Raw genomic sequence first — 121,896 nt, forward strand, 5'->3', positions numbered from 1 at the left:
GAGAATATATTTCAACCTTGGGGTAGACAACAATTTCTTAGAGGGGACTTAAAAAATTCATCATAAAAGAAAAAATTGGCAAATTGAACTTCATTAGAATTTAAAACTTCTGTTCCTCAAAGAGACTCTTAAGAAAACAAAAATTCAAACTATAAACTGGAAAAAAATCACAATACATTTATCTATCAAGCAAAGGACTTGTAACTAGAATATATAATGAACTTCTACAAATCAATAGTAGAAAGACAAACCAATTTAAAACAAAATAGGCAAAAGATTGAAAATATACTTCACCAATGAAGATTTACAAATAGCAAAGCACATGGAAAGGTGTTGTAAAATAGCAATTAAAAGCATGATTATTTACCACTAAACGCCTAACCGAAGCTAAAATTTTAAAAAGATGGGTGATGAAGACATAGGATAATCACAGCACTCTTACTTTGCTGGTGAAAATACAATAATTTGGAAGTTTCTTGTAAAGTTAAATATATACATGTCTCATGGTCTAGCAATTCCAGACTTACATACTTATCCAAAAGAAATGAAAATATCTATTTTATTTATCTATTTCTATGTAAAAGAGTTATCCCAAAACTTAGTGACTTCAAACAATAACTGTTGATTGTCTCAGGTTTATCTGGGTTGACTGAACTCATCTGGGTGGTCCTTTGGCTCTGGGTGGCTAGAGTTGCAGTCCTCGGGAAACCTGACTGGGCTGGCATGTACAAGATGATCATTCACATGACTGTCAGTTGGTGCTGACTCTTAGCTGGGAGCTCAGCTGAGGAAATCAGCTGGTGTGCCTGGGGTCTCTTTCATATGGTCTCTGCATAGAACTTAGGATTCTCACAGCACAGCAGTTGGGTTCCAAGAAGGAGGGTTCCAAACCAACAGAGGTGGAAGCAGCGGATACACTTTCAGAAGTTACACAGTATCATTTCTGTCAAATTATATTGATCAAAACCAGTCACAGAAACAGTTCAGATTCAGATAGCTGCCACATTTCAATGAGAAGAAAGGGAATACATTTATGGCTATCTTTATCCCACAATGCACAAAAATATTTTGTAATGTTTTTAGCTGCTTTCTTCCTAATAGTCAAATTGCTAACCCAAAACTGGAAAAGATCCAAATGTCCATCCACAAACGAATGGATAAACAAATTTTGGCAACTTTGTACAATTGAATACTTCATGTCAATTACTCAAGGAATATCCTACTAAATAAAAAGGAGTGTGGTATTAATATTCACAGTAACATGGATGAATCTCACAGATACTAAGTTTAGCAAAAGAAACCAAAGAGTACAAGAGAGTACATATTGGATAATTCCCTTTATGTAAATTTCAAGTATAGGCAAAACTACAAATCAGAATAGCGGTTTTTTCTGGAAAAGAGAGATTGAATAAATAAGCACAGATCTTCTGAGAGGATGAAAATATTCTCTATCTTGATTAATCATTTACATTTTCCAAAATTCATTGACCTACATGCTTAAGATGTATGCATTTCACTGTGCAAATTTTATCTCAATTAAAAACATAAAAATAAAAAATATTTTTAAAAGTTTTCATAACTATTGTTCCTCTCGATAGTTTTATGAAGAAAAAAAGGTATTGGTACTTTCACTTAAAGAAGTGATAAGTTGTTTAAGGTTACACAAAAGGTTAGTGGCATAGAAATAGCATCCAAATTGGGCAATGATTAATGAATGGCTGAAGAAACATCTTTTTTCTTTTTAGAAATTAATTTTTAAAATGTTAAAATTGGCTTTGTTTTTAGAGCAGTTTTAGGTTCACAGCAAAATTGAGAAGAAGGTATAGAGATTTGCTATGTATCCCCTGCCCTGACATATGCATAGCCTCCTCTGTTATCAACATCCCCCACCAGAACGGTGCATTTGTTACAATTGCTGAACCTACATGGATGCATCATTATCATCCAGAGTCCAAGGTTTACATTAGTGTTTATTCTTGGTGTAGTACATTCTATGGGTTTGGACAAATGTAGAATGGCAGGTATCAACCATTACAATATCACACGGAATAGTTTCACTGCTTTAAATATCCTCTGTGCTCCTTCTCCCTAGCCCCTAAACCTTAGCACCACTGATCTTTTTACTGTCTCCATAGTTTTGCCTTTTCTAGAATGTCATACAGTTGGAATCGTATGGCTTTTCAGATTGGGTTAAATATGCATTTAAACTTCCTCCATGTCTTTTCTCAGCACTGAGTAATATTCCATTGTCTGGATGTACCACAGTTTATTTATCTGTTGACCTAATGAAGGGCATCTAGCTTGCTTCCAAGTTTTGGCAATTATGAATAAAGCTGTTTTAAACACCCATTTACAGATTTATGTGCAGACATAGTTTTCAGCTCCTTTGGGTAAATACCAAGGAACATGACTGTTGAGCTGTATGTTTAGTTTTATAAGAAACTGACATTTTGCATTCCCAACAGCAGTGTATGAGAGTTTCTGTTACTCCACATCCTCACCAGCAATTGGTGTTATCAGTATTCTAGATTTTGGTCATTCTAATATATGCATAGTGATATATCATTGTTTTTTTAATTTGCATTTCCCTGTTGACATATGATGTGCACCATCTTTTCATATGTTTATTTGCCATCTGTATACATATATTTTTAGTGAGGCATCTATTAAGGTCTTTGTATGATTTTTAAATCATATTATTTGTGTTCTTATTGTTGAGTTTTAAGCATTTTTTGTATATTTTGGACAACAGTCCTTTATCAGATATGTCTTTTACCAATATTTAATCCTGGTCTGGTCTTTTCCTTCTCTTGGTAGTGTCTTTTGCAGAACAGAAAATTTTAATGTTAATAAAGTTCAACTTACCAATTTTTTCCTTCACCAATTGTACTGCCTAAATTTACATTATGATTTTATTTTCAAACATTCATAGAAAGCTAACTGGAAACACTTCATATCAAACTTTCATAACTTTAATTTATTACAAACAACTAATTTGTACCTAATCATAATATGAGAGAAACCAGCTTTGTTTTTTTCCTAATACATTAGTGACTACTATTTTTCTCTTTTCTATGACATAATGCCTGGTCATAGCATTCACCGGTCTGGTTCTCAAATTTAAATTAGGGAAAAATAAAAGCTGTTTCCAAGGTACATTCAGTTCCAAAGAAAATGACTTGCAGTCTGATTTACTAATGCTGAATTTTTTGGGAACCAAAATGATTCAAAGCAAAGCAGTTTACTCAAGTGGTTTTGTCACTTTACTCCCCAGGGGAAGCCATGCTTTAAAATCCCAACTGGTTAGTATGCTACTCATAGCCCAGTTTTAGCCAGAATTTCTAGGATTTTGTGATTTTTGCTTTGGTATTACAACACCTCTTATGTCAGTAGGATCAATTTCTCAATTCTTAAAAAAAAAATTTCATTAACTGTGGCCAAGGAGATGAGGTTTTTTGCTGGTTTTTTTTTTTTTGCAAATTTTTAATTAAATGTTTTTAAATTGAAGTTTAATTTTTGACACACAATGTTACATTAGTTTCCAGTATACAACATATTGATTTGACAACTGTATACATTAGTCTATGCTCACCACAAGTGTAGCTATCATCTATCACCATACAATGCTATTACAATATTATTGACTACACTCCCTATGCATTTCCACCTTCCATCCCCATCACTTATTCATCCCGTAACTAGAAGCCTATGCCTCCCACTTCCTTCACCCATTTTGCCCATCCCCACACCCCCTCTTATGGCAATGTTTCAAAAATGCATAAAAGTAGTTATTCACTGAGAACTCATAATCAGATTTACGAAAAAAATTTGTGGCAAGAAATCAACTATAAGATACGTTCTATTCTTATTTTTCTCTTGATCTTTATATAGACAACAGAAATTTATTCTCACAGCTCTGGACACTGGGAAGTTCAAGTTCAAGGTGTTGGCAGGTTCAGTGTCTGGTGGAAACCTATTTCCTGGTTCATAGATGGCACTTTCTTGCTGTGTCTTCATTTGGTAGGAAGGGGTGTGGGACTTCAGTGGGGGCTCTTTTATAAGGGCACTAATCACATTCATGAGGGATCTGCCCTCATGACTTAATTACTTCCTAAAGTACTTCCTGGCCTCCTAATACAATCATACTGGGTGTTAGGATTTCAACATATGAATCTGGGGAGGGGAGCACAAACATTTGGACCATAGCATTGTTGTTGTTGTTGTTGGTGGTGGTGGTGGTGGTGGTGGTGTGTGTGTGTGTGTGTGTTTGACTTTTACGTCAAGATGAACATCATCTTAGATACATGTCAAATGATGAGTCTTTGTTATTTGTTCAAGTGATGACAAGGGAGGCCAACAGAGGGTTTTGATTATCTTCAAAGTATATAAACCGCAAACATACAAATACATCACAATTATTCCTATTAAAGCAGCAATCAATGAGGTTCTAATATATATTAAATGAGAATGAAAGATGTTGTGGCTCACAAAGAAGTGGATAATCTCCTAAATTAGAAAAGTATGAAGGTAATGGTAGTCAAAAAACAGTATAGTAAATGACCATTGTTAAGTACAGCATTTGAAGTCTAATTTTCATAAAGGACCTCACCAGTATCAGATAAATGACTTCTCAAAAAACTTATTTAAAATAGCTAACCCCTAAAAAGATTTTTGTTGTTGTTTTGCTGAGCCCAGACCCAATTTCTGAAGAAAGTAATGAATGCTTCCTATTTCTGAGAAGCCCAGGGCTTTTGGAAATATAGATTTATTTGGAAAATAAGATTTAATCCTCGTCTGTGTATCTCCTCTTGTCAACAAAACATCTTGCAGCCTTTGCACAGATGAACAAAAATAACTAGCTACCCTATCCACCCAGGAGGTGGCAAGATAAAGTCCATCTATGGTTACTTGGAGCCTTGCTCAGTTTGAACCCAATTAAGGATCATTGATTTACTCCTTTCTCAAGTAGACTTAATCTGAAATGGGCAGCAAGGAAAATTAGAGAATGGACAAGAGAAGAGAAAACATTTCTGATATTTCACAGTACAGTTGGGGCAACTTTGAAGTAAAGTTGTTCCCTATATAATACTGTTTCTTCGTCGGACTGCCAATCCAATGTGGAAGGAGAGAGACGGCATGGATGTTGTAAAGCTAACCCATAAGGAGCTGGCTTTTTCCTTTTCTTTTGCATACAAGCAAGTAACTCTATCCTCTACTTAAACTCTTACTGATCAGTAAATTCTTTTACTGATATCTTTGTTGCGCCTAACCTGACAATTGTATGTTTACATCTTTCATTACCGTAATCATATAGCATTTCTTAAAAATAATGTAATATAAATAGAAACTTAGAAAAATATTTAAAAGGCCTAGGTCATATACTTAATCACACAATTAAAGGCCTCTTTGATTTGTTGGAAGAGATCAATTTCAAATAATAGTACCACACCATTAACATTCAATACAGTATGACTTAACCAGAATTTTTCCTTATCATTTATCTCCGACAATCTCTAAGTCCCAGAAAAATTTTATTTGGTTGATACTGTAGTTGTATAATCTTTTTCTTTTAATATCAAATATCCTGCTGGTTTCTGAACATTCTTTTGAATAGTTCAAATTCCAAAGACTGAAAATATCATTTGAACTGTCCCTAAGAATAACCATGAAATAATTTTCAACACGGGGGAAAGCTAATTCAAAATTGAGGAGTTCAAATGATTAATGGCAGCAAACCACCCTATTCTCTTCTCCTTGACTTTAAGGCCCACTTGTAATTCAGAGAACATTGCAAAATAAAAAGTTATCATTATCTGTCATTAAATGTTCATAGACTGTTACTGAACTGGGAACATAAGGAGGCTATGTGAGAAATAGAAGATGTTACCACTGATTTTATTTTTTTAAGTTTTTATTTAAATTCCAGTTAGTTAACATACACTATAATATTAGTTTCAGGTGTACAATATAGTGATTCAACATTTCCATCACCACTCATTTTAAAGAGTTTATAATTGACTGGAGAGAGACAAATGCAAAATTAAGGAATAAGTAAACTCTGTCTCATGAGACAGTTATCACAAGTACATTAGATATTCAAAGACTGAAGATAAAAAGAATACATAACAATTGGCTTTGCCAGAATAAACCTTCTCCGGGAAGACAGGACCTCACGCTGGTCTTGAAGAAAGAGAGGAATTTGGAAAGCAGGTGACAGTTTCAGGCTGGTTAATCTGGAAATCTCTTGGCTGTTTGACATCAGTGTTGCCTCAAAGGCCAGGAATACACAGACTGGGGATTTCAACAGCTTAAAATATGTTTGTTTCTTCAGTTTGTTTTGCAATACAAGTGCTTAACCAGATATGGAGAGCCATGGGGTATTTGCTAGTGACTGTGAAGAATATAGTGTGTAATCTGAAAAACATTAAAATTTTTTTGTGAAAAGAAAAAATAAACAAATGGGATTACGTTAAACTAAAAAGCTTCTGCACAGCAAAAGAAGTCATCATCAACCTACTGGATGGGAGATGATTTTTGCAAATCATATACCTGATAAGGGATTAATATCCAATATATATAAAGAACTCATACAATTCAAAAGCAAACAGAAAACAACCTAATGAAAAAATAGGGAGGGGTTTTGAACAAAGAAGACATACAGATAGCCAATAGACACATGAAAAGATGCTCAACATCACTCATCATCAGAGAAATGCAAATCAAAACTATAATTAGATATCATCTCACACCTGTTAGAATAGCTATTATCAAAAAGACAAGGAATAACTAGCATTGGAGAGGATGTGGTGAAAAAGGCACACTCGTGTATTGTTGGTAGGAATGTAAAATGGTGCAGCCATTATGAAAAACAACATGGCAATTCCTTAAAAAATTAAGAATAGAACTACCATATGATCCGGCTATTCCATTTCTTGGTATTTATCTGAAGAATACAAAAATGCTGATTCAAAGGGATATATGCACCCCTAGGCTCATTATTTACAATAGGCAAGAAATGGAAACAGTCTAAACATCCATCAGTGAGTGAATGGATAAAGAAGATGTGGTGTGTGCACATATATATGGAATAATGATGGAATATTACTCAGCTCTAAAAAAGAATGAAGTCTTGCTGTTTGTAACAGCATAGATGAACCTTGGACCTTAAAAGTATTATGCTAAGTAAATTAGGTCAGCCAGAGAACAACAAATACCATATGATTTCACTTATATGTAGAATCTAAAAAAAAAACTAAACAAATGAACAAACAAAATGAAACAAAAACAAACTCAGATACAGACAGCAGACTGGTGGTTACCAGAGTGGAAGAGAGGAGGGGGTGAGCAAAATGGGTGAAGGGTGTCAATTATATGGTGATGGATGGTATCTAGACTTCTAGTGGTGATCACTTTGTAGTGTACAGATACCAAATTATAATGAATTAAATGTTGTACACCCGGAACTTACATAATATCATGGACCAATTTTACCCAATTAAAAAAATTCTTGTGACAGATTCTCTAGTGCTTCACTTCTAGTCATTGCTTTTCTACTTAACTCTCTGGCCTTACTGTTATGATTTTTAAAAATTTTATTATTATTATTATTATTATTATTTGCTTAGCCCAGACCAAATGGATGGTTCTATTTCTGAGAAGCCCAGGGCTTTTGGAAACATTTAAGACTTTAATTCTCAACTTCTTATTTCCTGTGTATCATCCCCTGTCAACAGGAGAAGCTGCTCCTAAAATGAGGATAGGAGAATTTTTCTTATCTGCTTCAAAGAATCGATATGAGGCTCAAAAGATAATGAGCATGAAAGTGTTTCGGAAGCCACAAACCATTAAGAATGTTTTAATTCCTATTACATTAGTCTGTGGTATTATGACTAAAATTCGATTGCTTCTGACAAACAAGTCAGTCTTTCAGGCTATGAGGATGTCAATGTCATTTTGTGGATTGTTTTATTATATTTAGGGACAAAAATAACACAGTGCCTTTTTCTACTACCTAGACAGAGTGCAGGTAAGGCAAATAGCCTCCCTTTAAAAGAAACAACTACTTTTAAAGAACCCTGCCTCCTATGGTACTTGGCGCTGTCATTCTCAACATCAGGGAGTCTTTGGACCATCCACATTCCTAGCTGTCTTTGCAGAAGGCCCACACCAGTGATGCCTGGACAGGAGCTAGGCATGGGCAGTGGGCCAGAATGATTCCAATGAGAACCCAGGTTAAGTTACACACTTGTTTCCTGGTTAGGTTGGGCAACCCAACAGCCTACATCTCCTGGGAACTTTCTATTACCTGCCCGCCAGGTGAAGAAAATTTTTTTGCCTTATATTCTGTAAATAATCCATGGCAAATTGATTCAGAATGCAAACCAGGTGAAACACGCACATCTATAAGAATGTCAGGAGGAACTGGAAATCATGTCTCATGACCCTTCTCTGATCTTACCATTTAGTGCCAAAATAACCCATAAGTTCATTTATATTTAAATAGGTTATTTGGAACTAATCTAAACACACACACACATACACACCCCTAAATAACCTATGTCATGAAGCTTTTTTTTCAAAGTCTTATTATATTGTGGTTTATTTGCTGCGGTTAAGCTGAATTTAACTGCCCAAGATTTTTAGTCACGTTTTTGAAGTTTTGTTTTATTCACATTAGTGAGGTTTACCTTTTGTCTTTAGATGCATTCTAATCTCTAAAAAGTCAATATAATAAATCTGTAGGCAGGCTGTTTTCCCAGATTACCACTCCCTAGAAGGATGAAGGATTATATTAGCTGAGTCAGGTATGATGCTGATGGTATCAGGAAGCTGTGCAGAACAGAGAACTTCCCATTTAGCTTCCCCAAAAGTGAGGCCAAACCTCCCAGTCTTCGTCAATTTCTCAAGTTTCCTTTCAGACCAAAAGTTCTAAAGGTTTATGAGACCTCCTCCTTGTTCACCAATGGAGGTGATGTTCTGCCAAGGAAGCTATGTGGAGGAGTCAATAAAATTCCCCAGGGTCTTCGGGGACAAGGAAAGCAATTTCTTTCCATGACTGGCTTCCAGTTGCTGTCATGTCTACCCATTGCCTTTGCTGGCCTACTGTGAGGACAAGGGTATTGAGAACAATCCAGAAGAGGATTTAGTTAGAGTTCCATGAACGAAAGCCCATGTGTCATTCCAATATCATACTCATGCCTTCCACAGAGTTAGACATGTGAAAGACCTACCTTTAAAACTTCGGCATTCTATTTCCACAGTTGAGAGAGAGAGAAGAGAGAGGGTGAGGAAGCTGGAAGCTACCTCACCCCTTTTCCAGCTACCTCACCCCTTAACTTCAGGGGGCAGCTCTGAGCTCACCTGGATTCAAACAGGCCTGTGGATTAAAGCAGCCACTGATCATGATGCTGAATCACTCCAGAAGCTTGTGGTTCTTCTCTCCCATGAAGTTGAGCGAAACCAGAGTTGGTGCTGTCTTGCTGCCAAATGGGTTCAAATCCCCACACCAAACTTCCAGAAGAGCTCCTCAAAGTCATCAGCCTCCCACAGCTTGTCAGAATTGGGTCAATTACACACCTGGCCAGAGTCTGGAGCCATCGCTGGAACAGGCTCAGCTGGGACTCCGCTTTAGTCTGCACTCACCGCACCCCATCACATCCCCTCCCCCCCAAAAAAGACCCACCTTTTCCAATTCACCAGTGTATTGAACTGCCGAAAGCAAGGCATCATCTTACGGGGCAATTTGCTTAGTGATTTTTGAAGATTTTGGAAAACCACCCGGACACGCCAATGCTTGCTAAGCTACAAGGACAGCATTTCCAGTTAGCAGAATTGATTTGGGAGTCCCTTCCTGCCACTGGCTTCAAGCGGGAATAGAGATATTTTCATCAAAGTATCTTGGCCTCTAAAGCTAGCCGAAATCCAAAGAATCAGAAATTAATTCGAGCCAGAAACCTAGAATGACCTGCCTGCAAGCCGAAGAGGAAGGCCTTTCTGTTTAGTGCAGTTTTAATCACAGCTTACATTCCTGAATGGTGATGATGATGATGATGATGATGATAAATTAGAAAGATCGTTCAGAAATTTTTCTAAAGTCAAACCTGGCAGTTTGTTCCAGTTTTCCTCCTTAGATGGGAACGAGGGGATTCTCCCAAAGGGCTCCGTCCCCAGGAGAAGCCGGCCTTCGCTAGCCCTGGCTGGCTTAGAGGACGAAATCCCTGCAGCAACCAGCTGAGGAGGAGGCAGCTCCTCCCAGTCACCCTCCTCCTCAACTCCCTTTGCTCAGCCCCCCTCCACCCATTGCTCCCCTTCCCGCCCCGCCCCCCCTCATCCAGGGAATTTCCCGAGCATCCCAACGCTTGAGTTTCCTGCCCGGGGGGAAGGGGCCCGTGCAGATAAAAGGGATGCAAAGGACTTGGGGGAAGCCACAGTGCGCAGGAGCTTCAGATCCCGGCTCCTCTCTTGCCTCTAGAACCTGCACCCCTCACCACCCTGGTTGCCGCAATGAGCCTCCCACCCAGCCGCGCCGCCCGCCTCCCTGGCCCCTCGGGCTCGCTGTGCGCGCTGCTTTTGCTGCTGTTGCTGACGCCGCCGGGGCCCCTCGCCAGCGGTGAGAGCGCACAGCACGCGGCAGGCACCCGGGCCGAGCGGCACGCCCAGCCTCGGCGGCGGTCGCGGCGCGGGGAGGTAGCCCGGGCGGGCTTGCGGGGGGAAGAGCTCTCCGCCAACCTGCCCTAGAACGGTGTCTCTCTTTGTGCCGCAGCCGGTCCCGTCGCGACCATAGTGAGGGAGCTGCGTTGCATGTGTTTAACCACCACGCAGGGGATTCATCCCAGAATGATCACTAAGATTCAGGTGATCGCCGCCGGCCCACAGTGCTCCAAGGTGGAAGTCCTGTAAGTCCTCCTGCGCTGCGGTGTCCACTGTGACCTTGACAAGAGACAAGTCTCTCAGCCCGAGTCTTGAGCCCCTAAGGCTCAAGGGCTCATCCTCTTTTTGTTTCTGCAGAGCCACCCTGAAGAACAAGAAGGAAGTCTGTCTGGACCCAGAAAGCCCAGTGATGAAGAAAGTCCTCCAGAGAATTTTGGACAGGTACCCTGCCGCTTTGATCTTTGTGCTTTTTATTCTCTTTTGAGAGTGCAGACTTCTCAAGGTCCTTATTCTCTGCCTGGGATTTGCCTACCACATTCCAGACCACGCTAGAATAAAAGATGGTTCAAGAGAAAGGGGAGAAGTTGTTGTGGAATGTCCTGGGAAGACTCTTATCACCAATTTCATATGTAATTGCCTAAGTGGTTCCATAGAGCTCATTACTGAGATGTATTTTGTTGTTGTTGTTAGTATAGTCCTTGCGTCCACCCTTTGCTTTTTTTCATTGCTCTTAAGCTCTGTGTTTTGAAAACGGGTCTGAGTAGACAGGAGTGTAGAAACTTGGTTAAACTAATATGATTCTTTTCTCAACAGTGGAAGAAAAACTGATTAAGAGAAAGGACCATGCACTGGAAAAATCGCCCAGTTCCTTAGCAGAGCAGTTTCCTGAGTGTCTCAGGACCCAGTGAAGACAAGAAGCAAGGACAAGTTTTCTCCAATGAGTTAGGCTTCTTCATAAATTTCCCACTTTGAGAAAAGGATGGTGGGGAGGCACCTATGTTTGTCCCTCAAGCTTAATGCTCAGCTTATGAAGTATTTAACACAGTATTTCCCGCTATTTATTTGCTGTTATTTTATCTGCTGTGCTATTTGAAATCTTTGGCAATTGATTAAATTGTGAGTCAAGAATCAGTGGTCGTTAAGCTTTCAAAGTGACTTGTATTTTTAGAATATATTCCTTACAGTGTTACTGAGAAGGCTGTGGGTTTAATATGTGAAAGTTATTTCATTAGAATGCTGTAGGTGGAGATAAATTGTTATCTTCACGCCTCATGAAATAGGAGATATTTTGGTATCGTTTCTTGGGGAATATGTTAGGTTTCCTTGCTCTTGACTCTGGGATGCTGAGTTATATTGCCTTAAAAAGCTGGTGTAACATGCAGTTATCTGTATAAAATATACTTCCTTATTTAGAATTTTTAAATGTTTAAGTTCTATAAGAACTAATATGTTTTTTTCCTATAATTTTAGACATTTGATGTCTTCTTAGTATGGCATAATGTCATGACTTACTAAACCTTGATTTTATGGTGTGTATTAACCATTTTACTAGGAGTACTATAATTCTAGTCACTAAATACATGTTTTGGACAGATGAAGAAGCTAGGAAATAGGCAAATTCCCTATTTCTAGTTTTTTTTTTTAATAGAAATGCATTGTTTGCATTTTTTAGGAATAAAAGCAAACTTCACAATGATTTGTACTTGTAAAGTTTTGAAAAGATGTTTGAGCTATTTAAATATAGATTCACATTTAGTTTTCAAAAAGTATACACAGGTTAAGGTTTTGATCATTTTGTGATAAAGAATTACCTATGCATCACACTTACCATGTGAAAGTTACTCTTTATTACGTGTCTCATTGGTTTGTAGCACTTCTTTTGTTCTTTGGGAAAAAAAAATAAAAGATTTATAAAATTTATTTATGTTGTTTCTTCCTTCCTATACTGTTACAAAATTTCCATTTATTTTTAATTCCACATTATCTTAAAAATAACTATGCTACTCTCTGGCTAGCAGAGAGGACCCTCATTTCCCAGGGCCATTACATTTGTCCCACCTTTTTCCAAGCTCAGTCCCCTTCTAGCTACTCCTCCAGAGCACCAACAGCCTTCAGGTTGTTTAGAAAACACAAACCCTAACTGGCTCCCTATTTCCTAGATGTGACATCAAAGTTGCAAGGCAGGGCAGGTTAGGTTCTGTCTCATCTGACCCCTGATTGCTGCTTCAACGTCCCTTTCCCCTTGCATCAATGCCGTCAGGAGCTTAGTTCCCTGACTGGGCGTGTTCTTTCCGGGGTCCACGCCTTTGCATTTGATGGAGACTCTACCTGGAAGAGCCTTACCACTTTCTGCCTATAGGAAGAAGCTTATTCATCTTTAGAACTCAGCTCAAACAGTACTTCCTTCAGGAAATTTTCCTTGGCACTCCCGGAGTAACTTGCTGGTTTCCATTTTGATGTTCTGCTAGCATCTTCTAGATATGTGAATTTCTTTGATTAGCAAATATTGTATTGCGGGGCTTTTTTGTTTGTAGATTCTTTATTCTACTGAGTTCCCCCAGATCATCAATCATATGTCATTCATCTCTGCATCCCCAGTACCTGACACAGATTGGCTTAAGAATTAATAAAGTATCCCGAACCTCAGGTAATCAGATCGTGTCCTAACATCAGTAACCTGCTCAGTGTGGTGTTGAAGAAATCGTAATTCCTTCACTCTCTTTCTTCTTATCTACAAGTAATCCAACAAGAGCTTTGGCCTATGCAGTCCCCTCAACCCATAACATCTACACCTCACTTTTACCTGGCTAACTCCATCCTTCCTTCAAGGTCAGTTTACCTGTCACTTAGGGCCTCCACTGATCCTTACCCTTACCAGATGAAGGCCTCTTTCATATCCTCTCATAGAACTTTGTTCTCTTCCTTCCTAACATTTTGTCACTGACATGATTACAGAATCTATAGAGACGATATACATGTGATCATTTATTTAGTGTCTATCCAACTTCACTGTAAGCTCCATGAGGTCAAGGATATGTTTATCACATTCATCTCTGTTTCTAGGACACTCTGAGCACATGGTAGGTGCTTAAGCAGAAGTGTGGTCCAGGCTAAACGAGTCCCACTGTCTCTATCAAAACAGCAGGTTTATCTAAATAGCTCATTCTTGGGGCGCCTGGGTGGCTCAGTTGTTAAGCATCTGCCTTCAGCTAGGGTCATGATCCCAGAGTCCTGGGATCGAGCCCCTGCTCGGTGGGAAGCCTGCTTCTCCCTCTCCCACTCCCCCTGCTTGTGTTCCTGCTCTCGGTGTCTCTCTCTCTGTCAAATAAATAAATAAAATCTTAAAAAAAATAAATAGCTCATTCTTAGGAAAAGCAAGAAAATGGAAGGGGGTGCCTGGGTGGCTCAGTTGGTTAAGCAACTGCCTTCGGCTCAGGTCATGATCCTGGAGTCCCTGGATCGAGTCCCACATCAGACTCCCTGCTCAGCGGGGAGTCTGCTTCTCCCTCTGATCCTCCCCCTCTCATGCTCTCTGTCTCCCATTCTCTCTCTCAGATAAATAAATAAAAAATCTTTAAAAAAAAAAAAAAGAAAATGGAAGGAAGGAGACTAATCCAATTGATATGCATATATACTCATACCCCAACTGGATTAATATATATGCTTATATTAACACATGTATTTCTTAGTACAGGCTAATATATTATTAGTATATCTATATCTAACTTAATTTATTCTACATCTTTTTATCTCTTCCCTTATATGTAAAATACCAATTAGATTCATATATGTATTAACATATTATTATTAATTAATATAGTATATTAATTATAGTAATACATTATGATTATATATTAATATATCTATACGACAGAGAAAAGGAAAAAAGACAGGAAGATACAAAGATATGGAAAAGTTCAGAGATGATTTGCTGACAAATTTTTTTAGCAATAGATAAAAGCACAAAATACCCCCCAATTTTTTTAAAAATCATTACACTTCTGGGGTGCCTGGGTGGCTCAGTTGGCTAAGTGTCTGCCTTCAGCTCAGGTCATGATCTCAGGGTCCTGGGATGGAGCCCTGGGTCGTTGGAGCCTGCTTCTCCTTCTGCCTCTGCCTCTGCTCCCCCCACTTGTGCTCTCTCTCTCTCTCAAATAAATAAATAAAATCTTAAAAAAAATCATTAAGCTACATACTCTCAAACAGTATTTTTTTTTTCCCTTTGAACCTATAAATCATACACTAATATTAGGGAAACATTAAGAAAGCAAGCCAAATTACCATAGATGTGAGAACTACAAATTTCAGTGTTTTAAACAATCTCTGATTTGTCATATCGGCCCCAAAGTACTCATTGAGTAACTGCGTGACAATAATAACTGAAAGCATATTACATGTCCTTTGAATAGGTGAAATGTATGTTCTGTGAAGAAATAAACGTTACTGATTACTTTTTTCTTTGTCATCATTCTAGATCTTTGTTTTTTCCAGAAGCAAGATTTGTAAGTTTAGCTTGTTTATAGACCATAGAATAAGACCTCATTTGTAATATTCTTGCAATTCTGTTTGTCATGCTCATGCTATAATTGGCTGTTCTATAAAGAAAATAGATTATATCACTGATGTAGATAACCTATACAAGAATCTCAGTGACAGCTACGAGTCACTAATCCTACTATTACTATTGATCCTGCCACTAGCAAATTCAAGGACTAACATATCTGGGGAAAATTAACCCACTGAAGTTCTTCTAGGGATATAGCTTATATTTTCCTCATACAAACTCCTAAATACTACACCCCCACTGTTATCCATCTGAAACTCACTGTCAGTTATAAAATCACTGGGACTTGAAAAAGAGGTCAGCTAAAATATTTATGTTACTCCCCCAAACCAGACAATTTTCCATGTTTAATTAATGCCCCTTATTTTACCATATTCTCCTGCTTGCCTCTGGGTGTGACACCTTCACATAATCCTTCAATTCCTGAAGTTATGACAAGATCTATGATAAAATCTGACTAGTGGCTTTGTTTTTCTATCATACTTTTAATTCCTGCACAAGGAAAAGAATTGCTGTGGGTAACTCTCATATGGTACATCATAACTTCAAAAGTCCTTCCTGGATGTTACAAATTGAGAAATTTACCACATAGAATGAGCACCTGGGGATTTTGACTTTCCTCCCTGACTGAATCACAGAAGACAAGGAGAGTGCACATGATTCTGACTTTGGCTGACGGTCCTGGTTTGCTTTTAGTCAGCAAAATTAATATTACATTCCCAAAAAGGATTATCCATACTTCAAATATGTGCAGTGAAATAATGACTTAGAAAGACCTAGAGTTTATGTGTAAAATTTTGTTTTTACAAAGTCTAGAGTTCCATTTTTTTAAATATTGAGAAATGACAAGAACCCCTTCCTCCTCTGAAAAATCCACATTCTTAATAGAGGTGATTCTGCCGCCCCATAAATGTGGGGTGATTGCTTCTGACCCACCTCCAGAATGGACAAAGAGAAAAATGGCTAACTCATTTCTAGCATGAGAGGCATGAGATAGTTCTTTACCCTTCGTGGTACAGTACCAAGTCAGAGTAACTGTGTTTCAGATCTAGTTTTGAGCACTTCTGGCTATTTGGCCTTGGCAATTTATTTAACATCTCCATCCCTCAGTTTTCTTGTCTGTAAAATCAGTACAGAAATATCCATCTCACAGGCACTAAGGCCTAATCCTGGAACAAAGTAGATATTTGACAAATATTAGTTCCTTTCTCCTCATTCAAATTCAGAAAACTGAGAGCTCCATAGTTTAAGTGCCATCATTTTTTCCCCAAACATATCCATATTCTTTCTATCTATGCATGGATGTTTATTTAGTACACCTAAGAATTTGTTTCCACGAGTCTTTTTTAGGAAGCTTCTGGAAACAATGTTTTCATATTCTCTCTATTCTCTGTCATTCATGTGTTAGCATTATTAACATATATGGTGTGTTTTCCTTCTTATAAATATTCATCCATCAACACCCATTTATTGATAATCCTGTTACATGCTAGACCAAGCCCAGGATCCTTCCAATGTGGAGATGACAAAAGTGAGAGGCTTTCAGACTAAGTTAAGGCCTCTTGACGGCCAATATACTGAGTTCTCTCTGACAAAGCTTTACTTGAAAGCTGAATGAAAAGGGACTAGGTTTTTTTTAAAAAAGAGAGAAAGAGTCCCTTAGGTGGGATTCCCTAGAATCAAACTCCAAGAGGACATTTGTGTGCAGGAAGTTTACTGAGGAGTGCTCTAAGAATTCCCATCTGTCAGGAAGTAAAGAGAGGGTCGGGTAGAGGGAGAGCCTGCCGCTAGAGCAGAAGATTCTGGGGCGGCTCTGCGAAGCTCTGGAGCTGGGGTAGCCTTTCAGAGCCATTCTGAATTGTGGCAAGAGAGCGGATCTCTGTACTCCCCCCACCGACCGGTCACTAGATGAGGGCTGTCTCTGGGGGGCGGGCACAACTTTGGGCGAGACAGTCCCTTTAGGCCCTGGACTGTTCCCAGAGAGGACCTCGGGCAGCCATCATTAGCAGCCGAGGGACACTGCTGTGGTGTGTCACCCCCGGAGGGAGGCTCCTGAAAGGGAATGAATCTAGGAGGTGCAGTCGGGGTTCAGGGGCAGGGGAGGAGAGGGAAGGGGAGAAAGGAAAAATCACAGAAGAGGAGAGGCAAGGAAGGGAGGAGAGGAGGTGGAAAAGGCGAGGAAGGCGGAGGGGACCAGGAGGAGAGGATGTGAGGGGAAGGGAAGGGAGGAGAGTGGAGGGCTTGTGCCTTCACTTTTTCTTTTTTCTTCCTTCCCTTCCCTTCCCAACTCTCCTGTCTCCTCACTCCCTCCTTCTCACCTTTCCTCCCTTTCTACCTCCCTTCCGTTCTTGTTCTTCATGTGTTCCTGAGAAGTAAAATCATGCTACTGGAGAAGGAGGAGCAGGAGGATGGGCTGCCCCAGCAGGCACCTGGGCTAGCAGCCAGCCCCCGGCCCTCCCAGGTGGGTGAGGCTGCGGTGGGGGTCTCAGCCCCTCCAGTGGTGCTCTGACTACACCCGCCTGAGTGAGGTCCAAGTGCCACTCATTAACATACAGAATTATTAGAAATAATAAATTGTTGTTGTAGGCCACTAAATTTGTAATTGGCTTGTTCCACAAGAGTATCATTATGCATTGGATGTTCAGTGGATGGTGTTCATCAACATAAAGTTAAAGTGAAAATTCTCAGGCCTGCCGAACTTTGCAGTGAGTGCTTCTGTCTAACAGCACCCAGGAAGACATTTCCCCTGAATTCTTTCACCCTCCCCCCCTTCCTCTCCATTGCCCCCCCCCCCCCCCACACACACACACTTCATCTCTGGGCAGTCTCCAGCCTCAATTGACTTGACTGCCAGAGTAATGAAGGTCTGGATCATTCTTGTCAACTCAGAATTATACAGAAAACGTATTTGGTTTCAGCACATATAGGAAATCTTTTATTGGCTAGAATTTCAATTTATTGCTGAAGGTGCTTTAACAACAAGACCCAAAATTGTATTAGCCCTAAGATTTTCTGTGCCAATTGCTTTTAGGACTAATTTGCAAGTGATAGCTTATTTCCTTCATACTTGGGGGATGTCAGTTCAAAATCTTTTATGTAAGACAGAGTTAACGTATCTTAATTTTCATGGATAATGCTCCTCCAATGCCTCTAGATATTTTCTTTTAAAATAGCTAACAGATAAGTTGTTTTGAGTCTTAGAAAACTTGCTAGTTTCCTGAATGACTCTATGACTCTGCTATTTATACAATGACTTAAAGGAGAAAGAGATAAAGTAACTTACCACAGAATAAAATGAAATGAACAGCATGACAATGTCAGATCAATAAAAAGGCTGTCATTTTAAAACCCAAGAACCCTGACACTAATTTCATAGCATTGATTTAAATATACTATTTTGTATAAGCTGACTTCTTTTAGTTGAATAACTGATTTCAAAGTATCTTTTCTAGTAGTAGCAGATTAGTATTGATGTCCCATTGTTTTGCACAAATATTTGAGGTCTCACTTTTAAAAAAGAAATAGTTAAATGACCAAGTCACACAACGAAGAGAACTTTTAAACACCTGGTACATAGTAGTTACTTAATATTTATTGAATCAACGAAAGCTAGCAAAACATTATTTACCTCAAATGCCAACTAATAGGCTTGTGAAATTTTAATGACTCAAGAAATTTGTTAATGCTTCCTCATGAACCTTGCTGACGATGTGTCTTTTGTGACAAATTTGTTGATTAAGACAATGACTTAATGATATTCTTCTACGTGCCTACCTCTTTCCTGATACTAAATGAACGAGGAAAGAAAGTTGGATAGTGTATGTATGAGGGAAAAAGTGTCCAGTGAAGCCAATAAATACAGTGAACAATATGTGTTGGGGGTTATGATGGATGGAAAAAGAAAGATACTATGATGCTTCAAAAAAAATCTTTGTACCTTGCTCTGGAAATGGTTTTGAGCTTACATTTGAATAAAAATATATCTGACCAGAGAATTAATAACATTTCAATCTCAATAATGAGGAAAGACAATAAAGCCATCACTCAGGAAGAACTAGAAAGAAGTTAATTCTCCTTACTCTGTTTCCTACTGATAATCTCTCTGCAATTCACTCCACATCTCAGCTTTTTCTTGATCCTGTTTCTTAGACAATGAATTTCTGAGTTGGGAGAGGTGGAAAATCATTTTAAGATATTCTACTGCTAGACTGGAAGTTACAAGAGGAAAATAAATGGGGTGAGAAAAATAAGAAATACTCTTATAAAACAGGACCTATGAACTTAAGTAGGTGTAGTAGTCACTGTTAAACAACAGGGGACATTGACTTAAAAGTTAAAACAAGGGACACCTGGGTGGCTCAGGGGTTTAGGCAGCTGCTTTTGGCTCTGGTCATGATCCCGGGGTCCTGGGATCGAGCCCCGCATCAGGCTCCCTGCTCTGTTGGGGAGCCTGCTTCTCCCTCTCCTTCTGCTACTCCCCTTGCTTGTGTTTGCTCTCTCTCTCTGTCAAATAAATAAAATCTTTAAAAAAAATTGGAAAAAATAATTTACTGTATTCATTCTTTTGATAAAAAAAGTAATTTTGTACATTTGAATATTTTGAGTGTTTTTTTCCAGAATTTTAAAGTTATAAAAAGTTGGCAAAAAAAAGGGAAGTTTAAATAATAATGTGTAATATTCATGCGTAGTTTTAATAGGAAGAGAGCTTGTGGCCCGAACTTTATCCTTTATTCCCAGCCTTCTAAATCACCTTTTCTATACCATAGGTACTTGGGACCACATGGAGTTTGGTTTGAGGATTGTGTCTGATTAAAAAGGAAGGAGAAACTTTCCTTCATGTGATACACAGTCATTGACTAATACTGTTGAGGACCCGCTGTATATTGCATTATCCTACACCCCGAAGGATACCTAAAGCATTCAAAGAAACCTAGGGCATGCCTTGGCTTTCAAAAGCCAGTTGAGGCAGCAAGTTTTATAGAAGAAACAGGGATCCAGACAATAATACACACCAGCCAGCATGTGATGTGTAGGTCTGCCCTGCATCTCTGTGGGGCTTTATCTATATCATGTGGGGTTTGAGACGGAGACCCATAAGGAGGATCTGAGAACTGAGGAATAGAGATTTTATTGCAATTTGTAATACTGCAAAACTGGAAACACCCTTGAGGTCACCAATAAGACAGAGGTTGGACAGAGGATTGCCCATGCCATAGAATGTCATGCAGCCATTAAAAAAAGGATGGGGCAAAACTACATTGGGGTAGCATGAAAGGATGCTGAAGACATATTTTGGAAGGACAAAAGCAAGCTATATAATGATCCCATTTTTATTAAAAATTCTGTGTCTACCTCTATCTATATACGAGCTTCTCTATGAGTGATGTGTGTGTGTCTCTATGCATATGTATACATGTGTATATAAATGCAGGTAGAATAGGAAACTAATGCCAACTTGTTACCAAAGGTTACCACTGGGGAGTGAGGATATAGAATAATGATGATAACACTTCTTATTCCACATACATCTGCAGTGTATGAACCTTTTACAATAAATTATATTACATGTTTCCCTGTAATAATAAAAATAAAAGAAAAAATAAATATGCTGGGGCTTGCTTTTTAGGGTAGACTCAGGTGTCAGAAATAAGCAGTTTATTTTATAACACAAGGGGAGAGGAATTTTTCTTCTAGTTTCTGGATGAAATGATAAAAAAAATAATACATTTGGAAAACAGAAAGCAGCCCATAAACTAATACACAGAGTGAGCCTTTTATGATTATTGGCTCATATTTTATCTACATCCTACAAACAAATCCTAGCATTTGTCAACAGCCAATTTGGGAACAACTGCTTTCCTTGGCAACCAGAAAGGGCTGCATATTTATGTTTTCAGATACTCATAAAGTGTCTTTTAAGCCTACAAATTGCCTTATCAGGGCATTGTCACATAGTTATACAGAGAAAATACGTGTAATACTTCAGTCTTGTTCTTACCTCCCGAAGTGGGAGGCTATGTTTGTGTAAAGGAGATGGGGACTGAGAAAAGGATGGGGGAGAGTGTGAAAGGAAGTAAAAATGAAATTGAGCAGGAACTCTGACCCGCCTGGCATTTATCTGGGTTGGGCACAGCCTGCCCACCCTCCCACATGTATTTCCATATACCCTCACCTCTCCTGCCTTACCTTTTTCCTCCTTACTGGCCTTGAGGGAGCTTGTATAAAAGGCATCAGGAGAGCATGAAAAGTCACATTGCTGCAGACTTCTAGGCAGCAATACACCCTCACGCTGAGGTCTCCTGTCTCTAGGAACGACTCCAGCTTAATCTTCTCCACCATGAGCCTCAGACCTAATGCCGCCTCCTCCTGTGCCCGCACCAGCCCTCTCCGGGTCCTACAGGGGCTGCTAGTGCTATCCCTGCCCTTGACCACGCTGCTTCCCTGGGCAGCCGGAGAAAGTAAGAGAAACTCCGGGAAAACTGAGGGTGGAACGTCTGCTGCCCTGCAGCAGTGGCGGGGGGGGGGGGGGGGGGGGGGGGACACTGCCCTGGTTCTCCTGGGGCGGGAGACGGGCATTATACTAGTAACTCTAGGCGGCGAGGAGATGCTTCGTGGGCACTCTGCTAAGGTACTTCACTGGAGGTTTGAAGATGATCGTATACCCAGTGGCTTTATGAGAGAGGTACAGTTAACGAGCAAGGAGACTAAGGAAACAAGTCAAGAGATAAGATCTCCGCAATAATCGCAATGGCTAATCGAGCCACACTTTCTACCCTAGCTCAAAGTGTGGACAGGAAACAGTTCTTTGAACTTTACTGCATGTGTATGAAGACCATCTCTGGCATTCATCCAAGTAACATCCAAAATTTGGAGGTGCTCAGAGCAGGACCCCATTGTGCCAATGTTCAAGTGATGTAAGTCTCTGCTTCTGTAATCATTGCCTCATTGGGCGTTAGGGAAACTCTCTTCTCTCCCCGTCAACTCTATTGTATCCAGCCCCGTGGATCCCTTCTGAGAGTCACGCCAGGGCACTCACACAAAATTCCATTCCCTCTTGCAGAGCCACACTGAAGAAAGGAAAGAAAATCTGCCTGGACCCAGAAGCTCCCAAAATCAAGAAAATAGTCCAGAAAATTTTGGAAAACGATGGGTCAACAGCTTAATTGGTTCACTTTGTCAAACCTTTTTATCTCCCAAGAATGGGAGGAGTTTGAAGGCTTGACTTTCTGGAGTTCTTATTTATTCAAAATTCCTATTCGTATTGTATTAAACTTTGGATATGTTTTCCATTCTGCCTCAAAAAGTCACATGGTATTCTGAGAAGGCTGGTTAATAGATGACAGAGAGAAGATGACAATAAGCAAACTTACTTTCAAAATATAATGTATGGTTTATTCCCTAACTCTTGGTTAAGTGTGGCACTCTGCTTTGCATTCATTTATTTAAAATTTTCTTTTCAAATACTTACATGTGCATTAACCTATCTTGCTCTACCTTACTGTTAGACTAGCTATGCCCATGATGATTAATAGATTCCATAATGGTCAATGATATTTGGAATCACACAGAGCCCAGAATAGAGCACTTGCTCAAGAAATGTTTGCTAATTTATTTAGGCGCTTAATGGAGTTTTTCACTGTCTTAGTCTTAGGATGTCTTGTTTCAAAGCATTTTCTGAAAGATATTTCCAGTGTTTATTTTAGCCTTCAAACCCTAAAAAGAATAAAGTTGTAGAAAGTGAGTCTTGTAAGCAGTGGTTATTTATTTTAAAGAGAATATATTTAATATGAGTAGAATAAAAAAACATATGATGAAAGGTGCCTGGGTGGCTCAGTCGGTTAAGTGGCTGCCTTCGGCTCAGGTCATGATCCCAGAGTCCTGGGATGGAACCCCACATTGGTCTCCTTGCTCAGCGGGGAGTCTGCTTCTCCCTCTCCCTCTGCTGCTTCTCTCTCTCTGTGTCAAATAAATAAATAAATAAACCTTTAAAAAAACATATGATGAAAAGCATTAACATTCTCTATTAAAAAACTCCAGTATTTTCAATAGTAATAATAATAATACAGGTTCTATATAGTGTTAAATGTTTTAACCTGACATGTTTGTATATATTTGCATTCACTTAATATCTGCATGGTTACAATTTTAGTATTAGAACCAACCCTGTGAATGAGTAAAATAAAAAATGTAAACTTTATCAGACTTCTAAGTATTGTTTTGTAATCAACAGACCTTTCATTCTTTTTAAAATTGTTTTTATTTGAATATAGTTGACACCCAATGTTACATTCATTTCAGGATAGTGATTAAACTTCCCCATACCTTATGCTGTGCGCACCAGAAGTGTAGCTGTCTCCTTACAACATTATTACAACATCATTTACTATATTCTCTATGCCGTGCCTTTTATCTCCATGATCTACTCATTCCATAACTGGAAGCCTGTACTTCCTATCCCCCTTCACCCATTTTGCCCATTCTCTCCCCCCTCCCTCTGGTATTTCTTAATCCCTGAAATTTACACCCACACTATTCTTGCACAAGTATTAACCTGAAATCAAAATTTGTTATTGTTTTGTTGTCATATAGTATTAATTTTAACAGAACTGTTTGTTGAAAAATGCCTTAATTACCTTTTTGGGTTTTTTTTACACTTCAGTATTCCACAATCTAGCAAACAAAATCACCAGTTGATGATTTGTGTCATTTTTAATTTATTATAATAATAGCTAAACTTTACTGATAAATTTTAATATACCAGGCATATTGAGTGTTTTGTATGTATGAATTAAATAATTCTCACAAGATAGCCATAAGAGGACATCCTCTGCAGAGAGCATAATTGGGTAAATAGTTCTACCACTTGCTAACTGCGTAACTTTGGGCAGGTTGCAAAACCTCTCTATGCCTTAGTTTCTTCATCTCTAAAATGGGATAATAATACTGCTTATCTCACAGAGTTGATGTGAAAATTAAGAGTTAATAAATTCAAAGGGCTAGAAGTAGTGCATGTTACATAATGACCCATATATAAATGTTAAGACTATTTGTTATTATTCTATTATAAGCATCCCCAGCATTATAGAGAAGAAAACTGAAGTTCAAAGAGATTAGGAAATTTGCCCCAAGATCAGATAACTAGGTAGGTGACAGAGTGGGGATTTGAAACTCTGCTTTTAACCACCACACTGCTTTCCTTGATTCTTCTTTTGCTAATAAAGAGATTACATTATATATCACACAATGTTATTGGCACACAAAATAGGACCTGATCATAAGTAGCATATTGTGATGGTTATAGGCGAAGAAGTACGTTCATCAACCCCAACCTGCACATGGACTTTGGGGAACACTCATGTAGTAAGCATTTAGTCCACAAATTTTGTATTTTAAGATCTCCTTTTATTATCTCCTCATCATAGGCCCAGTGCCTTAAAATGGTTTGTCTACAAAATAAATGCATTTATTAAGTAATAGTTAATAACAACAACTACAAATATATATATATATACATCAAAGCAGTAAGTGGGGATTGCAGTCATTTTCATTAGCTTTTCTCCAATAATTCCAAAATAGCTCAGACGTCTCATTCATTTCTCTAGTGGCTTCCTACTGAAATCCAACAGTGCCAGCTCCTGAGACATGACAGAGTTCTTCCACTAAACTGTACCTCCTCAGAGGCAAATGTCTTTTATTTTCATGTACACATGTTAAACTATTTCATTTAATGCACAGAAAGAATCATAATCGTCACTTACTACTTCCTGCAAATACTGAAATCCAGGGGTAAGGTTGCACAAATCCAGGGTGCCCCCCATTCATAGCCCAAACCATTCCTTCTATCTATTCCCTCTGCCACTAACCTTACTGGGGATCTCAAGTTTTAATGCAATAAAGTGGTCTAAGGTACAGCATATTCTGTATCAGTCATTGCATTGGGTGCTGGATATTAAAAAAATGTAAGTCACACAGAATTGTCCTTGAAGAGATCATTGTCCGGTAGGAGAGGCAGATAGGTTGACAAATCATCACAACCATATGGGACACACGTTAATATACAGACATGCTCTAACTTAGTAAAGAAACGACACGTGAATAAATCAAAGCCTCAGAATCATCATTTTCAACATTTATTATCTTCATGAATATAGTTCTTTATATCAAGTCCCTACCCATGTGCTAGAATAATGATAAACGTTATGATGTCTCACCTCGTAGAGCTTTCCATCTGGGGAGAGAAAACATTTTAAACATTTTCAAACACACACACACACACACACACACACTCATATGCACATATATCTGTGTGTCTAATGTACATGTGTTCGGGGCGCCTGGGTGACTCAATCGGTTGAGTGTCTTGATTGACTCTTGATTTCGCTCAGGTCATGATCTCAGGGTCTTGGGATGGAACCCCATGTTGGGCTCCATGCTCAGCAGGGAGTCTGCTTGAGATTCTATCTCCCTCTCCTTCTGCCCCTCCCCCCACGCACGTGTCTCTCTCTCTCTCTCTCTCTCTCTCTCAAATAAATAAATAAAATCTTTACCAAAAAATGTACCTGTGTGCATGTTTGGAAGATCTGTGAGAAATCGCAAAGGCAGAGGGTGCTACAAAAACCCAACAGGGAACACAATTAGCTGTAGCCATCAGGAAAGACCTCTCTGAGGAAGTGATGTTAGGCTAACACCAGAAATTCGAATAGGACTTAGTCAGCTGAAAGGCAAGTGGTGGGATCCTAAGAGAAAGAACCTCGGAGGCCCAGGAAGTAAGCTGCTAACTCCCGCAGAGGTCTGGTTCCTGCTGAGCATTCAGAACCAGCTAGTTCCCAGCAGTGGGCTACTGATGCCTGTCACCGCTGTTAATCAGTGTGACAGAAAGCCTCTGGCTTTGAGATGAGGGCATCCTTTGCCCTAATCAAGAGCCCAAGTCATCCTTTTTCAGGAAAGGGAAGATGGTCCATATTGATCTCTTGACCTTTCCTATGTGGGATTCTGTGGCATGCCCTCCACCCACTCCTCCGTATCTTCTCCACGCTCCACTCCTGGATGCCCTGTGTCCTCCTGAGAGCATCACTGCTACGGCCGGCAGGGCAGCCTGCCTTAAACTGGCACTGGCTCGGGAAAGGTGGCCTGGAAACTCTCCTTTTTCACCTCATTTCTGGGCCCAGCCCAGCAGAGAAACATCTAGGCACCGAGTTTTTACAGAAGGAATGTGTTCAAATATTACTTTTACAATTTTTCTCAAAGGAAGAGGATAGCTGAGGATAACAGATTTTGCTCCCTAGAGTATGTTGGATGAAGGCTGATCCGGCGGGAGAGATCAAGACACTGAGGAAGCCTTCCACATTCGGGTGAAATTAAAAACTAAGTTATCCTCTAAAGACCACATTCAACTTTTTACCAGCAGAAAACAATTACTAAGGACACATCTTGAACACCCACAGCCACCCAACTCAACTGATAATGTGTAACTGGTCATCTGTAGGAAAGGCAGGTGGGAGTATGCAGTGCTTGGAAAGTTGGGAGTTGGGAAGAAACAGAAACTGTCTCAGGTCTGAAGGTACCAGCCCTGTAAACTGCAACACGTGGCGGCAGAGAATTCTACCCTAACACATAACGCAACAGACACCTAAGGTTCAAGGGTTGTTTCTAACTACGCCCGCGTGCATGTGTATGAATTCAGGTTGCGGTTGAGGCTCCTGCTCTCAGCTCCCAGCCAGGACAACTGACCTCAGACTTTTTCCGCCCTCCCTAATCTTGGCTGGCCAGAGCCTAGCTCTTCCCAGAAGTAGCTCAGCTTCCCCATCCTCCACCACAAGCTTCCGGACCCTGGGGATAAAACGGGCCTGGAGAGTCTTGGGAGCCACTGGCCAGCTAAGCCCCAGCCCCGACTGCCCTTGCACGCTCGGCTTCTGCGGCACCTGCTGGACATGAGCGTCGGAGCGCGTTCCCGCGCCCCCAGCCCCTGGCGGGGCGCCCGGCTGCTGCTCCTGGGGCTGCTGCTCCTGCCAGCTGGGGTCGCCCTCCGCACAGGTGGGGGCTGAATAAGGCGTCCGGGGGACACGCGGAAGCAGAGCGGGAGAGTCGGGGAACCCCTAGGCCTGGGGCAGAATCTTGCATCTTTCGAGTTCTCGCTAGGTGTGCGGGCGCTGTGCCAAGCGCTGCCGCCGGGTGCGCTTCACCATCTGGTCAATAACGCTTCTCTGAGGGAGGTAGGATTTGTGGGGGAGGAAATGAAAGCCAAACGCAGTGAGAAAGATCCCTAAGGTAAGTATGGGGGTTCCCGGAGTCACCACTCTCTCTTTCACTGCCGTTTCCCGGACCCAACCCCCAGTGGACCTGGAAGGAGGAGATGAGGACCTGCGCTGCGTGTGTATGAAGACCACCTCCCTAGTCCGTCCCAGGCACATCAGCAGCCTGGAAGTGATCGGTGTCTCAGGCCACTGCCCCACCCCCCAGATGATGTGAGTCCTGCCACTTGCTTCTCGGCGCCCGCCCACCTCCCTCTGCCTCCTCTGCCTCCTCTGCCTTCCCTTCCCCGCCTCCGCGTACCCCTCACCCCGCACCCCCCGCCTCCGCGCCCCCTTCACCCCGCCCCCCCCGCCTCCGCGCCCCCTTCACCCCTCGTCTAATCCCAAGTTCAAACCAACCCCTGAAAGGTGCGTCTCTTCCCTCCCCGCAGAGCTTCGCTGAAGGATGGGAGGAAAATATGCCTGGACCCGAATGCCCCCCTGTACAAGAAAATAATCAGAAAGCTTTTGAAGAGCTAGCTACTTAGCTGCCTGACTCTGTACCCTTTCGACAGAGCATGTTTTTTGTTTTTGTTTTTTCATTTGCAACCTAACTGTGGAAGAATCTTCTGATGGTTTTATGATCTTTCAAATTCTAAATAAATACAATAAATCGACTTGCGGTATAGTCAAACTATTTCTTAATAGAGCAAAGAAATAGCGTCCTCACGTCACAGTTTCATTTTAAAAAATCTCCAGAATTTTAAGCAAAAATAAATTTGAAGGAAAGTTTGGCTTAATAAAGACTGCTTCACTTGGTGTTATGCGTTGGCTGATACATATTTACATAACTGCGTTACTTCATTTATTTACATATTAATGTTATAATTAGCTTTGCCAGTAAATATTAATCACTTAACCGTTATTGGCTTTTTAAATCAAAGAAAGACAATTATCAGATGGTTTCACTCATGTGGAATATAAGAAACAGCACAGAGGATCATAGGGGAAGGGAGGGAAAACGGAATGGGAAGAAATCAGAGAGGCAGACAAACCATGAGAGACTCTTGAGTCTGGAAACAAACTGAGAGTTGCTAGAGGGGAGGTGGGTGGGGGGATGGGGTAACTGGGTGTGGATGGGCGTTAAGGAGGGCAGGTGATGTGATGAGCACTGGGTGTTATACGCAACTGATGAATTATTGAACACTCTACCTGAAACTAATAATGTACTATATGATGGCTAATTGAATTTAAATTAAAAAAATGTTGGGTAAAAAAAAAGTTACTGGCTTTTTATTTGTATTTTTATTTATTCTTTTAAAAGATTTTATTTATCTACTTGAGAGAGAGAGACAGAGCACAAGCAGGGGGAGTGGCAGGCAGAAGGAGAAGCAATCTCCTCCTGGAGCATGGAGTCCAAGGCTAGCTCGATCCCAGGACCCTGAGATCATGACCTGGGATCATGACCTGAGTGGAAGGCAGAGCTTAACTGCTTAACCGACTGAGCCACCCAGGCGCCCTGGTTACTGGCTTTTTAAAATAAATAAATAAACCAGATTCTGCTTTTATCCCCTTAAGATTTATACTCTACCCCAGTATTAGAAAAATTAATAAAAAGGAAACTAAGACTCTACACATATTAAGAGAAGTATTTGTATACTTTCCAGAAAATTACATACAAATATTTTACTCTTTTTTTTTTTTTTAAGACTTTATTTATTTGACAGAGAGAGACCCAGTGAGAGAGGGAACACAAGCAGGAGGAGTGGGAGAGGGAGAAGCAGGCTTCCGCTGAGCAGGGAGCCAGATCCCAGTGGGACTCGATCCCAGGACCCTGGGATCATGACCTGAGCTGAAGGCAGACACTTAACAACTAAGCCACACAGGCACCCCACAAATATTTTACTCTTAATTAGTGCTTTGATAACGTTGACATTTCACTAAGGTGAAATGTTAAAAAACAGTTGCTATACCCACATTACTACCTTTAGTGAATACCACATTTGGCAAACCTACAGAATTGGCTCTTATTCCATTCCATTTATATACCATGAGGGTTGCTCTAAGCCTGCAAATGTTCTGAATGGGCTTTTTTTTCCTTGGTAGTCTCACGTTAGGTAACACTTTATTTGCAGTCAACCACCGTTCCATGAATCCCTTAACATTAGAGAAATCAAAATTATATGTTAAACGGCTGTGGAAGGTAGGAGAGGTGCAAGGTTATACTTTCATTTATGCTTCAGGAAGACACTACTATAATTTGGGGAGAAAGGAGGGTGCTGCAAGATGGGCATGTTAGTTACCTATTGCTTCTGCAACAAAGTACCATGAATGCCATACCTTCAACAACACAGATTTATTATCTTCCGGTCCTGGAAGTCACAAGTCCAAAATGGGGCTTACAGGCTAAACTCAGGGTATTCTCAGAGCTGCATTTCTTCTGCAGGCTCTAGGGGAGAATCTGTCTCCTCGTCTTTCTTAGCTTCTAGAGGCCATCTGCAGTTCTGGGCTGGTGCCTTCTTCCTCCATCTCCAAACTACATCACTCCAACCTCTATTTCTGTTGTCACATTTCCTCTGTCTCCTCTGACCTTTCTACTTCTTATACCCTGCTTGTCTCTAAAAAAAAAAAAAAAAAAAAAAAAAGACCCTTTGTGATGACATTGGGCCCACTTGGATAGTCCAGGACAATCTTCTTATCTCAAAATCCTTAACACATGTGCAAAGTCCTTTTATTTTCTTGCCATATAAGGTAACATTTTCACACGTTCCAGGGAAATTTCTGGGAAAGGGTGGCACTATTCAGCCTACCATTGTGGGCAAGGATGTAGAATCTGGTTGAGGCAGGAGAACACTACAGACCCTTGCTTGTGATTTCATGTCATTTCAACCTAGTGCAACCATATATAGAGGTAGGATTGGTCTGCTGAGGGAAAATGGGGATTGAAACAATTCATTCTCCTTGGGGGTGGGGGAGGGCCTCTGAGATGACAAACTATTTAAGTAAATGCTATTTATAGAGGCTTTGGAAGTGCTAAAGTATCATCTAAATTTCCACACCCACTTTGCATGATGGGTAATATTATTCCCATTGCAAAGTTGAGGTAAGTCTCAGAAAGGTTCTGGAACCTCCCAAAGCCACCACTGGGTAGAAGCTGAGCAGATGCGTCTGACCCCCAACTCCCTGTATGCTGCCTTTCACCCAGGCCATTGGCCTGTTAGCTCATTCTTCAGAAAGGAACTGTCCCATGAATAGCCCTTGGAGGTGGAATAGGAATGAGCTGGGGGTGGGGATGGGGCGCAAATGGAAGAATGGAACTGCCATGAGGTGAAAAATGAGTAGAAAGACACAAGACCATTAACTCCTCAGCATGACTGCAGGGCAGTTTATCATTTGGCAGAGCTGAGGTGTCTATGGGGAGCAAACGATGGTCTTCCAACTAGTTTTCACCCATTTGGTGTTTTTCACCTTCAGTTCACCATATGAAGGTCACCTGAATTCTCTTTCCAAAAATACAGATACTTCCTTGCCTAAAACCTTCAAGATTCAAAATCCCTTAGCATGGCGCCCAATGCCGGGCAACACTCACTTCCTCTCTGTGCCTGAGTCTCCTCATCTGTGAAGTGAGAACAGTATGAGCGCCTACTTCATTGGTGTCCATGAGGACTTAAATAGATGACATAGGCAAAACGCTTAGCATTGTTCCTCCTGCAAAGACAGTGCTTAAGAAATAGCAACCATAATTATTACTGTTGCTCTCAATATTGCTGTCAGGACCCCATCCCAGCCAGTCCAGAGTGCAGACTAAGGCATTTAACAGAGTGACTCTTGGTGCGAAGTAGCAAAATATTGGTGCAATAGGAATAAAAGTTCCTTAAATTGCATGAACTTTGGGAGACAAAACATTGGAAGTGGAGTGTGGGTGGTAAGATTGTTTTTTTCTTTGCTTACTTTCCTTTTATGGCCCGCCTCAAACAACCTACTTAGAGTCCATAATCTAGATCTAGGTGTGACTCAAATGGCCCAAGTGCATTTTGCAAAAGTCTACCCATGCTGATGCTTTGCAAATCCTTCCTTCAAAATTGCCGGAGAAGACTTTCAAGTGGCCGCCTTTATCAGCAATGGCTTTGGGAGAAAACTTTCTTGCCAAAGGAAAGCCCAAATCAGACAGTGACTTGTTGCAACTTCCGGCTTTTAGAACATTTATGGAGTGATAAAGTTTGAATGTACTTACATTATCTTTTTCCCTGCAAAAAATGTCCACACACTAATCACTAACTGCATAGTCATGGACTTTATCAACAAAACAAAACCACCAAAGGATATTTTGCTCTTGGAAGTCATTCTGCATTTTTTCTAAGTATTGCTTTTTTTTCCCCTTGGGAGGCCTTTGTGGTAAAAACAGTTTCCTCCTCATTGCATAGATCATTGAGGGTTTAGTGGGCTTAAAAGATACATTCAAGTGTTTTGTGATTGTAAAAACAAGGAACATATGCTCATTATGGATAACATGGAAAACACAGTGGAAAATATAAGGAAAAATTTTAAAATGACTGTAAGTTTGCCACTCAAAAATATTCTGTTTTTTCAAAATATTAGTTATTGGATATTGGTCGTAAGGTGAACTGCTAATTTTCAATAAATTATCACTGTAATTACAGGAAATTAAAGGAAACAGTAACTACTTCATTGTTAGGGAGCATTCCTGTCCCAATTTTGCAGGTAGCAAACCAAGTCCTGGGGTAATAAAATAAGTTATTCCTTGGTCAGAGAAAGAATGTTACTCAGGGGATCAAGCATTCACTTGTACATTTATAGGTCTTGTGCATATATGTATTCACAGTGTGTGTGTTTACGTATTTATACACACCGCTAGAACAAGTTCACAATACAATATTTGTTTTGTTCAGTGTGTTTTGATATTTTATTTTCTATACTATCCTACTTTATCCACTTTTTAGAAAATGTTGGCCACAAGCCTGTGAAGTATTTCATAACCCAATAATGGATCATAACTTATAGTTTTAAAACTTTGCTGTAGTTCTTTGATTAAAGATTTGAGTTTTCACATTTCGTGTTGGAGGCCATACTCCAGAATAGTGCTTCTCAAGATACTCGGAGAGTCAGGGACAGGATGCTCAGGACCAGCTGGATAGTTAAATCTCCTTGCCTGAGGTTCGTTTTCAATCTCAATCTGCAGGACTGACCTGGGGTTGGAATCTTTGGGAACCGCAGGAGGAGCCAGCTTTTGAGGGGAAGATATAACACCAAACAGGGACTTGTCTGCACACTGTTGAGATTCTCTGCCTTTTTCAGCTTGGGGCTCCCACTTAGACTCACTGCCCATTCAGGTTCATTCACGCACATCCTGTCTGGGTCCTAATGTAAACTGAATCGAGGGCAGAAAACATTGCTTTCTAGGGTGCTTGGAAAAAGTAAACACATTCAGTACATTCAATTGGTGGTTTTATAGCTATTTCTTCTTCCCTTACAGTTTTTCTCCTTATCCCTTGAGTAGCTGGCTTTAGCCCAGTGGGCTTTCGATAAGGCAATCTTGGGTTACAGAGTTTTGACTCTGTGTGACCTGAGTTCCCTAGTTTCCTCATCTGAAAAACCAGGGCAATAAAATCCACTTCACAGCTTGCTGGAAAAGGGTAAATCTCACTAAGAACAGGACCCAGCATGGGTCTGACTCAGAACTGGAAAGTAATGACTAAAAGTTACTTTTCTTCTCTTTCTTTGGGAGTTTTACCCCCAAAGCACATATCATTTCCTAACAACAGTGGCCAGCCACATCCTTGAGCTAATGAGTGAGCATTAAGATACAAGTTGTATTTTTCCATTCACGGTAACAACTAAAAGAAAATCAAATAACAAAACCACAGTGTTTATCACACAGCGTATCTATAAAATATTTGGGAGATCTGGTGGTTGGAGGCCTGGCATAACTGTTTATCTAGTAAAGAAAACAAGGACAAGAAATAAACTTTGGATGTAACCTTGTGAAATATTTATGTCTTTGCTGAGGCAGAGCCATGGGAATTATGCTATTATTAGGCAGTGTTGTGATGAGAGGTAGTAAATCTTGACGGCAGAGTAGTCATCAAGCAGATTGGAGCAGTCAGCTCTTACTTATCAGCTGTGTTGGAGAATCGGTGAACTATTTTTGCAATAATTCTAGGGATGAAGACAGGATCAATTGGGGAAAAGGGGAATAAAGCAGTGTATATGTATCTCCAACAGAATAATCATTAGACTGCACTGTGATCATTTATCTGTTTCTTCCTTTAGATCAGGGAATAAGGGTCTTGCCTCTTCTCTTCATTCCCACTTCCAGAAAAATGCCTAATAGAGTGGGTGTTAAATAAATGTTGGTTGATGTTTATTAACTACATGAAGGGGAGCAGGAAGGTAGTTAGTACCATAATGCAATGGTACAGTTGGGGGCTGGACAAGGCACCTTGTCAAGAGAAAGTGGGTGGAACAGGAAGGACTCTATTTTCCCACACCTGCCTTTGTTAGGCTCAGAGATTTCACCAAATTATTCACAGACATTATAACACATTCACACCATTTACCCTCTCGATGATTTTTATGACTTTTTAGTTAGAGTCACATCTATAACTATTAGGGAAACTGCTAAGAGTTCCCCTCATCTGTCCATCCACAGCCTTCCAGCACACACAGATGTTATAATATGTACTCATTAAACATGATTTGACTGCAGATACTCACATTCGATGTGCAACATACACATATGTAAAGTACAGACAACCAAGCCATCCTTTCTCCACTTCTACCATAATCCCACCATATCTAATTGGATCTCATATTTCCTTAATGTCCTCAACTACTTCAGAAGTGTCAATCAACAAACTAGCTCAGTTGTACACCGATAGAGTCACCCCTTTGAAGGAAGTATCATGCAGAATCCTCTGCCTCCAAGATTACCTGAGTATATGGACAGAGTCTAGAAGGCAAAAATAAAAACAAAACATATCTGGCCAAAAAATTGGGAGATAATGAGTATTGGAAAATACTGTGGACAGCATGCTCAATATCTAGTTTTTAAGATGATTAACATTTCCTACTTGAAATCTGTATCTTTATGCTATGCATTTTCTTTTGCAGTTTATACATTCATTTTTGGCTTCCTAAATTTGGTTTCCATAATATGATAAGGTTATAAGGGTGTTGTCATCTCCAAGACAGCTTTCTTATGTGATTATTTCTAAGAAAAGTTTTCTCATTTCCTTATTCTTTTGCAATTTTGGCAATCCTGTATTTCTTCCTGTTACACTATATGATCATGATGCCATTGATTTAGTGAGTAGACAGTTCAGGAAACAATTTTAGAAAATGGAGATAAAAAGCAATTTATAAAACATTTTAAAATCCAATTAACCTCAAAAAAACTGACAAAAACTAATATATCAAATGGTTCTCGGTGTTAACTGAATGATTTTAAGTATTTGTAGACTGATTATATCATCAGATGATCATGCCGGGAACAGAAAACTAAATGATCCAGATCTTCCATTGCAGAAGAAAGCGGACAGGCTAAATAAATTTATGTTAGAAACTGAACTTTATCCAATTTCATCTCTCCTACTATAGCTATCACTGAACCTTACATACGGAGATGAACCAAAAATATATGGGGTAAATAGCTATTATCCATTCACTTCCTGCCCAGATCTTGCACCTTTAATTAGATGGACCTGCCCATATACCATGAGGCAGATGGCCCATAAAGGCCAAACATAACTATCCAGTTCCATTTGTGGCAGTCAAACTGGACTTCCTTTGCTTAATTCCTGATATCGTTCGGGTGCTCGGGCTTTGAATATATTTGTAGGTCCTACTTGTGTTCTTTGGACATGTTGGCAGACCATTGCCTCAGAACTTTCTAGAGACTTTAGTTCAGACTCATTTCTCTGGCTGCCTCAGGTACGATACTCTTCCTCAACTCTTTCACTGTAATTCAAATTCTGGCTCATCTGCGTTCACCTATGTCCCCAGAAAGGTTGATGCTGAGTGGTCAAAATAGGCAAATGGAAGGAAATCTAGGCTGTTCCCAGTCCTTCAAGGATGATTGCCTGATGTTCCGACCTCAGGACACATTTGTTACATACAACAGTGGCCTGGAACCATTTATTCATGCATTGTCTCAACAAACATTGGTTGAATGCTTTGTATGGATGATACTTGTACTGGAGATGGGGACGCAAAAAGAAATGAGATATGATAGCTTCTTTTCAGAGTGGGAGTATGTAAACCAGTGGTTCCCAACAACACGATCTGTAGCCAAAGGGCCAACCCTTGTTATGAACTTTCTGATGGAAGTGGCGTTTGAAATAGCTCCTGAGCCATGGAGGCCAGGCCATGCCTATCTGCCTGCTCTATCTCTCTGGACTCCCTGCTTCAATGGTAAACTCCAACTTAAAAAATCAACTGTTTACTTTTGTAGTTGTGTCATACCACACTGCTTCCAGCTTCCATGCCTTCGCTTATTTGGTCCTCCTTTTCTGGAATGGGTTCCCTACTCACTCACCTTAAATGGCACCGTCCTCCAAAATGTTTTCTCTGATAGCTCCCACCCTTCCAAGAAAGGGAATCAGATGCCCCCTTTCTCTAAGTGCCTATAAAGCTCTGTGCTTTGGGGCACCTGGGTGGCTCAGTTGGTTGAGAGATCGAGCCTAGCACTTGGTGCAGAGTCTGCTTGAGATTCTCTGTCTCCCTCTCCTCTGCCTCTCCTCCTGCTCTCCCTCTCTCTCAAAATAAATAAATAGCACCTTAAAAAAAAAAAAAAGAAAAAGCTCTACGCATTGCTAAGTATCATGGACCTCCAGACAACTCCATATCTTTTTTTTCTTACTCCTATAGATTGTGAGTTTGGTGTGACAGAAAATGTCTTTTCCCTCTGTGTAGCTTAATTTATTTCTTAGCTTATAAGTAGTAGATAAATGTTGAAGGAATGAATGGATAAGTGGGTTAGAAATAGAGAAGTAGAGCTACTTGTGTTGGCAAGTTATCTCTAGCAGAAATGTGGAAGATGAAAGGTATTGAGCCAGACTATTCACTGGTAAGAAACAGACATCTAATTTAAATGGCATGAAAGAAAGAAAGAAAGAAAGAAAGAGAGAGAGAAAGAAAGAAAGAGAGAAAGAAAGAAAGAAAGAAAGAAAGAAAGAAAGAAAGAAAGAAAGAAAGAAAGAAAGAAAGAAAGAAAGAGAAAGAAAGAAAGAAGAAAGAGAAAAAGAAAGAAAAGAAGGAAGGGAGGGAGGGAGGAAGGAAGGAAGGAAGGAAGGAAGGGAGGGAGGGAGGGAGAATTTGTTGGCTGACATAGCATCCATGAATAAATCAGAGCCACCTGGAGGACATGGGTACCCAAACAATGTCCTTTGTAATTTTTTCCCATTTCATGTGCTTTCCTCTGGGCCAGCTTCATTCTCAGGCAGACTCTCCCCAAGCACTGGCTCACCTCTGGATCCCCTTTTACCAGTTTAGCAGCCCTAGGAAGAATTAAGAACTTATTTTTCAATTGTTTCACTAAAAATTCTAGGGGCTGTTTCTCATTTGAACAGGCTTAGGTCACTTGTCCATCTCTGAATCAACCAGTGGGCCTGGAGGGTGGGCCAAGAAATAGTTCATCCCCCTCAACTTCATGGACTGAGAGGGGGCAAATCTAGGATGTGTTACCAGGAAAAGGAGAAAGGGGAGCCCAACATGCCATTTCTGAGGAGACCCGATAGAGAGGCTGACCTATTCCTGGTACACCCTAATGCCTTTGGCCTGTAGGGCGGATGAGTTCAGAAATTTAGTGTCATGTTCAGACATCTTCACTCTTCCCCCATCAGAGCCTGAGTCATTACCTCAGAAGAGATCATTTGGGGCGAGCTAGGAGTAGAGCAGAGCTACTCTGCCCTTTCCTGCTTGCCAACCAGCACAGGTAGTTCTCAGGCTGGAGCAGTGTTTCAGCCTTGGTGCCCCCCACAAAGCAGAACCTGAGTCATCAGCCTGCCACACAGGGTGATTTATTTGGGGGAAATGTTCCCAAGGTTGGGACTGAAGAACTGGGAAGAGTGAAATAGAGTGTAGGCATCTGGGGTTTAGCCCTCCTAGGGCTCCTGTGAGAAGCCATGCAGAATATCTGCCTAAAACATGACAGAGGAGGAAATAGTTATCATTGCCTCTTCTTCCTTATTGGCAAGAGATTTTCCACCGCAGTGACGGAGAAACTTTGGGGCAGGAAGTCACCTGGTGCGGCCGAGGGGAGGAGGTGTAAGTTTACACCTGCGTGCGCTTGGTTGCTGCTGCTGTCATGACCAGGGCAAAGCAGTGAGCCCAGAGGCTGTGAACGTCCTGGATTTTATTAATTGTCAATTCCGAAAGATTTATAATAATTACAGGGGGCAAATGGAATTTAACCACCAAAGCATCCCTTTTAAAAAGGCTCTTCCATTTCCTTAGGAGTTGTTGCTTCTACTGGCTTAAAGAATGTGCATAAAAAGTTGGTGTTCAGGGGCGTCTGGGTGGTTCAGTTGGTTGGGCGACTGCCTTTGGCTCAGGCCATGATCCCAGAGTCCCGGGATCGAGTCCCGCATGGGGATCCCTGCTCAGTGCGGAGTCTGCTTCTCCCTCTGACCCTCTCCCCTCTTTTTTTTTTATTTAAGATTTTATTTATTTATTTGACAGAGAGGGACACAGCCAGAGAGGTAACACAAGCAGGGGGAGTGGGAGAGGGAGAAAGCAGGCTTCCCCCGGAGCAGGGAGCCTGATGCGGGGCTCAAACCCAGGATCCTGGGATCATGACCTGACCCGAAGGCGGACGCTTATCGACTGAGCCACCCAGGTGCCCCAGATCCTCTCCGCTCTTAAGCTCTCTCTCGCTCTCTCAAATAAATAAATAAAATCTTAAAAAACAAAAACAAACAAACAAAAAATCTTGGTGTTTAACTCTTGCAGAAGTAATCAGCTTGGAGAGGTACATGTTCAAACAAGAGATTGAACTTGTTTATTGTAATAGGCTACAGCAGTCCTGTGCTTATAAACATTTCTGCATTTTGGTTGAGAAAGATTTCATGGATTTAAGTGGCATATTAAAGAAAAAATAACGAACAACAAGAAACCTTTCCTTTTTACTTCATTTCCAAAAAACAAGAGATGTGAAGTCCTTCCTGGAAGTCAAATTCTATACAATCTGCAAGTGTTAACTGCTTCTTAACGTGCTTCATGTGGTCCCATTTTTTGGCAGCTTCTGTAGATAAGTTGGAGTTCTGATCTCCCTGAACACCCTCATTTACGTCAGTTTTGGGTTGGGTCTAGAGATCATTACAGCAAACGCTTTCTGTTTTTCTTTAATTACATGAAATTGAGAGATTTGCACAGCATGATTGGTGCTGAAGTCAAACTCTTTAAGCCTATAAAACATGATGAAGTGTCCAAACTGGAGCAGCGGATAGTTCAGATTTTCGTACCTGAGCAAATATGAACTCAACAAAAATTCATTTTTTTTTTTTCTAGGAAGCTAACAGTAAAGCATGCACGCCCACTGATTTCATTTGGGTGGTATTCTAAATGGATTTAGAAAGAGCAACTTTTTAAAAAACAACCTTTTTATTTTGAAGTAATTTTAAATTGACAAAATTGGTAAAAATAGTAGTTTCCTGTACTCTTCACTCAGTTTCCCCTTTTGCAAACACTTTACCTTAACAGAGTACTCTTGCCAAAGCGAAGAAACCAACATTGGCACATTCTTATTAATGAAAACTCCAGACTCCCCCGGACTTCACCAGGTTTTCCACTCACTGTCCTTTCTGGTCCAGACTCATCTCAGGTTACCATACTGTTCATTGTCACCTCTCATACTTCCCTCTGAATTATGACCGTTTCTGAGTCTTTCCTTATTTTTCATGACCTTGACATTTTTGAAGAGTTCTAGTCAGCTATTTGATATTCCTCAATTTAAGTTTGAAGGATGTTTTTTTCATGGTTAGCCTAGAGTTATGAACTTTTGGGGAAAATACCAAAGAGTTGAAGTGCTCCTTTCATCACATTATATCAGGAGGCACATGATATCCACTTAACACCACATTACACCATTAACCTTCATCCTTTAGTTAAGGGGATGTTTGTCAGATTTCTGCATGGTCAAGTGACTAGTTTCTCAGAATTGGACAATTTAAGAAAATACAACAAGCTATATGAACAAGTTACAACAGGAGAGTTATGCTGTAGAGTGAAACAAAACTATGCAGCTATAAGATTGTTTTGCTGTGTTTGAATATTAGAAAAATTCAGCTAGGAGAGTAACAAAGTTTTTTAATTTTTATTATTTTTATTTATTATTATTATTATTATTTTTATATTTAGAGAGAGTGAGTGCATGGGTCAGGGGAAGGGCAGAGGGAGAGGGAGGAAAGAATCTTAAGCCTGGTCCAGGCACTGCACAGAGCCTGATGTGGGACTTGATCTCACCACCCTGAGATCATGACCTGAGCAGAAATCAAGAGTCTGATGCTTAACCGACTGAGCCACTCAGGTGTCCAAACAAAACAGATTTTTTTTTTAAAAAAAAATCACTCCTCTCTCGAAATTCTTAACCATATATCACAGAGCATCTTTATCGTAGCATAATGGTTAAAAGCCATTCTCTTTGAGTTTGAGTCCCAGGTTCAACATCTTGTGGTTTTGGGAAAGTTACTTCACCTCTCTTCACCTTAGTTTCTATATTTGTAAACTTAAAGCCCCATAAAGATAACCTTAAAGTTCCATATCTACTTCACAGGGTTGTTTGGAAGATTGAATGTGTTAATATTTGTAGAACTCTTAGAAGAACACCTGCAATTTGCACAAAATAAACATGCTGTGCCTTGGGGTGGGTGCACTGGCTTAGTAATTTGCTCATGGTATGTGGCAACTAAATAAAGGAAGTGGCCTGTTTCATATTTACTCAAAATCCTGTAAACTCTTCTTTGTTAGCTACTATGTTTGTTGAAGAAAACAGCGAATTTCAGTGATTTTCTTAAAGTTTGTTCTGTAGAACAAACAAAAGAGAGATTATAGAAAAAATCATCTCTTCATGCCTTTCTGATTCTATAAACTTCATAAAATGAGCCTGTTTTACATGTACAAGGAAAAAACAAAGCAACACATCTTTCAAATTTTAAAGAATATTTTTGGATTTTTGAGCCAGTTTCCCATCAAATCCCAGAAAACAATTTATAATGAGAGGAGAACCACACAGACTCAATTATTCATAAGCTAGTCACATATTTACAACTTTTTCTCACTTCTTACTGCTTAACACAAATTTTAATCTTTTAATTTCCCTCATTTTCCCTCTCAGGATCATACTGATAAAGGCTAGAATGTCTTTAAAGGCAGGCATTCATTTTGTAAATCTTTTCCAACCAATGAGTTGGAGAGTAGGTCAAACTTCTTTTATAGATGAAGTGATTGAAAATAGGACTACAGTGGGGCGCCTGCGTGGCTCAGTCCCTTAAGCATCTGCCTTCAGCTCAGGTCTTGGGATCCAGCCCTTCATGGGCTCCATGCTCAGCAGGGAGTCTGCTGCTCCCTCTCCCTCCGCTGCTCCCCCTACTTGTGCTCTCTCTCTCTGTGTCAAATAAATAAAAGAAATCTTACCAAAAAAAGAAAGAAAAAAGAAAGAAAGAAAGAAAAAGAAAATAAGACTACAAAATAAATCAGTGGTAGATCTCAACAGTAAAATTTTTTTAAAATCCTGTGTAAGGGTGTCTCCTAGTAGAGTACAGATGTGCCTTCCTAATACAGAAAATTTTAAATGTGAAGAGAAAAATTGGGGAGTGAACCTTTCTATTACAATTTTTTTTTTCTTTATGGAAGGATTTACAACAGGTTGAGTTTCTGTTTAAGCAATGCTGGGAAAAGCTATCTCACTTAACGAACATTTATAAAGCGCTTAATCTGTGCTGGCTCTCACAAATGTTGACTCATTTCTCATAATTACCTTGGGGTAGACAAAGAAATGTTTAACAACTTGCAGGTGAAAGGTGGCAACCGGAGGTAAGCAGTTTCGCTACTACGTGCAGGCTTATTCACTAAACTGGGCTGCCTGGAGCCTGGTTCCTAGATACCCACACCTTGGCCAGAAGCCATTGCTGTCTGCCCCCTCCACCTCCCGCTCCCCCTTCCACCTCCCCCGCCCCCCGCCCCCCCCCCCCCCCCCCCCCCCCCCCGGCCCCACGCTTCCCATCGCATTCCATGCCTCCAAGAGGTCTGAATCCACCCCGGAGAATTATTACACTTAAGCCCTCTATACCTAATACTGAATTAGTAAGAGTTCTCTAAAGCTTCTGGTGAAAAAATAGTAAAGGTGTCAGGTTCAAAGATTGAAATTCCTAGTCAGAAAACAGAGACATGTCATTGTTGCTAGAGAAAGGGGGACGAACACTGAAGGCCCCATAGTAAATGGAACGGGATTTTGAGCGTGATTGGCGGTTCGTGCTTCATCCGCACACAACAGGACCAAGGGTGTTACACAGTAGGTACCCACTCTCTGGGGACCATGTGCTATTTTGTCCAGGGATGGACCAGAAAGGGAGAACTCCGCGAGCCTGCGGGACTAGCCCCTCTGCAGCTTCAGACTGGCCGCCGGTCCGGTATTTCATAGATCAAATCTGAATCCCTCCTGCATTTGGAAAAGGAGATCTCCCCGGAATTCGGGGAGTTCCAATATTTCAGAGGGAGGAAGGCAGTGCAGCAGGATACAGAAAAAAGAGATCATGTTATGGTCCTCAACTCTCACTTAAAAAATCAACACTGGAATCCACTTTAGACACTGATCCTTATTCCCACCAAATGGAAAACATGACCAAGATGATCTAAGTGTGAGTTGAGAATACACAAGAGAAACAGCTTGAACATTCTTCTCTGGAATCTGAGAAGCTATTTTTGACAGACTTCATTTCAGGTGTATGGAATATGCAAAACGAAATTTAGAGACAGAATATATAGAAATAAAGGATAGACAGTTAAGCAAAATTTGCCCCCTCACCGTCCTTAATTCCCCCCAAAACTGATAACAAAAGAGACGTAACTCTCCCTCTGAAGCTGCGGTGCCACCCTTGTCGGGGGCTCAGAGATCCGCCCCCGGCTCCTGGCCGGGCCACCGGGGATCGCTGGGCGCCCACGGTGCTCCCTGCAGGCTGCAGCTGCAGCGTGACGGCCCCTCGCGCCTCCTTTGGGGATTCCGCAGGAAGGAGAAGGTCCCCAACTCGCAGGGACACGCGGGTGGCCGGGCGGGTCCCCCTTCACCGCGGGGGCGGGGCCGCGCTGTCCTTTCCGACCCCGAAGCGACCTGCGGTGCCGGGAATTTCCCCGGCCCCGGGGCTGCTCACTTCCCCGCGCCCACCAGGGATAAAAGCGGTTCTCCCGGCTCCGGGAGCCACAGAATCCGCTCCGCCAGCTCGCGCTCCAGCTCGCCAGCTCCAGGCCCCGCCGCCCCGACTCTCCGAGCTGAGCCCCATGGCCCGCGCCGCCACCGCCGCCGCACCCCGCGCTCTCCGGCTCCTCGGCGCCGCGCTGCTGCTCCTGCTGCTGGTCCCCGCCGGCCGCCGCGCCGCAGGTGAGACTCGGCGCCCCCAGCCCACGGGCGGGACGGGGCGGGGGGGGGGGTTGCTCTGGGCGCCCACCCCGGGGCCGTCCGCCAACCCGGTCTGTTCTCCCCGCAGGGGCGCCAGTGGTCGCCGAGCTGCGCTGCCAGTGCTTGCAGACCTCGCAGGGAATTCACCCCAAGAACATCCAGAGCGTCAAGGTGACGCCCCCGGCACCCCACTGCGCCCAAACCGAAGTCATGTAAGTGATGCCCCACACCGCTGTGGCTGCTCGCGTCCTTGTGGCCCCCACCGCCCCGATGCCCCCCGGCCCCCCGCCCAGCCCCACCTCCCGCCAACGCGGATTCTGCCTTCTCCCTGCAGAGCCACTCTCAAGAATGGGCAGGAGGTTTGCCTCAACCCCGAAGCCCCCATGGTCAAGAAAATCATCAACAAGATGCTAAACAAGTGAGTTGTGCTTTTTGTTCACACGTGGGACTAGAGTCATTGGTCACACATCCTGGCATGTGACTCAAGGACAATTATTATTATTATTAATTATTATTATTATTATTATCATCATCATCTAAAGCTTCAGTTAGGCCCCACAGGCCCCACCTGCATTCCTAAATAAAAGCAACCAAGAGCTTAGAGTTCTCTGCTGCACAACATAGGGAGTAGCCTTTTGATGCCAGGCGAGGGAAACTAGATTCAGAAAACTCTGGAACCTCGGGGTCAGGACAGGAGAAGAGTGCTGTGCAGGCAGATTCCCTGAGCAGCTATTAAGGATGACATTTTTCTCATTATTGGGCAGCTCCAACTGACCAGAGGAAGGAGGAAACTGATTGGTGGCTGAATACCTGAATCAGGCCCGCCCTTACAGGAACCCAAGAGGAATCATCCGTTCCCAATGCCACCTCCGCTGGGCCTAATATGTTTGAGCATCTCCTAGGAGAGTTCTTCTGTTTATTTATTTATTTATTGGTTGGTTGGTTTTCAAAGATTTCCATGTTAATATTTTATATATAAAATAATTAGGATGTAATTGAATCTATTTGTGCACTGTACCACTATTTTTATTGTTTATTTTATGTTAAACCCAACTTAGTTCAACCCTGATTCTTATCTAATTTGAAGGTAAAAGGCTTGCAAATATTCTCCAATCATTAAGTTAATACTTCTGAGGGGCCCACAGCATTGCCAGCCACTGTGACTGAGGCTGGGGCGAGAGGGGGGTTCAAGCAAATAGAGAGTGAGGTCATTGTCAGTTTGAGGAATATATGTGTACATCTATTTTTGTAATTGTTTGAAAGAATGTCAGCTATTATTTATTGAAATAATTTCACAGTATGTGGTCAACATTTCTCATGTTGAAGCTTTAGGAACTACAATGTTCTAAATATCCTTTGGACATTTTATGTCTTTCTTGTAAGGCATAATGCCTTGTTTAGTGTTAATTACGCAGTGTTTCTCTATGTCTTCTAACAGAGAGGTTCAAATATTCATTGTTGTTTTTGCAAAGAACTTGAAAATAAAGTACTTCAAAGTAAAAAAAAAAAATGTTTGTTTCATTTAGGGGAAAAAGGCTATCTGTACTGGACAAGCTGATGATTTACACCAGTATTTCTTGACCTTTTAAAAAAATTTTTCTTCCTGGACATTCAGTTTGCTACACAGAGAAATGGAACTATAATTTATGCTTAACTTTATCTGACGGTAGCTGTCACTCCCCTTGAGTTTCACAAACCCAAGAATGTGCTTTTCCAAAGTGTGGGCTTCCCTCGGCCCCTCAGTGTGAGAGTCACCGATATATATTGCTGTTTTTTGATAAGGAGCTCCTTTCCACCCTAATACTCAATCTTCTCTCCTCAAAAACACTTACATTCTTATAGTAATCTTAACAGGGACTCTCATTTTGTTGCTTTTGCTAAATGATTTTTCAGTTACTGACAATTTAATGAAGCTGGCAGTGAAATGGTGGTAAAGTAGATTTTTCCTTCAAAACTCAAATAATTTGTGTCACTCAGAGAAACACAAAGAGTGAGTGGCTGAGTACTTCACTTATGAAAAGATCTAATTGACATTTGGGTTCAATTTTCTAACCTTTATTTATTAGTAACAACACTCAGTTTAATGTTACTCCAATTCTTGATATCAAATTGTCAAATAGAATAGTTTTAAGATTTGAGTGCCTTAGTTCTCATCATTCCTGGCACAATTTTTCTGGAACCTGATAGATTGTCTAGCCTGAGAAAGTCCTTTGGAACTTGATATTCAACACTGCCCCGGGATGATACCAACACCAAGACAGAAACAAAATTTGTATGTAAAGAGAGGAAAGATCCCTATAATCTGAAACCGCACTCCAAACCTGAAAAGGAAGAATGTTTGTGGATGTGCGGAGTGTGCTTGTCCCTGAGTCGGGACTCATTCAGGAAATCCTGAGCCTTGGGTAAAAGCCTTCAGCAGAGGCAAGAAGTCAGGGCTGGCCCCCTCAATACTTGAGATCAGGTTCAAGTTTGCCCAAGCAGCTGGGTAAGTAAGGACTCCACGTAGCGAGAAACAACCTCTGTGAGCTTTTTTTCATAAAGTTAAAAATGGTAACCTCTTTATAACTCTAATGTTACTAGTTATCAATGAGATAAGAAGGAAGAAAATTTGTGAATGGTACAGAAGTAAGTAAATGTCAGCCATTCTAGCAGCTCCACAAAGTCCAGCATTCACTCCCTAACCTAACCCCAAGTCAAGGGACATTGGAAATTATTTATAAGGGGAACACCAAGGGCTCAGTCAAGCCCTCACACCTAAGAGAAGTCCTTACATTCAAACACTGGCTTGAGCTTGCTCTACTGGCCACTGAGCTCTTGTCAATAAGGAACATGCAGCATAGAAAGGAGAAAGGAGATGTTCTGTTCATGTGGTGGTTAAGGACATAGGTTTCAAAGAATCAGATAGACTTTGGATAAATTCCCAAAGTTCCAGCTCTATAGCTTGTTGACTGTGTGCTCTTGGGCATGTTTCTTGACTTCACCAGCCTCATTTCTCTGCTATAGAATGGAGATAATAACGTAATACACTTGCTGAAGTTTTAGCAGGGATTAAACTTTATCAATGGCTCCAGAAATCTGCCATTGGTCCTCAGGCCAATTCCATGGACATTGTCTCAGTGTCTGTCCTGGATCAAGTGGGTATGTACTATACTTTTCACACCATATGGCCCTGAGACTTGGCAAGTACAAGGCAGTCTCTTACGGAGAGTGTTAGGGCAGGAGATGGGACACAAGGGTGTGTGAGGTGGTGGTCATGAAGTGAAGTGGGGAAAGGTTATTGGGTGACACAGCCCAACTTCCAAAAGTCATCAGCAGGAAACAGCAATGGCAACACTGACTGAAGTTTCTTGAGCAATGTTACCAAAGGAGCTAAACCCAGAAAGGAGGAAATATGGCTGATCCTATTATGTCATTATGAGTCCTTCTTTTGAATGCTATTGAGATGTCCTCGCAGGATTTCCAGACATGACTGGAAAGACACTGGGGGATGGCGGAGGTAACAAACCTGTGATAGTATAATGGGGCAATCCAGAATAACAGGTGATACTGTTTCTCTTTTTTTTCTGACTACCCACACAAATAATAAGGGGAAGGTCTTATCTCATCTTCACCATTGATGCCCCACTCCGTATTTTCTTCACTTACCAATGACGTCCACAGTTGCTGTGGGACAGCATCTATCCTTGCTGACAACTTCCCAACTCAAGCTCCCCTATCCTTCTGATCCTCTTCCTGAGGGCTCTCTCCATTTGGGCGTGGGGAGGAGGGGAAAGGCAGAGAGAGTTTGTTTGGCTCAGAGGCAGGATGACCTGTGATTTAATGCCCTCAGAGGCCAGCTCATTGAGAGGCAGGAGTTAGTGGATGAATATTCTATTTTCCAGTCCCTTGGTTGGACAATTCTAGAAATTACACTATATGTGTGTGCGTGTGCACGTGCGTGTGGGTGTGTGTTTTAAGAGGAACTCTTTTCTACCTTGCTACTCAACTTTATCTCTTCAAAAACATTTACATTCTTATAGCTACCTTAACAAGGACTTTCATTTCATTGCTTTGCTAAATGACTTATTTATAAATATATTTATTATATATATGCTTTCCACCTCTCTCTTCATTATGTTCACATTTTCTGTTAAATCCTTGAGCATATTGGGGTGCCTGGGTGGCTTAGTCGGTTAAGCATCCGACTCTTGATTTTGAATTCAGGGTCATGGGATCCAGTCCCCATTGGGCTCTGCATTCAGTGGGGAGCTGGCTTGAGATTCTCTCTCTTTCCTGCTCCCCCACCAAGCTTTCTCTCTCTTTCTGTCTCTAAAATAAATAAATAAATTCTTAAAAAATATCCTTGAGCATATTTATAATAACTAGTTTAAAATCCTTGTCTATTAATTCTATCATCCTGTCCTTTTTATTTCTATTGACTGATCTCCACCCCCCCACACCCCATTATGGATCATGTTTTTCTTCCTGGCATATGTAGTAATTTTTTATTGGATGCAGGAAATTCTGAATCTTATGTTGTTGAGTGTCAAGATTTTGTTTTCTTCCTTTAGAATCTTGGTCTCTGTTATGGCAGCCTGTTAAGTTACCGGAGAATCAGCTTGATCTTTTTGTAGGCTTGTTTGGAAGATTTATTAGGATGATCTAGAGAGAGTTCTTTTCCCCAAGGTTTGTTTAGCTGTACTACTAAATCATGCCCTTTCTGTGTCTCTGCTGAATGCCCTGAGTGCTTACAACGTCCCTTCACTCTAAGAAGTCCAACCTCAAATATCTACCCACCCTATGTAGTCTAAGAATTGCTCAGCTTACAGATCTCTGGCCACTCTCTGCTTGACCCGGTGGACTTTCACCTTATGCATGTGACTTAGTATTGATCAGAGAGACCCAATGGAACCTCAATGAGGATTTCCAGAACTCTATTTTCCTCCGTGGATCTCTCCTTTCTGCAACCCTACTCCATAACTTGTAGTCACCTCAGTTTCCCTGCCCTCCAAGACCCAGAAATTCCAGCTTAACATCCACCTACCTGAATTCAATTCTCTGTCTCCTCAACTCAGCAAAATCACTGTGCTCTGCTTGGGATCTCCCTCCCTGCGCAATGATCCAGAATTGTTCCAGCAAAAAAACCAGGGTGATCATGAACCTGATCTTCTTTGTTTCCTTTTCTCAGGGATCCTAGTCTTCTGCTGCTTGTTATTCCAATGTCTAAAAGCAGTTGTTCAATGTTTTCCATCGCGTTTTCTAGTTGTTTATGGCAGGAGGTTAGGACTGTTCCCTTTTATTTCAATATGGCTGGAAATGAAAGTCTCAATGGGACAATTCTGAGGAATATTTTACAAGATTTCTCAGAGGCTCCATAGCAAGATTAATCTTATAGTGGTAGCCCATTTATTACATAGACCTTATTAGTGTTTTTTTCTTCCCTAGCCCACATTCCCCCATTCCCTCACTTGCTCTTTTTTTTTTTTTTTAAGATTTTATTTATTTATTTCAGAGAGAGAGTACACAAGCTGGGGAAGACAGGCAGAGGGAGAGGGAGAAGCAGACTCCCTGCTGAGCAGGGAGCCTGACGTGGGGCTCAATCTCAGGACCCTGAGATCATGACCTGAGTTGAAGGCAGATGCTTAACCAACTGAGCCACCCAGGTGCCCCTCACTTGCTCTTCTTGTGATTCTTTCCAAGCTAAACTATTGCACACGAGTCTCAGTATCAGTATCTGCTTTCAGGAGAACTTGGTCACTTGGATTCCCCAGATGGATTCCCCAGAAGTTAGATTTCAGTGCTAGGGCTCGTGTACAACTATTTTATTAAGGAGTACATTCCCAGAGAATCAGGAGGTAGGAAAATGTGAAGTGGGGCAGGGAAAAAGTCAAAACCTGGAAATTGGATCCGTAAGGTCCTAAAATGGGTCTGGGGGGAAACCGTCTACCAAACCCACATTCAGGACCTTATCTTCCCCTGTGAAGAGGATGATGTGCCTATTGACATTTTGTCCTCAAAATTAAAATTGATAAATATTTTCTTTTTTAAGTGAGAATTAGTTGGGATTGTTTTTTTGGCTTTCAATAGTTTCCTGAAACAAAAAACCCACATAGTTTGGAGAAGAATAGACAAGTTGCACACTAAAACCGGGAACTGATCTTTTAGCAGCCAGATAGGAGTTTAGTTCAAAACCTGAGAGATCATGGGGTGCCTGGGTAGTTCAATCGTTAAGCATCTTCCTTTGGCTCAGGTCATGATCCCAGGGTCCTGGGATCGAGCCCCGCATCGAGACTCGCATCGGGCTCCCCGCTCGGCGGGAAACCTGCCTCTCCCTCTCCCATTCCCCTGCTTGTGTTCCCTCTCTCGCTGTGTCTCTCTCTGTCAAATAAATAAATAAAATTAAAAAAAAAAAAACAAAACCTGAGAGATCACACAAAAAATCAATTCTTTCATTTTATAGATGACACTATGGAGGCTCAGAGACCACCAAGGAATTACCAAATGTCACAGAACTGTCCTATTTCACAACGGGTTAAGACTCAGCTTTCTGATACTTAGTACAGGACTATTTTCACTAACTGGATCATTATTAAATTTCTTTAGTTTTTGTTCCAGGGTTGGCTTTCTCAAATGTGTAGAACCAGTCTCGGGGTACTAAATAATAGCTAGTAGTCCATCCATACCACAAGCTTCTGTAAGGTATTCTAAAGAAAACACGATGAGTATTGTAGCCAAACAATTTAAAGTAAAAGATGGGTTCAGCCACATTATGTGATCCGCAAAGTTACTCTCTCAGTTATCTATCACCTCCCCAAAATGTAGTGGCTTGCAACAACCATTTCATCCCGCTTCATGACCCTGTAGGTCATCAGTTTGGGTGAAGTGTTCTGATGGTCTCTGCTGGGTCATTCATGGGGCTGCAGTCATCTGTGGCTTGAGCACGACTGCCTTGCTCGCTTGTCTGGTGCTTGGTGTTGGCTGTTGGCTGGGCTTCATGCCTCCAGTGGATGAGCTTGGCCCTCTTCTTATGGTGCAGCAGCTTTGCAGGAGAGCAGGAATGGAAGCTCCTAACGTTCTCACGTTTTTCTTCCCCTTTATTTTTTTATTCAAATGTAATTAACATGTAGTGTTATATTAGTTTTGGGTATACAATAAAGTAATAAAGTGATTCAACAATTCTATACATTCCTTAGTGCTCATCATGATATCCCCTCAAGGGTTCTGGAATTTTTGTTTTGAAATATCCATATCACTTCTACCACATTCTACTGCCCAAAGCAATATCAGCACAGGGTCAAGGGGTTTGGGAAATAAATTCCACTTCTTGAAGTGAGGAGCTGTTAAAAATTTACAGCTCTTTTTAATCTTTCATAATTATTTAACCTCCCTGGGATATTCGATTTTCTCATCTGTAAGATAGAAACATCCCTGGTCAAGTTTCCAGATAATACACAAAAAGGTCATAGAGTTGTGTTGACACAAAGCAGAACTCAGTAAATGGTTGTTACTACCATTATATTTTGTTGTACCTCTGTTAGGGTAGGTAAATATTTTGAAGAAAGAAACATAAGATTATGGTTAAAAATGGGATTTTTTTTTTTTTTTTTTTGGTGACTTGCATGTGTGTACAGGTCTCAGGTGTGTGTGAAAATTCAACTAATAAAATAGATCATCTATAAAACTTTAGAAGCTGACAATCAGAGCATTTTAAACAATCTAGATCCAATTCTACATTAATTGTGCTCCAGATCAGGCAGAGATTTTAGTAGTTCTAGAATGAGAGACCCACATTTGATAAGGAAGATCTCTGGATCTTTATCACTATTTCTTTAACAAATTCCTTAACAGCCATGATGTCTAAGCCTGTTTTTGAAGTTTTGGGAAACTAAATTATTTTGAATCTTTCAATAGTTGATTATCTCATCTTTGTATTATCTTATTCTCATCATAATATCTAGACACAGCATTTCACTTGGTAAAGATGGAAAATAAAACTCAAAGAAATCAAGTTTGCATCTGAATGGTGTTTCTAACTGATCTGCAGCTTTTTGGTTTCTATAAAGGCCAATATCTGATTAGTCCATTGAATGTTGTCAAATTATTAAAACTTACCTGATTTTGAGATTGGAATCACTTTTTTCTCTTTCTTAATATGCCAAGACCCTTGTCTTGGTCTGTCCATGCTATTATAACAAAATACAATGGACTTGTGGCTTATAAACAACAGAAATTTATTTCTCACAATTCTGGAAGCTGGAAGTCTGAGATCAAGGTGCCACTATGGTTAAAGAAGGGCTTCTTCTGTGTCATAGACTGGTCTTGTATCACCTGGCAGAAGGGGCAAGGTTCTGGTGTCTCTTTTACAAAGTCATTAACGCCATTCGAGGGTTCCATCTTCATGATCTAATTACCCCATCTTCTAATACCATCATCTTGGGGCTTAGGATTCAAACCTGTAAATTTTGAGGAGAAGCAAACATTCAGACCATAGCAACCCTTTGTAAACCTGTGCTCTTGTGCATTTCTCTGTCTGGAATATTTGTCAGCCTTTAGCTCTGATGAACTTCCTTTCATCTTGAACAACTCCAATGTGACTTCCCCAGTGAATTCTCCCACCGCTCCCCCCAATCTCCCCTCCAAGTCCCCCCTCCTCTGCATGCAGAGAACCTCGGGTTTACATCTAACTTAACATAGATCACCTTCTAGTTTTGTCTATTTACATGTTTGTCTCCAAACAGCCTGTGAATTCCTCAAGAGCAGAAACTCAGTTTTTATTCTTTGACTATTTAATGTCCAACAAAGGCCTTGGCAGGTAACAGATGTTCAATGATAATTATCAAAAGAAAAGACCTTATTTAAGCTAGGTTTACCTTCAAACTATATCAGCCCTTAAAGAAGCACTAATTCTTCAGTTAAATGCTGTTATGGGTTGAATTGTGTCCCCCCACAGTCACTCCCCAAATTCATAGGTTAAAGTTAGAACCTCCAGTACCACATATGGAGGTAGGGTCTTCACAGAGGCCACCAAATTAAAGTGAGATCATTAGGGTGGCCCTAACCCAACATGACTGGTGTCCTTATAAAGAGGGAAAATTTGGAGATAGACAAGCACACAGGGAGAACACCATGTGAAGATGAAGACAACCATCTATAAGCCAAGGAGAAAGGCTTGGAGCAGCTCCTTCCCTCCCTGCCCCAGAAAGAACCAACTCTGCCAACACCATGGTCCATTGGAATGGATTGTGGGCTTCTAGCCTCCAGAATTTCAAGACAAAAAATTTTTCTTGTTTAAGCCACCAAGTCTGTGGTTCTTTGTTATGACAGCATGAGGAGAGTAACGTCAATGCTTTGATATTTGATTTGTTAATGAAAAAAAATGTGCTCAGTGTGGAATAATAATTAAGGTCATTTATAAAACTACTTAAGGAAAAAGTTCATAGTTCACTGTTACTTGCTTCAAGCCCATTACAACTGCTGCCTTCAAACCACAAGTAAACTGTAATTTGCTATTTTTGACAGGACAAGGGTTATTGTAGTCTGAACTTCAGTTTCTTTGTAGGTTACTTAAAGGTGGAATTGGAGCTTGGCAGATTCTATTATCACCTTGAGTGGAATTATGCAAAGAGGTACAAACACCAAAAGCAAATACTTGCGGAGGAAAAAGCATTTTAATTACTTACTTTGTACAAGCATGACCTTTAGAAAGTGTATAGGCATTCCTTTGACTCCATTCTTTAAGTCACCGTTAACTAACTGGCATTGAACTCTTCAGGATTATGCAGTTTCCCTCCCCAGGAAATAATAGGTTCATCTCTCCTTTCAATAAATTTCGTATCCTGCTCCCAAACCTCAGCCCTCCTCCAAATAAAACAAAGCTTGAGAAACAAACCCCATTTCCTTATCCGCTTGTGACAAGCACACTACTTAATAAGCTGCTACTTTCATTCTTCAGTGGGGAGAGAGTGCACGAACAACAAAAAATTCTCAGAGCTACAGAAGGCACATAGAAGAGGGCTGCCTTGTTTCCACCATTCAGACAAGGGTCAAGATTGAGCTCAGTCATGGCTGCCAAAAGCCCACAGACACTCCTGCTGGCTGTCCTTGTCCTGAGCATCTTTGGTAAAGCAGCTAAAGCTTTTATATTCTCCTTTGCAAAATTTAGCAAAGATTCCAGATCTTATGAGATTGTATTTAGCATTGAGCAAAATGGAGAAGCTGTAAAATTAAAACCTAAGCAGAACATATGTTTAGATTGTGGAGTGTCAAAGAATTTCTTGTTGAAGTAATTTTTAAAATTTTAACTTCTTAGAAGATATGTAACTGTACGGGTCTGTGCTTGTCTTACTAGAGATAACCACAGGAGCTTTCCTGCAAATAGGTTTATTTATTTGTTTATTCTAACGATGGTAGGCAGATGGGAATTGCCACTTTCAACTGATAGAATTCACCTAAAATTTTTATGTTTACAACTTTTCATAGGAGGAAATCAAGTTGATTTTTACCACGAAATAAGTTATTTTATTGACCAGGCATAATTTGAAACAATGAATTATTGGTCTAGTGTACTTAACCATTCTTCATAGCAGATGCTTCATAAATGTGTGTTGATTATAAATAGAGCAGATGATTAGATTTGTGTGATTGCCTCTCTAACCCTTGCAGTACTTATTTTGTGAACTGAGGGTCCTGCTGTATTGATAATTAAAGGATAAGCATGGGGCTCTCTCTGTTCTCACTCAGGGTTTTGCCATTCTTTTCTTACACAGCCGATCCCTGTGAGGGCCAAGAGTTGCGATGTCAGTGTATTCAGACACATTCTGACTTTATTTCTCCTAAATTCTTTACAAATGTCCAACTGATACCTGAAGGTGCTTACTGCAGCAGAAAAGAAATCATGTGAATAGTAAAGTTATGGGGGACAACTGAAGCCTCTAGTACCGGGCTTTTCAAAGCTGACATTTGTATTAAAAATGTGCTAGATCGAGAAGACAGGAGACCAGGGCTCTGAGCATTATTCATGCACAGCGTGGGAAAATCATTGTCCAGTGCTTATGTTCTCATTTCTGAAAACATCGTGTACCCTCTCCAAAAAGAATAAGCTCTCACATGGGAACGTGATTTGAGTGGCCTTTGAAGTCAATGGACAGGTACAACGAGCAAAGATACATGGCCTCAGTGAGAATACATGGGTGAATCTTGATTGTCTAGAGATGTCTCTATTAGACACTTGGGGAACACAATAAATCCAGCATGGCCTAGTGGCTCTCGAAGCTGACTTGACAACCTTTCTGAAGCATCAACCTAGAAATATAGAGCTTAGAGGCTGTGGGGAACATTTCTGAATTTTACTGAAACTTTTCAAAATTTTGAACTGTATCATACATACTGTTTCGGTTCATTGCTAAGTAACAAATTAACCACAACTTAGTGGCATAAAACAAACCCATTTATCTCAAAGTTCTGTAAGTCAGTAGTCTAATGGCTTGACTAGGTTCTTTGCTCAGGGTTTCATAAGGCTTAAATTAAGGTGTCAGCAGGGTGGAAGTCTCATCTGGAGTCTCTGGGGGGAATCCACTTCCAAGATTATTTATGTTGTTGACTGAATTCAGTTCTTTGCAGTTATAGGATTGAGGTATTCATATTCTTTCTGACCATTGGTTGATGGTCACCTGCAGCTCCTAGAAATTACTCTCAGTTCTTTCCACGTAGCTCCTTCTGTATCAGCAGCTGAGAATCTGCCCCATGTTGAACTGATCTCACATTTCAAATCTCTCTTTCTCTTCTGCTACCAGCCAGAGATAACTCTCTGCCTTTAGGACCCATGTGATTACATTGGGCCCACCTGAGTCATCTCTCTTTGGATTAATGTAGTCAACTCATCGGTAACCTTAACTGCACCTGCAAAATCCCTTTGCCGTGTAATGTGACATAATCATGGATGTGATATCTCATCATGTTCCTGGAGACCAGAGAGGAAAACTTGGTGGTTCTTCTTAGAATTCTGCCTAACAAGCATACAAAAGACTGTATAAATATATCCACATACAGTTTAAAGATCGGTAATAAAACAAACACCCATTCACTTGCCACCCAGGCCAAAATCTGGAACATAATTAGTACATCAGAAGCCTGCACGTGTAAAACACCTATTATGGGCTGAATTGTGTCCTTTCTAAATTTTTTATGTTGAAGTCCTAACACCCAAAAGCTCAGAGTGTGACTGTAATTGGAGATAGGACCTTTAAAGAGGTGCTTAAAGTTAAATGAGGTCACAAGGCTGGGCCTTAATCCAATATGACTGGTGTCCTTATAAGAAGGAGAGACACCAGGAATGCACACACACAAGGAAAAGGCCTGTGAGGACACAGCAAGAAGGTGGCCATCTGCAAGCTAAGGTGAGAGGTTTCAGAAGAAACCAAACCTGCCAATACCTTGACGTTGAACTTATAGCCTCTATAGAGAGATAATAAGTTTCTGTTGTTTAGGCCACCCAGTCTGTGGTATATTGTTATGGCAGAGCTAGCAAACTAATAGAACCCCCCAAAATCATATACCCACCCCACGCTTAGAAATAACTACTATTTGAGCTGTTGTTTCTTGCTTTTTAAATAGTTTTACCATCTGTGTATGAAATCTAAAGCAATTACAATTTTGCCTGTGTTATGAACTGAATGTGTGTTCCCGCTCCCAACCCCATATTAAGAGGAGGGGCCTTTGGAAGGTGGTTAGGTGATGAGGGTGGGGCCCTCATCACTCATTAATGGGATTAATGCCCTTAAAAAAGAGACCACAGAGAGCTCCCTAACCTTCCAACATGTGACAACAGAGTAAGAAGGTGGCCCTCTATGAACCAGGAAGTAGGTTCTCCCCAGACACCAGATCTGTGGCACTTTGATCATGGACTTCCTAACCTCCAGAACTGTGAGAAATAATGTTTGTTGTTTAAACCATCCAGTTGGTGGGGGTTTTTGTTGTTTTCTTGTTTGTTTGTTTGTTTGTTGTTTGTTTATAGGCACCCAAATGAACTAAGACAAACTGCTTTTTTTTTTTAACTTAAATTCAAGTTAGTTAACATATAGTGTATTATTAGTTTCAGAGTAGAGTTTAGTGATTCATCAGTTACATAGAACCCACTGCTCATCACATCACGTGCCCTCCTTAATGCCCATCACCCAGTTACCCCATCCTCCTACCCCCCTCCCCTCCAGCAACCCTCAGTTTGTTTCCTATAGTTAAGAGTCTCTCATGGTTTGCCTCTCTCTATAAGACAGCCTGCTTTTGAACTTCAGGGCACCATGCTGAATATATTCTTCTGGGACTTTCTTTTATTATTCAATATTTTATTCTGCATACATGCATTCTGACATGTTTAGCTGTAGTTTATTCAATTTAAATGACACTTAGCATCCCGTCAGAGGAATACTAAATCAATAAATATGAAATTTGCTTCTCCAATCCACTATTGGTGCACATTTGGGTTCTTTCCAGATTTTTGCTATTATCAACATTCTCTATATATGGTTCATGTATATCAGAGTTTCTCTAGGAATTACTTGCTGGGTTTAAGGTTTGTACACCTTTGACCTTACTAGGTTATGCCACATTGTATTACTGTATTAAGGTACCAATGAACACTCCTTCCTACATAAAACCATCTGTTGCTTCATATATTGGCCAATATCTGGTGGTGTTAACCTGATGGGTATATAATGGTATGCTTTAGTTGTTCTCTTAATTTGCATTTATCCATTATTAACGGGGTTGAATATTTTTTCATATGTTTATAAGCATTTGTGTGCCTCTTTTTGTGAAATTTCTGTTCATTTCTTTGCTTCTTTTCCTACTTGGATACTATCTTTTCCCTATTGACTCACAGGTATTCTTTATATATTCTGGATATTAATCGCTTGTCAGATTTATGTATAGCAAAGCTCATTTTCCAATTTGTGGTTCTTATTTTCCTTCTTTCTATGGTGTCCTTTCAATTAATGTAAGCTTGTGTTTTTAGTATACTGAATTAAGCAATATGCTTTTTTTCCCTGGTTTGCACATTCAGTGTCTTGTTTCAAAAAACTTTCTTCCACAGACTTCACAGAAATATTTTATATTGTCTTCTAAAGTTTTTACAGTTTTTTTCCTTTGTATTTAAGACTTTAACCCAAGTGGAACTGATTTTGTATGTGAAGTGAGGGAATTATACAATTTTATTTTTCTATATGGTTCATCAATTATTCCAGCACTGCTACTTCTATCATAAACTGAGTTCCCATCAATGTGTAAGGATATTTCTGACCTCTCTATTCTGTCCCATTAATCAAATTGTCTATACTTGTACACCATCCTTATTAATTTTATTCTAATTCTTGACATTAAGAAAGGAAAATTCTCCCATCGTCTTCAGAATGGATTTTCTTAGAGCTTTGTTTGCTCTTCCATATAAATATTAGAAGCAGCTTGCAAATTTGCACTAATTTAATTATAATTTTGAGTGAATTTCTTTGAAATTATAATTTGTGAATTATTGACATCTTTGTGATGTCAATAATCATGAGTTATTTCAAGAATATGAGTTATTTCAAGAATATAAAATAGCTCTCAATTTATCAAAGGCTTCCTTAATGTCTTTAAACAAAGTTTTGTAATTTTCTCCATAAAGACCTTCTGTGTCTTTTTATTACTAAAAAAAAGCACATTTCTAGTCACTTTATATTTTTTGATGCTATTGTAAGGAATAGCTTTATAAAATTCTATGTTCCCGTTGTTATTAGGATTTAGACATAAAATTTTGTATTGATTTTGCAACTGTCAATTCTTTACTTGGGTGGTCCAGTCATCTGGCGATAATGTCTGTTTAGTTTCCTTCTTTGGAAGCTTATGCCTTTTATCTCTCTAGCTTTGTGGTGATGGCAGTCACTCTTCTTTCTGCATTCAGAGGGAATACTTTCAAGTTTTCACTATTATGTTTGATGTTTTGTGGCCATCTTTGTATTGGCAATTTGCTCAAGGGTTATTATTTACACTATTATCATTATCATTTTTATTATGATCTGGTCTTTATGTAATGAACTTCAGAGGTAGAGATTTGTGGTTCTGTGAAGTACAGTTGAAAACTATAGAAGTAATTTAAACTACAGAATTAATTTAAATAAGCAATTTATGTTCTCCTTCCCTCTCCCAATAATAAATGAGGCTTTACTCAGTTCCTTAAAGCTAACACAGTTAGCACAGGTATGATGATAAAGAATGTATAGTAAGTGGTTGATAACTGGAAGCCCGGAAGATATGACCTTTATGTAGATTTCCCAGAGTCTAACACCTGTGTAGCATAAGTCCAATAAATGTTTGCTGATTAGTTAATATCTCAAAAACTCTAAGAAAAAAAATTATTCTTTAGTTGATTTTTAAAATTTCATTATGTACACTGGTATGACTGAAAGTCATATTCCAATAATATTTGATTAATGTAGTTTGAGAAATAAATCCATATGTTCATTTTAAGCATTAAATTTCATGTTGCTGAAATTTTAATCAATAAATTTAAAGCATTATTGAATTATATACAATTATCATTTAACCAAAATGCTCTTTTTTTTTTTTTTTTTTTCAGAGTCACACTGAAAGATGGGACATTAATTTGTCTGGATCCTGAGGCTGAATGGGTGATGATTATTATCAAAAAGATTATCAACAGGTATAATTAATGCCAAGGATTCTCATATTCAGACTCTCTCTTGTCTTTTAATTAAAGATATTTATGAATATATACAGACTTTGCTGTAGGTTAGAATAAAATTACGGTGAGATCAGAATAAGTCTATACCAGAAAATACAAAAGTGTGGTCCCAAGACTGGCAGAATTACCATCACCTAGGAACTTGTTAGAAATCCAGATTCTTAGGCCTCAGCTCAGACTTACTGGATCAGAAATTCTGTGGGTGGGGCCCAGCACTCTGTGTTTTAATAAGCCTCCCAGATGATTCTGATGCATGACCAAGTTTGAGAACCATTCTATTTAACATACCATCCAAGTTGACCTGTGTTATAAACATCCCCAATGAATATAAAAATGATCTAAAATTGCTAGAAGCTGTCTTATGCAGCTCAGGTAGGCAGGCAATAGACACATTTGATGAAAGAAATTTTAAGAAAAAAAATTCCCTTGTGAAAAAAATTTATCTCCAGCACAACATTTCTAGAAACTAGACTCCAAATAGAATTTGCCAATTGGTGAATGGAGAAGTTACACTAAGGACAGGCAGGTGATAATGGGAGTGTATTTGGATTAACTTCTGGAAAAAAAAAATCAAACTAGGGTTTTGGGGGGGATTTTTAAGCCATAGCGGTGTGTAAGAAGAGAGAGGTGACCAGTCATAATGGAAAAACTAAATTTTGTGGGGTTTTTTAGTTAAAAAATAAACAGGAAAACAAATTAAGGGTATGCAGAGCTATGATTCACCAGAGGATCACCTTGGCAGTTGAGAGGTATAATGTGGTGGGAAGAGCCTGGGTTTGTGAATCATATAGCTATGGTTTAGTGTTCCAGATCCACAGCTAAAAGTTATGCCATTTTGGTTAATTCACTTAACATTGGGATTTAAATGATTTCATTTGTTCTTACTTTGCTCTATCATGGGAGAAGTAGAGATAATACCTGTAAAGTGGTTAATTATGGCTATTATTAATCTTCAGCTTACCAAATACATGGGCTTTTGTCTTTATTCCTCAGGGTTTTTTCTTTTTTCTTACAAGGCACCACACATGGGTAATCCTGTGTATCTGTATGGTTACGTGCCACTCTGATTGTATTGTAGTGCTCCTAACTGATGGTCACACAAGGAACATCCCATCCTATGGGTATCGAGAGCCCTTGGTATCATCATGAGCTTGGACATCCTCCAGAGTTTTCTTTGAAAGTAGCACCAACTTATGCTAATTTATGACTACATTGAACTGCCTTCTTTGCTCATTCTGACAACCTAAACATTGTTTTCAGACAGGTGATTGGCTACTTGTGTGGGAATAATGGAAGGAGAAGTAATGAAATTTCTATTATGTTGGGAGAATAATCTCCCAAATTCATATAATAGGTGAGAGGTTTCCCTGTTAGGCTCAATATACCTTAACGGAGTCCACATCTTCCATGCTGTACCCTATCACTTAACTCCTAGTGTACTCTGGCATTTGATCACTGCTTTTCACTCAACTCTATCCTTTGACATATTCTTAACAGTATGTTTCTTGATTAACTTATCAACACTCCAGCCTCTTAATTGCTTGAATTTTTGAGTTCCAAAGGCTGTAACTAGTCACCCACAACTTTGGATCTCAGTATAAAGTAATCTATAGTCTTCAAAACTAAAATACTCCTTTTAGAGGAATTTTTCATTCATTATAAGATCAATGCATTTAACAAGAAGAAAATGGGGTTCATACAGCTGTATAATAGAATTGTCTTAAATTTTAAGAATTTACTCTTAAATAAAGCCAACTTAATAGATAACATCAGCCAAGAGTAAAAGTGATCCAACCGAGGAAACTATAAAGTCATTAGGTTGGAAGAGGAGGAGAGGAAATTTAAGACCATCAAGACCCAGGAAAGATCACGAGACGATGCCTCAGAAAGATGAAATGGAAAACACAGAGCTAAAGTTATGTTCTAATCATTTAACTCCTCCTAGGTAAAATTTTTGCATTAGCAACACCATATTGAGTGAATAAAATCTCTCTCTCTCCCTTTTTTTTTTTACTGTTTCTGAAGGAAAAAAATGTGTTAACAGATGAGTGATATTCTCATGGAGCCAATGAATAGGAATGCTGTTTCAGAAAATTAGTCAGTTGGGGCTGCTAACAAATTATCAAATTGCTAACAAATTAGGCCAAATTGTTGGCTTAAACAACAAACATTTATTTCTCACAGTTCTGGAAGCCAGGAGTCCAAGGTCAGGGTGCCAGCATGGTCAAGTTCTTGGAAGGTCCTGGTTTATAGATGGCCATTTCCTTGCTGTGTCTTCACTTGGTGGAAAAAGAGAGCTAGCTCTCTAGTCTCTTTACATATATATATATATATACATATATATATATAGCTACTAATATCATACATGGGGGTTCTTCTCTCATGACCCAATTACTTTTAGAGTCCCCCCCTCCAAATACCATCACATGGGGATTAGGGTTTCAACATATGAACTTTGGAGGGACACAAATATTCCATCTGTAGCAGAAAGGGATTCAGTTCATAGACACTGGAGCCCTGAGGACTTTCTCTTGTCATCTGCTGTGTCTTTGTCTCTCTCTGTTGACCTGGGGTTTCTCTCTTCTCTCTGATTTTTGGGTCTCTGTGACAAGTCATCCACAAAAAGTAACATACTTTCTCTCAGATTCAATTTCCAATTCCTGGGAGAGAAGATCTTATAGGCTGTATTGATTCAGGTGTCCACACAGGTCCAATCAACTGTGGCCAAGGGATACAGACAAGGCCATCTGGGACTTACCACTGCAGGATGAACAAACACCTAAGTGAGAGTTTCTTACGAATTGAATCTTTCTAAGGATTCTATCACTACATGTGTGTCTTCATGTGTGATAAGGGGAAAAGAAAGGTGAAAGAGAAAACGTATTTCCTCAGGAGAAACTATTGTACTTTCAAGAGGTGACATGCATGTATTGAAAGAGCCCTTCTTGGCAAAAGGTCCAGAGATCTAGGCTCTGCAATTCTGAGCAAGTATCTTAACTTCTCTGAACTCTTTTGCAAATGTGAAAACATGGCAAACAAAACAAAACAAAGAACCTTCATTCCTCACAGGATTGTTAAGAGGAGATAATAAGATAAAAATTGCTTTGAAATAAACGTGAGGGGTGCCTGGGTAGCTCAGTCAGTTAAGTGTCTGCCTTCAGCTCAGGTCATGATCCCAAGGTCCTGGGGTCGAGTCCTGCATTGGGCTTCCTGCTCAGCGGGGAGTCTGCTTCTCCCTCTCCCTCTGCCCCTGCTTGTGCTCTCTGTCAAATAAATAAATAAAATCTTTAAAAATAAAAAAAGGAAAGTAAGCATGAAAAATCATAACGTATTATCATTATTATTATTAAAATGATAAAGTCAATCCCCAATTAGTACTTAAGAAAGCCAGTTTTATGGTGCCTATTCACATTGTCTTATCCACAGTTCTATCCACAAGCCTCTAAGCTGTCTGAAGCAGGTGGCAAGTTTTACTGCTGTGGATGGTGGCAAAAACATGTTATTAAGCTATACACTAACAATTAGCTCCGAGTTTGGGCTTGAGGCAAAAACTCTCTCAGGACCACAGGTACAAGACTGAATATTTGAGAGTATAAAATTCCAAATTTCAAGAGAAAGGAATCAAGCTGACACAGTTTGTGTCATGCACCCACTCATGGTCTAGCACCCTAGGCCAGGAGGGTGGAAACACCTATAGAGACATGGCCAGCAGCCATCGCAGGATGAAGCAGGCCATTTCCAGAGTTGCTGGTAGACAGCTCGGTGGGCTTAAGCAATAGATTAGATTCAGCTAGAGAGATCATCATTTTAGATGAGTCTAGGATGCACCAGAGAGATGAAAATATAGAATATGCAAAAAGAAGGCTGAGATTTCAAGAATAGTATTGAGACTATCTGACTTATTTCTGAAAGGAGTGCCAGACAATGAGAGGAGGGAGAATGGATGAAAAGTAATGTTTGAAAGGATAATGACTAAGAATTTTGTAGACAGATGAAATCCTCATATTCAGAAGCTCAACAAATTCTAAGCATGATAGAAAAATAAAATTCATACCCAACTACAGCGTTAAGAACCTGCAGGATCCCAAATACAAAGAAAGACCTTAGAATGAATAAGCATGACCTACACCGTGTGGCAAGTGCTTCGAGAAGGAGGGCTCAAGAAAAGGTCACACCTGCATTAGGTCTCTGGAATACATACACGGTTTTTCTAAAATGGAATTGCTGAGGATGAATTAGTTGTAAAAGAATAGAAAGTTGCTGTGGCTTTCTGTGCACATTTATAATGAAGAATCAAGGTCATTCAAGCTATAAATTTAGCTGAAGAATCAAGCTATAAATTTAGCTGGGGTCAATTATGCCTAAATGCGAGACAGTTTCTAAAGGATACAGTAAGCTACCAAGAAGAAACCAGGGTTAGTGATTCATTTATTTATTTAACTAATTTTACTGGAAATCTTTTGCTTCCTTATGTTTGTGGTTTGAAAGCATCTCACACATTTTACAGTTTTTCACTATGATCCTTTTCTTTAGGTTCAAAGGGATTTTCAAAATGTAACGTGCTGGATGTATTGAGAAAGGTATACCTTCGTTCCTCACCACCCCCCCAGCCCCACCCATCTTAATGTGTTAATGCAGGGAAGTGGTAAAAAGTAATGGTTAAAACAGGATTTGAGGCAAACAGATCCTATTCGTTCTACCATTTACAGAGTAAGTGATTTCAGGCAAGTAACAATTCTGAATTTCAGTTTCTTCTATAAAATGTCAACACTCATATCTACTTTAAAAAGTGAGTGAAAGAACTAAAGAAATGAATGCCTTTCAACTCTTTATGGTCTAGGAGCCACATCCAATTACTCATTGTCTTTGTGACGGTACTATCCATTTCTTTTTCTTCTTTTTTTCTTTTTTATTATGTTATGTTAATCACCATAGGTACTATCCATTTCTTGGCTTAAAGCTTGTATTCATACTATTCCCTCCACCTAAATCCGTTCCCCTTGCCCTGCCTCCTTCCTCTGCACCTGACCTAACATATAAAGGAACTAAGATTTGAGGAATGGTCTTAGTTTGTATATCACCTCCTCCAGGAGGCCTTCCCATACCTCTCAAGTCTGGGTTATTGGCTCCATGTCTATATAAACTGTCAAAATTACATTTGCTTCGCATTTTATCTCATTTCACAGGGGAAGCTTTTATTTATTTTGTTTTATAAAGTTTATTTTTTTTTAAGATTTTATTTACTTATTTGACAGAGAGAGAGACAGCAAGAGAGGGAACACAAGCAGGGGGAGTGGGAGAGGGAGAAGCAGGTTTCCCGCAGAGCAGGGAGCCCGACTCGGGGCTGGATCCCAGGACCTTGGTTGGGATCATGACCGGAGCCAAAGGCAGACGCTTAACAACTGAGCCACCCAGGGGCCCCCAGGGGAAGCTTTTAAATAAACACAAACAACTGACTTGCCCAAGATTATAAAGCCAGATAGTGGCAGAGCCAACACAGGACACCAGGAATCCTGATTTTTATCCTCCATTACTCTATTATCTCCATTACTTCTGCTTTGGTTAGCAGAACCAGCTCCACCCTGGTTACATCCAGACTGTGGGATGCTGAGACATAAAACCTCCAGAAAGAGACCCTCTCTGTGTTTCTGGGTGAGGAGCATTTCTTCCCCATGACACAGTAACTCATCAGGCCATCTAAGACATCCTGAAGGCTACTCCCTCCAGCAAAACCAGCCTTCCCCCACTGGATCATCAGATGCTATCATCTTGGTCTGGACTGATGCCTGTTTCTGCATTTTCTTCCTGGTGCCAACAAAAATATGATTATCTTTTTAATTTAGCCAAACCTCCTTCCAGAACTCATCATTCACACGGGGATTTTTCTCTTCTCTTGAGATTCAATTATTGTCACTGCTGAAAAGAACTGTCCCCCTACCTTGTACCCCCTTCCTATCCTGAAACACGCATTTATTACCCATGACTATGCCCTACGCCCTGGGACAGGGAGTTCAGGGTGAAGGAGAGACATTTGTTATTTTCCCCAAACTCACTGTTCCTCTATTTTTCTATTTTATTACACTGTTTTATTACGCTCTTTCTATTTTATTACACCGTTCATCCAGTCACCTAAGCCAGGGATTTAGGGATCGTCATAGACTGCCCTTCCCCTTCTGCCCCACATCCAGCCACGCTCTGGATCCTGACACTTCTCTACCCTTTTTCCACCCTCATTCAGCCCTTCTCCCTCTTCCCCCTCCCAGTGTCTTAGTTCTGGCCTTCTCAAACTTTCAACAGTTTCCCTGAAATAGCCTTCTAACTAGTATCCATGACTCCAGCAGGTTCCATTCCAAACAGTCTGATTCACCACAAAGTGACTGTTCTAAAATACGATTACCAGCACATAAGAAGAATCCCTCACCTATGAGGCAGGCCAATCATCATTTCTTACCCATGGGCCAAAGTTTGCATCAGCAAATAGATGTGTGTTATATTTATTGAAAGAAAACATTTATGGTAAAAATTTAAACAGTGTAAGGGGTTATATCCTTTTTTTAAAAGGAAAGAATAATTTTTTTAAAGGAAAAAATAAATTTCCCCCCACCCCAAATCCTGAGTTGTCTGGTTTCCATCCCTAGGTGTAATAATGATTTTTACCAATTTTGGTGGGTATATATTCCCAGAAATGTTCTCTACATGTACCAGCAGATTTGATGACATAAATGAGAGCATTGTCTCTTTTTGGTACATTTACTTATTTATTTACTTGCTCAGGATGGGGAGTGGGTATAGAATATTTTATTGCAGGTATGTACCATTGTTCAGCTTACCAGTCTATTCTGATGGACATTTAGGTCTTTTTTTTTTTAAGATTTTATTTATTTATGAGAGAGAGAGTGTGCAAGAGAGAGAGAGCATGAGCAGAGGGAAGAGCAGAGGGACAGGGAGAAGCAGGCTTCCCACTGAGCAGGAAGCCCAACTGGGGGGCTCAAAGATCATGACCTGAGCCTAAGGCAGACACTTAACAGACTGAGCTACCCAGGCACCCCTATTTAGGTCTTTCCAGACTCCATTTTATGTGAGAAATAATGCTTTAGTGAACATTTATGTATTTATCTTTTGTGTATACAAGTTATGCATGTATACCTGTAATATAAATATATAGAACAGGAGTGTCTGAATCAAAGGGTACTTGCATTTTACATTTTGATAAACATTGTCAAAACAGTTCCAAAGAATTTGCACTAATTTAAACTCCCTCTATTAGACTATGAAACTGAAATGTACTGGTGATGATAGTGCTTTGTCCAACTTTTTTATCTTTGCCAGACTGATAGGTGAAAACTACTATCTCATTGTTTGAGTCTATATTTCTCTAAAAAGAGTGATGTTGGGCTTCTTTTCTTTTCTTTTTTTTTTGCAGCCATTTATATTTCGCTTTCTGGAAAATTTTTTTTCATTATTGGTCTTATTTATTTCTAAGCTACATGTATACATTAAGAAAATAAATATTTTTCTGCAAAATAAATTGCAAAGTATTTATTTTGTATTTTCCATTTGTGTTTTTATTTTATTTTGGCTTTTCCCCCATGGAAAAAGTACTATTTTAGTGTAGTTAATTCACTAAATTTGTTCTTAATGGTACCTGGAGTTTGTGTTTTGCTGTCATAGCATTTCTCTATCTTGAAACGCAGTTTGCTCAAATTGAGAGGTTTGAACCAACCACTCTCCAAAATAGATATTCTCTAGATTAGGACTGCTGGAAAACAGGCTTTTTAATGGGTGGGTCACAGACATCATATCTAAGAATAATGAACTTACATTTAAAAGATCTTTTTAATCTAGAATATTTAAAAGTAGTTCATGTCTTAAAATGAATCAATACATTGCAGCAATGTCATCTTCTGGAAAGAACAAAGGTAAGTTTAAGCTTTAAACATAGATATGTGTGTGTATGTGTGTGTGTGTGTGTGCACATTGATATACACAAAGAGAAGTATATGTGTGTGTGCATGTATAAATATTCAGTAAAAACTATATAGTATTTTTATATTGAATATATGTGCATAAACATTTTGTATATTATACAAAAATACTGCATACATACTTATATACAAAATATACTAATATACTTGCATACAAAAATTATATATACCTATATTGTTTTTCACTGAAAAAGAAATTTAACCACATTACAATATATTTTGGGTAATAGATGAGAAAGTAATTATTCAATTCCCCCTATATTAACATAATTACTGCCATTATTTAGTACATCTCCATTCAGTCTGTTTTGTATATAGTTCTAAGTATAATGGCTAAGTCACCTTTAGGGGACACTATAAAGGAGTCTCCTGTTAGATCAAAGAAACAACAAGCAGAAGGAAACCAGAGGTATAGTGCCCTAGAAGCAGAAGTTAAGGGGAGGGGTTCATAAGAAGTTAGGTGAGGCCTGCATCGCATCCTAGCCCACCCACCCCCGAAGCAGGGAACAGAAAGATGCGGAGTACTTCGTGTAAGAATAGCTGGAGAACTAACCAATAGGTCCATAAAAAGGTAGCATGTGTAACCTGCTATAAAATAATGCATAACCAGCCAGTTACCCAAGAAAGAACCACAAACAGTACCAATTAAGTTAAAAAGAAAAATTTCCCTGAGGCGCCTGGTTGGCTCAGTCGGTTAAGCATCTGCCTTCGGCTCAGGTCATGATCCCAGGGTCCTGGGATCTAGCCCCACATCAGGCTCCCTGCTCAGTGAGGATCCTGCTTCTCCCTCTCCCTCTGCCCCTCCCTGCTGCTTGTGCTCTCTTGCTCTCTCTCTCTCAATATCTCAAATAAATAAAATCTTTTAAAAAAAAGCCCTTTAAAAAAATTGCCATCTTCCTCTGTATCCCGCTACCTTTGTTCTGACCCTAGAAAATGTAGAAGCAGTACAATGAGTAGGGAAGAAGAGAAAGAATTTCCAAGTAGAGAAGGAGAAAAGAACAGATCCTAGTGATTTCATCCAGTCTTAGGACTAAACGTCATCTATGTGCCAATGATGCCCAGACTTCAAAATTCACCCTTGAACCCTCTCCTGAACTCCAGACTTGTGCATCTTCCTACTGAACATCACCACTTCAGTCTCTAACAGCCATTTCACAGTTAATATATCCAAAATGGAACTCTTGGTCCTTCCCAACAATCTGGTCTACCTGCAAGTCTCCATTATATGCATGGCAACTTTATTCTCCCAATGGTCCAGGCCAAAAAACTTGAGGTTTTTCTTGACTTTTTTTTACCCATGCATTAGGTATTATTTTTGTCAGAAAACCCTGTTGAATCTACCTGCAAAGTATATCTAGACTCTGATCACTTCTCGCCACCTCAGCTACTCCTCCCTGGTTTGAGCCAGCCTTCTTTCTCACCCGGGGATGCCATCATCTCCAAATTGATGTTTGCTTCTATACTTGTCATCCTCACCTCCACAGTTTGTTTCAAAATAGTAGCCATAGTGGTGTTTTTAAGACATAGATCAGATAATGTCATTCTTTTATTCAAAACTTTCCTTTCGATCACTTCCCATCTCACTCACTCACTCACTCACTCACTCACAGAAAAGCCCTAGTTCTTAGAATAGCCAACAAAACCTTATGTCTGCCCTACGCCACTCCCCCCAACTCTCCCCCCAGGTTCAGTCTGCTTGAGCTTCTATAACAGAACATAGACTAGGTGGCTTAAACAACAGACATGGCTTTTCTCACCATTCTGGAGGCTGGAGCAGAGTGCCAGCATGGGCAGCTTCTGATGAGAACTCTCTTCCTGGCTTACAGACAAACACCTTCACACTGTGCGCTCACATGGCAGAGAGAGAGAGAGAGAAAATGAGCTCTCTGATGTCTTTTCTTATAAAGACACTAATCCTATTGGATCAGGGTCCTACCCTTATGTCTTCATTAACCCTAATTACTTCCATAAAGGTCTTATTTCCAAATAAGCATTGAGGGTTAGGGCTTCAACATTTGAGTATTGGGAGGATACAAACATTCAGTCCATAATACCATCACTAATAATAGGACCTCACTTTCTACTAAGTCCTGTTGCTCACTCTTTTCATGCACATTGACCTGCTTAATGACCCTTAAACAACTCATACATATGCCTGCCTGAGGGCCTTTGCACTGGTTGTTTCCTCTTCACGTCTTTGTTCAAATATCACCTTCTCGATTAAGCCTACCCCAATCAGTTTATTTACAATTGCTACTTACCCTCACCAGTACCCTTGGGTCTCCTTATCCTGCTGTCTCTTTTGCTGTTCCATCAAACCTTCTAAGATACTTTACAAGGAGCTGGTCGTATGGTGGGAACTCAGACAGGCAGGGCAGGGCCGTGAAAGCCTGGTCAGAGTGGCTGCCATTGCCCCCGGGACAGGATGGGGGTTGGGATTCAGAGAGGAGGCCACACAAAAGCTAAGACTAAAAGGCAAGTGGGAGCTTGATAAAATAGGTGTTTAGTAGTGAGTGGGCTTTGAAAACCAAATAAACCTTAGCCCATCCCAAAATGAATGCAATAGTGGAATCTCAGGCATTATGATAGAGCAGTGAGGCAGAAATTTAGGAGCAGGTGGAGAATTAAGGGGAAGAAATAAGAGAAAGGTTGGTCTTACTCTATTTGGGCAGATAGGATTCTGCCTGGTTAGGGGACTATATTTCATGAAGGTTTGTCCTTAGCTTATTAGTTTAAATACTGGAATGTCACCTCATCCGACTTTGCTATTGCTAATTTCTGTCCTTTATGTGGGAATTGTCTTAAGAAATATATTCCCAAATATCTATACTTTAACAACTACGAACAGATTTCTTTCTAATCTTGCTGATGGATAAATGAAGTGGTGCACTATTTAATCCAACTGGGATCTCGAAAATGACCAGCTTTCTTCACATTTGAGAGGTAAGTACTATTCAAACCATGGTCATCCCAAGGCAAGTCAAGTTTGCTCTGACTGCATTTCTTCTCCATTCCTTACCTTACACTCAAAATGGGTAGCTGTCAACTCTCTAGGCAACTATTTCTTACATTTAGGGATCCTGTTTTCATATGTATATATGCAATGTCGTCATGTTTCTAGGAAAAATACCTCTTCCATCTGTTAAGGAGCTGTAGCAAAGTGTTCTAGTCAAGGCCCAGCTGGATGTTAAAGTCGTGAGGCTGTTTGTACAGCTGACATTTTTCACCTTGCTTTAACTCATTCTGGATATCTTTTTTGGGTAGCAGAGGGGGATGGCCTAGAAGGCGAGAAGGAGGGAATATAGAAAACAAAGCCAGGAGAGAAGACTAATGTCCTCTGTCTCTTGCTTGAGAAGTTGTTTGGGACCCCATTGGAGAGAGGTGATAGGGACAGAAAACAGCCTGAGATACCTGGGAAGCCTCAGTACAAACACTACATAATGAATTTCTCTCTCTATTATCTAAAAAGAAAAAGAGAAAAAGATTCTATTTACCTATATTGACATGATTCACTTGGACAATGACAGCTTTGTTGCATGACAAATTTTGTTGTAACAAATTTGAGAAAATGGCACAGAAAAATCGTTATGTTCAAAGATTAGGAATGAAGACTTGGTTCAGCGTTGGCCTATTATGAAAGATCACCTGTCTGGGATTTTCTTTTAATTTTCATTGGCCTTTGGGATCATTTCTAAGAAAATTATATAAAGCAGTTTTTAACAAAAAACTAATCTTAGGGAGTGCTGAGGTGAGGACAGTGAATGTGACAAAGTATACTGCTTGTATACAAAATGGGAAAAAGCTGATATGCCTAATTTTTACGTATTTAGACAGTAAAATATATGTCTAAGGAAAAATATTAAAAACATAGGTAAGGCAAAAATAATAAATAGATATATAAATATAGATATATCACAAAAGGAAGATACATTAGAAGATATATACTTAAAGATAATTTATTATGATAAAATAGCAAATTCAACCCTTGGCTTTGACATTGGAGATGTTTGTAGTGAATGAAACAAAGATCTTGCCCTCAAAAAATTTATTTAGTCTGGTGCCCTGTTTCTCAAAATGTGTTCTCTATTTGTAAAAATGCCACATTTGATTTACCACCCTCTAAATTCAATCAAATTCTTAGTGTGGAAGAGGGTATCCAGGGGCCAAGAATCTATATGATATGCAAATATCCAAGATGTTTCCTAGGCACAGTAATGTTTGAGAACTAGAGATCCAGTAGGTCATTGTTTAATCTGATACTTCTCTCAAGGTAAATTGAGGATAGGCACAGTGGATGACTCATGCCCTCTGAGATTTGAGACTGCAAGTTTAGAAATCCAAAACTGGACAGGAAAACACACACACACAGGAGAAAGGTGGATGGTGTCCTAGAGATAGAAAGAAAGCAGCAAGTGTTACTTTATCAGCCACTATTTACTATCTGTGCATATCACTGCAGAACAACACCTGAGAAGTTTTCTATGTCTTATAACATCGAGTCCATCCTCAGTCCACAAATAGTGCTTGGTACATAGGAAGCACTTTATAAATATCTGATAAATCAATCAATCAGTCAATCATGCTCTGCTATTCTCTAAATCCAAGAACAACAAAATCCCTTTACATCACTTATGTTAGGAAATGTTTCCCCAGACTGGGTTAGATGGAAATTTATGCAACTCTCTCTTTAACCACCTACTTTCTTTGGTTAAAGTTTATATAGAGAGAGAACTAATGAGTACTGAGTATACAACCTGGAGTTATAGAAGATTTGCATCCTTAGTAAGGGTGATAATTATTCCTAATGAGACAAAAAATTGGTTTTGGAAAGTAGAATAATCTTAGACATTACACTGGTTCTTGGCCTTCCAAAGGGCCACAGTACATGACCAGATATACAGTATGTTTATGGTCTTAAAATTTTATGGAAGAGAGGTGATTGATTAGAAAAATCATGTTTCAAAAGGCTCTTTGCAGAAGGAAGGGTGATGATAATAACGGGTAATATTCAGCAATAATAACCATAGTAATACTAATATTGAGAACCACTGCTTCATAACATGGAGAATCAACGCCCAATACCCAACTCTCCCACAGCTAATTTACATTTTACAAAAACCCAGTGTTGGACATACTGATGGGATATTCCCAAAGGGTTCATGGGGAACTAAACAGGTTCACAGAGAAGTAGCACAAGTGAGTTGCCTCTCTAAAATTCCAATGTGAGATTATTTAATAAAACCAAGAGCTGATTCTGTAAAAAAATAAACAAAATTGGAGGTGACTTGGAGGATGGGCTAAATGGTGATGGGGATTAAGGACGGCACTTGTAATGAGCACTGGGTGTTGTATGTAAGTGATGAATTACTAAATTCTACTCCTGAAACCAATATTACACTATATGTTAGCTCACTAGAATTTAAGTAAAAACTTGAAAAAAAAGAAAAAGTAATAATTAAAAAATAAAAGGAATGCTGCATAATATTCCATTGTATATATATACCACATCTTCTTTATCCATTCATCTGTTGATGGACATCTAGGCTCTTTCAATAGTTTGGCTATTGTGGACATTGCTGCTATAAATATTGGGGTGCATGTGTTGAGTGCCTCCATATCCTGGCTTATTTCCAGAAACCAAGGATGCAGTAAAGCTCTGTCTTCATGGAGCTTATATCATAGTGTGGGATACAATACAATAACAAATAAACAATTATATCACATAATACAGGTTATATTATTATATATTCCGAGATTTATATCAGAAAAATTAGATAGGACAAAGAAAAAAATAAATGGTCAAGGGAATTGCTAGGATGGTCCAGAAAGATTTTTTTGAGGAGAGGACAATTGAACAAGAAACCAAATAAAATGTGGGAGCAAGTCATGTGAATATTTGGTGGGAGAATATTCCCAGCAGATGAAAGAAGAAGAGCAAATTTCCTGAAATGAAATTGTGAATGGCACATTCTAGAAAAAATAAGGAAAAAAAGAGTTGACATAGTGGAGTAAATGTGAGGAATGGTCTCAAAAATGAAGCTGAAGAGGTAGCCAGGGACTGTGATAAAGGACTTTGCAGCCATGGAAAAGATTTTAGATTTTATTCTTGGTGTAATGAGGAGCCATTGAAGGACTTGAGAGCAAAAAAGTGAAATGTTTTGTTTCATTTTAAATATCACCTTGGCGGGGTGCCTGGGTGGCTCAGTCATTAAGCATCTGCCTTCGGCTCAGGTCATGATCCCAGGGTCCTGGGATCGAGCCCCGCATCTGGCTCCCTGCTCCACAGGAAGCCTGCTTCTCCCTCTCCCACTCCCCCTGCTTGTGTTCCCTCTCTCACTGTGTCTCTGTCTGTCAAATAAATAAATAAATAAATAAATAAATAAATAAATAAATATCACCCTGGCTAGAGTGTGGAGAACAGACAATGAGGGTGTGGGGTAAGAGAGAAGGCAAAGAGGCAAGTTTGGTGGCTCTCACAGTGGTTCCCATGAGACCGTGATGGTGACTTGGACTAAGGAGGTAAGAGGAGGGAGAGTGAGAAATATCAAATGAATGATGTATTCTGAAGATAAAGTCAACAGATTTGCTGATAGATTTGATGCAGGGTATGAACAAAAGAAAGTAAAGAGTCAAGGTAGACAACACAATTTTGGTCTTAGTGATTGAATGAATGGTGGTGCCTTTTACTAAATAAAGACTAGGGATAAGCAAGTTGGTGTCAGAGGATAACTAGAGTTCTCTTCTGGACATGCAAGATTGGAGATGTGTGTTGGACATCTAAGTGGAGACGTTAAACAGTTGCAACATCTGTCCCGATGCCCAGAGGAAAGGTGAGAGGTGGAGACATCAGTGGAAGCATCCTCAGCATACAAGTGGTAATGAAAGCTTAGGTAATGAAAACCTAAGTAAGTTAAGCTGGGTCCTGGGATGCCTGGATGGCTCAGTCGGTTAGGCCTCTGCCTTCGGCTCAGGTCATGATGCCAGGGTCCTGGGATCGAGTCCTGCATCTCGCTCCCTGCTCGGCGGGGAGCCTGCATCTCTGTCTGCCTGTCTCTCCCCCTACTTGTGCTCTCTCTCTCTCTGACAAATAAATAAAATCTTTAAAAAAAATAAAAATAAGATTTAGAAAAGAAAGTTAACTTAGGTCCTGATTGTAGATAAAATTGAGAAGAGGTCACAGGATGGACTAGCATTTAAGTCAGAAAGTTGAAGTTGAAGATGATCCAACAATGGAGACTAAAGGAAAAAAAAATACTTTGCATTTTATGCTCATATTTCAAAAGGCTAATATGCTGGCTATAGCATGCATGCACCTGATACGTGACACCTTACAATAACCCAAATTATTGAAGGAAATTGTCTGTCATACCCATTGAGAAAAAGTTGCTTTTTTAATTACAAGTTCTCAAAGGACATTGAACCATGATTAGCATACTTTGAAGATAGAAATTCTCTGAAAGGACTCACTATACTTGGTACTATTAGAATAAGAAACCATTTCATGGAGAGAAAGATATGTAATCCAGGTAAAATATTGAGCTGGATATTCTTTACTTAAATATTCACCCAGTATCATAATTTGAGAAAATCACAAATGCAGGAAGATTCTTTGTCATTAAAGATACCAGTTTTAAAATGTGGTAATTTATAGTGTAATCAACACACACACACACACCCTTACACAATGTTAGTAATGTCAGTGTCTGCAACAATGTATCCTTACCAGCAGCAAACAAAGTATATTGAACTTGAAGATGGTGTATGCCCATGTACTGCTCATTGCCTTTCCCCATGTTGATTTGTGTTCCAAATCTCTGTCGGGCCAGGACTACCTCAAATCTTAGTCTGAAGTTTAGTATTACCTGGACTTAGCCATTCAGCGTGAAATATGGTTGAGGGCTGGCTTACAGCTGGGTCTTCTTTAGCCTATCTGTGCAGTCTCCTGCATTATGAACTCATTGATGGCTGTCTTCTATTAAACTGGCCATTATATATGGGTCATCAAAATTGGAGTTCAGATTTGGGGGAATGAGGGAATCTCCTTAGGGACAAAGGGCCCTTTTATATATATGATTTCCTGTTTTCTTCAAATCTTGATCTAATAATTCTTTATTGCTTTGGCTTTTCAGCTTTTAAAAGAGCTTTACAAAATATTTTATCTACCCTTTTTATTTGTTTCCTGTGAGAGTGGGACTCCAGATGACCTAGATTATTGGAGACCAGAAGTCTCAATCACATCTCTAGTTGAGAAAATTTCACCCAAGTTTTTGAAGCTCTGCCATTGCTTCAGTGATGCTTCTCTTGATTCTCTTATATGTACGTGATTTCTTCCTTCTCCAAAACCCCATATCACCTGTCTGACCCTCTCATTCTCCTATTAGTCATGAGTGCGGTCCCTTTTTGTGTCATGTTAGACTCTCAATGGCAGGTGGCGTGTCTTATCTCCTGAAGCAACCAGTTCATGCTTTGCACAGAGGAGACACTTAAGATTTATTTAATTGAAAAAATTTCAAAGCATTGCTTGAGAAATCAGCTATGAAATAATCACTACAGTTATTTCCCACATTTCTTGATCGCAAAAGGGAAGAGTCTTGAGCAATAAGAAAAGTTCCCTAGCCTTTTCCCTCACATTCCACTTGAATTTACATAAAGTGTCAGCCCCAGTTTATTCTTCTAGCAAGGCCCAGCTCCTGGAACATTCAATTACCATTAGTTCAACTTGTGATAATGAACATGTTTCATCAGTCCACTTCATAAAACTCATTGAGAAGCCTCGGTTCACAAAAGAAGGAATTTGGCTCCCCCAGGAGCATAATTCTCTACAGATGTGGTCAAGCAAGACTGAATGCCAAACTGCATGACAATATGTGAAATGATGTGGGGAAGGGAGGAAATAATTTGCATAGAACATGAAACACGTGTGTTGCCTTAATTGCCTGGATATTTCAGGGGAAAATTGTTGTGGGCCAAAAAATATTCTGAAGTTTGAAATCACACAACGCAAGTGACAAATTTGAGGCTCGTCATTTGTAAGCTACTTATTCATTCTTAGACACTACAGATTATAAGTCATCATTATTTTACATACCATTTAGAAGGAGAAATATCAGTCAAATAATCTGTGTTCCCCATTACTGGTAAGTATATCATGACTTCGGAGATGTTAAAATGTAATCAAATATGAGTCTTAGAATCATTGAAATAGCATGTATCTTATTATCTTTGAAGCTTTCTTTCTCCATTGGGTAAATAAATGGGTATAAAAAGACTTTCTTCATAAATTTTAGTTTCCTTGTCATCTTTCTTTATCAGTCTCAATATTGACCCAGGGAAGTCAAAATCTACAACGGCAGAATGAGCCATAGTGTGAAGGTAAAGGATCCGGCAGCAAGCCTACCCACAAAGAAGAGGTGGGGAGGGGGGCGGGGGGTGTGCAAGTTGAGCTGCTGGTTGTACCGCTTAGGAAAAGCAGGCATTTTACCTGTAAACTTACCTGCTTCTACTCCCTCATGATGTATCTACCTATGGAAAAGAAGGTGTATTAAAAAGTTCATTAATCTGGTCTCTCTGCTTCTGAGAGGAAGATTAAGATTATTTAGATGGAGGGGCACCTGTGTGGACCCTGCTTAAGATTCTCTATCTCCCTCTCCTTCTGTCCCTGCTCCCTCTGCTTGCATGCACTCTCTCTCTCTCTCTCAAAAAAAAAAAAAAAAAAAAAGATTATTTAGATGGATGAGTTTGTAATAAACCAAGTGGATCTGCATAACATAACATCTTCCTCTTACCTTCCTCACGGGAGCCACCTGCGCCCCTATAGCAAGTGATCTGCTCTGTTCTCTGTCATGTGTGAAAGTAGCTTACCCCACAGGGGATGTCCGTGATTTTCTGACCCAACTTGTGACTATGTAGATAAATCTGCCTAATTCTGGGGTTCAGTATTAAGGAGTTCATCTACCCATAAATTGTGATTTTTAATATCAGCTTTGTTAGTAGTAAGGGTGGTATTTTGGTCTTTTATCTAACTTATTTTTTCTTATCTTAATTGAATCAAGACTCATAATCCAGGAAGTTGTAAGGAGCACTACTTGGAGGTTCCCTAAAAGACCAACTAGCATACCTGACCTTGACTCTGATGAGCAGCAGACATCTGTATTAGAACACAAAACTATGATAAAGGTTGGCCCATCAAGGTGCCATTGGGAAATCCAGTTCATCACGTAACCACCCCTTCTTCATCCTGTTTGGCACAGTCATGATTAGAACCCCAGCCTACACCTGAGTGTGCTATTTCTTAGGAAGAGGACCACTCCTTTCTTCCCCTATTTCTTTGGCTTCCCTTAGCTTCCTCCCATCAACAATGCTGTCTAAGGCCTAACTTCTGACCCATGATGGACTTGGCTGACCTCCCTTTACCACTAGCGAGCAGAAGAGCAACCCAGGCACTGATCCAAGCCAACCAAAGGGCAGGCAGCTGCAGTCTATCGGAGTGGCAGTGGTATTACCTAAAGGCCCAGCCAAAGCACGTATTGACTCATTGTGAGCCATCAGATTAGGAGAATAAGAAACTTTATCAGTAAAACCACAACCTACTTTGCTTGGCCACATTCTCAGAGACCAACAAACTGGGAACAAAGGCAACTGTTCAGGAATACCAAGAAGTAGGATGCTAGAACAGTCAGAACATTGAACCAGAGGAATCTTGCCCAGCTCTATGCCCAATTTATTTCCTTGGATACATTCTGTATCCAGACAAATCAATCACGTTTTTGCCAGAAAAATTCAGCCAGAATGCTTATGTTTTATTTTCTGCACCAAGACAAAACATTCCCACACAGTCCATAGACTTTTGTATTACTTATTAATATTTGTAATTATTTTATTTGGTTGTGCCCTGTCTCACATCCTCTGGGCTCACCCTCTACCCAGGCATTCATGCAATAAACAGCTCTGAGTAGATATTACCTGACAATACTTGGACTTAGCTATATAGCATGTCTCTTGCTTTACACCCTAGAACTTTTATGACATGGGAGCACCCAGAAGTGAGAGATGGTTGACTCTCTTGTTGCCACCAGTGGATACTGGAGGATACTGGTGGTGAATTCTCCCTGCTTCCTTCCCTAGGGCAGATAATTCTGAGGTACATCTACACTGGACACTGTCACTGCCTCTGCACCTGGAACAAGCTGTAAAGGTCCCATCCCTGAAGATCAGAAGGAGCATGATAAAACATGGACTTCCCCAAGAGGATAGACCAACATTTGGGGCTCGTGAATTTGGAATGATGAGGCAGGAAATGGTCAAATGAGTTTGTACTAACTTTAATCTGACATCTTTACAGAGAAAGGCACTTGGCCCTGATGGGAGGATGTTTATATAACTCTTTAACATAAGAGGATGTTATCATCATCAACCAGAAAGAGAGCGAGAATGCAGTTAGGAAGCAAAAGAAAGACTCAGTGCATACTGAATATAAAATTTAGCCTAAGGCAGACTCTGCTTGCAATGATTTTTAAAATACTAGTTTAGTTTTTTAGAAGGTTTACATCCATTACATTGGATTTAATCCATTACAACGTGCTATCTAGACATTATAATTTGCAGTGATTTGATTGTTCAATAGGTAACTTAATTCACAAAGCCTCTCCTCTTTCTTTGCAAGTCAAAATGGTCACACTACCATATGATCCCAAGCACAACAGAGTATACATTTGCAAGGTTTTCAGAAGTGATACATTTCCAAAGCAAAGTTGGAGAAGTAACTAGATGAGGTCCAGATCAATAACAGAATAATTATGCCTATTCCTGATTCTATCTGAGGATGGGTTACAGTGAAGAAGGAGTCAGGCTGTTCTGAATCTACAGAGGTGATTCTTTCTCTTCGGGTTATATATGAAGAAGATCCCCTCATACTGCTGCCTTCAGTGGTAACTCTGGCTCAAGCACTTAAAGTAGCTGTACATGAATCCAGATCAACCCAGCAGCCCATCCAAACAGCATCACTCAAGAAACTTGCCTTGGTGGCCTCAAAGTTCACACTTATTCAGAATACACACTCGGCTTACCTAAAAAATGTTTTTGAAGGGTTTGAAGGGTAAACTGGTACCACCTAGAAAGAAGAGGAAGAAACAGGACTTGGTCACTGACAGAGTAGATTATTTGTGAGTAACTTCTCTCTTGTCAAGAACTAGCAGAGAATCATCAGAGGACAAGGGGCAACAACTTCACTGGGTGATGTGTTTCACCAACCTGGTTTTCCATTTTACCACTGCAGCGGGATTTCTTCCTTTCCTGTTTCTGCTCCTTATGTATCTCAGACATCATGCACTTACATAAAGAGACATCCTAGCAAGGGGCAACTTGGATCACAGATACTAATAAAATCTATGGAATCTTTCTTGAGTTGTTATAATTAAAACCATCCAAATTCAGATAATTACCAGAATGAAGATTAACAAATTCCCAGAAAAGATCCTGTTTTTATTAAAGACATCTTTGCAAAATCTATTATGGTTAACCTACTACAAGGTGCTTTGTCAGCAATTCAATTTTACTCTCAGGAAAAGTACATTGACAGAGAAAGTTTTCACTCTGAAAGTTCAGGATCAGGAATAGCATTGTATAATATTTTCACATGTTCAGAACCAAGTAGCAAAGACCTGTGACTACTTAGTCTAAAACCAAACATTCTGAAATCATTTTCTTGGTGCTTAGGTCAGATTCAGGACTTTGGTTTTTATTTTATTTTTTTGGAACTTATCATTTGTGCTGCATAATCATCTTTCAAGAGGTCCTTTCTAGTATGGCGACATGATTGCAAACACAAATTACATTGGGAGAATTCGAAGTATAAACATCAAGCTGCTGTCTGAGGCTGTTCAGCCTGAGCCACTGTGAGTTTGACAAGTGTTTAGGAAAATCTACTGAGGTCAAAGCAGAGAAATCACTAAAACCCACTGAACCCAAACTATGGTTAATCCACTCATTGGAGTAGCTGCTAAGCCTCCCTTCAGTTAGAAGTAGTCCCGAGGTGAGAAAGCCTTTATTTTCTCCCCTTCAAAGAAGTCTGACTTTGATTAAAAAAAAAAAATTTACTTTGCCAAACCTTTTAAATCATCAGGACATTGATTTTTGATTATTGGGAAAATAAGCATGATAGCATTTGGAAGAAAAAGGGAATAAAAGAACTAGGTAGTCACAGAGTTGGGTCTAGTCAGTGGTTTTCAAAGTGTCATCTGGGGATCCTTAGGAAACCCTGAGACCATTTCAGGGTGTCTGTCAGGTCAAAACATTTTTACAACATTAAGATGTTATTTGCCTTTTCCCCCCAACCCCCTCTACAATGGAGTTTTCCAGGGACTATATGATATGTGATGGTGTCATTACTCTGATGGCTAATGGAATGTGAGTTGGTGTAAATTTTCTCAGTTTTAATCTAATACAGTAAATAACTATGGTTATAATTCATATTTTAAAGAAAGCTCTTTGGGGTCCTCAATAATTTTTAAGAGTTTAAAAGTGTCTTGAGGCACTTAAAAAAGAATGAAATCTTGCCATTTGCAACAACATGAATGGACCTTGAGGGCATTGTGCTAAATGAAATAAGTCAGAGAGAGATAAATGCCATATGGTCTTACTTTTATGTGGAATCAGAAAACAAAAACAAAAACAAAAACAAAAAACAAACTCATAAATCCAGAGAACAGATTGGTGGTTGCCAGAGGCCAGGGGGTAGGAGGTGGAAAAAATGGGTGAAGAGGGATCAAAAGGTACAAACTTCCAATTATAAAATAAATAAGTCCTGGGGGTATAATGTATGGCATAGTGACTGTAGTTAACAATACTGTATCGCATATTTGGAGTTTCTAAGAGAGTAGGTCTTTAAAAAGTTCTCATCACAAGAAAATATTTGTAACTACCTGTGATGATGAATGTTAACTAGACTTATTTTGGTGATTATTTGGCATTGTACACAAATATTGAATTATGATGTTGTACACCTGAAACCAATATAATGTATGTCAATTCTATCTTAATTTAAAAATAAAAATAAAAGTTAAGAACGTGAAACACTAAAAAAATGTCTAAAGGGATTAAAAGTGTCTTGAGACCGAAATATTCTTAGTCTAGAACAATGTTGTTCATTAGAATTTATTACAATGATGGAAATGGTCTATGAATCCGCATTGTCTCATACAGTTGCCACTAGACACATGTGACTGTTGAACATCTAAAATGTGGCTAGTGGGACTGAAGAACTGAGTTTTTAATTTTTATTTAATTTAAATTTAAATGTAAATAGCTACGGTACTGGACAGTGCAGACCTAGATCCTCAGCACCCTGACTCCTGATTTAATACTGTTCTCAATATTCTACACCAGCTTCTTTACAGTTAGAGATTTTTCTTGTGCTAACTATTAAATTCTTGGCTTGGTTGGTGTGGTGTGTGAGGGGGCTGTTTAACAGCAAATATGCAACAGGAAAATATCATGCATAACTCTAAAATATCAATCAACTCCAGATCAAATCCTAGACTCAAACAAAGAAAAAAATAATCAAAAAAATCTCATAGTTGCCCCTTTGGGAGTTCCAAAGAATGCTTCTTCGTGCCTTATCTTGAATTAACTACACGGGCTTGAGAGAATATTTTTAAATTATAAACAGTGTTTAGGCTTTGTTCCTATTGTAGTTACATAGAGACAAGAATATAAGTGTTACAGTTGCGCAGAAAAGTCCACTGGGTGTTCAGGCATGTTCAGAACAAACCAGTCGGCTTTGGTATGGTCATAATTCACTAGGATCTAAATCTCAATTAGTAGAATTCCTGGATTTCTCAATTAGCAGAACTGTCTGAATATTGTGCACCCAACTCTTGCTAACCATACTCTCAAAAGATATAAGAGCACAGAGGAAAGTCTCAACTTGAAAATGTAAGCTTTGAACTATGTGAACCTGTATGAGTTATTGAACCTCTCTAAACCTACGTTTTCTTAGTAAACTGGGATTGTGATATTATTGGTGGCTTCCCTATACGTTGTTGGGAGGATTACATGAGATAATGTATGTAAAACACTTAGTACAATTCCTGAAAATTGTAAATATTTAATAAGTGACCGTTATTGTGCAAATTATTACTATTAGCTCTATTTATCTCACAAATCTTTATTGGGAGCCAACTATGTGCCTGACAGTGCATTAGTGCTGGCGAATAAGCAAATGCAGTCCTTGCACTCATAGAGCTTACAATCCAGTAAGGGGGAGAGATCAACAATCCACATCAAAAAAAAACCTCTAGACGGCACTGATCTTTCTACTAGAAAAGAGCTGGATCAAAAGATAGGACATATAAGGGAAAACTGTTTCTTGAGAGGCTGGGAAAGACCTCTTTGAGAAAGGAGTATTTAAGCAGAGACCTGAAATACCAGTAGGATTTACTAGTGGTATTCTGGGTTCTGGGGCATATTAGTCAGGGGTAATGGTTAATACATAGATTCTAAAATTTAATGACTAAACAAAACAAAAGTTTATTTCTCTTTCACGTAACTGTCCAGGGTTGGCAGTCAAGCTCTGCTCTGTAAAGTCATCTAGGGATCCAGGCTGAGAAGGGCAGTTCCATCATCCTCCTTGTGACTTCTACAGTTGCTTCCAGCCAGCAGGAAGGAAGGGTAGATGACCATCTTGGAAGAACTTCTTTAAACAGATGACTGGAACGTTTCGCTTGTACAGGAAGTTTGGCTGGATGTTCAGGTATTCGGATAGGCTATCATGGAACTAACTGGCCTGCCTTGGTGTGGTCATCATTCACTAGGACCTGGATGGCAATTACCGATATCCTACAACTCTTGCAAACCAAACTCACAACAGATACATGATACATGAGCATAGAAAAGTCTCAACTTGAAAGTATAAGCCTTTAATTAACGGAGTTACTGAACCTCTGTAAGCCTATATCTTCCCTGTGAAGTGGAATAATGATAATATCAGTGCCTTCTCTATATGTTGGAGACAATCACTTACATTCATATCCTGTTGGTGCCAGATGGTTTTGTGATATGGCCACACCTAGATGAGAGGCCAAGTAAGAATGTAGTCTCTTACTTGGTAGGAATATTCTAAGTAAAAGAGAAAAGAAATTGCAGTTTCCCCTAGGTGTCTAACACACAGGCAGAGAAACTCAAAACTCTAAAGCCCTAACATTGGAAAGAGTTTGGCATGCTAAGAGAGCTGGATGGAAGCTAGGATAGCTTGGAGAAAGTGGTATAACATGACACTAAATGCCAGGATCCCCACTTGCAATCAGCTCACAAACCACTAGGAGAGAAGTAAGCAAACATGATTAATGTTATTATAATTGCAAAAACACCATGTTTTGGTAGGAGAGGGGTAGATTAATTTTTCTCTAGACAGTTTATGGAGAATGGAACATTTTAGATGGACCTCTGTGACTAAGAATTTGGGCGTGAGGTGATGGGTGGGGACATGGCAGGGAAATGAACACTTGGACAGAGCAAAAACAAGGAGCCAGAAAATATATAGGGTGTTTCCTAAGAGTGGTAAGAGCTATGGCTTAAAGCATTAACAGAAAGAGTTTGCCTCTGCTACTCTTAAATTGGACCCAAAGATAAATCCTACACTGGTAGTAAGACAGCTAGAAAGGATGACAAAAAATCATGGGGTTAAAATATAATATCAACTTCTTGAGTTATATTTTTAAAAAGTTTGAAAAAACAGTGCTCTCTATCTCCACCTAACATCAGAAGACCAACTTTATTCATCTCTCCAACTAAGGAACAACTCCTTTGCATCAACGTCTTGTTGAACAAGTTAGCAACTTTGATGTGCTAGTTCTATGGAAACCAGAAAATATTGCTGTACTCTTATCTGAAAAATGCATGCAACACAGAAATAATTTTTATTAACTCTGAAAGTTCATCTAGTTCCACAGCACTTAAAAGTTCTACTGTTTTTCCCTCAAAGCTTAAAACATGTTCAACACTTCCATTCACTTACACGTACATTTACTCATTCAGCAGTGTTCACAAATGCCAATGATCTGCACTAAATACAAGGAACTGTTAGGGGATGGTAATAAGACACAGCCCTTGACTTAAAGGGATCCAGGGTCTCATCTGAATGGGAGAAGAACAAAGACCACAGTATAATAGCAAGACAGAGTGAAAGACATGATATTATGTAGGTGTACGTAAGTCCAGAAGGCAGCAAGTATCGCTCTGTGAAGAGGAAACAAGGAAAGCTTAGTGAGAAGAGAGTTATTAAGAGAATTTGAACATTGATTTGGATTTTGAAAAGCAAAGAAGAAACTCCCAGTCTGAGAAGAAAATCACGAGTCATTGAATACAATTGGCCAGGCTAGTTTAAGGGTGGCAATTGGTCTAGAGTAGATGGAGCAAGCTAATCAAAAGGAGAAATGAAGGCAGAATGGCAAGAGAGAGCCGAATTGTGAAGAGCCTTGAGTGCCGAGCAAAATATTTTAGAATTTGTGTCATAAATAATGGGAAGTTGCCGGTCTTTAAGATGGGGATGGACAAGACTGGATCCAAGTGTTAGGAACAGAGCTCTGGCAACAGTATGAATGGTAATGGGCAGCTGAGCTCAGTGAGCATGGAAGCATGGTCTCTGCAGAGAATCCTGCCGCTTGATAGCTGTGTGACATTGGGCAAATGATTGACGCACACCTGCCTTATTTTCCTCATCTGTAAAACAGGGACGATAGTGATAGCTACTTCCCAGGATTGTTGTGAAAATTAAATTAAGGAATTCCCACCCAAGGTTTAAACAGTGCCTGACATTTAATAAGCACTACATAAATACTTATATACACACAATGACATATACCTTCGAGAGAAATGGTGACAAGGTGGTAAAAAAAAAACATCTAGTTTGTGCTAGGCCTATAAAGGGCCCTTGAGAGATGGGAGTAAGATGTCTGTGACCAGATTACCTGGTGGTCCAATCCCAGGTAAACTTCTTAATCTTCCTAAGACTCTTTTTCCTTCTCTGTAAATTAGAAATAACAACAGTACCTATTTCATAGAGTTGTGAGGAATTAATTTAGATAACACATGGAAGGTGCTCAGCAAAGAGCCTGGCACCTAGTGATCACTCACAAAAGGATAGTTTCATTATCACAAAGTATGTGCAAGGAGTTTATAATCCCATAACTCCTTACCCCAGGTAACTCCTAGCCCTTGGAGTGCAGAGAGCAGACTTTCATTTCAGGTGAACCTGAAATGAATTCTTGTTCTGTCATTTAATGCAGTGTGAATGTGGGCATTTTTCTACAGTGAAGGCCACCCGGTTTCCTCCTGAGATCATCAGAATGCTTCCCATCTCAAGAGGTTACTGTGAAGATCAGAAATAATTTACGTAAAGTAGCTAGACTGGTGCACACTAAGCACATACCAGCCATTGCCTCCCCCCACCCCCATCTTTTTGGAGCTCCCTCCCACATCTGCTCTGAAAGAGGAAAAGCCACACTCCCTGACCTCAGCCTCACGCTCGGCCTCAAAGACAATCATGGCGACAAGCCAGGCCAAAGATTAGCCACTATTCTGGATCATGAATTGTGGGTCTCAGAGAAAGACAAAGTAGAACCAAACTAACCCAACCCCTTCACTTGCCAGACCTCTTGCTATCTGACTCCCACTGATGTCTAACCAAAATTAACCACAGGCCGCTAATGAGCCAATGAACCATTGTGCAATGTTTTAGACTGGATACAGTGTGGAAAATTGGGAAAGAAGGAAGGGCCAACAGATAGTTGGGGGTTGGGTGCCTGGGTGGCTCAGTTGGTTAAGCGACTGCCTTCGGCTCAGGTCATGATCCTGGAGTTCCGGGATCGAGTCCCACATCAGGCTCCCTGCTCAGCAGGGAGTCTGCTTCTCCCTCTGACCCTCCTCCCTCTCATGGTCTCTGTCTCTCATTGTCTCTCTCGCCAATAAATAAAATCTTAAAAAAAAAAAAAAAAAAAAAGATAGTTGGGGGTTGAAAGTATAAGGGATGATCATCATGGCACTGGGACAGAGGACAACATACACATTAGTTTGGAGGAAGGGGTATTTTTTTTTTCACATGAAAATACACAGAATTAGACCACCCCAAGTGAATAAGCTTTCTTCATATTTGGGGGTATTACTGTTAAGAGGTGTTAAGTGGTTAAGAGAGCTGCTTAAGAATAGTGATTGTTGAGTTTAACCCTTGGACCCACAACTTGTGAGCAGTGTAAGCCAGTGTAATTCAGTAATTCAGTGGGCAAGTTATTATTTTTTTTTAAGATTTTATTTATTCATTTGAAACACAGAGATGCAGAGAGAGAGAGAGAGAGAGAGCATGAGCAGGGAGAGAGGAAGAGGGAGAGGGAGAAGCAGGCTCCTCGCTGAGCCAGGAGCCCAATGTGGGGCTCGATCCCAGGACCCTGGGATCTTGACCTGAGCTGAAGGAAGACGCTTAACCATCTGAGCCACCCAGGCGAGCGGCAAGTTATTTAACACTTCTGAGTTGAAGTTTCCCCAGTAGCTCCTAAATCACTACATTAATGCAATAATTAAATATAATAATCTATTTAAAGCAGGTGAAATAGATTTGGCATATAGTATGTGTTAAAAATATTTGCTCTTTATAATCATGATTTAATCTTTTAGCAGAGTCAATGCAATTCAAAATAAGGAAGGCAGAGGTAATTATCTATCTATTGTAGGTGGTGCAAACGACAAGATGAGTTAGACACCTACCTGGCAGCCTGAACTATCTAATTCTGTAGATTTATTCAGTATGCCATTAACCTACAGTCACTCTCCTGAAAATGATTTTCCTTCTCAATTTCATCTTCTTTTCCCATTTTTTAAAAGATTTTCTTTTTATAAGCTTCTGACAAATGGCACTTCTTTGTTTCTTGAGAAATTGCTATTACTAAAAATTGTTATCAACTGACTTGCTTCTCAAGTGCCTTCAGGCTTGACTATTGCTCATAGATCTTTTATCTAGTTCTTTCCACTCGTCCCTGTGGTTTGCATCTTTCTGCCTTTCCTTCTTTCTCAATGTGCTCATTATAATCTAGATAATACCCATTAAAGGCAACAAGGCCTTTTCACCTTCTGGCTTTATGATAGCAGTCACCTGGAAAATGCCCTCCTGTTCTTTACTTAGCATTTGCCAAGCACAAGTTTTGTGCCTAGAGTTGTGCTGGATACTCTGATCTACAGATGCGAAGGTGGGTCTTGCCTCCCAGTGGTTTAGAATACCTGAAGAAACAAATCTCATATGCATGAAATAACTAGAAAATAGAGAGTTATGAAACTTTCATGACAGTTTCAATGGAAGTTATGAAAATAAGGAGGATAATATGGTAAACACAGGACAAGGGCCCACCAAAGGAGGGAGAATGGACAGACATTGCTTTCTGGGAAGCAGCGATTACTACAGCTGGGAAAGGGAGGGGAGACAGTGAAGAAATATTTCTGTTGGCCAGATGGCTGGTTGTCAACACCACAGCTGGGGGAGTTAGTTCCTGACCTACTGTAGCTTATCTTGACACACTATGCACTTTCCTCTATAGAAACATTTTAAATAGCATTTGTTTTCCACATCATTTATAAAGGGAGATTTAATCCAGAGAGTAGCTGAACCATAGAGCACTAGAGTACATTAATAACTAACATTTTCTGGATATAGCAATGTAAAAAGAACTTTTGCTTACCTTGCCTTACATCATGCTCACAACCAACCACCCTATGAGGAAGTTAACCAACCACGCTATGAGGAAGTTATAATTATTTTTCTGTCTCCTTTTTTTTTTTCAAGAGAGAGAGAAAGAGAGAGCATGCGTGAGTGGGGGGCAAGGGAGGGGCATAGGGAGAGAGAATCCTAAGCAGGCTCCATGCTCAGCGCAGAGCTGGACTCGGGGTTCGATCCCACTACCCTGAGACCATGACTCAAGCTGAAATCAAGAGCCAGATGCTTAACCGACTGAGCCACCCAGGCACCCCAGGTCTAGTTTTTCTTATCTAAGATCGAGTGTTTGGTCCTAGACAATCAAGCCATATTTGTTTCAGTGGTCTTTAAGTCTTCCAAGCCCCTGGCTGTCTGTCCCTAAAATATTCCATCACTTCTCTGCTGTGTCCCCTGACCCCTTGCGTAGCTAAGATACTTTCTTTGCTAAGAAATTTCATTAACCATGAGAGTTAATATTAAAAAGTGTTTTGAAAAAGATGGACTTTCTTTTGTCCATGTTTCTAAAAATCTGTCAACATGTAGTTGACAGAATGAGCCCGTACTTTTCTTCTTTTGGGAAATGAAAAAATCTAAGAGATGCAAAGTCGCCAGGTCTTATTTTTACAAGGCCTTGATTTCCGTCACTGACTCTACCACTTGGCCAACATTTTAGAATGGTTTCAATTGTTATATTCTAGTTAAGTATTATTTTATTATTTCAAAAAACCTTGTAAATATGAATGTTGCAGCACACACACTTAAAAGATGGTGTGGGCTGTAAGTTGAGCGGTGACTTCTGTCTAGTCCTACTTCTTCTCTAGATGAAGAATTGACTAGATGGATTGTTTTGTAATTTTCCTCACAGTTCACACTTGATATTGTAATGTCATCTCCCTCAAATTAGCACTTACTGTTGAGAAACAAAAGTCAAAATGACTTATCCAAATATGTAAAGTCATTGTCATGGCTGGGATTAGACCCCAAATTTTCTGATTTCTATCTCCTAGTCCTCAGCTAAATACATGGGACTCTACTCGTCTGATCTCTATTTCTATAAGGCCAATACCAGTACTCATCGAAATAGAAAGCTGTCATGGACAATAGAGTTAGTCTTTCATGGTCTTCTGTAGGCTCCCATGGTCATCTTTGCAACTCACAGAGCACTTCTTGATCCTTTCATTAAAAAGGTGAGATTTGTTTACCAGCCAACTAACTTGTGTTAACCTATCTTTTGTTTGCAATGTGGATTTAGCCCCAAGTGTGCAAATGAAAAGTGGAGCTTATTTCTTCAGAGTGAATTTGGTAAGTGTTGACTTACAGTGTTGAGAATAATCATAGTTCTACTTATGTCCAGGATCTTGAATTCTTCTTAGGTCATGCGTGAGAGACATTTTGTGGACTGGAAGATTATCCCTTTCCTTCCTGCCTAGAGATGATATGTTACACAATCCCACATAAAAGCCTGGCCGCAGAACCCAGCACCCAGAGGAAGTCAAGGGACTTGGCAGGACATGCAGCTGTCCTCAAATGCAAGATATGGTGGCTCAAAAAAACAAAGTACAAGAAGCTTCCAGCCACCAGAGAAACTAGGAAAGCAATAGATCTAGCTGAAATGAGGAAGTAGAAGCCACCTTTGAATAATATTGTGAGGCAGAGAGAATAGGAAAGCCTGGAGGAGAGAGACTGGAAAGACTCCAAGAAGACCTGGTCTTTCTAGAGTAAGTAGCAGCAGAGACATAATTCTCCAGAACTTTCAGGAAAGCACTAAAGACTCCAAAGCCTATGTTTAAGGAGTAAAATGGTTGACTTGGGAAACACAGTGTAAGAGTTGCAAACACTACTTTAACTTGTTAAACTAATATCAGTTGAAGTAAATAGCTGGCTCCCATTTGGAAAACAACTTGTCTTCTAAATGACTAGAAATTTGGAATTCTTCGGGGGTAAGAGCCACTACAGAGAAGTAAATTAGGGGTCAATGGCTAGAAAGAATAGAAACTCTCATGAGAAGTTCTAAATAAATTTTCATTCAAAGGAATCTGGAGCTTTAAAACAAAATCATGTCTTTGACACAGGAATTATACTTCTAGGAATATATCCCAAAAGACAATCTTAAATAATTGAATAAAAAACATTAAACACAAAGATATCAATGTAATACTTTTATGGTTAAAAATGAGAGCTATGTGAATTCTTAAAAACAGGGAAATCATTAAATAAATAATATATACCATAGAAAATGAAGTCGTAATATTAAAACAACTTAATATATTTTAAATTGTGCATTATGATGCATCAAATGAAAAAAATGAAAACTTTGCACCGACATAATATTCTGTTTGTGCACAAAAGCATGAAAATATAGACAATGATTATCTCTTAACAGTGTAATTATGAGTGACATTTATTTTTTAATTATTTTCCAAATGTTCTAAACACCATGGGAAGCAGTCCAACATAATGCAAAAAACTCAAGATCTGCATTTAGCTAGCTGGCTTATCATTTTTACTAGCCCTACAACCTCATATATTCTACTAGCTTTGTGATCTTGGGCATTTTACTTAAAATTCTTGGGGCCTCAGTTTCCTCATCTGTGAAAATGGGATAATAATAATAACTACCTCATAGAGCTGCCTTAAAGATTAATGAAATAATGTAAATTATTAAATGAAATTAATTAAATGAAATAATGTACTGCATGAACAGTTCTGGAAAATAGTTAACTGTTCGATTAATTTTAGCCATTCATTACCTTAAAAAAAAAAAAAACACGCGCTCATGTTTGTGTGTATGGGTGTGTGTGTGTACACACACCTACTCAAGCATACATATTCAAGTTTTAAAACAATAAAAATAAACACAGCTGATCATATAAAAGGACAGTTGAGTATTGTTAAAAAAAACCCTTTTAATTACACTTAGTTTGCTTAAGACCTAGGGAGGAGCCTGACACAGGGTAGGCTGGTCAGGGCAGTGAGTGTGGGCTCTGCCCAAGCAAAGTGTGCCTCTCCCCTGTAACCTTGTTCATCCCTGTTCCTCATGGATCACATTTGTTCGCTCCTCTCCTGATTGCTCAGTGCTTTGGAAATGGATGGGACATGATAGAAGTTTTTCTTCTAGAAGTAGAGGTTTTTCTACAAACCATTGAATATGGGAGGTCTAATGTTCAAATACTTTTTCTTCATTACCTGGGGGCCATAAACTCCATCTTCTCTACAGGTCTGCTGTAGAAAGGGAGGAAATATTAGAACAATTCATTGAATTCACTTTCTATATTTTTTCCAGTACCCTGCAAGTTATAGTAGGTCTCTATCTCAGCATAAAGGGAGCACAGGGTGGATGGAAAGGGCCAATCCTCCAGAGAGTAAAACTGCTGGAGACCTGAGCAGTATAATCCCAGTTCTCCATTAATGATCTTGGTCTATGGTGTGGTTTAGAAGAAAAGTATAGAATCAAATTTTAGCTCTGGATTTACTAGAGTTGAAATCAAGCAAATTACTGAGTTTCTGAATGCTAAATTTCCCACCTATAAATTAGGATTATAAATAGTTACTTCAGAGAGTTATAGGAAGGACTAATGAAATATTACTTGGAGTAAGATATGTGACATAGGGGCACCTGGGTGTCTCAATCGTTTGATCGTCTGCCTTCAGCTCAGGTCGTAATCTCGGGGTCCTGGGATCGAGTCCCACATCAGGTTCCCTGCTCATTGGGGTGTCTGCTTCTCCCTCTGCCTCTCCCCCTCTTGTGCTCTCTCTCAAATAAATAAACAAAATCTTAAAAAAAAAGATATGTGGTATACAGTAAGCATCCATCAAGTAGCAGCTACTACTACAGAAACTAAAGAAGAAAGGGAAGTGTGGAGTTTCCATGATGATAACAAGTGCTAATAATTGCTAACATTTAATATGTGTCAAGCACTAGTTTGAGCATTTTATCTATAATAATGCAGTTAATCCTCACAACAGCCTTAAGAGTTGGGGAATATTATTAATCTATTCAATATTAATTTGTACAATATTAATTCTCTCTGTTTTATATATAAGGAGGCTACTGAGTATAAAATGTAGTTTGGAGATACTTTGGAGCTCCTTGCAACTCTGTTAATATCTATCTATATTATAAAACTTCTCTCTCACTCTAGACTCTGAACTCTCTCTTCAATGACAGATCTTTATATTCCGGGGTTTGCTTGGCTTATGGAAAATATACAATAAATATATTTTAAAGAGAACCGCTCTGCTCACAAGAATGGAAATTAGTTCTACACTCAGTGCAGAAATTCATTTCATTTAAGATCTCAATGGCTACAAAGGAACAGACGAGTTGTATCTTCTCCATCTACAATACATATTTTGAGATCAAAGTTTTATAGTAATGATCAAGATCATTCATCAGTTTGCATTAAATAACAATTCAATAGAGATCATATACTGGGTGTGAGGGATTATACTGCTACTTTGGATCTCTGCTGCCCATTGTGATTGTGTTTCGGGCACTTTCTGCTGTTTTCATGAGCCCACCGAATCAATCACAACATAGTTCATTCCATTCATCTGATTTTGCTCAAAGCCTATGTCCACACAATTAATCAACTCAAATGTATAGAAATTTGAACCAGCCATTAGACGATAGAAATAACCAGGGACCAGGCCACAATCTGAGGAATTTGGTTAAGTGGCCACAAATATGGCTGAAGTCAAACACACTGGGATTTGCACATCACTGAACTGCGAGCAATGCATTAGAATGTGTACTAGCAAAAAGTCCTGATCTGAAATTCTCTTCTGCATTAGGACATCAAAGAAAGCAAATGGCAAAGAATGTTTACTGTCATCGTAATAAATCTGTTGCAACTCTACAATGTCCTTCAGCATAGTATTTTTTGAAATGAGTGAATTTCCTTGAGACATTTCAGGGAAGAGTGAGTGATTAACTGACTTTTGCACAATATATTTCTTTTCTGTTTATATGAATATTTAAAAAATAGGACTTCTACATAACTTTAAAACATTCACATGTAAGTGGTTCGTGGCTTGGGTATTTAACTTTCTGAGTCATCATTTTACTGGCTTATGGGAATGCCGTGGTTGTTCAGGTATGTGTTTTTATATTCCAATAGTTAGAAAAGCCTTTAATTTCCTTTAGACTTTTGCTCTTCAGTAATACAAAATGACCCTCATTTAAAGATGCAGCTACCTATGCTAATAGCTGCCAGGAAACATCTCCTTTGAAATAAACATGCAACCTTTCTTTTAGAGAGTGGTTTTGATTGTTATTTGCAAGCATTCTTAATGTTTGTATCACTTTCTTTTTGCTAAACTGTTTTAGGGATCTTACATAACTTTGAAATAAATATTAGTCAAATGTTGATTCTGGTACTATAACAGAAAGATTGAGGGCAGGGAGAATGAGGCTCTATAAAATATGTTACATATTTCATATTAGAATGCTCCATAATTAATGCATCACTCTTCTGAGAACTTCAAAGAAGATGCCATACGGGTAGGACTACTATTCACTATAGGCCAACAATTTCACATTCTAAATTGAATGGTCAGAGATAATGGAATGTAGAAAGTCCTGCACATTTTAGCAAAGGATTATGATTTAAAAGATATGACTCTAGACAAGTCAAGCTGACTGGCAAGGACACAAATATATAAACAAAGACTGTCATCTTGAATATAAATACCCATTTCCTGGCAGTCTAAAGATACATATCCAGGGGCACCTTGGTGGCTCAGTTGGTTAAGCATCTGACACTTGATCTCAGCTCAGTTCTTGATCTCAGGGTCGTGGGTTCAAGCCTCATTTGGGTCTACACACTGGGCATGGAGCCTACTTAAAAAACAAATAAGTAGGGTGCCTGGGTGGCTCAGTTGATTAAGTGTTGGCCTTTGGCTCAGGTCATGATCCCAGAGTCCTGGGACCAAGTCCCGCATCAGATGGGGAATCTGCTTCTCCCTTTCTCTCTCTACCCCTCACCCTGCTCTTGCTCTCTCTCTCTAGCTCTCTCTCTCTCAAATAAATAAATAATCTTTTAAAAAGTTAAAAAATTAAAAAATAAATAGATAAAATGAAGATACATATCCAACTACTGGTAAATAAAATACCAAGAGGTAAGACAGAGATAGGTTAATGACCTACTTTGGAAGGGGAGATGCCTATATCTACACAATGAATAAAAACATGGTGTAGGATCTCAGTCAGACAGAAGCTTAAAGAGAAGTCATATATTCAGCAAAGACCTCTTTTGGAAAATATCCATCAGGAACTTGAGGGATAAACTTGAGCTTCCTAAAGCCAAGGGTGACCTATGGCTTCCTGGGAGTTTTAATACGCAGTCTCAGCCTTAGCCTGGAGGTAATCAGATCACCTGTCGAGACTTCTGGGAGGTTGGCATGGATTTTGTAAAGACAGAGTTCACTTGGCACCATGGTCAGATGAAATCAGGTAATATAAGAGTCAAGGAAAATAGAATTTCCTCAAAGAAGGACTCCACATGAAGACAGAAGTGCTGGGAACTGCAGAACCTCTGCCCTCTACTTGTTACCTGAGGCGTGCACCCCCCGCACACACACACACACAGGCAAAGAGTAGTAAGACCTGGGGTCTCTGGAGCACTAAGGAAATGTGGGTAATGTTGGAGGGAATGCACATCATTTAACATTGGCTACACTCTCAATTAAAATATCAATTCAGTAACACAATTTATAGTGAAATGGATAAAAACCCAGACCAGGTGATTCTCCTCTGTGACACCACAGACAGTAATGTTGTTTTCTAGCTGGAATGGGCCAGCTTGGAGGTGACACTCCAAGGTTGGGGCACTGGCCTTCAGGACCTGGTAGATACATCCATGGATAAGGGAAATAGGGAGAAGGAGGAGTTCTGACCTCTCCCACCACCAGGCCCAGCTACCCCTTGCAGATTTTGTCCTTCCGGAACTCACAACTAAGCTCTGACAACTGGCTCTGGGCTCCTGGATCAGCAGTTCACAGATGAACTGCCAGCATCCAAGGCCTTGTCTCAGGTTCTGATTTTAGGAGAGTGAAAATTACAGCAATTCTTTCAAAGAGGGAGTGTGCAAAATTTTTTTTTGTCTACAGAAATATATGTTTTTTTTAAGTATTCTATAGATTATAAAACCAGTTATCTATTAATTAGTTGCTCACTTTAACGGTCTTTGGTTGGCATTTCTTTGTTCCTATGTTGTCTTCCCTTTTTGGAAATACCAAGTTATCCAAAAACACTCATCTTGGGGGGGGGGGGACCAAGATGGCAGAGGAGTAGGAGACCTGGATTTCGTCTGGTCTCAGGAATTCAGCTGGATAGGGATCAAACCATTCTGAACACCTACAAACTCAACAGGAGATCAAAGAAAAGAATAGCAACAACTCTCTGAACAGAAAAGCGACCACTTTCTGGAAGGTAGGACGTGTGGAGAATTAAATCCGAGGCGATATTCGGGAGGATAGATGGTGGGGGGAGGGGGCCTCCGCCGGCCGCTTCTGGCGAGTGATAGAGCCGCAGAGCACAAAATCGGAACTTTCAGAAGTCGGCTCCGCTGAGGCATGTCGCTCCAGTGGCTAAGCGGGGGATGGAACCCTCGCTGGGATGGTGGTCTCAGGACCCTTGGGGTCACAGAAAGACCGGGGGTGCCTGAGTGTGGCAGAGTTCCCAGGTATCGGAGCGGGGAAGCTGGCTGCAGAGACAGAGCCGAGGAGCGGGCTCTCAGCTCGGGGTTGCCATAAGCTGTGATCCACCGCACAGTCAGGCCACTGCTCCTCCAGCAGGGACCCAACAAGTGGCAGATCCGGGGAGACTCCCCTTCCTGCCCTGGGAGGCGCGGTGCAGGAGCACACCGCAGGGATCTGCTGGGTTTGGAGACTCCACACGGGGTTGGGTGCCAGAGATAGAAATGCTCAGTCACAGGCCAGGTGAGTATGGAGTGCCGCTGGAGACCGGGGAGATGGGAGTGACTGACTGCTTTTCTCTGGGGGCTCACTGAGGAGCGGGGCCCCGAGTTCTCGGCTCCTCCGGGGTGGAGATTGGGAGGCCACCATTTTCACTCTTGTCCTCCAAAGCTGTATGGAAAGCTTGCAGGGAACAAAAGCTCCCGAGAGCAAACCCGAGCAGATTACTTAGCCCAGACCCAGCAAGGGCGGGGCAATTCCACCTCCGGCAAAGACATTTGGGAACCACGGCAACAGGCCCCTCCCCCAGAAGATCAGCGAGAGTAGCCAGCCAAGACCAAGTTTACCCATCAATGAGAACGGCAGATCTCCAGCGCTAGGGGAATACTGCACATAGAATTCATGGCTTTTTTTACCATGATTCTTTAGTCTTTCAAAGTTAATTTTTTTTAACTGTCTTTTTTTGTTGTTGTTGAATTTTTCTTTTTCCCTTTTTCAACCAACATCTTATCAATCCCTTTTTTAAAAAACATTTTTATTTTTCATTTTTAGAGTCATATTCTATCTCTTCATAGTAGTTACCCTTATTTTTGGCATATATATATAAGTTGTTCTCTCTTTAAAATTTTGAGATAGTTTCTTCTAACAGATCAAAATATACCCTAAATCTCTAGTGTATGGTTTTGTTCTACTCTCCTGCCTGATCACATTCTCTCCCCTTTTTTTTTCTTTTTTTTTTTAAAATCCTCTTCTTTCTTTTTTCAAACAACTTCTTATCAATTCCTGTTATAAAAATTTTTATAATTTTCATCTTTACAGTCATATTCCATCCCTTCGCATATCAACCCTTATTTTTGTACATATATAAGTTTTTCTTTCTTTAAAATTTTGGGGGGCACTTTCTTCTAACAGACCAAAATACACCCAAAATCTAGTGTGTGGCACTGATCTATGCACCAGCCTGATCATATTTGATGATATTCTGGGTTTTTTTGTTTTGTTTTGTTCTGTTTTTGTTTGTTTTTATCTTTTTCTTTTTCTTTTTTTTTCTTTTTCCTTTTTCTTTTTTTCCCTTTCTTTTCCCCCAGCTTCAGGTCTTTTCTGATTTGTTTAGAGTATATTTTCTGGGGACGTTGTTACCATGTTAGCATTTTGTTCTCTCACTAATCTATTCTCCTCTGGACAAAATGACAAGACAGAAAAAATCACCTCAACAAAAAGAACAAGAGGTAGTACCGACTGCCAGGGACCTACTCAATATGGACATTAGTACGATGTTGGATCTAGAGTTCAGAATCATCACTTTAAAGATACTAGCTGGGCTTGAAAAAAGCATGGAAGTTATTAGAGAAACGCTTTCTGGAGAAATAAAAGAACTAAAATCTAACCAAGTCAAAATCAAAAAGGTTATTAATGAGGTGCAATCAAAAATGGGGGCACTAACTGCTAGGATAAATGAGGCAGAAGAGAGAGTCAGTGATATAGAAGACCAAATGATGGGAAAAAAAGAAACTGAGAAAAAGAGAGATAAACAACTACTGGATCACGAGGGCAGAATTCAAGAGATAAGCGATATCATAAGATGAAACAACATTAGAATAATTGAGATCCCAGAAGAAGAAGAAAGACAGAGAGGGGCAGAAGGTATATTGGAGCAAATTATAGCAGAAAACTTCCCTAATTTGGAGGAAGGAAACAGGCATCAAAATCCAGGAAGCACAGAGAACCCCTCTCAAAATCAATAAAAATAGGTCAACACCCCGACATCTAATAGTAAAACTTACGAGTCTCAGAGACAAAGAGAAAATCCTGAAAGCAGCTCGGGACAAGAGATCTGTAACTACAATGGTAGAAACATTAGATTGGCAACAGACTTATCCACAGAGACCTGGCAAGCCAGAAAGGACTGGCATGATATATTCAGAGCACTAAAGGAGAAAAATATGCAGCCAAGAATACTATATCCAGCTAGGCTGTCATTGAAAATAGAAGGAGAGATAAAAAGCTTCCAGGACAAACAAAAACTAAAGGAATTTGCAAACACGAAACCAGCCCTACAACAAATATTGAAAGGGGTCCTCTAAGCAAAGAGAGAGCCTAAAAGCAACATAGACCAGAAAGGAACACAGACAATATACAGTAACAGTCACCTTACAGGCAATAAAATGGCACTAAATTCATATCTTTCAACAGTTACCCTGAATGTAAATGGGCTAAATGCCCCTATCAAAAGACACAGGCGATCAGATTGGATTAAAAAAACAAGACCCATCAATATGCTGTCTGCCAGAGACTCATTTTAGACCCAGACACCCCCAGATTGAAAGTGAGGGGGTGGAAAACCATTTACCATGCTAATGGACACCAAAAGAAAGCTGGGGTGGCAATCCTTATATCAGACAAATTAGATTTTAAACCAAAGACTCTAATAAGAGATGAGGAAGGACACTATATCCTACTTAAAGGGTCTATCCAACAAGAAGATCTAACAATTGTAAATATCTATGCCCCTAACATGGGAGCAGCCAATTATATAAGCCAATTAATAACAAAAGCAAAGAAACACATCGACAACAATACAATAATAGTGGGGGACTGTAACACCCCCCTCACTGAAATGGACAGATCATCTAAGCAAAAGATCAACAAGGAAATAAAGACTTTAAATGACACACTGGACCAAATGGACTTCACAGACATATTCAGAACATTCCATCCCAAAGCAACGAAATACACATTCTTCCCTGGTGCCCATGGAACATTCTCCAGAATCGATCACATCCTAGGTCATAAATCAGGTCTCAACTGGTACCAAAAGATTGGGATCATTCCCTGCCTATTTTCAGAGCACAATGCTTTGAAACTAGAACTCAATCACAAGAGGAAAGTCAGAAAGAACTCAAATACATGGAGGCTAAAGAGCATCCTACTAAAGAATGAATGGGTCAACCAGGAAATTAAAGAAGAATTTAAAAAATTCATGGAAACCAATGAAAATGAAAACACAACTGTTCCAAATCTTTGGGATGCAGCAAAGGCAGTCCTAAGAGTAAAGTATATAGCAATACAAGCCTTTCTCAAGAAACAAGAAAGGTCTCAAGTACACAACCTAACCCTACACCTAAAGGAGCTGGAGAAAGAACAGCAAATAAAGCCTAAACCCAGCAGGAAAAGAGAAATAATAAAGATCAGAGCAGAAATCAATGAAATAGAAACCAAAAGAACAGTAGAACAGATCAACGAGACTAGGAGCTGGTTCTTTGAAAGAATTAACAAGATTGATAAACCCCTGGCCAGACTTATCAAAAAGAAGAGAGAAATGACCCAAATCAACAAAATCATGAATGAAAGAGGAGAGATCACAACCAACACCAAAGAAATACAAACAATTATAAGAACATATTATGAGCAACTCGATGCCAGCAAATTAGATAACCTGGAAGAAAGGGATGCATTCCTAGAGATGTATCAACTACCAAAACTGAACCAGGAAGAAATAGAAAGCCTGAACAGACCCATAACCACTAAGGAAATTGAAGCAGTCATCAAAAATCTCCCAACAAACAAGAGCCCAGGGCCAGATGGCTTCCCAGGGGAATTCTACCAAACATTTCAAGAAGAATTAATACCTATTCTTCTGAAACTGTTCCAAAAAATACAAATGGAAGGAGAACTTCCAAACTCGTTTTAGGAGGCCACCATTACCTTGATCCCAAAACCAGACAAAGACCCCATCAAAAAGAAGAATTACAGACCAATATCCTTGATGAACATGGATGCAAAAATTCTCACCAAAATACTAGGCAATAGGATCCAACAGTACATTAAAAGGATTATTCCCCACAACCAAGTGGGATTTATCCCTGGGCTGCAAGGTTGGTTCAACATCCGCAAATCAATCAACGTGATACAATACATTAACAAAAGAAAGAACAAGAATCATATGATCCTCTCAATAGATGCAGAAAAAGCATCTGACAAAGTACAGCATCCTTTCTTGATCAAAACTCTTCACAGTATAGGGATAGAGGGTACATACCTCAATATCATAAAAGCCATCTATGAAAAACCCACAGCGAATATCATTCTCAATGGGGAAAAACTGAGAGCTTTCCCCCTATGGTCAGGAACATGGCAGGGATGTCCACTATCACCACTGCTATTCAACATAGTATTAGAAGTCCTAGCCACAGCAATCACACAACAAAAAGAAATAAAAGGCGTCTGAATCGGCAAAGAAGAAGTCAAACTCTCACTCTTTGCAGATGATATGATGCTTTATGTGGAAAACCCAAAAGACTCCACCCCAAAACTGCTAGAAATCATACAGGAATTCAGTAAAGTGGCAGAATATAAAATCAATGCACAGAAATCAGTGGCATTCCTATACACCAACACAAGACAGAAGAAAGAGAACTTAAGGAGTCGATCCCATTTACAATTGCACCCAAAACCATAAATACCTAGGAATAAATCTAACCAAAGAGGCAAAGGATCTATACTCAGAAAACTATAAAATACCTATGAAAGAAATTGAGGAAGGCACAAAGAAATGGAAAAACGTTCCATGCTCATGGATTGGAAGAACAAATATTGTGAAGATGTCAATGCTACCTAGAGCAATCTACACATTCAATGCAATCCCCATCAAAATACCATCCACTTTTTTCAAAGAAATGGAACAAATAATCCTCAAATTTGTATGGAACCAGAAAAGACCCTGAATAGCCAGAGGAATGTTGAAAAAGAAAAGCAAAACTGGCAGCATCACAATTCTGGACTTCAAGCTCTATTACAAAGCTGTCATCATCAAGACTGTATGGGACTGGCACAAAAACAGACACATAGATCAATGGAACAGAATAGAAAGCCCAGAAATGGACCCTCAACTCTATGGTCAACTAATCTTTGACAAAGCAGGAAAGAATGTCCAATGGAAAAAAGACAGTCTCTTCAACAAATGGTGTTGGGAAAATTGGACAGCCACATGCAGAAGAATGAAACTGGACCATTTCCTTACACCACACACAAAAATAGACTCAAAATGGTTGAAAGACCTAAATGTGAGACAGGAGTCCATCCAAATCCTAAAAGAGAACACAGGCAGCAACCTCTCGACCTCAGCCGCAACAACTTCTTCCTAGAAACATCGCCAAAGGCAAGGGAAGCAAGGGCAAAAATGAACTATTGGGACTTCATCAAGATAAAAAGCTTTTGCACAGCAAAAGAAACAGTCAACAAAACCAAAAGACAACCGACAGAATGGGAGAAGATATTTGCAAATGACATATCAGATAAAGGGCTAGTATCCAAAATCTATAAAGAACTTATCAAATTCAACACCCAAAGAACAAAGAATCCAGTCAAGAAATGGGCAGAAGACATGAACAGACATTTTTCCAAAGAAGACATCCAAATGGCCAACAGACACATGAAAAAGTGCTCAACATCGCTCGGCATCAGGGAAATCCAAATCAAAACCTCAAGGAGATACCACCTCACACCAGTCAGAATGGCTAAAATTAACAAGTCAGGAAATGACAAATGTTGGCAAGGATGCAGAGAAAGGGGAATCCTCCTACACTGTCGGTGGGAATGCAAGCTGGTGCAACCACTCTGGAAAACAGTATGGAGATACCTCAAAAGTTGAAAATAGAGCTACCCTACAACCCAGCAATTGCACTACTGGGTATTTACCTCAAAGATACAAATGTAGGGATCCGAAGGGGTATGTGCACCCCGATGTTTATAGCAGCAATGTCCACAATAGCCAAACTATGGAAAGAGCCAAGATGTCCATCAACAGATGAATGGATAAAGAAGAGGTGGTATATATATACAATGGAATATTATGCAGCCATCAAAAGGAATGAACTCTTGCCATTTGCAGCGACGTGGATGGAACTGGAGGGTATTATGCTGAGCGAAATAAGTCAATCAGAGAAAGACATGTATCATATGACCTCACTAATATGAGGAATTCTTAATCTCAGGAAACAAACTGAGGATTGCTGGAGTGGGGGGTGGGGTGGGAGGGATGGGGTGGCCGGGTGATAGACACTGGGGAGGGTATGTGCTATGGTGAGCGCTGTGAATTGTGCAAGACTGTTGAATCACAGATCTGTACCTCTGAAACAAATAATGCAATATATGTTAAGAAAAAAAAAAAGAAGAAGATAGCAGGAGGGGAAGAATGAAGGGGGGGAAATCAGGGGGGGAGATGAACCATGAGAGACGATGGACTCTGAAAAACAACCTGATGGTTCTAGAGGGGAGAGGGGTGGGAGGATGGGTTAGCCTGCTGATGGGTATTGAAAAGAGGGCACATTCTGCATGGAGCACTGGGTGTTATGCACAAACAATGAATCATCGAACACTACATCAAAAACTAATGATGTAATGTATGGTGATTAACATAACAATAAAAAAATTAAAAGAAAATCTTTAGAAAAAAAACACTCATCTTAGTTTAATCTCAGGATGGTGGTAGTGTAACTTCTGGTGCTCTGCCCCTCACTTGCCTTAGTTCTCTCTTATAGTACACAAGGTACTGGAACAGAGATCCTATAATTCTGGGATCCGTTTAACACTTGCTCAAGAGTTTACAACACTTATACATTTTCCCCAAAGGACCTGACTTCTTCACAGTCCCTGTGGTTAGTTGTGGGATTTGGAGATTTTTGGCTACAAATTTAAACATCTAAGTGTGGTCTGCCTTTAGAAAACACTGGACTGAGCCAGACACCCTTGATCCCTTTTTATGATTCTACTCAATATGTTGAGAAACCTCCTACCCTCCCCAGGCAAGTCTTTCCATTTGTAACAGAGCCACCCAGCACTTAACTGTATTTCAGACTAAAAGGAACGGAGTTAATAGACCTGGGAGCCTCTTGGATACCGAAATCAGGAATGGGCCTAATTCCACTGTACTTTCTTGTGTTTGTAATCTCAAGTATTTCTATTAGTTACTTTTATTTTGATATAGTTGGAAATATGCTTCAACTACAAAAGAAGAAAGAATGATATTTCATACTTTCATTTAATAATTGAATTCTGATACAGGGAAATTAAACTATAAGTGAGAAAAACAAAATCACTTAAAGTACTGAATGATATACTACTTCTTCACATCTCTTTCTGAACCTCATTCTGATCAAGTCAATACTATGTTGCCTACTAATACCAAGGATACCATTGCTTTGGATAAAACAATGCCCGAATCTACAGCACACTCCCAGAAGAGAAGAATGGCACCTAGGAGCACACATAAACAGACATATAAACCCTTCCTACACTAAGGCTCTAGGTATGAAAACATAAGTTGGGAGGGAGAGGAGGAGTATGGGAAAAAAGGGCTGCATGTGGCTGCAAAGCTCATTTTTTGCCATTTTACTTTTGGCATGAGTGTGTGTACAGGGGGGAGGGCTCATGTTTGTGCGTTGTTAGGGTGTTGTTACGAGGTAGTCTGCAATGAAATATAATGCCCACGTATTTTCCTTTTAGAGATGGCTTTTAGTTCTGCAAATTCTTTTTAAAGTTCATTGCTCTTAGCTTTGGATTATTCATTCATCATAGCATCAAGCACTATAACCAGATCAATGACTTATTTTATCTGCAGCACTGAGGTGGGGGTGGAGATAGGGCACGGGGAGTGGGGGTAATTTTTATTTGGAAGGAGAGGTAGAGGCTCTGGAGGGCAGGATCTGGTCTGCCAGAGAGCAGTGACAAAGCTGTAGATGCAAGGAATTGGGCGGGGGGGGACACCAAAAGGCTTGTGAAGGTAGAAAGGTGAGAAAAAGAAAAATTGTTTAACAATTGTGACTTCGCAGTTTTGCCTGGTGAATTCACAATAATATGTCCAGGTTAGTACAAAGATGACCAAACTTCTCTCTATTGATTCATCCGGGTTTTCCCAGTCATGTGAGGTCCCCAACTGGAAAAAGAAAGGGGTTCATTTTAAAAAGTTGTGAAAGAGAGAAGTGTATACGTTTCTACGCCCCCTCACATACATGAGTGTTTGAGCCACTTTCCCCTTCATTTTTAATTACCAGTATATTAAAAATTGGGATTTATATCTCCAAATATTTATCTTTTATAATTATCATGCGATATATCAAGAAATGCACAGAAGAAATTGATGGCTCAGAGGGAGAGAAACGAGACAGCTAGTACAGAGTTATCTGCGTGATGGGATTAATTACAAGGAGGCTTTTGATATAAAGTAAAAGGCTGTAAAAAAAAAAAAATATGTCCTACACTGAGAAGTACATACCTTTAAAGTTAAAAGGATGATTTAACCACCAATTCTTATAAATCTTACCCCTCAATAGCTTTTGGATCCATGCCGGTCACTCTAGCTGCCTTGTCCTTACCCATATATCTGTCACCTGGAATATTATTATAAACCAACTTGGAAGTTATCCTCAGCTGTTCTTTTTTCCTCACACATTCCATATCCACGACAGCAGGATATCTTGGTTCACTTTCAAAGTTTAATCATGTGCACTGTTACCCTCCTGGCCTGGGCCACCATCTTCAGCCACTTGAATGACTGCAATGACCTCTTCACTGGTATCCTTAAGCTCACGCATATCTACTCTTGATGCACTCCCAGTAAGGTCCTTTCAAAATATACCAGAGCAGGACTCTCCTCTGTTTAAATCCATCATTAGCTCCCCTCTCTCAGAGTTAATGTCCAAGTTCCTGGAAATGAGTCAGGAGGTTTTGCATGCTGTGTCTTCTGTTCTTTCTCTGGTCACATTTTTGACAGTGTTTTCCCCCTTGCTCGCTCACTCCAGCCACACAGGGCTCCTTACTCTTCCTTAAACATCCAGCCACCACGCTTCCATTTTACAACTATTTATTCTGCCTGGAATTCTCTTCCTCCAGGTATCTGCTTGGCTAAATCCCTCACTTCCTTGAGATCTTTGCTCACACCTTCCCTTCCCCATGAGGACAACTTCCTCAAGCTGGCTCCTTTGTCCTTTCAACAAATTCCTCTCCGTTTTTAAGCACTTCCTTACTTTCTCGCGTAAGCAGTTACTCCAGGCTCCCTCCGTACTTTTTCTTCAGCTGCTCTCAAGCTTTGCTTAAAGTGCCGCGCACCTGTGTGATTCGCTGTGTGGATCTTGTTGACCATAAAGGATGACATGGGAGAGGAGATGCCCAGCATTCACCCCTCCACTGACATCTGCTCAAGGCAGCAGCTGCCTGTCACAACACTTCACCCAGAATTCCAGATACCCACAGCACCCACATAAACTCCTTAAAATTCCATTACATTCTGGAGCTAATGTTTTATTAAATTAATTTAACAAGAAGCACATTCACTTGTGTCCTCTTAAAACTGCATGGTCTCCTGTCATCTTGGATCATATCCTTTCACATTTGAAGCCCCAGATTTGGGTATAGTTTCCAGCACTTATTGGGTGTTTGATAAATATTTGATCTGGGAAAGGAAGGAAGGGCCATAAATTATCCATCCTATCAACAATTGAGATAAGAAAAATATGGAATGATATACTCTGCAGAAATCCTGTGGTCAGTGCCTGGCAAGCTGCAGGTATATTGCAAGAGTAGCCAAAGTAAAAGCTGAAGAGTTTTCTGCAATCTGCTAGTTCTGAGATATAAGCAGCAGGATTTTTTGTGCATGGTTTATTGTATTTTCAATATTCCCATTGACAACATAATAAACCAGTTAAAAAAATTATGAGGAGGCATATTTGATGTTACTCCTGCTCAATCTCAAATTTTGGAGTTTCAAGAAAATTATTTTAAAGTGTAATGCTAAATTGAATTTTCCCCATTGAATCAGTACAAAGTAAATGACTGTCAAGAAATCATGTGTAAATACTAAATGAAAACCACAAAACCAACTGATGAATTCTGAGCAGGAAGTACAAAATCCAAGAATTATGCTTAGTGTGTTTATATTAAGTCAATGACTGACAAAACATTGATGCACTTCTGTACAAACTAAAACAATGTTACAAATAAATGTGACCAGAGAAAGAACAGAAGACACAGCATGGCTTTGGAAAATAGCTACACTTCTAACTGTAAGAATAAAGCAAAGTTTAGGATTGTAATTAACTCTGGAAGCAGAGGAACAGAATAGTGGAGGAACGTAGATATATTTGATAATAGTGATAAAGCTCTAGATCTGATGCTCATGGTGTGCAATCATGAGTGTGTGTTTTGATTATGGTTTTCATTATGCTTTAAACTTTATATCTTTGGTAAGTGTTTTTGTTTTGCATGTATCAATTATTACATACATAATAAAATAGTACATAGTCAACATTTTGAAAACCACTGATCTAGTATACTAAGCCTTTGGTTTTCTCATATGTCAAATGGGGATAATAATCCTCATAAAATTGTCTTTAAAATTCAATGAAATAATATTAAAAATCTGCACCATAGTGCCTGGCATATATGCATATATTATTAACTCTATAGGTATATAAATGACCATTTATGCTAAACTTTGTTCAAATTTTTAGTTTTTAAAAGTGCAATTTAGTTTTTGGTAAGTTTCAAAATATCATGTATAATAAATATTGCATTTGAATCCATCTTGAATTGTTTTAGGCATATAAGTACTTGATGAAAGGGACTATCTTAATAACACATTTATCTTCGAAAATAAGCACTGAACAGCCTTCTCTAAAATGCGGGAAGAATATCAAAATATGCCCTCCATCTAGTGTTACTGCTGTCCTGATGGCTAGCTGCAAAAGTCCTTGCCACAAATTAACTGACAATAGAATCAACAATTCACGTAAAACATTAAGCTGGAAATTTTGGACATAAGATGAGTCACATATGATTATGAATTGTGATTTATCCACACTACAGTTAGACTGTCTAATTTTACCTTCTTACTTACAAGACAGATGCAGGAAAGACTTTGCTAGAGTAAGTTCTACAATTCTGTCTTATTTCTACATCTGTTCCTGAGATAAAAATCAAATATGTGCGGAAAATCAAATATGAGTGGACACAATCAAAACAAGTCTCTCTCATTTACTTTGAAAAGTCTGTGAATTCACTCAAAATGTAATTATCTATATTTTGGCTAACTATATACTCAGATAAATAAGCTAAAAATTAAATTAAATTAAATTAATAAAGAAATAAGTAAGAGAAAAATATACATATACTCAGACCATCCAGTTGAATTCCAGGCTGCACTCTTTCAAGCAATGTTGGGCTGTCCACCCTTCTGACCACCTCTCCGTCTGCAAAAACAAACATGGAAGATATCCCACCATTTAAAGCTGGTTTTTGAGGCTCAATTCAGAATCGGTTGAGAAAAATCAGCACGGATATGTTTAGATCTTTCCATTGAAGATGAAATTAATTATTGTCATCATCCCATGATACTGTGAGTCAAAGCAGTGATGGTAATGAAAGGCACTATTACGTCCTTACCATGTTCCAGGCAAAATGTTCAGCACTTTACATATGATCTCATTCAATTCTTACAAAAACCTTCATGAAGGAAGTATGATTACCTGGAAGTGACTTACCCAAGCTACACTGCTATTACATTCAACTTGAATACCAAACCTCCAACTCTAGCGCTAAGGCTCTTAACCGCTAATACTACCATATGGTGGTTCTTATATGCTCAGTTCCACCATATTAATTCTTTCACCATTTATTCAAATATTATGTATCAGTTGCAATCAATGGCCAAGCATTTCTTCTAGCATTACATTACCTAGCCTGGAAAGAATTTTTCATTGTCTGAAAGGAAATTTTTGAGGCTCCATTTGAAGACTTCAAAGATTCTGAGATAAGAGAAAGAAATCATGAATCAGTCATGATATGACAAAACCTTTAATCTGACAGGATCTTTCTTGACAGGATCTTTGAGAATGTACAATCTGTAGTTTTGCTCTGTGTTCCAGGTAGAAGAAGAGGAGGAAAGGGTTCTGAAACTTTTTGTAAGTACTCAGGTAAAGCCAAGAAATGAGTAATTGTTAACTAACCAATTTATAAAAGAGAGAAAAGGTAAAGATTAGAGATTTTTCTCAGCCCAGCATGCTAGACCATGTACTATTTGAAGGGTTCAACGTTAATAGGATGATTTATTTACCTCTTTTATTGAGACTAGTCTTGAAGAAAAATGTCTAGACACATTTAACAGCTTTCTTGCCCATTTAAAACCTATGAAGCTTGCTTTTCTCTCTTCTAGCCAAATGCACAACTGCTTATTAAATGGACCATCTGCACTTTGGATTATTATCACCACGGAGTTTTGCTGCAGTGTCTTCTTGCCACCTGATTCATTTTCAATGAGCACAGAGCCAAGAGGGCTAAGGATGTGGGGCCACCTGGTGACGGATGAAGAAAAGTCCTGGAAACTGAACACTGGGATTAGAATTTTGGTTTCCATTTCTAAATCATTAATTTTCAACAAATACCTTTTGCAAAAGGGTATCCTATGGCAATAGCTGATTTTTGCTAATGAAGGGATGGTTACCAGTATCACCATATACTCAGTTACACTACTGACTTGTTTCTATGTGCCAGCCACTGCCATAAGCCTTCGGCACGTACTCTATCATTTAATGCTCAGAGAGATCCTATTAAGTAAGTGCCATCATATCTCCATTTTACAGACGAGGCAACTGAGATTTAGAAGAAATAAGTAATTCATTTAAGTTCATGAGGAGAGCAAGTGTGATCTTAGGAAGCTTCAAAATATTCTGCTTGAAAATGTGGAAAGCAATGTCGCTCTATATGAAAGTGCAAAATTACATGAAAATATTAAGAAGTAAATCAACATATTTACCCTTTTGTAACATTTTAAAGCTTCAAATTTTATTTATTTATTTGACAGAGAGAGAGAGCACAAGCAGGGGGAGAGGGAGAAACAGACTCCCCACTCAGCAGGGAGCCTGACTCATGGCTCAATCCCAGCAGCCTGAGATCATGACCTGAGCCGAAGGCAGCCGCTTAACCAACTGGGCCACCCAGGTGCCCCTCGAGGTGCATCTTATTAGTGTATTTTGGATTAGAGACTCTGTTTTTACAAAAACACAAATTAATAGGAAAACATTAAAATGTAGAAAGAACCATAAGAGATGATAATATGAATAAACTCAATAGTATAGAAGTTTAAAAAGCATAAATATATTACATTCCCCATACTCGTAACGCTATGATCTTATTTTTTACCTTTATTTATGTTAAGTTAAAAGAGGGTATGTGTGTATATGTGTGTGTTTGTGTGTGTGTGTGTGTGCATGTGTGTGAAAACAAAAAGCAGATATTTTCCAGCTAAAATTAATACTAAATACCTTTGGATTCTATTATCAGTGTGCCGAAATTATTAGTGAATCATGTGCTCTATTTCTATATTTCTATAGAAATTCCTTCAGGGATTTCAGGTGATATCTTCAAAAGTAAAGTCATTACTTTTCCCCTATGTTGTTACTGTATTTCCTGTCCCCAGTGATGGCAGTACACATGGAGTTCCATTGCCCAGATTCCCCTTCAAGGAAGAACTTGCTGTTTCAGCTGCAGACACTTGCATTGACCGAAGTCACACACTTCCTGGGGAACACTGCATCCAGTGGCTCAATGAGGGTATAAAGGTGCGTCATTTCAGCTCTAGGTGAGACGACAGTATTTGCTCTGGGGCTTACCATGCTGGGTTGTCTAAGTTTATATAGGGTTTACATTGCAATGCAACTGTTCTCTTCTGCCCAATCCTGTTCCCTCCCCCTTCTTTTCATAGGTTTTGACCATAAAATGTCTTTATTTTTTTATTTTTTTATTTTTAGGTTGCAAAATTTGTCCCAGTAGAAATTGGGTTTTTTGGGGCGCCTGGGTGGCTCAGTCATTAAGCGTCTGCCTTCGGCTAAGGTCAGGATCCCAGGGTCCTGGGATCGAGCCCCGCATCGGGCTCTCTGCTCGGCCGGGAGCCTGCTTCTCCCTCTCCCACTCCCCCTGCTTGTGTTCCCTCTCTAGCTGTCTCTCTCTCTCTCTGTCAAATAAATAAAATAAAATCTTTAAAAAAAAAAAGAAAAGAAAAGAAATTGGGTTTTTTATTGTTATGTTAATCACCATACATTACATCATTAGTTTTTGATGTAGTGTTCCATGATTCATTGTTTGCGTATAACACCCAATGCTCCATTCAGTACGTGCCCTCTTTAATACCCATCACCAGGCTAACCCATCCCCCCACCCTCTCCCCTCTGGAACCCTCAGTTTGTTTCTCAGAGTCCGTAGTCTCTCATGGTTTGTCTCCCCCACCAATTTCGCTCCCTTCATTACTCCCTTCCTACTATCTTCTTCTTCTTTTTAACATATAATGTATTATTTGCTTCAGAGGTACAGGTCTGTGATTCATCAGTCTACACAATTCACAGTGCTCACCATAGCACATACCCTCCCCAATGTCTATCGCCCAGCCACCCCATCCCTCCCACCCCCCACCACTCCAGCAACCCTCAGTTTGTTTCCTGAGATTAAGAATTCCTCATATCAGTGAGATCATATGATAGATACTTGTCTTTCTCTGATTGACTTATTTTGCTCAGCATAATACCCTCCAGTTCCATCTACATCATTGCAAATGGCAAGATTTCATTCCTTTTGATGGCTGCATGATATTCCATTGTATATATATACCACCTCTTCTTTATCCATTCATCTGTTGATGGACATCTTGCCTCTTTCCATACTTTGGCTATTGTGGACATTGCTGCTATAAACATCGGGGTGCATGTACCCCTTTGGATCACTACATTTGTATCTGTGGGGTAAATACCCAGTAGTGCAATTGCTGGGTCATAGGGCAGCTCTATTTTCAACTTTTTGAGGAACTTCCATACTGTTTTCCAGAGTGACTGCACCAGCTTGCATTCCCACCAACAGTGTAGGAGGGTTCCCCTTTCTCCTCATCCTCGCCAACATCTGTCGTTTCCTGCCTTGTTATTTTAGCCATTCTGACTGGTGTGAGGTGGTATCTCATTGAGGTTTTGATTTGGATTTCCCTGTTGCCGACGATGTTGAGCACTTTTTCATGTGTCTGTTGGCCATTAGGATGTCTTCTTTGGAAAAATGTCTGTTCATGTCTTCTGCCCATTTCTTGATTGGATCATTTGTTCTTTGGGTGTTGAGTTTGATAAAAAAAAGTGGATGGTATTTTGATGGGGATTGCATTAAATGTGTAGATTGCTCTAGGTAACACTGACATCTTCACAATATTTGTTCTTCCAATCCATGAGCATGGAAAGTTTTTCCATTTCTTTGAGTCTTCCTCAATTTCTTTCATGAGTATTTTATAGTTTTCTGAGTACAGCTCCTTTGCCTCTTTGGTTAGATTTATTCCTAGGTATTTATGGTTTTGGGTGCAATTGTAAATGGGATCGACTCCTTAAGTTCTCTTTCTTCTGTCTTGTGTTGGTGTATAGGAATGCCACTGATTTCTGTGCATTGATTTTATAACCTGCCACTTTACTGAATTCCTGTGTGAGTTCTAGCAGTTTTGGGGTGGAGTCCTTTGGGTTTTCCACATAAAGCATCATATCATCTGCAAAGAGTGAGAGTTTGACTTCTTCTTTGCCGATTCAGACGCCTTTTATTTCTTTTTGTTGTGTGATTGCTGTGCCTAGGACTTCTAATACTATGTTGAATAGCAGTGGTGATAGTGGACATCCCTGCCGTGTTCCTGACCATAGGGGGAAAGCTCTCAGTTTTTCCCCATTGAGAATGATATTCGCTGTGGGTTTTTCATAGATGGCTTTTATGATATTGAGGTATGTACCCTCTATCCCTATACTGTGAAGAGTTTTGATCAAGAAAGGATGCTGTACTTTGTCAGATGCTTTTTCTGCATCTATTGAGAGGATCATATGATTCTTGTTCTTTCTTTTGTTAAGGTATTGTATCACGTTGATTGATTTGCGGATGTTGAACCAACCTTGCAGCCCAGGGATAAATCCCACTTGGTGGGGGGGGAATAATCCTTTTAATGTACTGTTGGATCCTATTGCCTAGTATTTTGGTGAGAATTTTTGCATCCATGTTCATCAGGGATATTGATCAGTAATTATCCTTTTTGATGGGGTCTTTGTCTGGTTTTGGGATCAAGGTAATGGTGGCCTCCTAAAACGAGTTTGGAAGTTCTCCTTCCATTTGTATTTTTTGGAACAGTTTCAGAAGAATAGGTATTAATTCTTCTTGAAATGTTTGGTAGAATTCCCCTGGGAAGCCATCTGGCCCTGGGCTCTTGTTTGTTGGGAGATTTTTGATGACTGCTTCAATTTCCTTAGTGGTTATGGGTCTGTTCAGGCTTTCTATTTCTTCCTGGTTCAGTTTTGGTAGTTGATACATCTCTAGGAATGCATCCCTTTCTTCCAGGTTATCTAATTTGCTGGCATCGAGTTGCTCATAATATGTTCTTATAATTGTTTGTATTTCTTTGGTGTTGGTTGTGATCTCTCCTCTTTCATTCATGATTTTGTTGATTTGGGTCATTTCTCTCTTCTTTTTGATAAGTCTGGCCAGGGGTTTATCAATCTTGTTAATTCTTTCAAAGAACCAGCTCCTAGTCTCGTTGATCTGTTCTACTGTTCTTTTGGTTTCTATTTCATTGATTTCTGCTCTGATCTTTATTATTTCTCTTCTCCTGCTGGGTTTAGGCTTTATTTGCCGTTCTTTCTCCAGCTCCTTTAGGTGTAGGGTTAGGTTGTGTATATGAGACTTTTCTTGTGTCTTGAGAAAGGCTTGTATTGCTATATACTTTCCTCTTAGGACTGCCTTTGCTGCATCCCAAAGATTTGGAACAGTTGTGTTTTCATTTTCATTGGTTTCCATGAATTTTTTTAATTTTTCTTTAATTTCCTGGTTGACCCATTCATTCTTTAGTAGGATGCTCTTTAGCCTCCATGTATTTGAGTTCTTTCCGACTTTCCTCTTGTGATTGAGTTCTAGTTTCACAGCATTGTGCTCTGAAAATAGGCAGGGAATGATCCCAATCTTTTGGTACCAGTTGAGACCTGATTTATGACCTAGGATGTGATCGATTCTGGAGAATGTTCAATGGGCACTAGAGAAGAATGTGTATTCCGTTGCTTTGGGATGGAATGTTCTGAATACGTCTGTGAGGTCCATTTGGTCCAGTGTGTCATTTAAAGTCTTTATTTCCTTGTTGATCTTTTGCTTAGATGATCTGTCCATTTCAGTGAGGGGGGTGTTACAGTCCCCCACTATTATTGTATTGTTGTCGATGTGTTTCTTTGCTTTTGTTATTAATTGGCTTATATAATTGACTGCTCCCATGTTAGGGGCATAGATATTTACAATTGTTAGATCTTCTTGTTGGATAGACCCTTTAAGTAGGATATAGTGTCCTTCCTCATCTCTTATTAGAGTCTTTGGTTTAAAATCTAATTTGTCTGATATAAGGATTGCCACCCCAGCTTTCTTTTGGTGTCCATTAGCATGGTAAATGGTTTTCCACCCCCTCACTTTCAATCTGGGGGTGTCTTTGGGTCTAAAATGAGTCTCTTGCAGACAGCATATCGATGGGTCTTATTTTTTTAATCCAATCTGATCGCCTATGTCTTTTGATTGGGGCACTTAGCCCATTTACATTCAGGGTAACTGTTGAAAGATATGAATTTAGTGCCATTGTATTGCCTGTAAGATGACTGTTACTGTATACTGTCTGTGTTCCTTTCTGGTCTATGTTGCTTTTAGGCTCTCTCTTTGCTTAGAGGACCCCTTTCAATATTTCTTGTAGGGCTGGTTTCGTGTTTGCAAATTCCTTTAGTTTTTGTTTGTCCTGGAATCTTTTTATCTCTCCTTCTATTTTCAATGACAGCCTAGCTGGATATAGTATTCTTGGCTGCATATTTTTCTCATTTAGTGCTCTGAATATATCATGCCAGTCCTTTCTGGCCTGCCAGGTCTCTGTGGATAAGTCTGTTGCCAATCTAATGTTTCTACCATTGTAGGTTACAGATCTCTTGTCCCGAGCTGCTTTCAGGATTTTCTCTTTGTCTCGGAGACTTGTAAGTTTTACTATTAGATGACGGGGTGTTGACCTATTTTTATTGATTTTGAGGGGGGTTCTCTGTGCCTCCTGGATTTTGATGCCTGTTTCCTTCCCCAAATTAGGGAAGTTCTCTGCTCTAATTTGCTCCAATATACCTTCTGCCCCTCTCTCTCTTTCTTCTTCTTCTGGGATCCCAATTATTCTAATATTGTTTTGTTTTATGGTATCACTTATCTCTCGAATTCTGGCTTCGTGATTCAGTAGTTGTTTATCTCTTTTTCTCAGCTTCTTTATTTTCCATCATTTGGTCTTCTATATTACTAATTCTCTCTTCTGCCTCATTTATCCTAGTGCTTAGAGTCTCCATTTTTTATTGCACCTCATTAATAGCCTTTTTGATTTCAACTTGGTTAGATTTTAGTTCTTTTATTTCTCCAGAAAGGATTCTCTAATATTTTGCATGCTTTTTTCAAGCCCAGCTAGTATCTTTAAAGTGATGATTCTGAACTCTAGATCCGACATCTTACTAATGTCCATATTGATTAGGTCCCTGGCAGTCGGTACTGCATCTTGTTCTCTTTTTTGAGGTGATTTTTTCCATCTTGTCATTTTGTCCGGATGACAATAGATGAATGAGAGAACAAAATGCTAACAGGGTAACAACGACCCCAGGAAAATATACACTAAACAAATCAGAAGAGACCTGAAACCAGGGGAAAAGAAAGGGAAAGAAAGAAAAGAGAAAAAAAAGAAAAAGATAATAAAAAAAAGAATATGATCAAATATGATCAGGCTGGTGCATAGATCAGTGCCACACTCTAGATTTTGGGCATATTTTGGTCTGTTAGAAGAAAGTACCTCTCAAAATTTTAAAGAAAGAAAAGCTTATATATGTATAAAAATAAGGGTAAATACGATGAAGGGATGGAATATGACTGTAAAGATGAAAATTATAAAAGATTTTATAAAAGTAATTGATAAGATAGGAAGTTGGTTGAAAAAAGAAAGAGTAATTAGAAAAAAGAAAGGGAGAGAATGTGATCAGGCAGGAGACTAGAACAAAGCCATACACTAGAGATTTAGGGTATATTTTGGTCTTTTTAGAAGAAACTGTATCCCAAAATTTTAAAGAGAGAACAACTTATATATATACCAAAAATAAGGTTAACTACTATGAAGGGATAGAATAGGACTATAAAAATGAAAAATAAAAAAGATTTTTTAAAAAGGGATTGATAAGATATTGGTTAAAAAAGGGAAAAAGATAAATTCAAAAAAAAGAAAATTAAAAAAATTAACTTTGAAAGACTAAAGAATCATGGTAAAAAAGCCATGAATTCTATGTGCAGTATTCCCCTAGCTCTGGAGTTCTGCCGTTGTCATTGATCGGTAAACCTGGTCTTGGCTGGCTATTCTCGCTGATCTTCTGGGGGAGGGGCCTGTTGCCATGGTTTCCAGATGTCTTTGCCGGAGGCGGAATTGCCCCGCCCTTGCCGGGTCCGGGCTAAGTAATCTACTCCGGTTTGCTCTCGGGAGCTTTTGTTCCCTGCAAGCTTTCCATACAGCTTTGGAGGATGAGAGTGAAAATGGCGGCCTCCCAATCTCCGCCCCGGAGGAGCCGAGAACTAGGGGTCCCACTCCTCAGTGAGCCCCCAGAGAAAAGCAGTCAATCACTCCCGTCTCCCCGGTCTCCCGCCGCACTCCGTGCTCACCTGGCCTGTGACCGAGTGTTTCTATCTCTGACACCCGACCCCATGTGGAGTCTCCAAACCCAGCAGATCCCTGCGGTGCGCTCCCACGCCGCTCCTCCCGGGGGAGGAAGGTGAGTCTCCCCGGATCTGCCACTTGTTGGGTCCCTGCTGGAGGAGCAGTGGCCTGACTGTGCCGCGGATCACGGTTTATGGCAACCCCGAGCTGAGAGCCCGCTCCTCAGCTCCGTCTTTGCAGCCGGCTTCCCTGCTCCGATACCTGGGAGCTCTGCTGCACTCAGGCACCCCCGGTCTTTCTGTGACCCCGAGGGTCCTGAGACCACACTGTCTCACGAGGGTTACACCCCCCGCTTAGCCACTGGAGCGACGTCCCTCAGCAGAGCCGACTTCTAAAAGTTCCGATTTTGTGCTCCGCGGCTCTATCACTTGCGGGTAGCGCCTGAAGGAGGCCCCCTCCCCCGCCATCTATCCTCCCGAATATCACCTCGGATTCACTTCTCCGCATGTCCTTCCTTCCAGAAAGTGGTCGCTTTTCTGTTCAGAGAGTTGTTGCTCTTCTTTTCTTCGATCTCCTGTTGAGTTCGTAGGTGTTCAGAATGGTTTGATCCCTATCCAGCTGAATTCCTGGGACCAGATGAAATTTAGTTCTCCTACTCCTCCACCATCTTGCTCCTCCCCCCCATAAAATGTCTTTAAATTCAAAATCATTTCACAATCTGCATCCTGTGTGTTTGTAGTAAAAAAACACATGACATGAAATCTATCACCTTAGCCATGTTTAAGTGGACAGCACAATAATCTTAACTATATGCACATTGTTTTACACCAGATCTCTAGAACGTCAGCATCTGCTTCTTGAGAAGCCAATCTGTGACAACACTTTAATGATCTAAATCCTCTTCAGATGTTTTGGAGTGCTGCTCTCATTTCTCAGTCATACCCTGGAAGGTTTGCAATATGAAATTGCAATGGTGAAAAACATGGCGGACAACATAAAATGCAGACTGTTTGCAATGATCACATCCTTTTCTGTGGCATCTGTGACAATTTCCCATACAGCTTGAAGATTGGAGTTTTTCTTTTCCTAGCCCTCTTGAGAAGTAGATAGGAACTGGAAGGCTTTGTCCTGGGAAGCTCTAAGCAGACTGCTGAAGGTTGTTTTTTTTTTTTATTGGAGAGAGGCCAAAAGCAATGTGTCAGGTATCTAACAAAGTTTTTGACTTAAATCTTTCCTGAAGTCTTGAGCATGATATTTGGAGTTTTAGAGTAAATTGTATTTACTCAAAATTGATGTCGCATCAAAACTCCATGCTTTGGTACCTGTATCTGTAAAATGGGGAGTTTAGGCTATTATAATCATTTCAATTTCAATATGGTAAGTTAAAGATGGTGGAAAATTTTTTGCTACTCTTTCCATTGAGAGGAGGAATCAAATTCCCCTCCTCTTGATTCTGAGCTGATATTAGTGACTTTCTTAATAAATAGGATGTGGCACAAGAGATGTGGCATGAATTTCGAGCTAGATCAGACAAAGCCTGAGGCTGCCTCTTGATCTCTAGGACCATTCTCCGTGGAAGCCTCTGCACAGACCAACATTTTTCTGGGGACCAGACTAGCGTTTTTCTGAGCAGCAGAGTTGGAGGAAGGACTTACAAAAGGGCAGGGGGAAACTTTTGAGGGTAATGGATATATTCATTATCTTTGCTCTGATGATGGTTTCAGGGATGTATACATATATCAAAGTTCATCAGATTATAAATTTTAAATATGTAAAGTTATTATAGGGAAATTATGCCCTAATAAAACTATAAAATGAAAGCGAGACATTGGTGAGCTCTGAGAATTTCCCTAGGAACCATAAAGCTGGATCCAGCGGATCCATAGCTGAAAAAAAAAAAAAAGTCACTGGAATTTCACAGTAGAATTAGGCTGACAAAGGTAACGCAACTGTCCCTCACTGGATGGGGACATCACAGATTGCATCATTGACCTCTGGACTCCTGGAAAGTGGTTACTTTTATGAGAGTGATTGCTTTTGGTACTGCATCTGACAAGGGAGGCATCTGCCCCCACCAATTGCCAGGTTAATTTAGCTCTTCCAGGTGAGTTTCATCACAGACCATCTTGTTTGTAGGTATACTGAACCTACTGGGACTGCTTAGATAAGCCCAGGAGCATCTATTTAAATTCATAAAAACCTCATTGAGGAAGCAAAAGTGGTTTTCTTCTAAGCTTCAATAGCTCTGTACCTGGCATTATCATCTCACAAGCTAACCATGAAACCCTGGCTTCAAAGAAAGCTAAACAGTTCATGAAAAGGCATGGCAGTTAAATATTTGTCAGCCTGAGTTGACCAATAAAAATATGGAACCCCACAGTTAGTCACATTTTTTTCAGGACTTTTTGCACTATGACAATCTGAAAAGTGCTCTGATAATAAGTAGAATAATTGTACTGGCCAATGTTCTTTAACAGATGTCCTTAGACCATTGGTTCCCAACAAAACAATCCTTGCTTCCCTTATACATATCAAGTATCCTTTTTATCCAGAAAATACACCTTGACTGTAGCACAAACCTTCTCCTCTAATTTGTCCTTCTATTTCCCAGGTACTTGAGTTTCCCCTAAGTAAAAGCTGTTTAAATCCAACTCATGGGGTTTTCTATAATGATGCCTAGGAGAGAAAAAGAGTATGCTTTATTTTCTTTTTTCCCTATCTCTTGTCTTCTATTGAGATAAATAATTCTCACTGGTCTACTGTGACACTAATATGCCAGGACTTTAAAGAAAATAGCAATATTCCTGGCTAATGCCCTTTCTTCCTGCCATAACTGTTAGTCACATGACCAGAGTTACCAGCTCCATCTTAGTCTCTCTTAAAACAGAGAGAGACTATTCTCTTAGCTCATTTATTTGTTCATTTGTTCATTCATGTATGGGCCCAAGATCATCATCAGGTAGCTGGGACTAAACATGCTGACTGATTCAATCAGGTTATCTTTTACTTGAGCATATGCCTGCCTTCTTTTCTATGCTGTTACTACTCAGATAAACTTTAGCAAGTTATTAAACTTCTTTGAGCATCAATTTCCTCATTGATGAGATGAGGATACCAACTACTTTGTGGCATTATCGTCAATAGTTAGATGTAAACTATATGACACAAATTAGACATGCAATAAAGTGTGTAAATTTATTTATTTTTTTTTAAAGATTTTTTAAATTTATTTGACAGAGAGAGATAGTGAGAGCAGGAACACAAGCAGGGGGAGTGGGAGAGGGAGAAACAGGCTTCCTACCGAGCAGGGAGCCCAATGCGGGGCTCCATCCCAGGACCCTGGGATCATGACCTGAGCTGAAGGCAGTCACAATTTATACCGGATTGTGTAGTCAGAGGATTTGCTCTGCTACATTTCTGTAAATTTCATTTCCTTATCCAAATGATTAATTCATCAATTGTATTTTTCTCCCTCCTTCCACTGACAGCCTAGGAAGTCTAGGCTTGCTGTGTACAGCCACTGGTTGATGGATAGTCGAAAGTCAGCCTTGGGAACAAGTACCTAAACCGTGAAGCACTAATACTGAGGACTTGAGAAAAAAATCCCAAACTAAGAGACTAAAATATATAAATCCTCCCTGGAATTGGTTCTCTTCTGTGTTTTGAAAACAAAGGTATAAGGTGTAAAAATTACCGTAGAAAATTTTAAACTTTCTAAGTCAAAATGTGATTGGTAAAATAAAAAGCTTTCTAGAAAAGTTTACACTTGCATGTTAAGAAAAAGGGGAGGCCAGAGGAAAGGCAGGAAGGGAGGGAGCAAGGAAGGAAGGAAGAAGAGAGAATGAAGCAAACATGTATATTACCCAACTGCCAAAATGGTAGAGAGAAAAGAATCCGTCCTCAGAGCATATGAAGAAACATCTTTTTTAAAGTTAAATAAATAAAACACGGCGTTGACAAAACACTTCCATCTAAATAAAATAATGACAACCTATGGTACATAGTAAATAATTTTGACCAACCAACAGTGACACTGAGTACATTGTCAAGTGAATCTTTGCTATTTTGCTTTTCAAATATAATAAAGCCATAACAGGGATGCTTCTCTAGCACAAAAGTCTCATGGTTCAAGCTATAATTGAGTAAAAATGGAAGGCAGGCTAAGCAGAGTACCAGCAAAGATGAGAGCAACGGCAGAGCACTCTAATATAACATCACTGAGTCTAAAATAAGAATGTTCTACCAAATCGTTATATTATCCTCTTAATATCTTTTCTTTATAATTTGGCTATATTTAACATTTGGCTAATCTATGCACTACCTATATACATATATATTATATTATATTTGAACTAAATTACATTTGAAAGTAGTCTTTTATACGACTATTTAAAAGCTTAAAGCATCTTACATGTTCTCATAATTCTGTGTGAGACGAAGTGGTATATTTTTACCCTGCTTTAGAAATTCAAGACACTGAACACAGTGGTTCCTTTTCAGCCCCCCAGAGTACTCACAGCCCTTGCCTTAGTTAGGGTCTTCCTACGAGCAGTCACTTAGATACAGATTCAAGTGTAAATAGTTTATTTTGAAAGTGATCCCTATAACCATGGGAGGAATAGGGAGAGAGTAGTGAAGGAAAGAGAAAGCACTCAGTCAAGTGTTAGTTATCAAACAAGTTATTGCTATGGATTAACTGGAGCTTCACTGGAACTGTGTGGAACACGTGCATTGATTGGGGTTATCCCACTGAGGGGCGAGGGAGCTGGGAGATGTATGCTACCCTAGTGGGTCATTAGTTAGAGGCTGCTTTCAGGGACATTCATTTCCAGTATTTCCAGCCCATGGTTTAGTGGACTCTGGTGGCCAGAGAAAGCCTCTGAAGATTAAGTAGAGTGAGGGATGCAGTAGTGAAGATGGGACGATTGGGGGGGAGTGAAGGGGGGACCCATCAGCATGGCTAAAGCTCTGACTTTATTTATGTGAAGTTTCATTAGCATGTTCACTAAGAAATTTTGGGAAACCATGGAGGAATTATCCTTTACTTTTTATATCATTCAATTTTCTCATCCCTAAAAGCAATTAAAAACAATGGATTAAGAAAGCATAAGGGAACTTCTTTGTTGTGTTTCTTTTTTTTTCAGAGAAATTAATACTCTTAGGTTTACTGTTTTGCTCTACATTTTCAGTTACCAAAAAAGCAAAACTGCTATTGCTATTCTTTTCTATCACTGAAGAGCCAAAGACATGAAAGGAACCTTTTAAGGAGCAGGGAAAAAAGGCTTAGTGCAATTCCATCAGGTGATTGAGCTGACTTCTGAAACCTCATTATTAGTTGCATGAGAAATGAAGAATTTTAATTGAGAAAAATCAACTCACCTCCTCAAAACTATCTAGAAACTTCTGCATCCACTTCCACTGCAGAGCCAGGCAGAGGTCTCTTCATGAATAAGCTTCACGCCAAAATAATGAGATTTTTGAGATGAATTATTTCTCTGGTTTTAGATAATCCTTTGCCATGGTCCTTTGGGGTCCCCTGGTGAACTGAAATGATCCCAACAGGATTTCTTCACAATTTTCCAGAAGCCACGGGCACCTCACTTACACTGCCAAAGGCCACTGGACCCAGTCGCCACGGTGAAAGGAATTCCCAGGTTATGTGGAGTCAGATTGCTGGGGGTCAGCCAACATGCACCTGGAGTTGCTTCAATCACACTAGTTCCAATTCAAATTTAATTGTTATTTCAGAAACTTTCTCGTGTTTCTCCAATTATTTTAACTCTGCAGAATGGAGGTTAGCCAGCTCTGCAAACTGTGATTTGGAACTTGCTTATGTCAAATAAATGAAGCCTTCGCTCTAGAATTCAGAAGTAAAGGGTCACAAGAGCTAAAACAAAACAGACATCTGTAGCATGTTACCTTTCAGGAGGACAGAGATTGTTTTTTCTTGCTCTTTTGTTTACCATAAATACCCAGCACTTAGACATTCTACATGTGCGGAAGCAAAATAACGAAGCGTTTTTAAAAGCATATACATGATTTCTCAATTTTTATAGTGTGAACTATTCTGAATCTTTCTTAATTCTTTGATACATTTGGGATGGAAAAGAGTGGAACGTGTCCTCATGCACTGACGCTGAAGCGCTACACTCAATACTTGGCCCGATGGAAGCAGTGAAAACAGTAAGGGGATAGGGACTGTTCCATCAAAGGGCACAACTCTGTTAGATACCCTTTAAAATCCAATCCAATGATCTTGAGGACTGTGGAAAATGTTTTAATTTTAAGAAAGAGCTTGCTGCAAATAGAGACCTAATTTTTGGCCAGCCCTTGACATCAATTTCCTTTTTTTAAAGAAGTGATTCTCACTGACAATTTTGAATACCTTTCTATATAAAGACTAATATTTGTAGTTTTTAAAATGAACATGGAATCTCCATATGGCATTTTTTTCTTCTATTTGATTTTGCAGAATCCTATGTGACATCATAACACTATTTGTAGGAGGTAAGCTATGATCTCATCAATAAAGAAATCACCTTCAGAAAAAATTAATAGTAACATATGACTATTTCACAGGGATATCTTATATATAGAAGAATTAATGCAATTAAAAGAAAGAGAGCAAGTGCAGAAACCACAGGCTAAAAATACAATATTATTGGGACACCTGGGTGGCTCAGTGGGTTAAACATCTGCCTTCAGCTCAGGTCATGATCCCAGGGTCCTGGGATTGAGTCCCACATT

General features: G+C 39.7%; 4 protein-coding genes and 1 long non-coding RNA gene across 9 annotated transcripts; 4 read left to right on the forward strand and 1 right to left on the reverse strand.

Annotated features, from left to right (window-relative positions):
- The first annotated feature begins 10,397 nt into the window (after positions 1-10,397).
- LOC118526649 (C-X-C motif chemokine 6-like) lies at positions 10,398-12,570 on the forward strand. Its single transcript, XM_036078025.2, has 4 exons — positions 10,398-10,609; positions 10,763-10,895; positions 11,008-11,091; positions 11,464-12,570. The coding sequence occupies exons 1-4, from the start codon at positions 10,504-10,506 to the stop codon at positions 11,480-11,482; spliced, it is 342 nt and encodes a 113-aa protein (XP_035933918.1). The 5' UTR covers positions 10,398-10,503; the 3' UTR covers positions 11,483-12,570.
- Positions 12,571-21,551: 8,981 nt separating this feature from the next.
- On the forward strand, positions 21,552-22,377 carry PPBP (pro-platelet basic protein). The gene is made up of 3 exons (XM_036078023.2): positions 21,552-21,672; positions 21,993-22,128; positions 22,275-22,377. Exons 1-3 carry the CDS (start codon positions 21,552-21,554, stop codon positions 22,375-22,377), a joined length of 360 nt encoding a protein of 119 aa, XP_035933916.1.
- A 4,683-nt stretch (positions 22,378-27,060) lies between these two features.
- LOC118526650 (platelet factor 4-like) lies at positions 27,061-28,121 on the forward strand. Its single transcript, XM_036078026.2, has 3 exons — positions 27,061-27,247; positions 27,549-27,678; positions 27,897-28,121. Exons 1-3 carry the CDS (start codon positions 27,145-27,147, stop codon positions 27,982-27,984), a joined length of 321 nt encoding a protein of 106 aa, XP_035933919.2. The 5' UTR covers positions 27,061-27,144; the 3' UTR covers positions 27,985-28,121.
- Positions 28,122-42,671: 14,550 nt separating this feature from the next.
- Positions 42,672-108,113, forward strand: LOC118526647 (growth-regulated alpha protein-like). 4 transcript variants are annotated; one of them, XM_036078017.2, is made up of 5 exons: positions 42,672-43,054; positions 43,161-43,284; positions 43,407-43,490; positions 58,659-58,742; positions 107,623-108,113. In XM_036078017.2, the coding sequence occupies exons 1-5, from the start codon at positions 42,955-42,957 to the stop codon at positions 107,879-107,881; spliced, it is 651 nt and encodes a 216-aa protein (XP_035933910.1). In that variant the 5' UTR covers positions 42,672-42,954; the 3' UTR covers positions 107,882-108,113. The 4 variants fall into 4 exon arrangements, with proteins under 4 accessions (XP_035933910.1, XP_035933913.1, XP_035933914.1 ...); XM_036078020.2 differs by lacking the exon at positions 107,623-108,113 and adding an exon at positions 63,318-66,437; XM_036078021.2 differs by lacking the exon at positions 107,623-108,113 and adding an exon at positions 59,863-63,309.
- LOC118526651 (uncharacterized) lies at positions 51,268-120,754 on the reverse strand. Of its 2 annotated transcripts, XR_004912713.2 has the most exons (5): positions 120,529-120,754; positions 106,589-106,660; positions 78,835-78,878; positions 76,263-76,291; positions 51,268-51,504 (listed from the first exon to the last, which is right to left on the reverse strand). It is a non-coding gene; the product is annotated as an uncharacterized LOC118526651 (long non-coding RNA). The 2 variants fall into 2 exon arrangements; XR_013446381.1 differs by lacking the exon at positions 76,263-76,291.
- Positions 120,755-121,896: the final 1,142 nt, after the last annotated feature.

This window comes from Halichoerus grypus, chromosome 3 (genome assembly GCF_964656455.1).
Source record: "Halichoerus grypus chromosome 3, mHalGry1.hap1.1, whole genome shotgun sequence".
Lineage (NCBI taxonomy): Eukaryota > Metazoa > Chordata > Mammalia > Carnivora > Phocidae > Halichoerus > Halichoerus grypus.

Bases quoted from the DNA above. Each gene is read 5' to 3' on its own strand.
- LOC118526649 (XM_036078025.2), top strand. From the start codon at position 10,504: ATGAGCCTCCCACCCAGCCGCGCCGCCCGCCTCCCTGGCCCCTCGGGC. The intron at 10,610-10,762 runs GTGAGAGCGCAC...TTTGTGCCGCAG, and splicing joins GCCGGGGCCCCTCGCCAGCG to CCGGTCCCGTCGCGACCATA. The intron at 10,896-11,007 runs GTAAGTCCTCCT...TTGTTTCTGCAG, and splicing joins TGCTCCAAGGTGGAAGTCCT to AGCCACCCTGAAGAACAAGA.
- PPBP (XM_036078023.2), top strand. From the start codon at position 21,552: ATGAGCCTCAGACCTAATGCCGCCTCCTCCTGTGCCCGCACCAGCCCT. The intron at 21,673-21,992 runs GTAAGAGAAACT...TTTCTACCCTAG, and splicing joins TCCCTGGGCAGCCGGAGAAA to CTCAAAGTGTGGACAGGAAA. The intron at 22,129-22,274 runs GTAAGTCTCTGC...TCCCTCTTGCAG, and splicing joins TGTGCCAATGTTCAAGTGAT to AGCCACACTGAAGAAAGGAA.
- LOC118526650 (XM_036078026.2), top strand. From the start codon at position 27,145: ATGAGCGTCGGAGCGCGTTCCCGCGCCCCCAGCCCCTGGCGGGGCGCC. The intron at 27,248-27,548 runs GTGGGGGCTGAA...CCCAACCCCCAG, and splicing joins TGGGGTCGCCCTCCGCACAG to TGGACCTGGAAGGAGGAGAT. The intron at 27,679-27,896 runs GTGAGTCCTGCC...CCCTCCCCGCAG, and splicing joins TGCCCCACCCCCCAGATGAT to AGCTTCGCTGAAGGATGGGA.
- LOC118526647 (XM_036078017.2), top strand. From the start codon at position 42,955: ATGGCCCGCGCCGCCACCGCCGCCGCACCCCGCGCTCTCCGGCTCCTC. The intron at 43,285-43,406 runs GTAAGTGATGCC...TTCTCCCTGCAG, and splicing joins TGCGCCCAAACCGAAGTCAT to AGCCACTCTCAAGAATGGGC. The intron at 58,743-107,622 runs GTATAATTAATG...TCTCTCTTCTAG, and splicing joins ATCAAAAAGATTATCAACAG to CCAAATGCACAACTGCTTAT.